The following is a 141,605-nucleotide window of genomic DNA, read 5'->3' as shown; positions in this document are numbered from 1 at the left end:
TTGAAATGCAGGTGGATGTATTGATTGGAACACAATCCGTGAAGATGCTGGAACACAGGAAGAGCCAGACAGCGGGACCTCCCCGCCACACTTCTTTCCTCGTGGCCTCTGTCCCTTGGGCTGTTGATTCTGAAAGGGATGACTTTATGGTTAGGGGTATCTGAGCTCTGTCTCAGGAGTCCCACCACGGACCTGGGTTCCACCTGGCTCCACCACTTCCTCTCCAGGGGCTGAGTTTAGGGACCATCTCTCCAGGATGTGGCCATCAGACGCTCTCTCCATGAGTGAGTGTGTCTCACGAAGGTTCAGATCCTGTGAAGCAGAATGGGGTTGCCTGGCTTGAGTCACGGGCCTGCCTCTGGATAGGGGGACAGGATCTTGTGATTGGCAGTCCTGCTGTAACCCAATGGAATGGGGGTGGGGTGGATCCCCAAAGGAAGGACTGCTGTGATCAGAACTAGGAGGTAAGAGATGCTGGGGATGCAAATCAGAAGCTCTCCACCCTCGAATTTTACCCATTGGTCCTAGTCCTGGCCTCCCTGAAAATAAATTTCTCTTTCCCTGCTTTCCCTCTCCTTCCTGTTCTCTTTTCTTCCCTCCCTCAAACATTTGTTGAGTGTTGCTCTGTTTCAGACACACTGCTAGACTCTTGGGAAAAAAGATGAGTCAAGCCCTAGCTGGTTTGGCTCAGTGGATAGAGCGTCGGCCTGTGGACTGAAAGGTCCCGGGTTCAATTCCGGTCAAGGGCATGTACCTTGGTTGCAGGCACATCCCCAGTGGGAGGTGTGCAGGAGGCAGCTGATTGATGTTTCTCTCTCATCCATGTTTCTAACTCTCTATCCCTCTCCCTTCCTCTCTGTAAAAAATCAATAAAATATATTTAAAAAAAAAAAAAAAGATGAGTCAAACTCAGGGCCGGCCCTGGGGAATTTATCTAATCCATATCAGCACATATATGGATGAGTGCTCAGCCACCGCCAGGCCAGGGCAGGCATTGCCAATCAATCACAGCACACTTTCCCGGGGAGCCGGGGCTCAGCCTTGAGATTCTGCTCTGTGCAGAGCTCCAGGTGGCCATTCTCATCATTTGGGGGTGGTCCAAATAGGGAAACTCTTTTCCGTGCCTAACCCCAAACACTCCTCTTTCCCGAAACAATTCTTCTGGCATTCACAAGCCGCAGAATTCCTCTGTGCTTAACCCCCAAGGTCATTTCTTCTCCTCAGGGAAAATAGCATTGGTGCCTTCAACTCCTAAACCTGGTTGAGTCAGCCTCATGGTTAGGTGTCTGAGCATATTCCTCTAGACAGACAGACAGACCACATCCAAGTCCTTTCCCTCCCTTCTGAGCCTTGGGTTTTGGGTAAATTTTCTATGGCTCCTGTAGCAAATTACCATACACTCAGCGGCTTAAAATTAGACACATTTATTATCTTACAATTCTGGCAGTCAGAAGTGCAAAATGACTTGCAGGGCTGGAATCAAGGTGTCATCAGGGTTGTGTTCTTTCTGGAGGCTCCAGGTGAGAATCCATTTCTTTGCCTTTTCTGGCTCCTAGAGCCTGCCCACACTCCGTGGCTCATAGCCCCACCCTCCATCTTCCAAGTACATCACGCCAACCAACCTCTGCTTCCATCATCACATCTCCTTTCTGACTCTCTGACTGCTGTGGTCTGAATGCTGGTGCCTCCCCAGATTCATAGGTTGAAATCCAAACCCCCAAAGATGATAGTATTAGGAAGCAGGGCCTTTGGGAGGGCTTAAGTCAGGAGGGTGGAGCCCTCCTGAATGAGGTTAGCGACCTTATGAAAGAGGCTCCTGAGAGATCCCTGGCCCCTTCACCTTGTGAGGACAGTGAGAAGGTGTCCGCTATGAACCAGGAAGAGGACCCTTACTCTCCAGAAAGTAACCATGGTTACTTTTATCACAAAAATGGCACCTGGATCTTGGACTTAGCCTCCAAACTATGAGAAATAAACTTCTGTCTTTTATAAACCACCCAGTCTGTGGCATTTTGTTACAGAGGTCTGAATAGACCGAGACACTCACCCTCTGCCCTCCTGTTACCAGGGCCTTTCTGATTACATCACCTGGATAATTCATGCTAACCTCAAGATCCTAATCAAAATCACATCTGCAAAGTCCTCTTTGCCCTTTAAAGTAACATCCAAAGATTCTGGCTATGGAACTGAAACTGGGATCTCTTTGGGGGCACTGTTCTGTCTGCCACAGACTCTTTATATATATATATATATATATATATATTTTTTTTGTTGTTGATTTTTACAGAGAGGAAGGGAGAGAGATAGAAAGTTAGAAACATCGATGAGAGAGAAACATCGATCAGCTGCCTCCCGCACACCCCCTACTGGGGATGTGCCCGCAACCAAGGTACATGCCCTTGACTGGAATCGAACCTGGGACCCTTCAGTCCACAGGCCGACGCTCTATCCACTGATGCCACAGACTCTTTACCTGTAAGACAGGGGTATTGATAACCCACTTCATAGTCCTGTGGGGGAGATGATAGGAGACAATGCATGTGAAGCCCTGAGCAGAGCGCCTGGCAAATGCAGAAGCATTGGCCCTCGTGCAGTTAGTGGGAGACCCCTGCGTCTGTGGGAGTGGTTACTGGGGAGATCTCAGAGCCCTGACCCCTGACCCTCGGCCCTGTATGCCGCCTCTTCTCTTCCTTCTGGGTACCCTCTGCTCAACCCTGGGGATAGGGGGATGGGTGGGGTGGGGCTGTGGAGAATCACTGCAAAATGTCAGATTTGTATTTAGCGTCTTTTCTAGGCTCCCCCCACCAAACACACACATACCAGATCCCCCAGCCTTTGTAGAATCCTCTGATTAGCATAGAGACCTGGTCCCCGCACAAGCAGCATCAGAAACACCTGGGAACTTGTCAGGCACTTCCTTAGGCCCCTCCCCAGACTAACTAAGGCAGCCGCTCTGGGGTGTGGCCTAAAGGTTTGAAGGAGCCCTCCAGGGGATTCTAACCTTCCCTCAAGTTTGAGGACACGTGGATGGAGCATCTTCGCCAGCACCCCACCTGCAAGGTAGACACAGCAGTGGGAACCCCATGGCACTGTGAGGGAAGCTCAGGGAGGTGAGTGGCTCCTGTAAGGCCATGCAGGCAGGAGGTGGGAGAGCTCAGGCTGGAGACTGAGCAAAGTTGGTGCTCTTTCCACATTGCCCTGGAGCTCCTTTGCCCTCACAGTGCCGCCTGGACACAGGGCCCAGTGCCCAGGCCATCCACAGGAAGCTGCAGCCAGCCCCTCCCAGAGCACAGCCCTGCCCAGGGACCTCTTTCTCCTCACCTGTCCTGTGTCACTTTGAGCAGGACTCTGCTTCAGCTCCCCTGTCTCAGGGTCTGATAACTAATTTATACTCGAGTGTAAATGGCTGATAATGCCTTCAGGGGTTACCTGTTCCTGAGAGATGTTTGTGTTAACTAGGAAGACAGAGAGCTCGTGGTGGGGTGGTCAGGAATGTCAGGAGGAAACCTGTATGTTTTGATGGGAGGGCTATGGACCTCGGGTACAGGCAGAATTGTCTCATGGAAATAGCACAGGGCACTGCTGTGCCCGGGCCGTCACTGCTAGGGATCTTGGGAAAGTTGCTTCATTTCCCTAAGCCAGTGGTCTGCAAACTGCGGCTCGCAAGCCACATGCGGCTCTTTGGCCCCTTGAGTGTGGCTCTTCCACAAAATACCACGGCCTGGGAGAGTCTATTTTGGAGAAGTGGCGTTAGAAGAAGTTTAAGTTTAAAAAATGTGGCTCTCAACAGAAATGTCAATCGTTGTACTGTTGATATTTGGCTCTGTTGACTAATGAGTTTGCCGACCACTGCCCTAAGCCTTCATTTGCTTACCTGTGAATGGGCCTGATTCCTACATTAGGTTCCGCTGGGAGGAGCAGATGAGAGCCTCTATCAAGTGGCCCCCCTTCTCCCCAAATTGCCCTGGCAAGCTGCTGTGCGCTGAGCCCAGTCAGTGCAAACTCACCCCAGGTTTCAAAGTAGGTAGGTCCCTTCCTGGGACAGCACCTTATGCCACACATCTGTGCCACTGCCAGAGGACTGCTCAGGGTCAGAGTGCCCGGCGATCCCTGCTTCTGGAAGCCTTCCCTGATGCCAGCCTGAGGTCCAGCCATGTGGGAGGCAGGGCGTGGGGGGCTGTGCAGAGAGCCCTGGGCTGGGAGCCAGGGGCCTGGGAGCTGGCCATGGCTTTGCCACTGACCTGCTGTGTGACCTGGACAATTCCCTGTCCTTCTCTGGGCCTGAAGCCTCACCTGAAAAATGAGAGTGAAATGTAAAGATGTATAAGGGCCTTCCCACAGGAGCTTGGTAACCATTCCTGGACCCCTAGCCCTCTACCCTGGATATGGTAATGAAGCACACCCTGCTGGAATTGTTCCCACAGCCTTCGGTGAGATGCACTGTTTTCTCCCTGTATGACAAGTTCCTTGTTTTGTCTTCATCCTTGCACTGAGCACTGAACTCTACACATCATTGTGCTCAATAAATACCCGCTCATTAACTCCCAAAGATTCTGACTTTGCTCCGGAGATCACTTTTTTTTCCATGGTACCACCTCCTCCAAGAAGCCCTCCCAGCTACTTCCTCCCTGCAGACACATATACAAAATTACTCCCCTACCCACCCCACACTTCTCCTCTTGCTCTAGTAATCTCTCCATTTAGATTTGTTGGGAGGTTTTCATTGTTCCTTGAACAATGCCTGGCACACCCAATAAAGGAGGGTTCAATTCACTTGAATTACAGTTTTAGGGGAGAACAGGGGAGGGAAAGAGAGGGAGGGAGGAAGAGAGAGAGAGAGAGGGGGGGAGAGAGAGAGAGAGAGAGAGAGAGAGAGAGAGAGAGAGAGGGAGAGAGAGAGAGAAAGGGCACCAGAATCTTTGCAGAGTTGCGGGCAACCGCTAGAAAGGGATTTTCCACCCTAGCTGGTTTGGCTCAGTGGATAGAGCATCAGCCTGCAGACTGGTTCCCAGGTTCGATTCCGGTCAAGGGCACATGCCTGTGTTTCGGGCTTGATCCCCAGTGGGGATCTGCATTTAGGCTGCCAGTTAAAATACAGGACTCCCAGGTAACTTGAATTATTTGAACTTCAGAAAAAGAACAAATAACTTTTTAGTATAAGTTTGTCCCATGCAATATTTGGGACATACTTATACTAAAAAACGATTCATGATTTAACTGAAATTCAAATTTAGCCCTAACTGGTTTGGCTCAGTGGATAGAGCGTCGGCCTGTGGACTCAAGGGTCCCAGGTTCGATTCCAGTCAAGGGCATGTACCTTGGTTGTGGGCACATCCCCAGTAGGGGTTGTGCAGGAGGCAGCTGATTGATGTTTCTCTCTCATCAATGTTTCAAATTCTCTCTCCCTCTCCCTTCCTCTCTGTAAAAAATCAATAAAATATATATATATATTTTTTTTAAAAATTGACTTTGTCATATTAAAAAAAAAAATTGAAATGCAGGAGGCAGCCAGTCAATGATTCTCTCTCATCATTGATGTTTCTATCTCTCTTTCCCTCTCCCTTCCTCTCTGAAATCAATAAAAATATATTTTAAAAATATAAAAAAAGAAGGGATCTTCCTCGGGAAAGCCTGTAGATGGCAAACAGCTGGTGGGGTTCATGGCCGTGTGTGTGTGTGTGTGTGTGTGTGTGTGTGTGTGTGTGTGTGTGTGTATGTGTATGTGTATGTGTGTGAGAAAGAGTGTGAGACTGTGACTCATCCCACTCCTGCAGGCTGGGGGATGCTGCAGACAGGATGAGACAGGAGTCAACAGCCTAAAGGAATTTTGACAAGGATAACACAAGCCCTGGAGTATTTCTAGAATGCAGGAGGTTAAGGGTGCGGGGAGCTGGGTCAGAGCAAAACTGCCTGATTGTGTTACTTATTTATTTTTTTTGCCTGGAAAAAAATATTCACAAGATTCAAAAGCTACAGAGAGGGCACCGTGAAAAGTCTTCCACCTCCTGTGCCTGCTCCCGAGGCCCTCCCCAGGAGCAGACATCCTTCCTGTCCTCTCCCCTCCCCTTTTCCTACAAGAAAGCACAGAATCCACACTGCTCCTCACTGCGCTTTCCCCTCGCATGTCTTTGCGAGCACGCATATGAGCCCTAAAGGCGCTTTCTCGTTTCTTTTTCTTTGGCTGCATTTAGGCTGCCAGTTAAAATACAGGACTCCCAGCCCTGACTGGTTTGGCTCAGTGGATAGAGCGTCGGCCTGCGGACTGAGGGGTCCCGGGTTCGATTCCGGTCAAGGGCATGTACCTTGGTTGTGGGCACACCCCCAGTGGGGGGGTGTGCAGGAGGCAGCTGGTCGATGTTTCTCTCTCATTGATGTTTCTGGCTCTCTATTCCTCTCCCTTCCTCTCTGTAAAAAATCAGTAAAATATATATATTACAGGACTCCCAGGTAACTTGAATTATTTGAACGTCAGAAAAAGACCAAATAACTTTTTAGTATAAGTTTGTCCCATGCAATATTTGGGACATACTTATACTAAAAAACGATTCATGATTTATCTGAAATTCAAATTTAGCCCTAACTGGTTTGGCTCAGTGGATAGAGCGTCGGCCTGCGGACTGAAAATATATTTAAAAAAAAATAATTGACTTTGTCATATTAAAAAAAAATTCAAATTGAACTGGGCATCTCGTACTTTTATTTGCTAAATCTGCCCCCTCGCTGTATTACACGGGACTCTTTATAATTGTTTGGAGGCTCCAGGAATTAGGCAATGGACCTGGTTGGTGGGCATTCATTCCCTGGCCTGATTCTGAATTGGACCTGCCGGCTCCAGGTTTGGGCCCAGTGCTGGATCTCCATCTCCCAGCCCCAGTTCCCAGATGAGAAATGAAAGGCTTTCAGGGTCAGGGTCGTTCAGTCCACCTCTCTGCTTGAGGCCCAGAGAGGGCAATGACTCACTCAAGATCACACAGCAAGCCCTGACGGGTTTGGCTCAGTGGATAGAGCGTCGGCCTGCGGATTGAAAGGTCCTAGGTTCGATTCCAGTCAAGGGCATGTACCTTGGTTGCGGGCACATCCCCAGTAGGGGGTGTGCAGGAGGCAGCTGATCGATGTTTCTCTCTCATCGATATTTCTAACTCTCTATCCCTCTCTCTTCCTCTCTGTAAAAAATCAATAAAATATATTAAAAAAAAAAAAAAAGATCACACAGCAAGTCAGGAGTCAGGGCAGAGCTGGCGCTAGGCCCGGGTCTCCTGTCTCCCAGCCACTTTGTTTGTTTGTTTGTTTTTCTCATGCTGCTCAGTATGAAATACTCCTGGGGGTCAACAGTGACCATTCTAAGCCCGAGCTTTTGGAACATGCATAGACAGGAAGTGGGGGCGAGAGGGGGTTCGATTCTGGGCCTGACCCCCATAGGACCCAGCTAATGGGAATAATAATAATAGCAGCCACCACTGTCTTCCACTGTGCTGGTGCTTTATGGAACTTGTCCCTTTTGTCCCTCACAAGGGCCCTCAGAATGAGTGTCATCAGTCCCATTTCCCAGAGCTGAACACTGAGGCTCAGAAAAGGCGAATAATCTCATCATTTGTCAAGTCCCCATCTATGACACGGCCGTGCTAGGGTTAAACCCAGATACGTTTCGCTCCAAGGCCCAAACCTTGGGATCAGGAACACATAGGAATGCTTTTGGGCCATTTGTCAAGTAAGAAAACTGAGTACTTGTGACGAGCCCTCTTTAGTGCCCCAAGACCACTTCAGTTTTACAACCCAAAGCAGGGACACAATTCTGGTCTCTGTGGCCCACAGGATGAAGATCAAACCTCCCTGGATCCTCACCTGGCCTTGGACGATCCTGGTGACCCTGTCCAGCCCATTTTCCTCTGCAGCTCAGGCCTGCTATTCTAGCCATCTCCCCAGCAGGCCACTCCCTTCCTTGCCTCCACACTTCACACTTTGGGTCAAGTCCAAAAACTCTGGTAGAAGAACTAGGTTCAGCTAGTGATTCGGTCAGTTACCTGCTGTGTGACCTTGGGCAAATCACTTCACTTCTCTGAGTCTCCCTGTCCTTAGCTGGAAAGTGAAGCAAGGTATGCCCACGTTTCAGCCTAGTACCTGCCCCTGTGTTGCAGACTGATTAATGTGCACTGTTGGGTGGATGGGTGGATGGAAGGAAGGAAGGAAACAGAGAAGGAAGGAAGGAAGGAAGGAAGGAAGGAAGGAAGGAAGGAAGGAAGGAAGGAAGGAAAGGGAAGGAGGAAGGTGGGTGTTTATTGTGCCCCCGCTGTGTGCCAGACTCTGTGAGAGATGCTGGGGACACTGGTGAAAGGCAGACACAGTCGCTGTCTCTGTGGTTAGTTACAGCAGGAGGTTAAGTACTTGGGGCAGGAATTCTCCTGAGCCGTGGCCTGCAGCCAGGAACAAAGGTGGGGAATTACCCTAATCCAACAGAAAAAAGTCTAGCCCCCGGTGCACTCAGCTTGCAGTGCCTGGAGCCTGAATTTGAACCTGGGGTCTGTTTTATAGCCACCCTGGTTCTCTCTGGGGACCCCAGCACTTAGCAGTTGGAGGAAGCCCGTGAAAGGGAGATTAGGGACCCGAAGAGAAGGGCAGGTGCAAGGACAAGCCTTATAGGCCCTCAACCTCACAGCCAGGCCCAGCCCAGCAGCCCTTGGCGGAGCCCCACCCTCAGGTGTGCCCCTTGGCAGGGAGCACCTGGCTGGGCCTTTCTCCCGCCAGCCACAGGCTACAGGATGAATGACTGAGCAAACACCCAAGTGCCTAAAAGTAAAAGGAGCCTGAAGGGGGAGGGGGAGGGGAAGGGGGAGGGGAGGGAAAGGGAGGATCAGGGAACTGAACCAGGAACTCAACAGTTCCTTCAGGTCGTCATTGTTTTCTTAAGGAACCTTGTGGATTTTGCCTTCCACTCCCAGCAGATCTGTGTTGTTTTAATATAGCACACTCCCTCTCCCCCTGCCATAAAGGATTGGAGTAAATCTGACTGCAGCGAGCAGACCTTTTCTAGCCCGGGGCTTCTTCCCTTGCACCCCAGCACAGCCCAGGTCTGTGTCCCCAAGAACTCTAGGCGAGGGTCCCCAGACAAGAGAGGGTTCACAAGGCACTCTCTTCCCTCCACACAACCAGTCTTTCCTTCCCCTCTTCTCAGATCTCCCGCCCGTCATATCATAGAAGTCCTTGGAACCTCTACCGCTGTTATGTCACGCATCTTTCTGGATGACAAGCATCTGTTTCTGTGGCTGCCTCTCCACTGGACAGTGGCTTCTCTCCCGGGCAGGGTCGCAGGCTGCCTCGCTCAGGCCTAGCCCAAGTAGGTGAGTTATGCTCAGAAAAATGAGAGAATGAATGACTGGGGAAGGGTGATGGGGCTGGTGGAGGCTTGTGGTAGGCAGGAAAATGGCCTTCCACGGCCTTCACTTCCTAACCCCTGAAACCTGTGGAGCGCTTCCCTTATATGGCAAAAGGAATTGTGATTGAGGATATGGGATGAGAGTCCAGCCTGCCCTTCCTGATGGCCCGCCTCGCAGATTCCAGACTCCCTGAGCCAGCCCCCATGCTTGCATAAACCAATTTCCTACCATCAGTCAACCATTCAATATATGTCTCCTCCTGGTTCTGTCTTCTGGTGGAAGCCTGACTGGTACAGGAGCCCAGGGACATTGGCTTCCAGGGCTGTGTGTATTTGGGAGACCACTCAGACTGGGGTCGTGAAAGGCAGAGGAGAGCCAGCCCAGGACTAATCTAGAAGGTCTGGTGCCCCTCTGTGGGAGCCTGTGTCTGCCTAGCTCTCCAGGGAGGCTGGCCCACTGACCTTGGCTGTGGATGGAGTGGAGGTGGAGTGCAGGCCCCATGGCAGCTGAGCAAACACAGGAGTGGGGGGAGGGAGCAGCCACCTTGGAGCTGGAGGACTTGGGGGAGAAAGGGGAGGGACAGGCCTGCAGCACTGAGCTCAGGGTGAGCGCTCTGGAAACGCCAGGCCAAGCTGTGCCAAGTCCTGCTCCTCAGTCCAGCTGTGTGGCCCTGGGGACACAGCAGAAGAGGAGGCGCAGCCCCTGCCCTCATGGGGCACACTGTCCCCTTCCCAGGTGCCTGGTAAATGCAGTGCATGGCACATAATAAATAGTTCCTGGGTGAACTATCTGAGGCTGGGCCCAGCCAGTAGGGGCCCTCGGATGAGGCATTTGACAAATAAGATCTGGGAAGGGAGAAGAGGATGGCTTTGTGGGGGCTCTGGAGTAGGGAGCTGAGATGAGAAGGGGCCTGGGCTGGGAGGTGGGGTGTCTGGAGGGGGAGGACCGGCCGCCCACGCCCCTCTCTGTGGGAGCCAGCCGATGGTGTGGGAGGGAGAGTTCTCTTCCTGCTTCCCCTCCATCCATCCTCCCAGATACGTTTCCTTTGCAAGGGCAGGCCCCTCGTCCCTCACAGGGTAAGCAGAGCCAGGATCTCTGCCCTCAAACCCCAGACCTCTCCTGGGCTGTGGTTTTAGCAAACAATTTGGATCCTCCTAGAGCTGGGCGAGGAGGCCTGGCCCCTTCCCTGGTGGTGGGGAGCGTGCTCTGCATTCCGGAGTCAGGAGGCCGCGGACTATTCTCTTTGCTCAGCACAGGGCAGCCCTAACGGAGAAAAAACTTTAAGTCTGAACCTAGATGCCCCGCCCAGGCTCCTTGGCCCCTTGGCTGCCAGTGCCCACCGGGTGTGCTGGGAAAGAGCCCCCCAACTTCATGGGACACCTGGGGGCGGGCAGTTTCGAGGCAGAAGGCCCCAGGGAGCCCTAGAATGTGAGCCCTAGAGAGTGAGTTCCTGGGACTTCCCGCCCTGGAGGCTGGCTCCTACCCTCAGAGCTGCCCAGCATCTCCCCACGAGGCCCAGCCCAGCCTGGCACCGGGAGGCTCCCCGTGGGAGTTTGCTGAGTGGGTTAGTGAGGGCAGGGCAAGGGAGTGAGAAGTGCGGTATCAGAGAAGGCCTCTGGGAGGGGCTACACCTGCGCTTCAGCCTCAGCTCCTGTGAAGTAGGTAGTGAACTTGGAGAGTGGGGGCCAGATGTTGCTCCCAACCCTGCAGTTGAACTCGTATCACATGTCCATATCACAGATGAGAAAGCTGAAGCCGGAGGGGGGCATAACTTACCCAAGGCCAAGGGCACCCAGCGGGTAAGTGCAGGGAATTTGGACCCCTCCCACCTCAGAAGCACTAGGCACAGGCCTCAGGGAAGGAAGGAGGAGAGGGGAAGGCCTGGAAAGGGGCTTGAGGAAAACAAGGCCTCGGTGGGCCCGGGTGGGGAACTGGACGGTGGAGTCCGGACAGGTCAGCAGGGGGTCAGGTCAGGAGGGGCCAGGTCAGGAGGGGCCGCAGAGGCCCCAGTGACAAGCTCCCCCTTGTAAGTCCTGTTCATTGGGCTTCCAGGTCGGGTGTCCTTTGGAGAAACGGTTCACTAGTAATAGATACATTGAAAAGCCACAGGAGTAGCCGACCTCTACACCCTCCTGGCAGCAAGGTGTTAGAAGGACCCCTCAGGCCCGCTCCCCAGTTGCTCAGTTACCCCTGAGCAATGGGGCAGGTGGAGGACATGCTGGGACAGGGAGTCCTGGTTCTGACCCTGACCCTGAACCCCTCTGCAAATGCATCACCCAAGCTCTCTGAGCCGCAGATAACAACACCCCTGTGCACCCGGAGCGTTGCTGGGTCCATGTGATCATAACTTTACGCAGCACTCGCTAGAGCGTTACTTCAATGTCCCGTCCCAGGGACTCGCTGGCCACCCCTTTGTGCAGGTGGCTCCTGGGGAAATGATGAAGATGCTCTCCCATCTGGATGGCTTATCACAGTGCACTCATACCTAATCCGATGGGAGCCCCACAAACCCAGAGGTCCGCAGCTTTGTTACACCCGGTTTCAAGATGAAGAAACCAAGGCAGCGAGTAATGAAGTCCCTCGCTCGTGATTCCTCGGTCACCGGAGAGCAGCCAAGGACTGCAGCCTCGGTCTTTTGATTCCCTGTCCAGCGTTCTTTTCCCCTCCTCTCCAAAGAATACGTTTGCAGCCACCTAGTGCCATTCACCTCGCTGCCTTACCCTGAATCCCAACCAGAATCTGCATAGTCATAATGCCAACTGCTGCTTTTCTTCTTCTTCTTTTTTTAAAATATATTTTATTGATATTTTTTTACAGAGAGGAAGGGAGAAGGATAGAGAGTTAGAAATATTGATGAGAGAGAAACATCGATCAGCTGCCTCCAGCACACCTCCCACTGGGGATGTGCCCACAACCAAGGTACATGCCCTTGACCGGAATCGAACCTGGGACCCTTCGGTCCGCAGGCCGACGCTCTATCCACTGAGCCAAACCGGTTAGGGCAGTGGTTGGCAAACTCATTAGTCAACCGAGCCAAATATCACCAGTACAATGATTGAAATTTCTTTTGAGAGCCAAATTTTTTAAACTTAAACTTCTTCTAACGCCACTTCTTCAAAATAGACTCGCCCAGGCCGTGGTATTTTGTGGAAGAGCCACACTCAAGGGGCCAAAGAGCCGCATGTGGCTCGCGAGCCGCAGTTTGCCGACCACGGGGTTAGGGCAACTGCTGCTTTTCTTGATCTCACCAGGCACCTGCTTAATGCTTTAAAAGCATTATCTTAGTCCTCATGACAATTCTACGCATGAAATAGTGAATATAGTTGATCCCATTTTTAGGATGAGAAAAACAGAAGCTCACTTGCTTCAGGCTGCACACCAAGGAAGAAGTAGAGCTGGACTTTGAGCCTGAAACCAGCCCTCCCACACCAGGATCCTAATCGGCAACCAAGAGGCCATTTCTCTCATCCTCTCCCACCTCTTCCCCCCGCCCCCCCCCATTCTCCTCTCTGCATTGGGGTATGTCATCTCCTCCTCTCAACAGATTATACATTCCTCTGGAGTTAAAGCTTACATCGTAATACTCCGAGTAGTCCTCCAGAGCATTCAGCATTTTGCTTTGCCCATAGTAAGGTCTCCACAAACTTGTTAAATGAAGGACATAATTTCTCTTCTACAACATCTTGGGGTTTTGAAAGGATTGTGATAAGGTGAGAAAAGTGTGGGCTGTGAGGTCCAACAGACCTGGATGCGAATTTCAGCTCCACCACTTAATGTCGGTGTGATCTGGACCTCAATGTCCTCATCTGTAAAATGGGGTTAACCACACTAGCCCCTCAGGATTTGGGGGAAGATTAAAATGAGATGGGACCTACAAAACCTTCCCCCTTGGCAAGACAGGGTAGGCAGGAAAATGGCCCCTCCAAGTTGATCATGTCCTCATCCCTGGAACCTGTGAGTAGCTGAGTTATATGGCAAAGAGGATTTCAAGTTGCAGGTGGAATTAAGGTTGCGTTTCCATTGACCTTAAAATGGAGACATTAGCCTGTCTGGGTGGCTCAGTTGGTTGGAGCATCGTCCTGATGCACCGGGGTTGTGGGTTTGATCCCTAGTCTGGGCGCATGCAGGAATCAACCAATGGATGCATACATGGGCCGAGCAGCAAATCTCTCTCTCTCTCTCTCTCTCAATCAATTAAAAAAATTAAAATAGGGAGATTAGCATGGTGACTATAGTTAACAGTACTGTATTGTATATTTGAAAGTTGCTAAGAGAGTAGATCTTAAAAGTTATCACAAGAAAAAAAAATGTTATTATGTGAGGTGGTGAATGTTAACTAGACTTATTGTGGGCATCATTTTGCAATATATGCCTTTGTCAAATCATTATGTTATACACCTGAAACTAATACAGGCAGTCCTCGGGTTACGTCGGACTCGACGTACGTTGTTTCGTGGTTAGTCGCCATCTCCCATTTATTTATATATTAAAAAAAAGTTCCTTCATTTTGACGTATGTACATATGTGCTTTATGTTTTTTATTATTTATTTACCACAAGTAAAGGTCAGAATTTGTTATCTTTCTTTCAAATTTTTTTACTGTTTCACTTCATTACTGCTGTGTCTGTGCTCCATGTGAGTGACATAGGTGCTTATGTAGGTGGGTTCCGACTTATGGCGAAATCGTGTTACGTCGCGCCGTAGGAACGGATCTCCGACGTAACCCGAGGACCTACTGTACAATGCTATCTGTCAATTACATCTCAATAATAAAAATAAGAGATTATCCTGGACTCCCCGGGTGGGCCCAGTGTAATCACAAGGGTCCTTAAATGGGGAGAAGGGAGGCAGAAGAAAAGTCAGAAGGAGGTGTGGCTGTGAAGAATGGTCAGAGAGGGACCGCGCTGCCACCAGCGTTGAAGACGAAGAAAGGGGCCTGAGCCACTGAAGGTGGACGCCTCTGGCAGCTGGCAAAGGACACAGACATGGAATTTCCCCAGACCTTCCGAACGCAGCGCTGCTGACACTTTAACTTAAAACCAGTGACACCTGTGCTGGCCTTCAGACCTCCACAACTGTAAGATAATAAATACGTGTGGTTTAAGCCAGGTTTGTGGTCATTTGTCACAGCAGCCAGGAGGTTTCCTTCCCCATCTCTAGCTCCTTTACTCCCATCCACTCTCTAGGCAGCACCACTAAAAGCAGGGCTTCACACCTGCTGCATACCTGAGAGACAGGCTGGGAGAGGTGATAGCCTTGTCCACGGCCATGCACAGAGCCAGGTGGGAATGCAACTGGAGCCCGGACCTCTGTCTCTGACCCCTGGATGCTTTCCAACATACCAACCACATTGCCTTCCTTTTATATTTTAAAATACATTTTTATTGATTGCAGAGAGGAAGGGAGAGGGAGAGAGAAACATCCATGATGAGAGAGAATCATTGATCGGCTGCCTCCTGCACGCCCCCCCCACCCCCCTGGGAATCGAGCCGGCAACCCAAGCAAGTGCCCTTGACTAGAATCGAACCTGGGACCCTTCAGTCTGTAGGCCGACGCTCTATCCACTGAGCCAAACCAGCTAGGACCACACTGCCTTTCCTAATGGTCATCCAGCGAATGTAAAAATATATTAAGAATAAAAAAAAAAAAATTAAGAGCCCTGGAAATGTGTGGGAGTGTTATCCTCCTGGATGGCCCGGAAGCCCCCGCCTCTGCAGAGACCTCTCTGGCCTCCTAAGCTTCAGTTCCTGCCACCCCCACCCTCACCCAGCTCCTTGCCCTTATAAGTCCTTCTGTCTTCCTGGAAAGAGACTCTGGCCTTTGACGTCCCACCCCTTGAACTTGGTCCAGGGCCAACACCCCGGAGGAGCTCAGTGAAAGTGGGGTTCTCTGCCCCTGCTCACCTGGCCACCGCCAGCCCCTCACTCTCTGAGCCGCTCAAAAGCACATCCTGCCTGAGTGGACAGGGTGGGAGGAAGGCTGCACCCCCAGGGCCAGCTGACAGGGTCAGAGGGGAAACTGTACTTCCTGCTGGGCCCCTGGGGAGTTTTGTCTCTTAGGAGGCCACTGGGTCTCTGTGCTTGAACTCAGGGGAGGGAGGCCAGGGGGAGGGGGAGGGAGGAGGGCGGGAGAGGAATAGAAGAGAGGACAAGGGGGAGAGAGAGGAAGGGGGCAGGGAGAAGAGAAGGACAGGGCAAAGGGGAAGGGAGGCAGAGGGACAGAGACAGGAAAGAAAAGAAAGAGAAAGAAGACAGAATTAGAGCCAGAGGTAATAAGAAGAGAGAGGATCAGATGCGTAGAGGAAGAGGCAAGGGTCAGAGAAACAGCAGAAGGAACTCAACTTAGAATGCAGAGGCAGAACGGTAAGAAAGTGCACGAAAGAGAGACAGAGCGAGATTAGCAAACAGAAACTCAGACGGAACGGGCAGGCGAGGCCCAGAGAAGACACTTGAGCTTCCGGACCTTGCCGATTTTCTTTGAGGTTTTCTTTTAGGTTCATTGCCCATTTTTTTTTTTTAAATATATTTTATTGATACTTTACAGAGAGGAAGGGAGAGGGATAGAGAGTTAGAAACATCGATGAGAGAGAAACACCGATCAGCTGCCTCCTGCACACCTCCCACTGGGGATGTGCCCGCAACCAAGGTACGTGCCCCTGACCGGAATCGAACCTGGGACCCTTTAGTCCACAGGCCGACGCTCTATCCACTGAGCCAAACCGGTTTTGGCTCTTTGAGGTTTTCTGTGTGTCCCTGCCGTGAGGTCTGCAGACCTGGGGTCAGCACCACATCTGATTGGCCAACGATCATTACCGTCATGGCCACTGGTTGGTATGAGCCTGGCCACTAGAACCTGGAGGAAGCTGGCTGGGCCCAGCGGGGAAGGGGTCAGCTCCCCAAGCCATTGGGACAGGTCCCCGAGGGCCTTGACTCATGACAGACTCTTAGGAAAGTCCCTGCCTGCTTTCCCCTAATCAATCCTGAAATTCTTAAGGGTCTCAAGTTATGCCTCTGACACAGGGACGTTTCTCAAAGGGGCACGGGAGGCTTGAAACCAACCGCCTGGCTTTGCTCTGGAAAGAGCCCAGGCTTTGATAGCAGGCCAACCCGAATTCAAACCCAGACTCAAAGATCTGTCTACTTGCTGGGTGACCTCAGGCAAAGGACCTCCCCGCTTTGGGTCTCCCAAATATGACTGAGCTCCTGAAGTAGCTGTTGCTCTCATCCCTGCTTTCTCCTGGAAAGAGCTCCCAGAGGTTTGATGCCAGAAGTGACAATATCCAAAACACTTGGGTTGCAGACGAGGGTGTGGGCCACCCCAAATCCATTTTCTAACAAGAGTGATAAATGGTGGAGTGGTAGGTGCCCAGCGCCTGGGGTGGCCACCTTAAGGGGGTTCTTCCCTTGAGCGGTCCCAGAATATGGCATGGGGTTGCTTCCTGCTGTGTAACCTCGCGCTATGCTTGACTCTTGGATTCCCTTACATGTTCTAGAATTATCTTTTTTTTTTTTTTTTTACAGAGAGGAAGGGAGAAGGATAGAGAGTTAGAAACATCGATGAGAGAGAAATATCGATCAGCTGCCTCCTGCACACGCCCCACTGGGGATGTGCCCGCAACCAAGGTACATGCCCTTGACCGGAATCGAACCTGGGACCCCTCAGTCCGCAGTCCGACGCTCTATCCACTGAGTCAAACCGGTCAGGGCTAGAATTATCTTAATATTATTGAATCCAGTGGTTCTCAGAGGGTGACCGCCGGATCTGCGGTTAGAAACTTGTTAGCAATACTGTGAACTTGTTAGAAATACACATTTTTGGGCCCACCTGAATCAGAAACTGTGGGGTAAGCCCAACTCTCTGTGTTTAACAAGCCCTCCAGGATTCTGATGCTCGCTCAAGTTTGAGAGCCACTGTTCTAGTAAACTCCCTTTCTGGTTTCAAGACAGTATGGTTTCCACTGTCTGCATCTGGTCCCTTACCTGAACCGCTACCTCTAAAGCTCTGGGGAGTTGCTAACACAGTGTATGTGAAAGTTCCTGACACACCCCAGTGCTCCGTGCAGGGTCGTGAACATCTTTTTTTTTTTTTTTTTTTTTTTTTTTTTGTAGCCACCTCTTTACAACATTGCATTTTGTCTCAAAAGGAATTTTTTGGATTGGTTTGGTTTGGGCTCCTACTATGTGCCTAGCATGAGAGAAAGGTCTTTAAAAATGCTTGAGATCTTGTTGGGGTGCTGACGAGCAACAGGAGAGAATACAATGAAATGCTGAGGCGGGGACAGTGCTGGAGGAGGGAAAATCGACGGAGAGTGTTCAGGGCAGGCTTCCTTGTGGAGGGAGCTTATTGGATTTTATCTGTAGAGATGAGTGCATGAATCAGGACTTGCTCTTTTGCAAGTGACAGAAACCCAACTCAATTGGCTCAAAGAAACGATGGAATTTATTAACTCACGTCAGCAGAATGTCCAGAGGGGAAGGCCTGGATCCAGGTGCTTAGGTGAGCAATGTCATGAAGGCTTTGTCTTCATCATAGCTCAACTCTGTTTTCCTGCTTTGGCCCCACTTCACAGTGGGTCCTCTCTGCACAGTGGCACAAATGGCCTCCAGAGCTACAGTATATATTCCATCAGTTTAGCGAACTCTGAAAAAGTCCAGCATTAATGCTGATGTACCAATTCAGGCCACATGCTCATCTAGGAACTTACTGCTGATGACCAGATGAATGGGGAATTCTGATTGGCTAAATCCAGGATCACATGTTAACCCTTGAAGCCCGAGAGTGGAGTCAGCCCCTAAGAAAGCTGGGTTGTGTTAAGGGAGGGAGAAGAATGGGGTGCTGAGAAGGCAAAAAGCAACATGTGTCTACTCCAAAGAAGACTGACCAGCTGGTAAATAGGAACAAAGACATTTTAGGAGAAAAGTCATCTACTACTGAGTAACAATTTATCACAACCTCAGAGGCTTAAACAACAAACATTTCCTTTTTTAAAAAATGCATTTTTTATTGTTTTTTTTTTTATTAATCACTTTTTTTAAAATAAATCTTTATTCAGATTATTACAATTGTTTCTCCTTTTTCCCCCCATAGCTCCCCTCCACCTGGTTCCCACCCCACCTTCTGCCCTTACCTCCCCCCCACTGTCCTCATCCATAGGTGTATGATTTTTGTCCAGTCTCTTCCTGAACCCCCCATACCCCTTTCCCCCTGAGAATTATCAGTCCACTCCCTTTCTATGCCCCTGATTCTATTATATTCACCAGATTATTCTGTTCCTCAGGTTTTTAATTCACTTGATTTTTAGGTTCACTTGTTGATAGATATGTATTTGTTGTTCATAATTTTTCTCTTTACTTTTTTCTTCTTCCTCTTCTTTAAGAATACCTTTCAGCATTTCATATAATACTGGTTTGGTGGTGATGAACTCCTTTAGCTTTTTCTTATCTGTGAAGCTCTTTATCTGCCCTTCAATTCTGAATGATAGCTTTGCTGGGTAGAGTAATCTTGGTTGTAGGTTCTTGCTATCCATCACATTGAAAATTTCTTGCCACTCCCGTCTGGCCTGCATAGTTTCTGTTGAGAAATCAGCTGACAGTCGTATGGGTGCTCCCTTGTAGGTAATTAACTGTTTTTCTCTTGCTGCTTTTAATATTCTCTCTTTGTCTTTTGCTCTTGGCATTTTAATTATGATGTGTCTTGGTGTGGTCCTCTTTGGATTCATTTTGTTTGGGGTTCTGTGCGCTTCCTGGACTTGTAAGTCTATTTCTTTCACTAGGTGGGGGAAGTTTTCAGTCATTATTTCTTCAAATAGGTTTTCAGTATCTTGCTCTCTCTCTTCTTCTGGCACCCCCATAATTCTGATGTTGGTACGCTTGAAGTTGTCCCAGAGTCTTCTTACACTATCTTCAACTGTTTGGATTTTTTTTTTTTCTTTTTGCTTTTTTGGTTGAGTGTTTTTTGCTTCTTTGTATTTCAATTCTTTGACTTGATTCTTGTGTTCCTCTAGTCTGTTTTTGGGTCTCTGTATAATATTTTTTATTTCAGTCAGTGTATGTTTAATTTCTAGTTGGTCCTTTTTCATATCTTCGAGGGTCTCGTTATATTTATCGGCCTTTTCTAGGATATTCTTGAAAAGCCTTATAACCGTGGTTTTGAATTCTATATCCAGTCATTTGTTTTCCTCCATTTCTTTCATTTGTGATCTGTTTCTTTGACGCCGCATTTTCAATGATTCCCTGAGTTGGTAGGGTAGATTTGTGTGCTAGGTTTCCTATATGGCCCAGTGGGTCTGCCTCCCCAGTTAACCTGAGGTGGACACTCTTGGTGCACCCCTTTGTGTACTGTGTGTATAGCCTTGTTGTAATTAAGTCTTGATTTTTGTTGGTATCACTGGGAGGAATTGACCTCCAGGCCAGTTGGCTGTAAGGATCAGCTGTGTCTACGCTGAAAGAAGTTCAGTGCTGGAGACAGCCTTATAGGATTAGACTTGCCAAATTGCAATAGCCTCTGTGCTCAGCTTGGATGGGGTGGAGTCTCAGGGTGGAGCAGACAGTCTTAGCTTCCCGTCAGCCTTGCCCTTGCACGCACATGCGCGCCTTCAGACCTCTGCCTTCCCCGGCTCCCGAGTCTCCGCCCGAGAGTTTAGACTCCCCCCATAAGAGCGTGGGTCCCCAGGGGCTCGCCTGGAACTGGGGTTCAGTGCAGTCAGAACTGGGGCCCAGTGCAGTCAGGAGCCTCCGACTCCCTTCCACTAGGGAAAGCCTGTGGCAACCTTCGCAGCCTTTGTGCGCACTGGCAGGCACGTGCCTTCAGACCTCCGCCTTCGCCGGCTCCCGAGTCTCCGCCCGAGAGTCCAGACTCCCCCCGTAAGAGCGTGGGTCCCCAGGGGCTCGCCTGGAACTGGGGTTCAGTGCAGTCAGAACTGGGGTTCAGTGCGGTCAGGGGCTTCCTTCCCCCTTCCGCCAGAGAAAGTCAGCCAGGCTCTCAGCCGCCCTTCCTCTCTGCGTGCACAAAGACCCTTCGCTGTACCTCCAATTCTCTGTGAGCTTTTCTCTTTCCTTCTAGTTGTAGAATTTTCACTCAGCCAGCTTTCCTGTGGTTCTGGATGGTGTCTGTTCTGTCTTTTAGTTGTAGTTTTGAAATTGTTGTGCGAGGCAGCAGTTTAGGTGCTTACCTATGCTGCCATCTTGGTTTCTCCAATACCTTTAGTTTTTTGCATTTTTTATTGTTGATAGTATTATAGATATCTCCCATTTCCCTCCATCGCCAGTACCTACCTACCTACCCCCCAGGTCTTCACTATCCTATTGCCCGTGTCCATGGGCTATGGATATCCTATATAATAAAAGCCTAATATGCAAATAGACTGAACAGTGGAATGACCAATCACTATGATGCACACTGACCACCAGGGGGCAGACGCTCAACGCAGGAGCTGCTCCCAGCCTACAGGCCCCGGGCCAGCCAAGGCGGGTGCCAGCGGGGGACCCCTAATCACCCCACCAGTCGCCCTGCAGAGGGAGGCAACTGGTGGCAGCAGCAGGGGGCGGGGCTGGCCGTCGAGCAGGCAGCAGCGGGGTGTGGGCTGGCAAGTGGGCGGCACCAGGCTAGCCAAGGCAGGTGCCAGTGGGGGCCCCGATCACCCCGCCAGTTGCCCTACAGATCTGCCCTGATTGCCGGCCAGGCCTAGGGACCTTACCTGTGCATAAATTTCATGCACCGGGCCTCCAGTAAGTATATAAGTCCTTTGATTTATCTCTTCTCATCCCCCCAACCCCACATCAAGGTATGTCAGTCTACAATAAACCTTTCTGATCTCACTATTTCCATGGGTCAGGAATATGGGCACGGCTTTGTTCAATCCTCTACTCAGGGTCTCACAAGGTGACAAAGTGTTGGCTGGGGCTGCAATCTCATCTGAGGCCTGACTGGGGAAGGATCCATTTCCAAGCTCACACAGTTGTGAGCAGAATTCAGTTTCTTGTGTTGTCAGCAGGAGGACTCTCTCAGTTCCTCACCAAATCAGCTCCTCAGCATGGCTGCCTGTTTCATCAGTGCCAGCAAGAGAGGCAGAGCCTCCTCACAAGAATGTCACAGCTTCTGTAATGGAGTCACATACATGTAAGCATGTACATTCCCATCACCTTTGCCACGTTTGGTTGTTTAGAAGCAAATCGTGGCCCTCCCACACTCAAGGAGAGGGGAATACATAAGGGTGTCAACACCAGGAAGTGGTATCATGCGGGCACCTTAGAGTTCATCTGCCACAGACAGCCTGAGCAGTGACCTGGAGCTGGATTCAAGGTAGATGGGCTGAGGATACCAGGAGTAGGTACATGGGCCTTGAAAAGAGGTTGTTCCCCAATTAGGCCATAAGCTCTAAGGCTAAGAAATCTCATATTATTTGTGACTTTCCTCAGCGCCCAGCCCAGCTCCTGGCACATAGTAGGTCCTTAGCAATACTTTGTTGGATTGAATTGTTGAGCTAGATAACATATCCAAACTCTCATTCATTTGTTCATTTGTTGGTTCGTTGGTTCATTCATTCATTCATCAACCATTTACTGAGCCCCTCCTGTGCATCAGGCCCTGTGCCAGGTTCCGGGACACAGTGTGGAATAAGGACAGGGCTCGGCTCTCTTTGGAATGATAGCTCACAGCTGAACAGAATGACTGTTTATGGTTTGTGGTTTATGAAGCCCTTTCACATGTCCTGTCCTGTGATCCTGGTATGTGGATGCTGTTGAAGAGAAAGAAGCTCTTCTGTAAGGCCACTCCATAGTGGACAGCTGGACTCCCTTGCCGGTGCTCTCTCCTAGGACTGCACTGCCCAGTGCGCATTAGGTCCTAACCTCAGGGCACTGCCTGGGGCTCCTTTGTCTGGCTCAGAGCTTGGGAGGTGCCCTGCAGTAGCCCCTGTGAGGCTTGGGTGTCCTCACTAGGGAAGTCTCTTGAGGCCAGGGGAGCTGGGGAAAGGCCCCGATGTGTGTCCCCACCTCAGCCCTGATAAGAAAGTGACCACAATCCTTTTTGGGTCACTTTCTTGGGCAAAGAGGAACATGGTCTTGAGTGAAAAGGAAAGATATGGGAGGAACTGCCACGGAGCGACTTGGTCAGCACAGAGGATAGGGACACACTTATCGCCTCAGGGTCTTCCCTCCTGTGTCTTGGCTCAGGACATTCCCTCTCCAGTTGTGCCTTCCCCTTAACCCCTTTTTTTCAACATCTACTTGTTGCTCAAGGTTTGTGCAACAAGGCCGACCCTCCAGAAGGTTCCTGTATGGCCCAGCTTTCACTGACCCTCCTGGGGCCACAGCTCTTTTTAAAAAATATATATATTTTATTGATTTTTTACAGAGAGGAAGGGAGAGGGGTAGAGAGTTAGAAACCTCGATGAGAGGGAAACATTGATCAGCCGCCTCCTGCACACCCCCTACTAGGGATGTACCTGCAACCAAGGTACATGCCCTTGACCGGAATGGAACCTGGGACCCTTCAGTCTGCAGGCCGACGCTCTATCCACTGAGCCACACAGGTTTCAGCCACAGCTCTTGTTTCCTTTGCATTTTGGGGTTCTAACTGGGTTGGAAACAGAAGCAGATTCTGAGACAGGATCTGGATTGTGTTCCCAGGCAAGTCAGGTAAGGGCCTGGGTAAGTGAGGCAGGGAGGAAGGGCAACGGATAAAGCATTTGCTATCTAGCCAGTCCCCACTGCGGGCACCTGGGCATCCCTGAGGCCAGTGCAGAACATGCAGCTCTTAGTCATCCAGCCCCAGGGGTGGGAGCTCTGGGCTGTGTGACTACCAGCTCCCCTTAGAGGGCATTCATTTCTCAGCACTTCCAGCCCACCCTGGGCTTGGGTACAGCCCTCCAGCGAAGGGTTACAGGTGCTGTCAGAAATCCCACTGGGGTTCACAGTGTTGGCGTGCTAACAGTGTCTGCATCAGTGTAAGGTTTTTGGAGGGACAATGGGTTTCACCGTTAAACATAAAATTCTGAAAACCGGTGACATAAGCCAAAACCCCCATTTCACAGATGGGCTCATGCTGTCCTGGAGATGCAGGGGATTTGCCTCAGAAAGTTAAGAACCTAAACTAGAGCCATCAACCCAGGTCCCAGCCTGGGAGTACAGCACTCTTTTTTATTTTACTTTTACTTTAAAAATAATTATAGAGTCACCCAGCCGCCCCCAATGTTAACATCTTGCATAATTATAGTATCATATCAAAACCAGGACATTGACATTAGTACAATCCACAGAGCTTATGCAGATTTTACCAATTATACTTGCATGTGTGTGTGGCTTTATGCAATTTTATCACATGTGTAGTTTTATGTTAAAAAAAAAAGATGCTTAACTGTACCATCATCATAAAACACTCCTTTACAGCTACCCCTGCATCCCATTCCTAACCCCTGGCTACCTCTATCATGATGTTCATTCATAGGTGTTGTATAAATGCAACTATGCAGCATGCATCCTCTTGAAATGGGCTTTTTTCACTCAGAATAATGTTCTATTTATTTATTTTTAATATTTCAACTTTAGAGAGAGACACTTCGATTTGTTGTTCCACTCATGTATGTATTCGTTGGTTTTTCTTTCTTCTTTTAAAATACATTTTTATTGATTTCAGAGAGGAAGGGAGAGGGAGAGAGAGAGAGAAACATCAATGATGAGAGAAACTCATTGATTGCCTGCCTCCTGCATGCCCCCCACTGGGGATCAGCCTGCAACCTGGGCATGTGCCCTTGACCAGAATTGAACCCCTAGACTCTTCAGTCTGCAGGCCAATGCTCTATCCACTGAGCCAAACCAGCCAGGACTCATTGGTTTTTCTTGCATGTGCCCTGACCAGGGCTAGAACCCACAACCTTGGCATATTGGTGTAACACTCTAACCAACTGAGCTACCCGGCCATCATTTTCTTGAGGTTTAACCAAGTTGTGTGTATCTGCAGTTCATTTCTTTTTATTGCTGAGTAGTATTCCATGCTATGGATATATGAGGTAGGCACCATTATTGTCCCCACTTTACAGACAAGGAAACTGAGGCCTCCAGCAGAAAAGCATCTCCCAGACCCCTGACAGTCAGGGGTTCTGTGCAAGCCCCACTGGGAGACGTTTGGTCTGAACAATTCAGAGATGCATGGCTTCTGCTTTAGCCCCAATTTGAATCATCATCATCAGCATCACAACATGTGAGGAAAGTCCCTTCTGTCCAACCACCCAGCAGCTGTTTTATTCCCTTTGATATTCAAGCCTGTCCATGGGGATCTGCCTGGCGGCTCCTGCCAGTCTTCCCTGATCCCCGCAGAGCCCATGTTTCCTCGATGAACACAGCCGCCAGGCTCTGCAACCCGGTGTCTTTCCTTTGCTCTGTGGGAACACCCACCCCCTCGCATTCTCTCCAGCTGCCGCTGGGAGTCCCTCAGGAATTTCCTCTTGGCCAGTGGCTTTCTGAGACTTCAGTGCAGCTCTTCCTGTGTGCTCGCTCTAATGCATCGCCCTCCCCCAGAAGTCAAGCGTGAGCTCAGGATGAGCAACTGGCACGAAGTATGTGGCAGGCACTGAGCAGGATGCGAAGGACCCAGGTGTACCTTCTGTGTGAATCTGCCACCCTCACGGACTCAGTCCAGCAGGGAAGACAGATGTCACATTAATGACTGAAACAGTGAGATACCACGTCCCACTCACCACAAGTGAGAAAGGTCAGTACTCTCAAGTGTTGGTGACACGGAGGGGAGACAGGAGGTCCCGGCACTGCTGTGGACCTGTAACTTGGCACAGCCATTCTGGAAAGCAACCAGGCAGGATCTGGCAAAGTTAACAATGGGCACGCCTTCTGACCCAGAAACCCCACTGCGGGGTAATCATCCCAGAGAAACTCTCATAAAAATCCCAGAGAGAACTTGGGCGGGGACACGCACGGCCGCGTGGCTCAAGGCCAGAAGTAGCAGGTCCGTGCTCGGGAAGTGGGAGCAGCAGCAAGAAATAGCAATGAGATGTACATACAGCAACGAGGACCGGTAGGTCTCAGCGCAGTAAAGAGAGTGAGGCTTAATCTTCGAAAATGAAAACACGTAAGAAATCCTTAGAAAATGGACAAGATCCATGCATGCCTGGGGAGGTGCATGGGAGTGGGTATGAAGGAAGAAGAAAAACATGAAGTAAAGAAGAAAGGGGTCTTGCCGAAACCGGTTTGGCTCAGTGGATAGAGCGTCAGCCTGCAGACTCAAGGGTCCCAGGTTTGATTTCAGTCAAGGGCACGTACCTTGGTTGCGGGCACATCCCCAGTAGGAGGTATGCAGGAGGCAGCTGATCCATGTTTCTCTCTCATCAATGTTTTTTGTTTTTTTTTAATATATTTTATTGATATTTTACAGAGAGGAAGGGAGAGTGATAGAGAGCTAGAAACATCGATGAGAGAGAAACATCAATCAGCTGCCTCCTGCACACCTCCCACTGGGGATGTGCCTGCAACCAAGGTACATGCCCTTGACCTGAATCAAACCCGGGACCCTTCAGTCCGCAGGCCGACGCTCTATCCACGGAGCCAAACCGGTTTCGGCACTCATCGATGTTTCTAACTCTCTATCCCTCTTCCTTCCTCTCTGTAAAATATCAATAAAATATATTTTTAAAAAAAGAAGAAGAAAGGGGTCTTGCATAAACGACCAAAGATGGATTGCAACACCCTGAAAGTACATCAAGTCGCCTTGATGTGGCTGGAAGTCCTTAGAAGCCAAATAAAAACATATAACTCACTCACAAAAAAATGCCTAAGCCTCATAGAGATACTCTGAGGGTCATACCCCAGGCTGCTCTGCTCTGTGTTCAGAATACTCCCTTCTGGCCTTGGCCCAGTGGCTTCAAATCAATCTTTTATGTTTGGGCTCTCTTTTCCTTCCGGTGAGTTCTTTCCCGGAAGTCTGCCCAGCCCCATGCAGACAGGCCCATGTTGGATGCCCCGCAGCCTCCAGGTTTAGCTGAATTGCAGGTGAACACCGTTATGTTTCAGGAACAGATTCCCACTGCACCTGGATCACCAACCCATCCATTCCTCCATTTGTAATCATTTACTGAGCACCTGCTTCTTGTTGTCAGGCACTGGGAGCATAAAGAGGAATGACAGTGAGAAAACCCTTCTATTTTGCATACTCTAGTCCAGTGCTTTCTTATGTGAACCCACCTACGTCCATTTACACTCGCACAGACTTGTGGCATTGGCTTGTGGATCATGGTGCCCCTACGAAAGAAATGGATGGGCAGTCTACTGAATTCGTACTTGATCTGTGTAAGGGGAAGAATTGTAGGGCAAGTGAATGGAGACTAACGTGAGTCACCAAAACGGAGTCACCACCCTCAGTCAGTTCTCAGACTTGAACCAGTTTATCGACCCAGACACCTTGAGTGAAGTGGAGGCTGGTGTCCCCGGAGAAGAGACCCGGCCATACTGCCAAAAAGTTATACTTTCTTTAAAAAATATTTTTATTGCTTTCAGAGAGGAAGAGAGAGGGAGAGAGAGATAGAAACATCAATGATGAGATAGAATCATTGATTGTCTGCCTCCTTGCATGTTCCACACGGGGATCGAGCCCACAACCTGGGCATGTGCCCTGACCAGGAATCGAACTGTGACCTCCTGGTTCATAGGTCAACATTCAACCACTGAGCCACACCAGCTGGGCCAAAAATCTTAATCTCTCCCAGCTTTCCCCAAAGGGACTTCCAGTCATTTACCAGGGTGACTGCGCATTATGGAAAGGGAAATAATCAGACATTTATGGCCTAAGCAAACACTAATTCCAGGAGATTCAAAACTGTCATTATGGTTCATCAGCCAGAGTATGGGTTTATGAAGGGCAGGTGATCATTTTAGCTCAGATTTGTCTAACACTGGGCCAAGTGGTGTCCCTGAAACCTGCTGTGTGTGTGTTTAATGTTTTCATTGATTTTAGAGAGAGTGGAAGGGAGAGGGAGAGAGAGAGAGAAAATCGATGAGAGAGCAACATCGATCAGCCGCCTCCTGCATGCAGCCCACAATCCAGGCATGTGCCCTGACCGGGAATCGAAGTGAGGACCTCTTGGTGCATGGGACGACACTCAACCTACTGAGCCACACCAGCCGGGCCTGTCCTGTGGTTTTATTTTCCCAGTTCCAGAATGTGTAATTGGAATAGACATACACAGCAACTGGCAGACACTGTTATGATCACCCCCATTTTACAGAGCGAGATACTGACGCATAAGAGATCAATTAACTTACCCAAGGTCACACAGCTGGAAAGCCAAAAGAGTCAAACCCTGGCAGTTTCACTCCAAGGTCCACAGTCTTTCACCATCACACGGTTCCACCCTTCATGCTCACAGCTACTAGGGGAGAGAAGCAATACCCAGTGACCGCAGTGCCCTGTAGAACTGCAGTGGTAGAGATGAATGCAGGAGCATGGGAATCTGGGGGGGCCGGGGGGGTCAGGAAAGGGTGCCAGCAGAGAGGGTGTCTAAACACAGTGTTAAAGGATGAGTTCGAGCTCATGAGGCTAAGGTGGGTGGTGTGGACAAAGGGAGTCCAGGTGGGCAGAGGGGCCCTGCAGAAGAGAGGGGCCGAGGCAGCATGGGTGGCTCCGGCTGTGTGAGGTCCGGTGGGATTGGTCGTGGACTCCGGGACTGGATGGTGCCAGGGTGCCCAGAGGGCTGCCAGGGGTGGAGTCCTGGCCCCGCTCCTGGGGCCCCGCCCAGACTGAGAAGCTTTTTCTTACCATTGCAGTTCGGGACATTCCAGAGCATCCCCGACATGTGGTTTCTGTCCACAGTCCTTGCCGCGCACTTTCATCTCAGAGTAAACACTGTTTTGGTTTTATTTTTGCTCTTTATTTATCGCCCCGGGCATCTTCCTGACCCCCATCTGAGGCCCCGAAAGGAAGGCCAAGGCTCTTCCGCAAACCTTGGAGACTGGGTGGCCTTTTGTTAATGACTCTCCTCCTGGTCACATGGACTGAAGCACAGTCCTTGGAGGCAACATTTCTCTGGTCTTTTAGGGACCAGCAACAGCTTCGGACGTAAGGGAACACACTGCGGGGCCTCTGGCCATGGTTTCATGGAAGAAGAGGGGGATGGATGTGTGTGTGTGGAGGGGGTTGTGTGTGTGTGGAGGGGGTTGTGTGTGGGGGGGGTGCCTGCTGTGAGCCAGGCCCTTGCACTTCTGTTCTTTCTCTTAATCCACACTTCCACCTGTGAGATAGGCAGGCGTTTACCCATTTCTCGGATGAGGGAAAGCTGGCACAGAGAGGTAAATGAACTGGCCCAAAGTGGCACAGCAGCACTTGGAGGGCTGACTTCAAGCCCTCCGCCGACTGGCTGTGACACGTAACACTCTACTCACCCACCTGTGGCTCGAAGCATGGACAGTTCAGTGTCTTCAGGCGGGTGGAACTTAGGGAAAGAGGCTGAGAGCCTAGGGAAGAATTATTATTTTCCTTCTCTCATCCAGTCTCCCCCCAAAGTAACCAGTATGAAAATCACAGCTAAGTTTTATTGAGTGCTTACTTAGCTCGGAGCACTTCGCTGGTATGAAGTCCTTTCAGCCTCACCACAGTCCGCTGACGTGGGTGTTACCACTCTCATCGTATAAGTGAGGAAGCAGGTATGGGACGGTGCTGTCAGGGCCGCGCTGGGCCCCTGGGCTCCGCGTTGCTCCCTGCCTGGTAGCAGAGACAGCCAGCCGCTCCAGGCTGCACCAATCACTTAGCAGCCTCAGTGCAAGGAGCGCTTCTTTCCCCGCAGCGTTCCAGCAAACGTCCTGGGCTACCTCCCTCCTGCCAGGCGTGGTTTCAAGAACTTCCCAGGACATATCCTGGGATGAGGCCTGAGTCACGTGCCCACTCCAGACTTGGGAAGTGGGTCAGCCCCACTTGAACCGTGGGGGCTGAGAATGGGCGGGCTGGTGGCTCCCCAAAGGGGAACTGAGGTGCTGTTATCAAAAGCTATGGCAGACAGAGACTGCAGGTGCCGACTATGGGTGTTAAGAGTCCTGACCAGAAAGCCTAGACCCTGGTCCAAGTTCTGGCATTCACGCCCTGTGTGGCCTGGAGAGAGTCGCCGTCCCTTTGTCGCTGTCCCTGGAAAAGGGCATTTGACTCTGTCAGTGAGTCCCCAACTGGCTGCTGCTGGAATCTCCTGGGGAGCTTTTTATTTTATTTTAAATATATTTTATTGATTTTTTACAGAGAGGAAGGGAGAAGGAGAGAGAGTTAGAAACATCGATGAGAGCCCTAGCTGGTTTGACTCAGTGGATAGAGCTTCGGCCTGTAGACTGAAGGGTGTTGGATTCGGTTTCGGCCAAGGGCACATGCCCAGATTGTGGGCTCGATCCCGGTAGGGGGCGTGCAGGAGGCAGCCATTCAATGATTCTCTCTCATCGTTGATGTTTCTATCTCTCTCTCCCTCTCCCTTCCTCTCTGAAATCAATAAAAAATATATATTAAAAAAGGAATGTTGTTAGTTTGTTAATAAAATTCTGTTCTCATCTATGGCAAACTGAAATCTTAAAAAAAAAAGAAAAAGCAACATTGATGAGAAACATCAATCAGCTGCCTCCGGTACACCCCCTACTGGGGATGTGCCTGCAACCAAGGTACAAGCCCTTGACCAGAATCCAACCTGGGACCCTTGAGTCCACAGGCCGATGCTCTGAGCCAAACCAGCTAGGGCTCCTGGGGAGCTTTTTAAAATACAGATTCCCACCCGAGACTGTTCTGGTTCAGTAGGCCTCTGCATTTCTTTCTACAACAGCCTCAGGGGATCCCGACGTGTTTTTGTGTCTGGAATTCACTGGACGAGATGGTTCTTTCCACCCTAATGTTCTCTGATTCTAGAGTCAATGAATGTTGGCCAAAAGTCTGAGTCGGAAGATTCTGGCCGACGCAGCAATGTTCACCAGACATGCCATCCACTCCCTAGCACTGCCCTGCATCCTTTCCCCTGGGCGAGGCCCGTGAGGAGTTCTGGCCGAGGAGGTGTGTGAGAGTGACACGTGCCACTTCCAGAACGAGGCCGTTAACAGCCCAGGCCCAAGCATCAGTCTCTCTCTTGCTTGCCTTGACAACCTGTGATGTAGAACCTGACCTGTGGGTCACTGCCACATGCAGCGAGGATGTGACAGTGGACACAGGAGAGCAAGTGGACGTGGGCCTTGCTGCTCTTCCTTCTGCCGCTAACTGGAAGCCTCCAGTGGAGAGGGGTGGTGGTCAGTTCAGACTGTGGCCCCGGAGGAGGAAGGACAGGAAGGCTGACCAAAGCCAGAGGCATCCCAGGACCGTGGGACAAGTCTGGGTGAGGATTGGCTGGCTGGCTTGGGGCTAGTTGATACCCATGTAAGGCACTGGGTTGCGGGAGCGCTATGGCTCCGAGGGGAGGTATTTATCCTTGATCGGGGTGGAAGGGCAAGCCCAGAGGGGAGGAGTGAGTCACCCAGAGTCCAGAGTTCCTCTGATGCTGAGGGAAATCCATCCCAAGGACTTCTCAATCGAGGTCATATCCTTTCATAGCACATGACTTCAGAGTGGCTTTGAGAATGTGTACACCTTCTCCAAGGAATGGATGGTCATGCCTTTCAGAGGTTGGAAATGTTCCCCATTGATCTTCGGAAAAAATTCGACTCTGCCTTTCCCTGGTGAGGTCTGGCATGTGCGGACACCATGGTATGCGTAGCATTTGGGCTTCCCACCCCAACAGGGCCTCTACCCAGGAGATTAAATAGTAGTTTTAAATTTTAATTGACTATGTTTTGGTTTTTATTTACTACATTTACATAATTTATTATATTTCCCCCTTTACATTTAAATTTTATTTATTTAAAAAATACATTCCCACCCAGCCGGCATGGTTCCGTGGTTGAGCATCAACCTATGAACCAGGGGGTCACAGTTCGATTCTCGGTCAGGGCACATGCCAGGGTTGTGAGCTCCCTCCCCAGAGCGGGATGTGCAGGAGGCAGCCAATCAATGATTCTCTCTCATCATTGATGTTTCTGACTCTCTCTTCCTCTCTCTTCCTCTCTGAAATCAATAAAAATATATTAAAAAAATAAAAAATACATTCCCATAATACAAGTCGAAAGATACAGAAGAATGTACAGTGAGAAGCAAGTCTTGTTCTACCCCATTCTGCCTTAGTTCTGGAAACAAAATCCAGGGACATTTAAAGGAAATCTTGCTGGTGATAATAGGTACCATTTATTAAAATTGGTTGTGTGCTGGACGTGTGGTAGGTCATTCCAATACACCATTTTCCAATGGCCCTATAAAGGAGGTAAATAGCAGGAAAGGAAGCTGAACCTTCGACAGGTGAAATAACTTGTCCAAGGTCACACAGAGAATAAAGGCAGAGCCAGGGTCAACATCATGCTTTTTCCAGGGCGCTGGCTGCCTCACAATGTCACTAACTGACATTCATGTAACGTTCTTGTATTTATAAACCGTGTCACAAGACATTTAAGGCCCATGACGCTTGTGTGAGACAGGCAGGGAAAACATTATTGTTGAATATAGAAGAAAGGCGATGAAACTGAGGTTCCAGGAATTCCTGTGGCCCTGTGCCAAGTTCCTTATAAAGCTGACTTACTTAACCCTAACAAGAGCCCATGGGATTTTTTTACTTTAGAGTTAAACAAAGTGAGAGTCAGGTGAAAGTGACTTGCCTCTAAGTTACACACCTCAAGTAACTGGGAAAACCAGGATTCAAACCCTGGTCTCTCTAACCTCAAACCTAATACTCTTTAAATGATCAATCACTATGTCTTGCAGAGAAAGAAATCCCTTGTTTTCCATTTTACTAGGCCCATCCATCCTCATATCGGAGCAAGGAGTAGTGTGATTATTCCCATTTTCCAGGTGAGGAAACTGAGGCTTAAAACGGTGACGCTCGGATTGCTCAAAATCACGCAGCTAACAAATGATAGGGCAGGATTTGAGGCGGCTTCTGATTCTCTGTGGGTCTTTCCCCCCCGACACTCAGTAGCCAGACTTTGGACCTGCTCCTTCTGGTGGAGCTGTGTCCTATTTTGCCAGCTGGGCCAGGTCTGCAGGTGGTGTTTCAACAGACTATGTGAGCACCTGGCAGGAATGACTGGGAGGGAGAGGGTCAGCCGGGAAGTCAGGCAAATGACCTCGAGCAATCCTTCAAGCCTCGGTTTCTGAGATTCAGTGCAGCCAGTCTCCGTTCAGCATTGCTGGTAAGCCCGGTCCTCGTTTCTCCAGCTCCCGAAGTTTCCCAGCTCCTTTCGCCCAAGGCAGAAATTTCACAGACTTCTCTGAGCTCAGCCAGAATAGGAACCTGGCTGACCGTTGCAGCTCCGCAATCGTTGCTAGTCGTAGGGAGCAGGGAATTCAATTAATTTGCATAATGTACTCAATTGGCTCGTGCTACAGGAGTGGGCGGGCTCAATAAAATCAACCTGTCAGCGGGCGAAGTGCCCGGGACTTCGGGCGGGAGGGTGGAAGGAACACCTAGCAGCCTTGAATGAGGTCAGGCCTCCTGTTTGTGTGTCAGCGGCATGAACGGTCTACACCCGTGGTCGGCAAACTGCGGCTCGCGAGCCACATGCGGCTCTTTGGCTCCTTGAGTATAGCTCTTCCACAAAATACAACAGCCTGGGCGAGTCTATTTTGAAGAAGTGGCATTAAAAGAAGTTTAAGTTTAAAAAATTTGGCTCTCAAAAGAAATTTCAATCGTTGTACTGTTGATATTTGGCTCTGTTGACTAATGAGTTTGCCGACCACTGGTCTACACCCCAATCACAGCCGCTCCCGCTAGGGCGGCCTCGCTGTAAGTGTGCATCTGCTGGAGCAAGATGCAAAACACAATAACATTGGTTACTTGGGGGCGGGGGGCGGGGGGTAAAGGGCGCCGGAACACATTACCTGGGAGGGAGCTGAGGTTTGGGGAGGGCGTGGGAAGGAGATTTTCATCAGAAAACCTTTTATGTCCAAACTGTGATCCTTGCGAACCCATTAAAACATACATTTAAAACACACATTATTTTTAATTTTGTTTAATTTTGAATTTTATATATTTTTAAATGAATAGGTTCTCATGGTGTATGTATATACATGTGTGTGTTCCACATATGTGTGTAGAGTAGAGAGATATAGATATCAATGGATGATATAAATCTTAAGACACTATCAGATACTTATAAATGTCAAACTTAGTCTGGCATTCAGAGCCCTCTGCAATCTGCCCTAGCCTTCTTCCACCTGCCCATCAACCTGAACCCAAAGCCACAGCCCCACAGATTGGTCTCTGTGCCCAGTCCACCTTTCTCTGTGCCCAATCCACCTTTCTGCACCTACGATTTTGCCCTTGAATTTGCCCTGGCCTTTCCCTCCACAGGGATGCTCTCTTTCCTTATAGCTTTATCTTTGAAATTCCACCCAGTCTTCAGGGATCACTCAGAGGCCTTCTCCCTGAACCCCTTAAGGTCATTTGCCTGTGCTTCCCAGATTGGTTTGCTCTTGTCTGAGGGCGCTCATAAAAATGTCCACCCACACAGCCCCTCACATCCCCACTGGTTCATTGGCCCAGCTCCCCAGCCTTGGCCCAGTGTCACTTATTGATTCAACAAACATTTATTAAGCCCTAACTGGTTTGGTTCAGTGGATAGAGCGTCAGCCTGTGGACTGAAAGGTCCCGGGTTCGATTCCAGTCAAGGACATGTACCTTGGTTGCGGGCACATCCCCTGTGGGAGGTGTGCAGGAGGCAGCTGATCGATGTTTCTAACTCTCTATCCCTCTCCCTTTCTCTCTGTAAAAAATCAATAAAATATGTTTTTTTAAAAAAACATTTATTAAACACCTTACTCTATGCCAGGCACTGTTCTAGGCACTGGAGATAGAGCAAGGAACCAACCATATAAATTCCAGATCTCCTGGAGTTTACGTTTCGAAGAGTAAATGGCTAAATCAGCACGGTGTATGATTTGTCCAGTGGTGACAAACTCATAAAGAAAACTAAAGCAGGGCAAAGGGGCTACCCGAGGAGGACAGTAGCCCCTGAACCAACCAGATGCTGGTTCTCATTTGGGTTAGGGGTTGGGACATGACTGCATGGAGGTGACATGTTAGGAGTGATCTGCATGAAGTAAGGAGGGCACCCTGCAATATGTGGAGTGGGAATAGCCATGTGTCCCGTTGGTGCCCAGCATGTGGGCGTTGAATTAAATTGGACAGTGGAGACGGGGAGAGATGATGGTGACTAGTCCAGGAGAAAGTGAGGATAGCTTCTTATATTCTCCAGGAGTGGTGAACCCCGGTGACTGTGCTGTAACCCGTAGCACAACCTTGAAAAGCCACACCCAACAAGTCAGGCTTCTTTAGAGAGGCAGCACGTCATTTCAGAGAAAAGAACTTGATTTTGGGTTCCGTCCTGGTCTGGGCCCTGTCTGTGTGACCTTAGGAGTCATTGCATCTCCCTGAGCCTCAGCTTCTACCACACCAACAAGCAATCCTCCGGATACCATCTGGGTGCCCTACAGTTCAACTCCGTTCCAACACTGTCTCCAGGTAGTGTCAGATTCCTCAGGTTAAGGGCTTAGTGCTACAAGACTGACCCTCCCCACCACGTCAGACTTCAGTCAAAACTCCAGGTTGTCACCTGTGCTTCCGACCCACCAGCTACAGATCGGAGGTTCCAACAACCCCCTCCTCGGGTTTGATTGATTTGCCAGAGCAGTTCACAGAACTCAGGAAACCCATTTATTAATTAGAGCACTAGTTTATTATAAAGCAATATAACTCAGAAACAGTTAGATGGAAGAGACGCATAGGGCAAGGCATGGGGAAAGGGGCGGAGCTTCCATGCCTTCTCTGAGAAGCCACCTCTGCAAATCTCCATGTGTTTGTTCCCCAGCCCGGAAGCTCTCTGAACCCCATCCGTTTGGGTTTTTACGGAAGTTGGGTTACAAAGGCACGATTGATTAAATCATTGGCCCTTAAGGATTGATTCAACCTCCCCAGAGGTCAGGGAGTGAGACTGAAATTTCCAACCTCTGATTCCCTGGTTGGCTCCACGGGCAACCAGCCCCCATCCTTCGGTAGGGGGCCCCAAAGTTGCCTCATTAACATAGCAAAAGACTCCTTTGTTATTCTCATCACTTAGGAAATTGCAAGGGCTTTAGGAACTGTGATCCAGGAAGATCAAGTATATTTGAGAAACATATTTTAGTTATATAAATGCCATAATATATATATTTCTTAGATATCACAATATCACAACACTCTGGTGGGGAGGCGTTGATAATGGGGCAGCCTTGCATGTGGGGGGAGAGAGGATAAAGGGGAAATCTCTGTACCTTTCCCTCCATTTTTTCATGAACTTAATACTGCTCTGAAAAAGAAAGTCTTAGTTGGAAAAAAAGAAAAAAAGGCAAGCTTAGGACCACCAGCTCTAAGAGTGGCTAAGAAGGGGACCGGGAGCCAGCTGTCCTGGGCTCGAAGCTGGCTCTTGATATTGGGCAAGTCACTAACCTCTCTGGGCTTCAGAGGCCCCACTTGCAACATGGGAAATCTAAGAAGACCTATTTCCTAGGGCGGTGGTGGGGGGTAAAGTTGTGGATATATGGAAATCTTCTCAGAAACTGCCCGGCACGGCCTAAGTGCTAGATAAATGTCAACTGCTCCTGTCCTCCTAAAGGCTGTGGGAAAGCAGAGGGGGAATTTCCAGACCATCGGAAACCACCATAAAGCTGGACATGGGCATTTACATAGGGCTGCCTCTGTCCCCCGCACCGATGCTCCCAGCAGCTGGATACCCGTGTCCTCAGTTTACAAGAGGCATCCAGCTGGGCCTGCACCTCCCCTTTGCAGGCCCCTCCTCATCCTGCCCAACAGCACTTGCAGTTTTGTCACCATTTCCTTTGGTTAAATGTCTTCTAGGTGAAGGGGCCTTTCTTGGCAAGAGCAGGGCTTCCTCAATCACTTCTCTGCTTGCCCATCTGTCTGATGCCTCCGCATTGCTCTTATCTCCACAATCTCTTATCTCACTCTCTGCACTTCGGCCAAGATAACCATGGACACACAGAGGCCTCTTGCATTTGTAACTCACTTTCTCACACGTTTTATCAGATGAGCCTCATCAAACCAATCTTGCACGGAAACACTGAGGCCCAGAATGGTCAAGTGACTAGATGAAGGTCACACAGCCAGGAGGTCACACAGCCAGGAAGTGGCAGAGTTGGGACCCCCCTCGAGCCCTCTTTCTGTGTAACAGTGAAACATCCATGTGTGTGGCACCTATTGTGTGGTTGGCACTGTGCCAGGTTTTCGCCTACATAATCTCATTTCATTCTCACCCTTCATTCATGGATGCTGCTGCTGCTGCTGCTGCTGGGCTGAATAGCCTGCAGTTTGAATGGCCAGGATCCTCTCACTGCCCTGTGAGGTAGGAATCACCACCCTCCTTTTTTCAGGTGAGCAAATGGAGGCTCTAGGCCAGTGGTCGGCAAACTGCGGCTCGCGAGCCACATGCGGCTTGAGAGCCGCGGTTTGCCCCTCTGTTGACTAATGAGTTTGCCGACCACTGACCTAGATTCTCTATTCCAATAATTACAGGCTGTTGTTCCTTGTGATTAAGCCCCTATCTAGGCAATTAAGAGACTGCTTAGGCCCACCAGCTAGTAGCTGGCGGAGCTGAGATTCAAGTGCAAATGTCTGGGTGTCAGAGCCAGGGTGCTTGCCTTTATTTTAATTTAATTTAATTTTATTTTATTATTTTATTTTATTTTTTAAAATATATTTTTATTGATTTCAGAGAGGGAGTAAGAGATAGAAACATCAGTGATGAGAATCTTTAATCAGCTGCCTCCTGCACGCCCCACATTGGGTACTGAGCCCACAACCTGGTTATGTGTCCTGACCAGGAATGGAACCTTGACCTCCTGGTTTGTAGGTTGATGCTCATCCACTAAGCCACACCGGCCAGGCCAGGGTGCTTGCCTTTATATCCCAGCTGCTTTGCACTGGGGGGTCCAAGTTGCATTTGCTCCAAATCGCTGTAATCCTGCGACGTCACCCAGACTCCATCCCCACCAGCTGGGCTGGGCTGCAAAGATGGCTTCCCCATCTTGGAACAAATTTCACACCACAGGGCCTGACCTCCCAGCAAAGGGTACATTATGACCATAAAGTCCTTTGCCACACAGAAGTAATATGAGGCCAAATGTTAAAAATGCACCCGAGAAAGGAGAGGCTGAGAGACACTCCCACACCAAGTTAAACATGCCAAGCGTGGCTGCGGTGCGTGCTGGGCAGGAGGCAAGGAGGCCGTGCTCCCTGTCACAGGGCGGGCGAGGGACATCCTGTGGGCTGGCGGTTCTCCTCTTCACATACCTGTTTCATGGAACTGGAAAAGGCAAAGTCCATTCCATTTTTTTACTCTTTTTATAACAGCTTTCTTGATATATAATTCACATACCATAAAATTCACCCTTTTAAAGTGTACAGTTCAGTGGTTTTTATTATAGTCACAGAGCTAAGCAATCGTCACCACTGTCTAATTCCAGAACATAGTCATCATCCCCAACAGAAACCCCATACCCATTAGCAATCTCTCCCCATCCCCTCCTCTTCTCAGCCCCTGGCAACCACTAATCTCCCTCCTGTCTCCATAGATTTGCCTATTCTGGACATTTCGTGTCCATGGGATCATAGAACGTGTGGTCTTTTGTGATTGGCTTCTCTCATTGAATGTAATGTTTTCAAGGTCGGTCCATGCTGTCACAGGCGTCAGAACTTCATTCCTTTTTATTGTCAAACTAGAGGCCCGGTGCACGAAATTTGTGCACGGGGGAGGGGGGTGTCCCTCAGCCCAGTCTGCACCCTCTCCAATCTGGGACCCCTCGAGGGATCGGGCTTAAACAGGCAGTCGGACATCCCTCTCACAATCCAGGACTGCTGGCTCCCAACTGCTCGCCTGCCTGCCTTCCTGATTGCCCCTAACCACTTCTGCCTGCCAGCCTGATCACCCCCTAACCATTCCCCTGCCAGCCTGATTGATGCCTAACTGCTCCCCTGCCAGCCTGTTTTCCCCTAACTGCCCTCCCCTGCAGGCCTGGTCACCCCTAACTGCCCTCCCCTGCAGGCCTGGTCCCCCCAACTGCTCTCCCCTGCAGGCCTGAGTCCCTCCCAACTGCCTTTCGCTGCAGGCCTGGTCGCCCCCAACTTCTCTCCTCTGCCGGCTTGGTCCCTCCTAACTGCCCTCCCCTGCAGGCTTGATCGCCCCCAACTGCCCTCCCTTGCAGGCCTGGTCCCTCCCAACTGCCCTCCCCTGCTGGCCATCTTGTGGTGGCCATTTTGTGTCCACATGGGGGCAGGATCTTTGACCACATGGGGGCAGCCATCTTGTGTGTTGGAGTGATGGTCAATCTGCATATTACTCTTTTATTAGATAGGATAACATCCCATTTATGGCTATGCCACGTTTTGTTGAAACATTGTAGTTGTTTCCATGGGGGCGGGGCATAATGAATAATGCCGTTATGAACATTCATGTAAATTCATGTACAAGTTTTTGTGTGGACGTGTGTTTTCATTTCTCTTGGGCAAATACCTAGAGGTGGACTTGCTGGATCAGATGGTAACCATGTTTGGTATTTTGAGGAACTGCCGGTGTCCAAAGTGACTTCCCCTTTTCACAATCCCACCAGCAATGTATGACGATTACCATTTCTCCACCGTTTGTATTTATTCATTTCCTTTCTAAGCTTTTCAGTGGAAACCAAGACTTCCACCTGAGCAAAGTGAAATGTAGTAAATATGTGGTGACTTTGCTATACTGAAGCAAGCCTGCCCCTGAGCTGTGTGTTTTTGGTAGTCACTCAACCTCTCTGAGCTGCTTTTCTCTCTTGAGACCTGAGGAGGGATCTAATAATAGAGATCACAGCTGCGTAGAGTATGAGAAGCTTTGGACAACCTTGTCCCTTCCTTCCTTCCTTCCTTCCTTCCTTCCTTCCTTCCTTCCTTCCTTCCTTCCTTCTTTCCTTCTTTCCTTCCTTCGCTCCTTATCTACTCTGAATTTTATACCTAATTCTAAATTCACACTTATCCTAAGAGGGGCCCACCAGTGGTGAAACAAATAGGTCTCTAGATTTAAATCCCAGCTTCATCTCTTGCCGTCTGTGAGGCCTTGGGCTTGTAAACGGTACCTTTCTGAGTCTCCAATTCTTCTTCTGCAAAAAGGAGATTAGGCAACACATCGAAGGGCTGTTGTCAGGACAAAATGTTTTGTGCTAAGCATGCAATAGATGGTAGACCCTACTATTAAGATCCAGGAAGACCCATTCATTCTACCAGTCCTGACTGAGACCCTGCTAAGTGTCAGTTCCTGAGATACTCAGATGATTAAGAACCTTCATGTCTCTAGCTCACAGGTTTGGGGGAGCAGGTTTGTAAGCAAATAATTGCATCCAAGTAGATGAGTGCTATAAAAGAGATGTGCTGAAAGTTCTCTGTGGTTGAAGAGGAAGGGGTGTGGCAAGTAGAAGGAAATGGGTGCAGATAGGTCTGGGTGGCCCCGAGGCAGGTGGGAGAGGCCCCTTGCTGCAAAGTGGACAGCAAAGTCAAGGACTCAGCTATACCCTCACCCACCCTCAGCCAGGACTGGGAAATGACCTGCCTGCACTGAGGCTGGGAGGAGGGCAGACCTTTGTCTTATAAACCAGATAAGATAAAGGCTAAACACCCTCCCTGAGCACACACTCAGACCTGTGTGTGCACGGCCATAGGGCACTGTGGATGCTCTGTAGAGTGGGTTTATGAGGCTCAGAGAGACATGTGACATAAATGGGGTTGGGGAGGGAGGCAGAATGGTGCAGAGAACAGGGCTCTGAGTTATGAGTCTACCATTTAATAGCTAGTGATCTCTGGCTTACCCTAGCCTCTGTTTGCTCATCTGAAAAATGGGGAAAAACACATACTCCTCAAGCAGCAAATGTCAAGATGAGTGAGATGACATGAAAATGCTATTGCAGCCCTGGCCAGTTTGGCTTAGTGGATAGAGCATTGTCCTGTGGACTGAAGGGTCCTGGGTTCGATTCTGGTCAAGGGCACATGCCTGGGTTGTGAGCTCGATCCCCAGTAGGGGGTGTGCAGGGTCCTATCTCTCTCTCTCCTTTCCTTTTTGAAATAAATAAAAATATATTTTAGCCGAAACCGGTTTGGCTCAGTGGATAGAGCGTCGGCCTGTGGACTGAAGGGTCCCAGGTTCGATTCCGGTCAAGGGCATGTACCTTGGTTGCAGGCACATCCCCAGTGGGGGGTGTGCAGGAGACAGCTGATCGATGTTTCTCTCTCATCGATGTTTCTGGCTCTCTATCCCTCTCCCTTCCTCTCTGTAAAATATCAATAAAATATATTTTAAAAAATATTTTAAAAAATGCTATTGCAAAGCCAAATGCTGCGTACGTTCATGAAGATGGGTTATTGTCATAGGAAGAATGGAAAAATAAAATGTGATAAACCCATACAATGGAATGTCACTCAACAATAGAAAAAGATGAAGTACATGCTGCAACATAAATGAACCTTGAAGACTTGTGCTAAGGGGAAAAAGCCAGACACAAAAGACCACACACTATATAATCCCATTGATATGAAATGTCCAGAATAGGCAAATCTGGGGACACAAACAGTAGGTTAGTGGTTGCCAGAAGGAGGAGCCTGGGAGGAAATGGGGAGTGACTGCCGATGGATATGGGTTTCTCTGGAGTGATGAGAATGTTCTAGAATTAGATAGCGGTGATGGTGGCACAACTCTGTGACTATACTGAAAACCACTGACTTGTATACTTTAAATGGGTGAAATGTCTGATAGGTAAATTATATCTCAATAAAGCTCTTTAAACACACACACACACACAGAAGCATGCTTATATCTTCTCCAGCACCCGTCTTTGTTAAGAAACCAGGGGGCGAACACAAATGAATCATGGTATTATCTAGCACGGATGAATAATAAGCTATTATCTATTAGCTTCTTCATTTGTTTACTCACTCTACAAACATGTACCCTGCCAGGTCCTGGCGACTACAAGCACAAACAGAGCAGTGATCTGTCCTGAGAAAGCTCCTGGCTCCTTGTCTGGAGGCGGACAAGCAGAGGCAGGCGGGCAGAGGTGGGCAGACAGAGGGCAAGGGTGCTGTGGAGACAGAGGACATCCATCTTTGCTAAGAGAGGCGCCCTGAGTGCCATTCCAGGGAAGGAGGAGGCGTGGTCCTTGTGCTCAGTCATCATTTGCTGAATTAATAACAAATTTATAAAGTACAGCTGCTGGGGACCCACCCCCTGAGATACTGGTTTAATGAAAGACTCCCCAGGGATTCTAATTTCCGTGGAGTGGAGTGTCCTCAGCAGGACCACGGGACGCTTCCTGATTAGGAGCACTTTGAAGAACCACCTGTGGGGCTCGTTAACACACAGATTTGGATTCAATGGGTCTGGGCTGGGCCCTGAGACCCTGCATTTCTAACACGCTCCCAGGAGAGGCTGAGCCTGCAGCATCTGGTCCGAGGCCAGCTCTCTGCGGCATGCCCTTGCCCCTTCCCACCCCTCCTGGCTCCTTGACGCTTCCCACCTGGCACCCAGCTGCTCAGAGCCCTGCTGGGCCTTCACCCCGTTTTCCTGCCTGGATGAGCTTCTTCTCCACCTTCACCTAGAAGTCCCCTTCTGTCCCCGCAGCCTCCTCCAGCCCTTACGTCTTTGCAGCACTTGCCGCCTGTTCTGTCTGATGATGTCCTGTGTCCCGTGTGGACATGATCAGAGCAGACTGCAGATTGCTACCAATACCAGCACTGGCCCAAGGCCTGGCAACTAATAAGCCTTCAGGAAGTATTTGGGGAGTGAAAAAAATGAACCTCATAGGGGAGATAAGATAGGAAGATGCATAATCACCATCCTGATAGCAAACGCTGTTTGAAGTTCCTCTGTGCTCTCTGTTGTCAGTGCTTCAGGCACATTAAGCCGTTTCATTCTCAGAGTTTTGCAAGGACCCTTATCCCATTTTATAAACGAGGACTCTGAGGCACAGGCAGGCGCAGTAAATGGCAGAGTCTGGGTTCTGACCAGGCAGCACAAGGCAGGCACGACAGTGCTGTCAGAGAAATGCGTAGGTGCCAGCCGTGGTGGGGGGCGGGGGGGGGGGAGCAGCCACTTCCTGTGGGGGACTGGGGATCTTGAAGGATGGGCAGAATTGTCAGGGAAGGTATGAAGGCAGTGGATGAATGGATAAGCAAAATGTGGTGTATCATACGATGAAATATTATTCAGCATTAAAAGGAAGGAAATTCTGACATATGCTACAACATGGATGGATCTTGAGAACAATATACTAAGTGAAATAAGCTGGCCAGAGAAAGACAAATACCGTATGATTTCACTTCTGAGGAGCCCGGAGTGGCCAAATGCACAGAGACAGAAAGTAGAATGGTGGTTTTCAAAGGCTGGGCTGGGGCAGGGTTGGAGGAGAGAAAGTTAGTGTTTAATGGGTCTAGAGTTTCAGTTTTGCAAGATGAAAAGTGTTTTGGAGATGAATGTACTTAATGTTACTGAACTACACACTTAAAAATGGTTAAAGATGATAAATTTTATGTTATATGTATATCTTTAGAAATAACACTGCATGTCAGAATGAGGCTGGAGTTGGAGATATGGATTTGGAAGTTACTCACATGGATACAATAGTTGAAAGTGGGGGAGTGGGTTAGAAGCCCAAGAAAGAGTGTACAGACCGAGAAGGGAGGAGAAAAGGAGAGAGCTGAAAAGAGGGGCCACTGTGCCGTCCTGGTTGGCACCTGGGCCCTGACGTTCCACAGACGTGGCCTGAACTCTGGCTCTGCCATGTAGTGGACGCATGCTTTTGGCAAGTCACTTATCTTCTCTGAACCTCAGCTTCCTCATCTGTAAAATGGAGAATAATATTCATATCTAACCTCCCAGGGTCATTGCGAGGACTTAATGAGACAATGTTTAAACAAAACACTTACCACGGTGCCTGCCACGTGGTAAAACACTCGATAAATGTGAGCCTCTGGTAAGGTGATATTTAAAATACTTACCAACAGGTCTGACACATATGCCAGCCAATGAGAAGAAACACCGACTTTAAAAAACCTGTGCATTCCAGGTGAATCTCTGCCCTGGCTGGCCACGGGGCTGTGGAGCAATCATGGAAGGGAGAACAAGGAAGGTGACCCGCCCCCTTGGGGAGTTTTGAGAAAGTGTGTGTTGGGGGAGGGAATGTCAAGCCGTTTCCAGTGCTGCCCAGGAAGGCAAGGCCTGAGCGAGGCATTCAGCTTGCTGACCTCTGCAGAGCAGAGTCATGGGGCATTAGGGCCGAAGGCCAGTGAGAACAAGGTGAGGTATCTGAGGGCCTGAAGCAGACTGCTCACTCCCTGGAAAAGCCTGGTGACAAGACGGAGGGAGAATGTGGAATGCGTCCACCAGGAGAGCACATACCGAGCAGTTCACTGCCCTAAAAATCCTCTGTGCTCCACCTCTTCACCTCCCGCCCCCCAGCCCCTGGCAACCACTGATTTTTTTTTTTTTTTTTTTTTTACTGTCTGCATGATTTTGCCTTTTCCAGAATGCCATAGAGTTGGAAACATACAGTATGTAACATAGTCAGACTGGCTTCTTTCACTTAGTAATATGCAGCTAAGGTTCTGCTATGTCTTCACGGCTTGATAGCTCATCTCCTTTTCACACTGAATAATATTCCATTGTCTGGATGTCCCAGTTTATTTATCCATTCACACACTGAAGGACATCTTTAAAAAAAAAAAATATATATATATATATATATATATATATATATATATATATTATTGATTTCAGAGAAGAAGGGAGAGGGAGAGAGAGATAGAAACACCCATGTGCAGGTTTTGTGTGGGCATAACTTTTCAATTCCTTTGGGTAAATACCAGGAAGCACAGTTGTTGGATCAGATGGTGAGTCTATGTATAGTTTTGTAAGAAGCTACTAAACTGTCTTCCTAAGTGGCTGTACCATTTTGTACTCCCACTAGTGTTTCTGTTGCTCACATCCTAGCCAGCATTATATGTTGTCAGTGTTCTGGATTTTGACCATTCTAATAGGTCCGTAGTGGTGTCTTGTTATTTTTTAATTTGTGTTTCTACAGTGACATATGACGTGGAGCATCTTTTCATACGCTTAGTTGCCATCTGTGTATCTTCTTTGGTGAGGTGTCTGGTAAGGTCTTTTTAAAAATCATGTTGTTTGTTTTCTTAGTGTTGAATTTTAAGAGTTCTTTGTATACTTTGGATAACAGTCCTTTTTTTCTGTTTTGAAGACAGGGAAATCCGAAATATGTTTATAGGCAGGTGAGCTGCCAAGATGTTGAAGATTTTATTTTATTTCTTTCTTCACATTATTTGTAACTTTTAATTTTTTAAAATATATTTTTATTGATTTCAGAGAGGAAGGAAGAGGGAGAGAGAGAGAGAGAGAGAGAGAGAGAAACATCCATGATGAGAGAGAATCATGGATCTGCTGCCTCCTGCAAGTCTCCCACTGGGGATTGAGCCTGCAACCCAGGCATGTGCCCTTGACTGGAATCGAACCTGGGACCTTTCAGTACGCAGGCCAGTGCTCTATCCACTGAGCCAAACCAGCTAAGGCATAACTTTTAATTTTATATAATTACAAACTTATAGAAAATGGCAAGATTAGTACAAAGGAATCCTATATAGCTTTTATTTATATTCCCAGTAGTCTACATTTTACTCCAATTTTATTATTTCCCTTCTTTAATTGACCCATAATTTACAGTCAGCAGAGCACACAAATCTTAAGTGTACAAATCAATGAGTTTGACATATGTGTAGACCCACTGTAACCACCAGCCAGTTCAAGATAGAGAGCTTTGTAACACTCCAGTAGGCTCTCTTGGGTCCCCTCCTGGTCACTAACTCTCTTCAAAGGTACCTTATCCTGGCTTCTGTCACTAGAGATTGACCCTATAGCCACTCCCTACAAGACTGATTTTGCCTGTTCTAGAACTTCACATCAAATGGAACCATACAGCATCTCTCTTTTTTTTTTGGTATCTAAATTCTTTCACTCAACTTTCAATATTTCTGAGATTCATCCATTAAAAGGTAGCTTTAGAAACAGTTTTATCTTACTAATAAAAGCCTAGGTGGTCCTCATGCCATCACGCCTGATGCCCTCATGCCATCACAAGATGGCTGTGCGCACAGCGGGTGTGCGCAGGTGGAGCGGGGGGCTGGGCTTGCCTCTGGGAGCACTTCATGGAGCCTGCCTGGGAGTCCCACCTCCTCCCAGCTCTGCACATGCCAGGCCTGGGGGTCCCGCGGCTCCATGTGATGTGGGGGAGGCAGGGCCGCGCGGGTCCCTATGTAGCATGGAGGCCTGGGGGTCTGCAGCTACAGCCTACCTCTTTGGGGCAATCCATCGAGGAGCCCCAGATGGGTGGGTGGGGCCTACCTCTTTGGGGTGATCGATCACGGGGCTCCCACGCTGTGACAGGGCACAGGCCAGGCTGGGGGACCACCCCCAGTGCACGAATTTCGTGCACCAGGCCACTAGTTGAGATATAAGTCACCTACCATAAAGTTCATCATTTTAAAATAGGTAATTCGTGTTTTTAAAAGTACATTCACAGAGTTGTGTAATCATCCCCATGATCTAATTTCAGAACACTTGCATTGCCTCAAAAATACTCCTCATACTCATTAGCAGTAACTTCCCATTCTTTCCACTCCCCAGCCTCTGGCAAACACAAATCTATATTCTGTCTCTATAGATTTACCTATTCTAGACATTTCTTCTTCTTTTTTTTTTTAAATCATTGTTGTTGAAAATATTACATATGTCCCCCTTTTTCCCCACTGACCTTTCTCACCCTGCTCCCCACCCCAGGCCTTCACCACCCGATTGTCTGAGTCCATGGGTTATGCATATATGCATACAAGTTTATTGGTTGACCTCTTCCCCCTCACCACCCCCCCATCCTCCCCTGCCTTCCCTCGGAGGTTTGACAGTCTGTTCCATGCTTCTATGTTTCTGGGTCTATTTTTGTTCATCAGTTTTGGACATTTTATATACATAAAATTATATAGTGTGTGGCCTTTTGTGACTGGCTCCTTTCACTTAGCATAATGTTTTTAAAGGTCATCCATGTTGTAGTCTGTCCGTAATTTATTCCTTTTTATTGCTGGATAATATTCTGTTGTATGGATTTGTCACCTTTCGTTTATCCATTCAGCAGTTCATGGACATTTGCGTCATCCTGCTTTTTACATGTAACACTAGTTCTTTTGTATTTCTGTATAGGAATCAATAGTATGGACATAATCAATATACCCATTTTACCATTCATAGACTTTTTCCCTCCTAATTTTTGGTCATGTTAAGCTGCTATGAACATTTTGATATATGCCTTTCCTCCTAAGTTTTGGTCATATTAAGCCGCTATGAACATTTCGATATATGTCTATTATTACTCACTGGTAGAATTGCTGGTATACATGTATATTCAATGTTCTTGATAAATTCTGGATGCATGTCTTTTGTTATATCTACATTTTGCCAATATTTTCTCCCAGTCTGTGGTTTGATTTTTCACTTATATGTGTCTTTTGATGAAAAGGAATTCTTAATTTTAGTAAAGTTCAACTTAACAATCTTCTCTTATGATTTATACTTTTTGGGTTACGTTTAAGAAATTTTTATGTACTTCAAGGTCGTGAAAATATTCTCCTATGCTTTCTTCTAGAAGTTTTATTGTTTGCTTTCCACATTTATGTCTCTGATCCAGCCTAAACTATTTTTGTCAATGGTGTGAGGGTAGGAGTCAAGATTCATGTTTCCACACGTGTATGTAACCCTAACCCTAACCGCTAACCTAGCACCATTTATTAAAAAGACCATTTTTTCCTTACTTATTAGAGGTAGCACCTTGTAATAAATCAGCTGACCATATATATGTGGGTCTCTCAATTTTATTTTAAATATGTGTGTATATAAAGATTTGAAGGAAATAACAAGGTTTATTAATAGTTGCTGTATTGTGGTGATAAGGTTATGGGCGATAACCTTTTCATTCTTTTTAGTATTTTCTACATCAACCATAACACTATTTTAACACATAAACAAAATAGATTAAAGATATATATTTTACTATTATAAAAATAGATACTATCAAGGGTGTAGGTTCTCGGGAGACTGGCAGGGTGAGGCTGGACAAGGCTGTCGGAGTTAGGGAGCATCTCGGCTAGTGGATGGGGAGAAGAGAATTCAGGGTCTGGCCAACAAAGGACCTGTATTCCCAGGAGAGGTGGTGCTAGGAGGCGGGGGCCATGAGGAAAATGGAAATGACCATTATCAATAATGCTCTGATGAGTAACAACAACAGCAGCAGCAACAAGATATCTCTCTGTTGTAGTGTACACTGCTTTCAGATCCTCCGTTCCTCCCACCATTCCTGAGGGCTGGGTGAGGCCCTGTGATTTTACCCATCTTTAAAGATAGGGAAACAGTCCTGGCCCGGTGGCTCGGTTGGTTATAGCATCATCCTGATACTCCAAGTTTGTGGGTTCGATCACCAGACAGGGAACATACAAGAAGCAACCAATGAGCGTATAAATAAGTGGAACAACTCGATATTTCTTTCTCTCTCTCTCTCCCTTCCTCTCTCTAACATCAATTAAAAATTAAATAAAAAAGATAAGGAAACAGGTGCTCTCTGAGTCCTGCTCCAGCATTCACTAAGGACCATTTTATGCGAAGCCTTGTGTTAGTTCTGGGTCCACAGAGACAAATAAAGTACAGAGAGGGGCACCTAGCTGGCCTACAGGGTCAGGGAAGAGATTGTACAGGAGGTGACATCAAAGTGAGTATTTTTCTTCCATTTTGGAAAAATTATCCAAGAGATTTATGTTAGAAATACAGATAATCAAAGGAAAAAAATCAATCACAATCATCTACCAAGACATAACCTCTATTTATACTTTAATATAATGCCTTTTAAACCTCATTCCCCACCCCCCATACACACACGCACACACACAGACACACTGCATAAAAATAAAATCCTGCTACAACAGCATTCTAAGTGCTTTCTTCACTTAATATATTTTTAAATCAGTAAATACAAATCTGTGTAACATTTTAATGACTTTCAACATTGGATGTATCAAAAAATTTTAATTGAGTCATTATATTGTACATTTATTTATAATATTTAATGAATATAAACAATGTTGCGAACAACTTTTTTTAAAAAATATATTTTATTGATTTCTTACAGAGAAGAAAGGGAGAGGATAGATAGTTAGAAACATCAATCAGCTGCCTCCTGCACACCTCCCACTGGGGAGGTGCCCGCAACCCAGGTACATGCCCTTGACTGGAATCGAACCCAGGACCCTTGAGTCCGCAGGCCGACGCTCCATCCACTAAGCCAAACCAGTCAGGGCTGTTGCAAACAACTTTTAAACCCATATCTGTATACTAGTACTTCTCCAATTTTTAAAAAAACAGAAGTTCCCACAATTGCATTCTTTTTAAAAAAAATTATTGATTGATTGAATTTAGAGATAGGGGAAGGAAGAGAGAGAGAAAAAGGGGGTAGAGAGAGGAAGGGAGAGAGAGAAACATCAGTTTCTTGTTCCATTAGTTTATGCATTCATTGGTTGATTCTTGTATGTGCCCTGACCAGGGATAAACCCGAAACTTTGATGTATTGGGACAAGGACGTTGTAACCAACTGAGCTATCTGGCCAGGACTCTTTTGCCTTTAGATCATAAACTTTTTCTGGAGTTCATTTGGAAGAATAGCTTAGCCGTGATAGAATGAAAATTACAAAAGGAAAGAATAATGAGAAATTTGCCCTCTTAGATATAAAATGTATTAGAAAGCTACCTTCATTAAAATATTATGGAACTGTCACAGGAACACACAGGAAGATCAATGGATACAATGCAGAAACAGATCCAAACATACACTGAGTGGCCAGATTATTATGATCTCTGAACACATAATAATCCGGCCACTCAGTGTGTGTGTGTGTGTGTGTGTGTGTGTGTGTGTGTGTGTGTGTATGTATATTAGAGGCCCAGTGCATGAATTCATGCATGGGTGGGGTCCGGCCAGCCTGCAGGGGGACGGAACATGGGCGGTTGGCCAGCCTGCCTGCTGGTCGAACTCCTGGTTGAGGGGACAATTTGCATATTAGCCTTTTATTATATAGGATATACACTGAGTGGCCAGATTATTATGCGTTCAGAGATCATAATAATCTGGCCACTCAGTGTATAAAAGTTCCATAGGTGATGAAGGTGGTACCTGAAATCAGTGGAGAAAATGGTATGTGGACAACTGGCTGTTACAAAAATTATATTAGATTTCTCCCTCAAAATCAACATAAATTCTAGATGGATTAAAAGATAAGTGTAAACATTCTTTTAAAAATTTTTTAAAAATCTTCTTGTATTGGCCAGTGCTCTTTGCCTACCTAAAAAACAAACAAACAAAAAAACCCAAGAAAATATTTTGCACCCAATACCTAAAAGGGAAGTGTGCGAGTTAACACGTGGTGATAAGTTATGGGCGATAACCTTTTCGTTCTTTTTAGTATTTTCTACATCAACCATAACACTATACAGAAAGGCCTGGAAGGGCATTCCAGGCAGTGGGAACCCGTCGCAGCAAAGGTCTGGAGCCTGTAAGAAGGAAGGCAAGCGAGCCCAGTCTATGGAGAGGGTTAGGAATCGAACATCGAACTCTGGGCGCCCACAGGAATCCGGGGCTGAGTCCCTGTACGCTCCACAGGCCATCATAATTATGCAAAATAGCACTTTTTCCATATATGGTACTTAATATCTGTTCTTCTGCTAGGATGACATGGGACAGGGAAAACTGCTCGCGGGGCGGGGTGTCAGAATCCCGGACCTTCCCAGTCCGCTCCCGCCCGACCTCGCCCCGGCCCAGGCAAGGCACCAACATCCCAGCCCTGAATTGAGTGCCTCCTCCTCCTGATTGGACTCTCTCGGTGTCAATCTGTCCCTGGAACCTGGCTGTCCGTTGAACCCGCCCTAGGAGGCGGGGCTCCCGCCTAGGAAGCGCGGGGGAAGGTGGAGAGAGGGTAGAGGTTGGAGCAGATGAATCCCCACCCCTCTGGACCCAGAGGCACCGCCCCTATCCATTTCGATAGGCTAAAATGTTTGTCCATCAAGATTGGAGCAGGTCGGAGTGGGTGAGACAGTCCGGAGGGCGGGATCGTCCCTCCGGGCTCCGCCTCGGAGCCGGCGCCGGGCGAGGAATGGGCGGGCGGCTGAAAGGGCGGGGCGGGAAGGCGGCGAGGAGCCGACCGGGTGCGGTGAGGCGCGCAGATCACCGCGGTTCCTGGGCAGGGTACGGAAGCAGAGCCAGGCTGACCTGCTGCAGCTCCCGCCTCGCGCGCTCGCCCCACCCCGCCGTCGCCCGAGCGCTCGAGAAAGCCTTTTCGGGAGAAGCAGCGCCTGTTCCCCGGGCCCGATCCAGGTTCAGGTGAGCGAGCCCCACCAGTCGGTCCCGCCCCGGGCTGGCGGGTGCGGACGGCGGTGACGGGGCGCAGGCGTCTGGCAGGCGGGCCGACGCGTGGTTCTCGGCCCCGGCGCGGCCGGCGACCGGCGCGGGTGGGTGCGAGCGCTGCGGGCCGGGCTGGCACCGCATCCTTCCCTGAGGGGCAGCGGGACCCCTGCGCGATGCTCGGGAAGGCGCCGCTGGCAGCGCGGTCTCGGGGAGCAGAGGGAGGCGTTCGTGGCCAGCGCTCCCCGGAAACCATCTCCTCCAACCCCACCCCCGCCTGGCTCACTCCCGGCGGGGCACCGGGGAGCCTCGACCTCCTCCTGCTGCCGGGGCACGCGCCCCGCCCTCGCCTCGCCCAGTGCCCAAGTTGGGCAAACTTTTTAACTCCTTCCGGGGAGCCGCTGTCCCTGGGACCCAAACGGGTGGTGGGCTCGGGGCTGCGGCTCCTTTGGAAGTTTCTAAGGCCTTTTCGAAACGGAGGTAACGGGCAGGCGGGGACCGTTTGGCAGCTGTCAGGGCGTCCTCCTGAGTCAGAATCGGACAGCCCTGCCGCAGACATTGCACTCGGCTCGGTTTCCGCCCTCTGCTCCCGACTTCCTCATTTGCGCGGCTGCGAGCGGTCGGGCAGAGGAGGGCACTGGGAGAGGTGCGGTGGGTGCCTGGAGAAGGAGGACCCGGCGGGCGCCGGGCTGCCAGACAGGAAAGAGTTCCCAGTTCCCCCGCAGCCCCGCACCCTTTGACTTTTGACTTCTCTCCGGGAGAAGAAGGCCCGGGACTGCCCGCAGCCATCTGTGCCTCCGAGGCATGCACCTGATTCCACCGCACCTGGGGCCGCCCCACCCGGGCGGGGCCTGGGGGTGGGGGGTGGGGGAGCTGCATCCTGTGCCTTTAGGACTGGGCCTGGGCTATTGCATCGTTCCTGTTTGGGCTAGATCTGGGGTTTTCTACACCCCCAGCCCCTACTTCCTGTGCAGGGATCCTCACCCCATCCTGTCCTGGGGCCACGCCCAGACCAGGACTGCACCCATCTTCCATCCCTCGAAAAGGAGGACCCTCCAGGACAGGGTTGCCGGTTGTCTTGAGGGGGTGGCGGCGGCAGGGTGAGTGCCAGGGCTGCTGTCTGCGGCCCCACCCAGCCCCCACCCAGCAGCCAGGTGTCGGGAGAAAGGTTCCTGGGAAGTCCCAGGTCTTGGAGACAGACCGCTTCCTCTGCTGGGCAATTGAGAGGCCCAGCCACTTCTCGGTTCACTGCACTCTGTTCTGGGTTTGACAGGATTTCAAAGTAACTGTTGAGTAACTGTGGAAGGGGAAGAGAGCCTTAGCGCCTTCCTGCAACACTGTGCCATTTCCACTGTTTGAGGCCCTCCTGGTAACTCACCTGGTTATTCTTATTCTTTTTTTTTTTTGGTAGGAAGAGAGGCTGCTTTAAGGCTTATTTAGACAATCACTCGGCTAATATTAGTTAGTTTATATACAAGGCTGCTGGGGGTGAAGGGAGGGTACATAGATGTGTAATTGAGCAAATATTTAGCCGGCTTCTCTGTGCCAGGGATTCTGCCAGGTGGTAAAGGGGGTGTGAAGTTGAGTAAGACCTGGCCTCTGCCCTTGGGCAATTAGGGGAGAGCTGAGACAAATTTGTAGATGACTCTAATGTGAGGAGAAGATGACAGAGACCCCAGAAAGGTACTGTGAGTCATGGGGATTCGGAGAAAGGAGCCAGCCCATCCTGGGAGACCCATAGGCCTCTGCTGTTGAGGAGTTCACAGCCCTCAAGGGGAAATAGTGGCCCAGTGACTGAAATACAAAGGCGGCCTCTGATGAGTGTCCCAAGCATGCCATAGACAAAGGACTCAGGAATTCCGAAAGGGGCCACTTCTGTCTGAGGCCAGGCCTCGAGGAAGGAGCACATTGCCGGTTTGCAAACAGAGGGCAAGCACTGGGTGTTGGAAAGTGAGGACTCATTTAGTGGGTAATTGAGGGGTAATTAAAAGCGTCAAGAGATTGCTCAGTGTAATTTGAGAGCCGCTGTGCCCCCCAGATGGCTGTGGGGTGACACCAAAGAGCTCTACTCTTCACACTCAGCAAGTCCTGGCAGTGCCTGTGGGCAGATCCAGGTGCTGGCAGATCCAGGTGCCCAGATTGGCAGGCTCTGCTTGGGGAAGGGCCGCCCGAGAGGTGCATTCTGTGGCTGCTTGTCTGAGGGGCACATGAGGGGAGAGGAAAGAGAGGGTCAGAGCCCTGGCATTCTGTCTTTTTATTTTTAAACTTTTTAACCCAGGGGGTTGGAGATGGGACAACTTCTCTCTTGCAGGATGAAGGATGCATGTTAATCACAGCCTGCCTTCCGCCTATTCTTGATCCAGAAAAAACAAAACAAGGATCTGTTAGCTTTTTAAAAGGAAAAAAGCACAGGAAAAATGCAGCATTGTTGTGTAGCCTGTTAGGGTATTGCTAGAGACCAGGCTAGCTGTGCTTTCTTCACTTCCTCTTGTAGCTAATCCTTCAGTAAAGTACTTAAGACAGCCCTTACCAGCTTGACATCTTTATTTCAAAAGGAGAGGAGGGGTTGGCTGTTGTTTTCCTCAGAGGCGGGCCTTGCGCTTCTCTTGGGGGAGAAAGAGAAACCCAAAGCAAAGGGGAAAAAAAAAAAAAAGAAATTCAAGCCTTAACAGCTTCCTCCCAAGCATCATGTTCCAGAAATATTTAGAATAACAAAATCTGTGTGTCCTCTTAATTAAACAAACGTCTAATTTGCTGAGCATTAAAGAGCATCTCTGCCGCAGGGGCAGGAAGTGCATTTTCTCTTTGTGCAGCCCCAGAGAGTCACTGCCTCGGCCTTAACCCTTGGTGCACTGAGCCTCTGGGCTCAGGTCCTCCAGTGACTGAGTGGAGCCCTGGCTGCCCCTGGGAAGTGGTGCTCCTGTGACTTACAGAATCCCGTTCTTAGAGCTGGGGGTTGCGGGGTCGTGAGCTTCAGAACAAGGCTCCAGTCCTGACCCTGCCACTACTAGCTTTATGACCTTAGGCAAGGCACACAACCCTTGTGGGAATCATGACAGCTCCCCTACAGGGTGAGATGTGAGAACTAAAAGGATTAAGGTACTGAAAGGGCCTATGTAAGGTACGTAGAGTGGCTATGTAAAATTTTAAGAAAATATATAAATGTTCCGTCTTAATTCCCTGGGTTGTCAGGGGAGGAAACAGAAGAGGAGGGGTAGATGGTTTTCCTGGCTCAGTGCCCTTTCTACTTCCAAACAGGTGTGCTGGTGCCTGTGCATGTATGTGTGCAGCCTCGTGGCCTCTGAAGCCTAAGTGGTTCTGGGGCCCATCCGCTGATGGCTGTGGATGCACTTGATGAGCTTGTGCTGAGCAGTCTCATTTCTGGGCCCCGGCCTGGGTAGAAGGTGCACAAACTAACTTCAAGTTTTAGTTCTAAAACATGGTTTCCAGTGCTCTAGGACATCGCCAAGGGGTAGCATGGCAAGAGCCTTGAGTGTCTGGAGACCTGGCTTCTAGCTCTAGCTGAGGGAACATTTGATTTTGGTAGAAAATGCCATTATTGCCTACAAAGACATCACACCAGTTTATGAGCCCACTAATTATGCATGAGAGCGAGGGGAAAACTGACAAATTCAGTTATTTTAATTTCTCCAATATGCCCCACTTTCTTAGGTACTCTCCTGCCCTATTGATGGGCATATGAGTTGTAACAACTCTCCTTTTTTTTTTTTTTTAAATCCTCACCCAAGGATATTTCTCCATTGATTTTTCAGAGAGAATGGAAGGGCAGGGGAGAGAGAGAAACATCGATGTGAGAAAGACACATTGATTGGTTGCTTCCTGCATGTGCCCTGACAGTGCCTGAGCCTGCAACCAAGGTAGGTACATGCCCTTGACGGGCTTTGAACCCAGGGTGCTTCAGTCAGCGGGCTGACTCTCTATCCACTGAGCCAAACTGGCTAGGCACAATTCTCCTTTTGGAAGGTAGTGTGGTGGCAATATTTGTCAAAGCATTCCTCTGAATTCTAGGAATGCACCCCACAGATCAACTCAAATGTGCAAAAGGAAATGTTGAGGATATTGTTTGCAGCATTGTCATAGACAAAGACAGGAAACAAGTTCACTGTCCATCAGAAAGGGCAAATAAATCATGGCACAGCTGTACAGTGGCAGTCCTCACAGCCCTTTAAAAAACCAGGCCGATCTATAGGTACTGCTAAGTCATGCTCTGCGGGATATGTTGTAAGAGGAAGCAACTAGATGTGAAGTAGTATGGATGGTGGTCCCTTTGTGTGAAATATGCTATGTCACCTTGGCTCTTTGCCTGAAATTGAGATGCTGGTAATAGTGGTTGCCTCTTGAAAGGGCCCAGGAAGCAAGAATGGGGGCGGGGGTGTGTGTGTGTGAGCATTGTTTTTCACTAAATGCCTCTTTATATGTATTGCCCTTAAATCATAAAAAAACTTAAAACATTTTCTTATTTTTATTACCTATAAAAATAAGGGGTCTGCTGGCCAATCTTTCAGGTCTCAGTTTTAAAATGCATTGCTTTAGATTCCAAGTTTCCTATTGAGTGCCTACTGTGTGCAAGGAAGGAGGAAAGGTTTTAAAAATGGACTGACTTACTCTTGTGGCTGGAACATTTTGGGTACTGTTTTCTTCTCCATGATGTCATATTATCACCAGAGAAACCCTTAACAAATGTCTACTCTGATCCACTCCCTCATATTCTGGAAAATGGTAGATGATTGATTGCTTTTCTTTGCTGTATGGGTCTGGAAAGTATTTCAAGATGACCTTTTGCCAGGTTTCCCATAGTTCCCCTGGCTCCAAATTACCTGGAGTCCTTTCCTGGGGAGTCTACCTGACCAGAAGTCTATACCAGGCCTTTATTCTCTTGGGTCCTCTAACCTTAAGGCCTTTTCAACCACTAGTGTGCCCCTTCCCACTCCATCCCATTGTCCCTCAGACATCTGGCCTGTGGTTCTTATGTATTAACAGTGGAAAGGCCCAAATTCTTGAGAAAATGTGATCAGAAGAGTGTTTTGACTTGGAGGATCCCCATTCCCTTCTTCAGGAAGCCCATCTTCGTCTTGCATGGTGTGGGTACTGGAGAAGCTGCCAGCTCTGCTCGCTGCTGAGTTAGCTCTTTTCTGTGGCAAAGGCAGTGGAAGACCCCTTCAGGGTCTCTGCCAGGCCTGTGCCCCTGCCAGGCAGCCTCTGGCCTCCGGGAGGAATGGCATGAGTCACCCATGAGTACACAGAATGAGCCTAGGTCTAAAATGGGCCTGCCACCACATGGGCTCGAAGGCTGGATGCTGGCCTGCCAAATCCCCTGGCCTGCCAAATCCCCCTGCCCCCACCTGCTCTCGTGCTTTGATGGTACCAAATATTTGGGAAGCAGGAGGGGAGCTGCCCTCTGTGTCTGATGCATGTCTCTTTAAAAAGTAACTTAGGCCGGCTGCTCTGTTGGAATTTCTCAGGCCCCCATTCTGCTGACTAGTTTCTCAGGCCCGAGGTGATTCAGCACCCAGAATGGGACACAACATCCTGGCCTCTGGGCAGGTGGGCCCAGAAAAGGCTCTTGACTGGCCTTTGGCTGAGGGCAAGGCCTTCTTGGAAGCTTCTCCCCAGCCTGACCCTCCAAGTCTCACAGTGGCACCTTCTGTAGGCACCTTCTTCTTCAGCTCGGTTGGTTACGCCACTGGGAACCTTCCTGCTGAGGCTGGAGGGAGCCTTGCAAGGCCTTCTGGAACTTGCCACCGAAGGGTGTGGCTTCCTGCCTGGGCAGGTTGGGCTGGGCCCCTGGAGAAGTTGAAGGTGGAGCTGATCTGCCCCCACCCTCCAGTCTTTGCTTCCGTGCCTCTCAGGGGTCCTGGTCCTTAGGGCCCTACAGTACCACCCAGAGGAACAAGGGGCCTCTGAGGAGGTCCCCTCTCACTTCCGTGGACATTTCTTTACAGTTTGGGAAGTAGTGTCTTAGGGTTCTTTTCCTTTCATTTGAACTCTAATGCTTACAAGAAAAATCAACAGAACAATAAAATCTCCCTATTGAATTTACTGAGAATCAGAGAATGCCCGAGCTGGGAGGGATATTAAGGACAGTGTAATTTTTCTCCCTTAATTTGAGAAGGAGTGGTTTGCCCAAGCTCATCTGTCTGCGAGTTGGTAGAAGAAAGCTTTGGCCCCTGATTTCACTCACCCCCCCAGTGCCTTTCTCTCAAAATTATGTGGCCTCGGTTAAAAGTGTTTTGAACTGTTATCATCCCTTTTATGCGCTGTTTAGCCAAGCAACACATACTTAGCTCCTTTAATCTTTCCTCCAGAGTCTATTCTTCCCCACCCTTAATCTTTTTCGTTTTTTGGGGGTGGGCACTAGGGTTAAGAAATAGGGTGGGAGGTGTTTCTCGGGTTTCTCTGAACTTCTTCCAGTTGGACAGGCCATTTAGGCTGAAAGTTCCCACAGCTCAGAAATCAATATTTCACATGGGGTCGTGCCAGGCAGCAGGGCGGGCCCCTCTGAGAGACAGTGGCTTTCCAGTGTTCCTCAGCCAGGCCTCATTTCTAGTCAGTTTAAGTAACTTAATGTCTTGGGTGATCGATCTGTTGTATTTTCAGCATGAAACCTACAGTAGAGGGACCAAAACAAGGGCTTTGAGGTCAGATGGAACTAGGACTAGACCCCCACCTTATCTCCTAACTGTTAGACCGGAGCCTCGGTTTCCTTATCCGCACCATGGAGAGTCCTGCCTTTTTAGGCTTGTTGTAATTAACATAGAAATATGTGTTAAGTGAAGTGGTGCTTCTCTCTCTCCCCTTCTTCCTCCTTTTTCTCATGTTATCACCAACATCCTCAGATGGAAGAAAAGATATGTTCAGGTTTTAAAGCTTTTAAATTTGTCTAACAAGCCTGTCCCTTGACCAACAAGGTGTGGTGACGAAGATCACCAAGGAACCTGCCAGAAGATTTCCTGGGCTGGACGCTGAGGTTTCAAGGCCTGCATGCAGCCTTTGCATTCTGACCACACAATGCAATTCACCGTGTTACGTCTGCGCTGGTTATGAGCTGGCTTAAGCAGTTGAAAAAAGCTTGTTACAAAGCACTACCTTTATTTAGAGTTGTCTGTGTTCAAAAGCCGCCGCGTTTCCTGTGTTTTGCCTTAAGTCACCGGGCTGGAGAAGGCAGCTTCCTGTCTGATAAACATAAAGTCAGGCATTTGGAACAGTTTGGGTGACTTCATCTAACTGGGCTGGAAGGGGAAGAGGATTTTAGAACCCACTGGACTGTGAAGAAAGACCTGGAGGCCAGAGGCGGGCTCTCTCCCTCTCTGGATCCCAGGTTCTTGCCCAGTGCCTGGCTCAGAGTCAGCCCCGGTCCTTTTGAAGGGGTGGAGTTTAAGTCTCCCTGGTACCTTTGCCTGTGAGCCAGGGGACACGGAGGCCCAAGCAGCCAAAGCTTTAGAGTGCCGTTTAGTAGTGATCTCTCCATTTTACAAAATTCGGATGCAAGGTACTTACTTGTCCGGAAATCTCTGGGGCGAGAAAGGTGGTGGCAGGGAGCCGTTTTAAAGGTTTGGTCTATTTTTTAATATTTAAGAGCCAGTTATTGGGTATGAGAGTATTGACCTCAAATTTTTTTTTGTGAAGTCAATAACCGAGGCTCCTTGGGCCCCTGCTGCATGGCCCGCACCGTGCCAGGCTTGCTGGGGCTTCAGTGGGGCCGGAGGGCAGAGAGCGCCTCCTTGTCCTCAGGAGCCCCCCCCTCTAATCGTGGGTAGGGACACTGGGAGAGAGATTTGCCACCTGAGACAGGCCATATTACTCTGAGTGGCTGGGGATTTCTGAGCCTTTGAGCAAGCTTCCTGGAGGCTAGAATTGCCTGGAAGGGGGAGGGAGATGGGGATGGTGGGCGGGGAAGGAAGAGGCTCTGGTGGAAGGGCACTGGCCTGGGAATCAGGATGTCCGGGTTGAAGTCCTCCCAGCTCTGCTAATAATAGTAATCATAATAGTTAAATGTTATCGAGCACTGTGCTGGTGCTTTCACATGAATTATCTCATTTCTTGCCTCATTCTCATGAGGTAGGGAAGTATCCCCATTTTATAGATGAGGAGACTGAGCAGGGATTCAAACATGGGCGCTCTGACTCTAGACCCCAGTGTGACCTACTGGATGCCCTTCACTCCCGGGCTTGACAGTGAGGTGATGGGCTGGTCCCTGGGGCCGCCTCCCTCATCAGTGACCGAGAATTAACGGAAGGAGTAGACTTTGGGCCGCGGCAGAATGGGGCCTCCTGTCCTATAGTGCAGTTGGCTACTCAGAGAGAGGTTGCCAGTTCGATAGTGTTGCCTTGGCTACGGACTTCACCTTTAACCTCAACTGGTCATTTTTCAAATGTGTGTGGCTGGTCCTAAGGGAGGGCAGGTGAAAAGACTGCCGCCGGGCAGTGTAAATCCTGGCTGCTGTGCCTGCCTGCTGGTGGCCAGGCCCTGGGGGTCTTCACCAGGGAGCCAGCCAGCCAGCGGGCCTGCCATCATCTTGACCATTGGGGTCTTCTTGACCTCAGCCCACTTGCATCTAACGGACTGGCATTCCTTCCTTTCTTCATTTGTTCATCTGTTCACCATCATTCAGTATCTGCTCTTCAGCGCTTCTTATGTGCTAGGCACTGGGCTGGGTGCTGGGGACATGGAGGTGAAGGAAGCAGTTTCCAGGAGCTGATGGTGTCCTGCCAGCTAGGGGAGAGAGGCTCAGGAGGGTCTGAGAAGGCTTCCTGGAGGCGGCGGCATCTGAGCTGATTGCAAGCTAGAGACGTGGCACAGTACGTCCAGGGAGCAGGGCTGGGACCTTGTTCAGTTGCTCAGACCCTGGCGGTGCTTTGTTCAGGGGTGATTCAGGTTGCCAAGGCCCTCTGAGTCACCGGGGCTGGTAAAAGATTTCCTCTCCTGAGGAGCTCTAGGCCTAGTCCTTTCTCCCAGTCTTTACAGAGCTCCAGTGGCTCATTAAGGCCTCCTTTCCCCTGGCCATTTCCTGGGAAATGTGTGAGTGCAGGATTTCACTCCCAGGTCCTTAACCCCTGAGTGGCTGCTGGGAATTCTGCCTGTGCCCTCTGGGTGTGTGGTCAGCATGCTGTTTCCAGCTGAAGGACTTGGGGGAGATTTATCATGGGGTGTTGAGAGAGACATAATTGTTACTAGAATCAGTTCCCTCCTTAGAGTTTTAAAAAGGGGGCATTGTGTATACCTCAAACAATAAAAACAAAGCTGGTGAGATTTGCCCTTACCCCATCCACCGTTTGCATCTTTCTGGGCTTTCTGACCATATTGCCACAATTATTATTTTAATGGAGGAGAAGCAACATTACATTGCCAGAAAGTTTATTGGGTTTTATTGACTGTTTTGGAAATTCATTCATTCATTCATTCATTCATTCATTCAGCAAATAGATCCTGAGCATTTGTTCTAGGGCAGAAACTGCTAGGTGGTTAGGATGTAGATGAATGAGACATCACAGGCCCTGCCCTCAGGGGTTTATGGACTAGGGAGGCCCAGGGAAAAACCACTTCACTCTGGTGTTGTGGGTTGTGATAAAGGTGAGCCCAGGAGAAAGTGGTAGCTCAGATGCCCAATTTGAGTTGACGGAAAACAGGTAAAACCACTTTGTCATTTGTGGTGAGAAAGCTTAGGAACATTGACCTGGGAGATCTTTCTGGGCTCATTGGAGGAAGATCTTCAACCAGCTGCCCCTCCCTGAGTGGTTCATGTACTGCCCTGGGCCAGAAAAGACGCTGGGAGGAAGTACGGGGGCATAGGCTCCCAGGGCTCCTGTTGACAGGGAGGGAAAATAGCCCCTGGCCCTACTGAGAGGGACCCCTCAGTGCCCAGGGGCAAGAGGCACCTGAGGGTGGGGCAGCAAGGGGTGAGGTGGGGTGGGGTGATCTCCAAAATGTCCGAAAGCTACTGGCAGGCCACTTAGGCAGTGTTGTGGCTCCTACTCCCTGGATTGTAGCAACAAGTTGCAACAGTTTAGTTTTGTTGCAAAGAGGAAGTTGCAGAATCCCAGTGGCTGCTTTTGAACCGATAGATAGATGTTAACAATAGTAAGGGAGTTACTCGGGTGGGCTGGGCAGTGCATGAGGGGCGAGGATGGGTGGTCAGGGTCTAGAAACTGGAATGCAATGTCTTTGCTCTGGAATTTTCTTTCCTTCCAGATATATGGCTTCCTTGCCGGTATCCTTTCCTTTTGCCAGCCCCCATTGTCCGTTTCCCCAGCCCCAGCTCCTGACTCCAGGGAGCCTGACCAGTACTCCACTGAGCTCCTGGAGAGCAGGAGCGAAGTCACTTGTTCTGAAAGGAGCCACAGACTTATTGTCACCCACCCACCCACCTAGGGAATGAGAGGGCCGGGGGTGGCCCCGGACATGGTCACTGGGACACTTCCACAGCCTTGTTTGTGTTTCAGGGTTGTCAGCCTCTGAGTTCCCTTTCCAGCCTGCAGTGGGGATTTGGCTCAGTACCAGGCCGCTCGGGTTTGAGGTTTGACTAGGAGAGCTCTGTCCCTCAATCCCCCCTTCAGCACACACTCATACAACCCCAAACAAACCCTACACCTTAGCCTAACTTTATTTTTACATATTGACTTGGAGTTAGTAATAAGACGAAACCTGAGCTAGGGGTTTCGGCACTTGGTAGATGTTCCCTGGTGGTAGAGGCGAGGTCCTTTGTGTATCTTCTTTCTTTATTTCCTGTCACCTTGTTTACACTATTACTTGGTGCTGATTATAGGCTAGAGATTATCTTTGAGTTTATACTGTTTTTAATTATTGACCAGCTATAATATTGGAGGAGGAGAGGTGGGTTGCAAGGAACAGAGAATTAGATAAAGCAGAAGGAGACTGCGGGGTGTGGGAAGGGAGTGGGTGACTTTAGAAGCATCAGCTGGGTTTGAATCCCATTTTCACTTGGTTTAGTAGTCGATTAGATATGCCTCAAATGCTGGGGATAGGCGACTGAATAAAACCACCAAACTCTCTGTAGTTCACATTCTGTCAGCCAGTCAAGCAAACTCACCATGGCAGGTTAGGACGGTGGTAGGTGCTGACGAGAACAGGTGAGGGCATAGTACAGAGTACCACAGACGGGATGACGTAAACAACAGACGTTTATTCTCACAGTCTGGAGGCTAGACGTCCAAGTCCACGGTGCTGGCAGGGCTGGTTTCCTCTGAGGCCTCCCTCCTTGGCTTGCAGATGGCTGCGCCCTTGCTGCCTCTTCACATGGTCTTCCCTTTGTGCACGAGCATCCGAGCTGTCCCCCAGGTGTCCAGATTTCCTCTTTTTATAAGGACAGTAGGCGGGTTGGATTAGGGCCCACCCTAATGGTTCATTTTAACTTAATTACCTCTTTTAAAAAACGAGATCCTGGGGGTTAAGGAATCAAAATAAGAATTTTTTTGAGGGGGGAGGGACACAATTTACCCCACAACAGGGGAGAAGAGAGTGAGGGGTTGTCCGTGAAGGCCTCTCTAATTCAAGAACATTTTTTTGGTTCCTGAGGTGTGAGGGATGAGCCCTCCAGAACTTTACCCATTTATTTAACTGCTTTGAGTCCCAGTTTTCTCACCTGTAAACTATGGTTAATAAAACCCAATAAATGTCAGTCTCCTTCTGCTCCCCACCCGCACCTTTTCCTTCTGCCCCTTTCCTCCTCTCTGCTCCCCAATTCCACTTCTGATCAGGGTGCTTTAGTAACTGGGCCCGCAGGAAGGACCAGGACCTTCTCCCCGCAACCCCCTCCGCTGTTCCCAGCCCCCAAGGGGCTCTGCCTTTCTCACAGGGGTGATGGCATCCCCACCCAGTTCTTTGGGCCACGTGTTCTTGGAGGTGGCTCTCCCCTGTGAGGAGCTGCAAACACTGTTTTTACATGAGCAAGGCGTGACACTTGGAGAAAACTGGTGCAGGACTATAAACATAAAATACCAGTTGCAGGCCAAAGTGTGGGATGGCTGCCAGGGAAAGAGCTCCCGGTACAGGCGACGAGGTCTTACACCTCCCTGTGCCACTTGTCGCTTCTCTCATTAGAGGTGTTGTCCCTCGGACCCTTGTGCATGCCTGGCCCGAGGTGGGCACTTACTGTATGCTTGAGAAACGGGTGAATATATGCATACCTGAGTGTGGGTCAAACAGATCCTGGTTCAACATCAGCGCTGTCCCTTAGTCCAGTGTGACTTTGGGTACAAGCCTGTATTCCTTTGGGTCCTGAGGCTTAGCCACCATGATGTGTATGTCTAGTACTTATGTACATAGGCAGGGGCTTTGGAGTCAGACCCTCTGACCTAATCCTGGTTCGCCCATTTGCCAGCTCTGATGTTGGTTAAGCCAGGCATCCTTTCCGTGCCTGTTTTCTTTGTCTGTGGAATGAGGAAAATAGGAAAATAAAGTTTAGCTTTATTGTTTATATGTTTTATTTGTACATAACTTTCCAGCATAGTGCCAGGCTATCTATAAATATATCCGTTTTTAAAAAAACCTGTTAAATCTATTTCTATCACTATGAAGCTTGAAGTCAAACGCAAGTCTCCCAGTACCATGAGAATGGCGGTATTAATATTCCCATTTTATAGCTGGGAAACATCGAGGCTCAGAGAACCTAAGGGCCTTAGCCCTAGGTAGCAGGTGAGAGATCTCAGATCCTCAGATTTTCAGGCCGGTTATTTGCCATACCTGTCTCTCATCCCACTTAACCCATCATATGGATCAGGCTTCCTCAAACTACGGCCCGAAGACATTTATCCAGCCCGCCGGGTGCCGCTGCCTGTCCTGCTTAGCAGCCGACTTGTCCCGGGCCCGCAGTGCGCATAAGAATTTGTTCATAGTATTTTTTTTTAAACTATAGTCCGGCCCTCCAACAGTCTGAGGGACAGTGAACTGGGCCCCTGTTTAAAAAGTTTGAGGACCCCTGATATGGATAATGGCTGTGAAGTTGGGGGCTGCAGACTGCATGCTTTTGTACACAACATTGAAGCAGTGGTTGTTAGGACCCAGTGCCTCACTGGCTTATGGTATCAGGTGTAAAATACAGCCCTCCCTGTACCATCCTACACAAGTCAGTGTTTAGCAGGTGGGAGTGGGCGGCCTGGTGTGTGAAATCTGTCAGCCTGGTCCCTGCAGCGGACTTGAGCTTTTCTCCCTCAGCTCCCTAGCCCACCAGCACGCTGTTCTCAGCCTGCCTCCTGCCCAGAGCCAGCCTGCCGCCCACCAACTGATTCCTGCATTTGCCAGCGTGAGGAGGAGGTGGCTGGGTCGCTCCAAGTGCTCATGAAAAATGCCTCCTTATGGGATTAATTACTCGATGCTGAGCACTGTGGAATTCGCAGGGCTCCCTCCGCACTCTGGCTTCTCACCTCCAATCGTTTCTACGCCTTCCTCCAAACCTACCTGAGTTCTGCACACTTTCTGGCCAGCATGTTAAACCTCATGTCAGAGAGGAAAGAATGGACAGTGTCCTTCGAGGCTGAGGCTGAAAACCCGGCAGGTCCCCTCCCTGCCGCTTACTAGCCGTCTGCCTGGAGTCTTGCTATATTCTCAGAGTGAGGACACTGCGCCAGGGGCACTTCCAGGTTGTAAAGCCCCTTGGGTGCAGACCTTCATAGCACGACACACCTAGGCAGGCGTATTAAAGAGAGGCTTTCTTTTCCTAGAAGTAAACAAGTCCCTGCTTTAATTATCCTTAGGTTGAAATAGTGGACTCCCCTCTCCCTTCCCCTCCCCCTTCTGGCTTTCAGACAAGAATCTGAAGAATGTGATACTCCTGGACCTGAGCAAAGATCAGGCTCTGGGCAGGATTCAAAGCACTTCGGGCCTTACCAGGCAGCCTTTGTAGTTCCTGGATCTGGGACATTCCATATTAGTTGTGGTCAGGAGTCGCTGATGACTAGGGGCTCATTAAATTCCTGACTCACCCAGGCCAGGTAGCTCATTTGGTTAGAGCATTGTCCCCATGTGCCCAGGTTGCCGGTTTGATACCTGGTCAGGGCACCTACAAGAATCAACCAATGAGCGCATAAATCACGGAATAACAAATCAATGTCTCTCTCTAAAATCAGTTTTAAAAATTAAAAAAAAAAAATTCCTGGCTCTTCAGTGGGATCCACAGGGGACAGTGGGGAGAGGTCGGGAAGATAAACACTCCCCACCCCAACACTTTTTTTAAAAAAAAAAATCCTCACCAAGGATATTTTTCCATTGATTTTCAGAGAGAGAGGGAAAGAAAAACATCAATGTGAGAGAAACACATCGATTGGTTGCCTCCTGCATGTGCCCTGACCAGGGCCCGGGCTGGGGAGGAGCCTGCAACCGAGGTACATGCCCTTTGACTGGACTTGAACCTGGGATCCTTTGGTCCGCAGGCTGACTGACGCTCTATCCACTGAGCCAAACCAGCTAGGGCCAACACTCTTATCTTGGAGAAATCAGGTTAAAAGGAGTTTTGCAGGGCAAACACGGTTGCCGAGGGGCTTGGTATCAGCCAGGAGGACCACTACAACTGCTTTGGTTTGGGTGACAGGAAAACTGGGGGTCACCTGAGGTTCCTTCCCCTTCCTGATTGGTGGCTGACGGCTGTTTACCTGTCCTGGCCGGTCCTCCTTGCTGGATGCACTGTGTTTGCAGCTTCCCTGCATGTGCTCCGAGGCTGTGGGCCAAGTGCACTGGCACACCGACCCTGGAGCCTGATGAGACCTCCAGGGTGCAGACCCCAACAGCCAGCAAGTCACTTAAACATTCTACGCTTCAACTTCTTCATCTGCAAAACAGGATAGTAATAGAACCTACATCACAGGGCTGCTGTGTGGGTTAGGGCGATCTCGGGTGAAAAGCACTCAGAACTAAGTATTAGCGGTTGTCAGCATGATCCTGCGACGTGGGCTTGGCGATTCCCATTTTCCACATGAAGAAAGGGGGGTTCAGAACGTTTAAATAACATACCCAGATTCCCTCTGAGTGGAGACCGCAGCACTCACATCCACGTCTGCCTGATCTCTCGCATCCTCTGAGGTGTGTGCATGTGTGGACCTGTCCATGTGCACATGTCCGTGTGTGTGCACATTCTGGGGAGTGGGGGAGGGTCCTGCCCAGGACAGGATGGTGTTGCCTGAATCCGGCAGCTCCCTAGGGCAGGGGCTGCTGCCGCTCCCTTCTCACCTGCAGCTTCAGCCTTGGCCCCTTTGGAACCAGACTATGGTTCTGGCAAAGGAGCGGTTCTCGGTGGGTGGTCAGATAAGCAGCGGCCAGGTTCCTGGTGAAGGATGTGTGAGGTCATCCCTGTGGCCAGGCTACCCACCTGCTCAAGGGCGGCGGGGTCGGCCGGCTTTTCAGGCCAGGGTGCTACCACAGCCCGCTCTAGGGAACTGCAATGTAATTTTTTTATGCATGTGAAATAAGTGGGTTTTATTTTCACTCAATGGCTTGTATTGGGGTCATTCTCCCCAGGGAGGCTGATGGCTCTGGAATGCTGCTTGTCCACCCTGGCTTCTCTGGAGAGTTGGCTGTGTCCGGGCTGCAGCCTGTATGCCCAGGCCTGGCACCGGGAGAAAAGGTCCAAGGAAGGAGAGATGGCTCGCCGTTCGGTTTTGGATTTTTTGTTCCCCCAGTCCAGGGTGATCCAGCGCTGCCCTGGGGAAGTGACCTCCGCTTCCCACGCAGTCACTGCTGATTGTCCGGACGGCAGCTCTGCTCTTTTGTGAGATTCTGCTTCACCCTCTGGAGGAAATGAAGAAAGAGGATCCTCTCGTCTTTGTTTATGTTGCCTTGGTGGAGAGGAGGACACTCCAGTGCCCCTTTGCCTTTGAGCTCGTAAACAGGGGCCCCTAAAAGTCCTTAGGCTGAACTTGAGGGTCTCTGTGAGCCCCCGAAGATGGTATGCCAAGGGGTCACAGCCCTCAAAGGAGTCCTTCGTGGCTGAAAGCGTTCAGAATCACTGATCAGAGAGATGGGAACTTTGGGTTTCCTGTTTATAGAGCGAGTGTGTGTGTGTGTGTGTGTGTGTGTGTGTGTGTGTGTGTGTAAACAGATTAGCATGCTATTATCGGCACGAGGGTTTGTTCATTACAGGTAGCTTATGCTGCCCAGGCAGATAAAAATGTGGGAGCACCTTCCACAATCTCATCTCTGTATAGTGGCCTACTTCTCCCAACTGATCTTTTTTTTTTTAAAAAAAATATATTTTTATTGATTTCAGAGAGGAAGGGAGAGGAAGAGAGATAGAAACATCAATGATGAGAGAGAGAGTCATTGATCAGCTGCCTCCTGTCCACCCCACACTGGGGATTGAGCCTGCAACCCAGGCATGTGCCCTTGACTGGAATTGAACTTGGGACCTTTCAGTCTGCAGGCTGATGCTCTATCCACTGAGCCAAACCAGCTAGGGCCCACCTGATCTTTTTTTAAATTGAGTTTATTGGGGTGACATTGGCTAACAAAATTATAGGTTTCAGGTATACAGTTCTACAACACATCTTCTGTATATTGTATTGTGTTTACCATCCCAAGTCAAGACTCCTTCCATCAGCATTTTTCCCCCTCTTTCCCCTCTTCTACCTCCCCCGCCCCTTCCTTCTGGCAATTACCATACTGTTGTCTGTGTCCACCAGTCTTTTTGCTTCTTTGCTTAATCCCGTCACCTTTCTCACCCAGCACCCACCATCTGATCTTTCTTGTATTAAACTTTAATATAGCACTTCTGGGTGTCTCTTCAGCACGGGCCTGGGACTGGCGCTTTGAGTGGTGATGTTTTGGCTGGAGATTTGACCTGTTGTTATTCTGGATACTGAGGAAACGGGGTTCTTTCTTTCTGTCCTTGTGATCATCCACCTGCACTCCAGGTGCTCAAAGGATGTTTCCTCAGCCATATCCGGGCAGGTGGCTTCACACATTCCTCCCACCCCCCAGCCTCTGAGTCTCTTCTTTTTTTAAGGGGGAGGGTGGGGAGCGGGGGAAGGGGGTGCGGTCAGGATACCTGCCATAGCTTCTTTGAGGTGGTCCTGATCAAATGATGGGTGCAGTGGGAGAGGCGCATGTTCCCCACAGAGCCTCACTTTGGCTTTGGACTTGAGCTTGTGCTTGGGCTAATTCCCTGTGTGATCTTGGGGGAGTCGCTGGACCAGTCTGAGCCTCATCTATCCAGCCTCATGGGTGGATTGTGAAATTTAGTGGGTGGCAACCAGCATTTTTAGAAATGGAATAAAATAGATTCAAATGGAAAATATCAGCGTGCATAGGATGTATTCGTAGATTTTATTTTGTTTGACATGCTTGTGTATAATTGTGATAAAAAGTTCTTTTTAATTTTTATTTTTTTACTGGAGGCTTGAGATAAAAAAGAAAATGTTGGTACCCCCAGGATGAGATGCTCTGGGGAGGGTTTCTTTCAGCCCCAACTTTGTGTGGGTCCCACCTACAGGTCTGAGCTGCTGGGTCTCCTCCCGCCATTCCAGCTGAGCCTGTAAATGGAGCCCCTTGCAAATCACAGCCTTTAAAGTTCTTTACAAAATTCTGGGAAATGAGCTGCATTCCTGGGTGGAATAAATCATGTTGAGTTAGGCTAGGCAGGATGTGACTGCAAACCCCTGAAGTGGGCTGTGTGAGGGCAGCGCCTGTGACTGACTCATTATGAGCTCAGTGGCGACACAGACTTCTTGAGAGAAGAGGCAAAGATTGTGGGGGAGGGGAGCTGGCTCCCCGGGCCGCCACCAAGTACCACTCCTCCGTTAGCTCATTCTGATCCTCACAATAGTCCTGTGAGTGGAGCAGTGCTCTGACCACATTGCAGAGACGGGCTGGCACTCTGTACTGTGCAACTCACAGCTGCCCTCGGGGGTGGCTGCTAGCACCTCCATTTTACAAATGGAGAAACCGAGGCCTGGGGCCACGTCACCCCGGCAAAGTTTGTTCTGTTAGTTCCGTGATGCGCCTAGAATTCCACAGCCAGCCAGGCTGCCTCCTGAGTCTGGTTCTTTCTAAGATGCCACCTGTAAAGGTCATGAATAAGCTTATCACCATGTGGAAGGTCTCTCTCCTCTCAGTGATGAAGCTCATTAGTGGAGTGACTTGAATGACCTGCTCCATCAATTCAGGAATATTGTTCTTGACCCTTGGCCCGTCGCCTGTCTCTCAGAAACAAAATAAAGATCAGTGGACATCAGATTTAGCTGGAAGGAGGGAGGATGAGAAGAATAGAACAGTGATTCGGTCCTGGAGCCTTTGCTGCTCTGCCTGCTAAGGGGGGAATGAACCACACGAGAGTCACTTATATTTGGAAAACAAGGTGTGGGATTATTGGGCTTAGCATTAGGCACTTTAAGAATGGGTGGCAGAGAGTCTGTGGCGTTCGGACTTTGGGAGACTATTGCTTTAGTACCTGCGTGTTGGACAGGGAGGACCCAGTGGTGACTGGGACACATTGTGGCCTTAGAGCTCTCAGCCCAGCCAGATTAGAGTTAGGATGGCTGTTGGTGCAAGTGGCTACACTGTTCTCTCTGTTATTTTAGTATGACTTACACATCACTTAGACGAGCAAGCTGCTGAAGGCCTGGTGGGTTCTGGGCTGAGGAGTTTTCAGAAGTTGTCTTTCGTTCCTGATGTTGCCTCGGGTTTCTCAGCCTCATGATGTGGATGCAGGAAGCCAGCACTTTCCCATGAGACAGCGACCGTATAGTTAAATCTTTGCAGTGAGGTTATTTTTTTTTGCGTTGGGTTTCAGCAAGCCACTCGCTTGCTTGAGGAAAGGAAAACCGTGCTCTCAGCAGGACCAGAGGGAAGGAATTACTTCGCCGCAGAACCTGAATGGTTCACATTGCCCCATGCGCGTGAGGGAAGCTCGAGCAAGCTCGGGAGATGCTATCTGCCGGACAGCAGGCTCGGTGTGTTCCGTGAACATTCCTAAGGGGCAGGCAGCCAACCAGTTGTCAGCCTTGTCACACTGGGGGCCAGTCTGAGGGCAGAATCTGCGCTGCTCAGAAGGGATATCTTCCCTGAAATTACTTGCTTCTCTTTGCAGTTTCTCCTGGACTGCTGAGTGCAAGGTCATTCCCAGGTAGGTGAGGCCTCAGGTATGACCTCACTATCCAAATATGGACTACTTTACAAGTAAGGTCAAGGGCCCAGTGCAGATGACTTTCCTGCAGATCCACAGATCCAGCTGGTGGCCCGGCCTCTTCCCATTTAGTGAGAGCTGCCAGGGGTGGGCAAACTTTTTGACTCGAGGGCCACAATGGGTTCTTAAACTGGACCGGAGGGCCGGAACAAAAGCATGGATGGAGTGTTTGTGTGAACTAATATAAATTCAAAGTAAAGGAGCGGAGGGGAGAGCAAGAAAACCAGATAGAACAGCCGGATCTGGCCCGCGGGCCGTAGTTTGCCCATGGCTGGTAACCTGTCACTCATGTACCTGCCCACCTCTCTCCCTCTCTCCCTCTCTCCTTGAGGGGTGGGGAGGGGTTGTCTTTGGAACGGTGAACTCTTGGACAGCCAGGTTCCCAGATGACACAAGGTTTAGCGTCAACCCAGCACTTGGAGCAGCTCACTTCATTTCAGCAAGTACTGACTGAGGACCCCCTCTATGCAGTACCCTGGGCTCAGTCAGCACCTGAGTAGGGAGCAGGGGACAGTCCCTGCCTTCAAGGAGGTCTAGGGACTACGGTGGGACAGGCAGAGAAGCAGTGGCTCTGGTAGAAGGCAGATTGCATTGTAGACTGCGGGGCGGGGGGTGGGGGGTGGGGGGGACAGAGATGAATAATATAGTAGGGTGTTAGGAAAGGCTGCCTAGGCCATCTGGGAGCAGAGACATCCTCCAGGAGCCATGGCTAGAAGGGAGGGTGTCTGGAGGTGACAAGAGAGGTGGGCTGGAAAGATTGTTGGGTTTTGAAGGCCACGGGCTGTCATTCTGAATGGGGCTGCCTTCAAGCTCTAATTGTTTTGTGCCCTGATTGATTAGTCAAGTGATTCGTTTATGAAGAAATAGTTTCTGTGCCCAAAGCCATGTATCTATGGCCCTGAGGACGGGGGTGGTATCTTAGTGGAGGAGACTCAGCTGGGCACTTTGGTCTGCGTGACACCTGATGCATGAGATCAATGGCGGGAGAGTTCCTGACCCTGAGCCAGGCTGTTTGGAGTAGTAGCTCAGACGGTGAAATCTGTGCCGCATTTGCCCCTCCTGTGGTGTTTAACCACTTTTCCCCTAGCCTCCTCACAGAACTCTTTCCTCCTGTCTTAGATAAAAAAGCCCCTCCTGGCTAATCCATGCTACTTTCCAACTGCTGGCCTTGCCCCCTTAAATTGAGGTCAGGGAGGGTGATCTTTTTAAAATACAAATCCAATGATGTCACCCTCCCTACCTCCCACCTCCTGAGGTGGCCTCTCCTTATCCCTAGAATAAAATCTACATTCCTCCGCATGGCTGATAAGATCCTGGGTAAGCTGCTGTGTCTATCCCCTCCAGCCTCATCTTCAGCTGCCCCCCCCCCGCCCCCGCCCGTCACCCAACCCCCCATTCCTTACACATATAGGGGGAGGGGAATCTATGCACAAAATTCTGGTGTCATTTTTGATGCTCTGGGTTCGTTGGGTGCAGGGCAAAAGTCAGAATGACCGCAGGCCTCGCCTTCTTCCGTCAGGCAAATACGAGCATTTCTCATGTTCCCTGGGACTCTCAGGAGTTCTGGGAAGTCTTTCCATGGGTCTCGGAGGAGGGAAGGGCAAAGGGGGTGGGTTGGGGGTTCTGGTGCTAAATTCCTCTCTGCCCCATCTCTGGTCTGGTTTTCTTATCTGCTAAGCATCAGCACAGGCTGGGGTTGGAATACTGCTAAGGGAAACAAGTCCCAGCTTCTTCTGTAAGCAAACAACATTCCTGAGGTTGGGAGGGAGGGGGCCCTCTGCAGCCCTCCCAGTCCTCAGCAGCCCCTGGTCCTCCCCCCTTCATAGTTTGGGGAGGATGAGCATCTTAAGGGGAACTGCTGTAAGGTTGGCCCTGGGTGCAGAGTGGCTGACCCCTCCCTGTAGATAACTGTTTTAATAGCCCTGCTGCTTATACAGGAGGCTCCTGTACGTCTCTTTCCTAGTTGGAGCCCGATAGCAGCATCTGAGTGCTGTGCAGGGCCGCACAGCTGGGCAATACCAAGCCACACTCAAATCCAACTCTTCTGCTGCTGGCCTCACGCACATCCCACCAGACCTGCATTTCTCAGGTCAGCATCGAGAAAGTTTCCTGCAGAATGTTCCTGGGCCCTACGCCTGACGGACAGAGTGAAGCGGGCTTCCTTGCTGCAGGCTTCTCAGAACTGCTGTGTGCATGTGACTCTGCAGGAGGCTGTGGGTGTCAGCGGGCTCAACCTTCCTGGGCCATGAAACCCTCTTTCCTCATGCAGAATCACTGTGTTTGGGAGTCACCGCACTGTGCCACGTTGTTCTCTGGACTGATGTCACCTGGAGAGTCACCAAACTTGTAGAAACTTTTCATAGGCCCCAGGTGTCCTTCTAGGAACGATTAAGGCTAATTAGGTCAGGAGGACACGAGACAGGAGTTGGGAGGGGAGTTCCTTTTATTAAGTGTTGGATTCTTTGCTGGGAACTTGAGTTACAACCCCTTTGGTGGTAGGCATTTTTTCTTATTCTAGAGCGAGGAGATTCTTGAGGTATTAACAGCTCTGAGATCATAGGAATTGCGAGCAGGAGATTCAGACCCAAGTACGTCTGACTCCAAACTCAACCCCATTGCATTCTCTTACTGTGCATTATAAATACCTGTTTGGGATTTGAAGAATCGCTGCTCCACATGGCAGTGGTTTTTCCAAGTTCTGTCACTCTCTTTTGAGTTGGCACCAAAGATTGATGCCTATAGCACTTGCTCAGTATTTCACCAGAAGCGGCAGGAGGGCAGCCTGAGGCCTTCCCATGGGTCCCAGACGCCTGCCCGCTAGCCTATGCCAGCTGAGGTCCTATGTGGGTGTGTCTGGTGGTAGATGGTAGCGCCTCCACATTGGTCACTCAGGGGACACTAGAAATTTCCAGAAAACTGAGATGGTTTATTCAACCTTATGAAAAGTTTCTTGGGGACCAAGAAATAATTTTCACTCCTGTATCTCTTTGTGGATTGAAAGCTCTAATGCTTTATTCCCCTTCTTGTTTTGAGGTTATAAAAAAATTAGCCCATTAAAAAAATTAGTCCATAAATGGCTTGGGCTTTGTAACAGAGTAGGTGGCTGTGACCTGTACGTGCTTTCACCTTGGGTCAGCTCTCCAAACCCTCTGGCCCTCTGTACAGCTCAAGGGGATTTTCCAGCTTCTAACAAACCTTCCCCACCACTCCTTCCTCATTTTTGCCTTGTTCCTCATGCATTCATTCAGGAAACTTTAACCGAGCCCTGCTCTGGGTCAGGCATTGTGCTAGACATCTGAAATAAAAATGAACGAGACCGCTCCTGTCCTCAGATAAAACTGCAAATAATGAGTGTGGGGCGCAGAGTGGGAGGGACACAAAGAGGAGGGAAGTGTTTTTGCAGCAAACAGGGAGGGCCTTCGAGAGGAGAGCATTTGAACTGAGGCTTGAGAAAGGGTTCCTGGTGCAGAGGACATACCAGCTTCTTCCCAGTCCTGTAGGATGTGAACAGGAATGGATTAAGTGGCAGAGAAGGGCAGAGGAAGAGGAAGGGCTGGGAGCATTGGAGGAGATTTATAGGCAGAGTCACAAAGGGCCTTCTCACCATGCAAGGATGGTTAGATTTTGTCCTGGAGATATAAAGCCATTCAACTGTTTTTGAACTGGTGGGGATAGCAATAAAATAGGAATTAGCATGAATAGAAATGGAGCTGCCAAGTCATCCTGTAGGCAACGTGGGGGATGGATTTGAAGGGCGTGGAAGCCTCAGGGGAAGGGCAGTAAGGAGGCAGCTGTGCAGCTTAGAAAGGAGGGGCTGTGGGCCTGGACCAGAGCTGGGCACTAGCGATGGAGTTGGCAGAGCACTTCTCATCCTCCAGGGCAGGGGTCCTCAAACTATGGCCCGCGGGCCACATGTGGCCCGCCGAGGACATTTATTCGGCCCGCTGGGTGCCGCTGCCTGTCCTGCTTAGCAGCCGACTCGTCCCGGGCCCGCAGTGCGCATAGGAATTTGTTCATAGTTTTTTTTAAAACTATAGTCCGGCCCTTCAACAGTCTGAGGGACAGTGAACTGGCCCCCTGTTTAAAAAGTTTGAGGACCCCTGCTCCAGGGAGATGTTTACAGTGATGGTCTTGGGTGACCAGGTGACCAGTCTTTCTTAGCGATGGAGACCCAGAAGAGAGTGCAGGTTGGGGCAGAGGGGGGTGAGGGGAGTTCAGGTATGATGGTGCTTGTGGGTCCTCCAGGATGGAGACACCCGTCTGGTCGGTGCACAAGGTCTGGGAGGAAAGTTCTGGGTGGGAAAGACTCATCTAGGTATCATCCCTGGAATTAACACTGTTTTGCCAAAACCATTAAAAAATAGCCTTTGATGGCATTCCCAGGATGGTGGGATGAGCTGATACAGATGGGAGCAACCCCTCCCCCTCCCGCAGTGTGGCCGCTGCCTGTCTGTCTTTCATTAGTCACCTGGACCTCCTGATGCTGATGAACTCTGCTTATGAGTCACTGTCTGAACTACTGTGTCAGAGGTTCTGGAGACTCAGGCCCTGCCTGGGGAGGCACATCTGCCTCATTTGCCTGATTATTTTTTAAAACATTGGGCATTTAGGAGTCTTTACTTTATAGTCCAGTAGTGGGTTCTGGGCAGATCCCTTAAAATTCAAGGGACAGTCACTCCTTGGTAACGGTGTCGTCCATGATGGTCATTGTTTGGGCCCCGGGAATCATTTTACTCTGAGGACTTCTCTGTTTTAAAGAGATTGGACTTGTGCAGTTCACTGTCGGGAGAGTCTTTACAAAGCTGAGGTCTGGCTTCTGTTTAGCATTTGCTCATACTAACCCGTTACATCAGTGGTTCTCAACTGGGGGTGATTTTGCCGCCCCTCTTCCCGAATTACCACCTTCGGCAATGTCTGGAGACACTTTTGGTTGGTATATCCGGGGATGGGGTGCTATGCTGATTAGTGAGTACAGGCCAGAGGTGCTGCTAACTACCCTACCCTGCACAGGACCGTCCTTCACAACAAAGACTTACTTGGCCCGAAATGGTCACAGTGCTGAGGTCGAGAAACCCTGCCTTACCTGATCGCGTCCTTTTACGGTTCGTGAAAAATGGCACCTTCTTCTCCCTTGGCCTGGGATCCTTTTCTACCATCCCCCACCCACATCAACGTTCCACCCCTCTTCCAGAACCCAGCTTAAATGTCATCTCCATGAACTCTCCCTCGAGCTTCCACGTTTTCCATTCAATTACCCCTTTCTCTCTGTTCCCACGGCAAGCTGCTGGCTCCTGTCTTCCTGCAGAGTCCTGTGGTGTAGAGCTGGTTGTTGACACGGTCTCCCCTCTGCAGTGGCTGTTCCACAAAGACAAGTGTCCTGTCTCATTGTCACCTGTGCTCAGTGTTGAATTAACAGCCTTGTGAGGTAGAGAGGGCGACATGAAATGTTATCTGCATTTACAGTGCTCCAGAGAGGTGGCACGTGCCCAAGGTCACAAGCAGGTACTTCTTAATCCGGATGGCATCTATCTGTTGGGCGCCCATCATGCTTGTTGTTGGGTGCAGCGGTTAACAGGACAGAAAACCCAAGAGCTTGCTCTGTCCACTCTAAATAAAGCCCCAGATTGGCACTTCAGCGATATGTGTCATCCAGTACATTATAAACTCCTTGGGTGTCCTTTATACCTTTGTCACAATACTTTTGCACATAGATCCTCAGTATGATTTGGTTGACTGAGTTAAATCTAATGGGTTTGAAATTTTCTTTATTATTTCAGTAGCTGCTTTTATAGAACCTTCCTTAATAGTTTATTTAACTCAAAAGCAATGGCTGGCTTGGCCCATGTGGTTAAGCATGGACCTATGAATCAGGAGGTCATGGTTCGATTTCCGGTCAAGGCACATGCACGGGTTTCGGACTCGATCCACAGTAGGGGGCGTGCAGGAAGCAGCTTGATGTTTCCTCTTTCTCCCCTTCCCCTCCTCTCTGAAATTAATTAAAAAAAAAAAGCAATGGCTGTAAGGAGAAAGAGAAGGGGCATATTCACCTGTGCTCCCTGGGATGGGGGCAGGATGAAGAACAATCAGAGGAGCTGTTCCCATCCATCACTGATAAAGCTGGAAAAGGGCTCCAGGGTCTGGGGTGAAGCTGTTTGGGTCTCTAGTCTGGAACCTTGGTTCAGAGAACTTAAATGGCTCGCCCAAGGCCATGCCCCACATCCTCTTACATTTTGCTCAGCGACTTAGAAGTGTGAAAAGTCTCTTGTACAAACCAGCAAAAAGAGAATATGGGTTTTGCAGCTTTAAATTGGCAAATTGATGTCTGTTTTGCTGGTTTGCTTAACCAGGGGTTCTCAGTGGAACCTGAGTGGAAACTGAGCAGAGCATTGGAGCTGAATGGGTCTGAGTGTGAACCTGGGTTTTGGGACCTGTCTGAGCCTCATTTCCCTCACCTGTAAAATGAATATGACAATATATACCTTATAAAATGATTGCCAGACTTGAGTGAGAAAACAGAGAGCTTATTAGCAGGCCCTCCGTGCTTGGTAACTTTGATGAGTTGGGCTGCCTTAAAAGCTCCAAGCCTAGAATTGGCCCATGGAAGGCTTTACATAATCCTAGTTGTCTAGGAATGGAAATGCTCAGTCTTTGGACCAACGATTTGTCCTGGTAGAATAAATTCTGTCTTTAAGGGCTAGTGGTTTCTTTTCCAGACAAGCACACAAATAAGTAAAAAGAGAACCCGAGGGAGGGAGGGTGGGATGAGGGGATTCTTTGGGAAAACAGGAAGGAGTAAAAGGTCCAAGTAGATGTTTTGCGGGGGGGGGGGGGGGGTGGGGGGGAGGGGGCAGCAGAGAAGGGGAGAAGGCAAATAATCGAGGAATTACATTTTGGGTTGAAAGCAGAGGTTTTTGGTTAACCTATTTACTTTCAGTTTCATCATTTCCTGAGCGTCCTAATTTAGCCTCTGGTTGTGTCCTCTCGATTATGGCCTAAAAAGGCAACTACTTGGGTTTCTTGGAGTTGGACTGGCACCCACAGGAAGCCGCATGGGAAGGGCCTGGAAGGGCCTGCCTCAGCCTGATCTGATCTGCAATGGGAGAGAGCGGCCTTCTTTCTCCTTAACTCCTTGCTGGCTGGCCAAGCCCCCCCAACCCCTCCCTGTTCCCAGGGCTTCCTGAGGGCCCCTAATCTGAGCCACCAAGGTCTTTCCTGCAGACTGTTTTCTAAGTGCTGGTGTGGCTGCTGCTCCAGTGGCTGTGCTCACCCATCAACCCCTTTTGATAACATTTTGATAACACATCTCAGGGCAAACATTTTGATAACACATCTCAGGCCCTAAAAATGTCCATATTATTTTGACCCAGTAATTCTGGCAATTTATCTCAAGATGGTCCACTATATAAGAGGAAAAAATCTAGTAGGTAGTGAGTTATTAAAAATCACTTTGGAATATTATGTAACCATTAAAAGTGGCTTTGGAGTTAGGAGTCCAGGGTTTGAGTTTTGGCTCCCCCAGCCCTGTGACTGAATGCAGGTACTTTCCCCTTGGAGCCTGTGCATCGTCACCTGTAAAATGAAACATTTTGATAAAAATGATCAGCAAGCAGACTGTGGCCCTCTGGGGAAATGGTCACAGGAAGTAGGGAAAATACCAAATGTGAATTTCACTCTTTGCCTAAGGTAGTTAAAAATCAAGTGTTTCTGTGAACCAGGACTAGAAGGGACCATTAATAAGAGAGAGAGAGAGAGAGAGAGAGAGAGAGAGAGAGAGAGAGAGAGAGGGAAAACTGATTTATTAAAAAAAAGAGAGAGAGAAAACTCATTTTTGGGGGGAGAGGGTCAGGAATTTAGGGAGATATTTTTTCTTTTATTTTGAAAACCTTTATATTACATTCCGTTTGTTTTAATTTCAAAGTGACTCTGTAGCAGGGTCCCAGGATGGGGCGGGAAAGTGGCTGCATGCTGGCTGCTGCATTGAGTAGACTGCCTCCTTGTACCCTTTCTCTGGTGCCCCTCATTCCCGTTCTAACACCCCTTGACGGTGGTGGCTTACTCCACCTGTATCCTTAGAGGTGAGTGGTAACTTGTCTGCATCCCCGCTTCCCCACTTGGCACACAGACTCAGCAGCTGCTGGGGGGGCCCCTCTTTACCGTACACAGGTGGAGCTCAGCGGCAGCCCTGTGGCCTCCGAATCCTTGAATGTGATGTTCCTGTCCGGGCTGGGTGGGAGGGCTTTAACTGCAACCCCACTGTTTATCGTGACCTCTGTGGTCCTCCCCACCAGTCCAGCCCGTCTATTGATCTTGGCACTGCTGCTCCCCCGCGTCATTCCAGCAGAATTGCTGAAACCAGATAGCTCTGTCCTTGGCCTGGCTCAGCAGGGCCCAGCCGTGTTTAATGAAAAGTTCTGCCCAGAGAGAGGCACTGAGGCGAGTGGGCACTCCTCAAGCCCACCATCCGTGGGTGCCTTGGCACCACAGCCCTCTGTGTTGGTCCAGCTCTGAGGAAAGGCAGTGGGTCTCCCTCTGTTACAGGAACTGTGGCTTGGCCCCCAGGTCTCTGATAGGTATTGGAGGTAGACAGTGCTGGCCTGTAACTGCCCCTTCCCCCCTTCTGAGGCCTGAAGGTCGGGTCGAACGACCAGCCCAGGGCGGTGGGTTGGATGGATTTTCTCCGTCAGCACAGACCCACCAATGAAAGGGCCGGGCAGTCTACCCGATTTCCAGGGTAGGCCGAGTGCCCAGGCCTGCAGCCTGAAGGGAACCCAGGTGCTGCTGTGATGCCAGGCCTCCAGATAGGTTCTTTGCTGTTGGCCCCACCGGGGGTGGTGTTGCTGGGATGAAATGGAGTTTGATGAGGGCCAGAGTCATTTGGCCATGACTGATGGGCTGTTGGGGCAGTTCGAAGGCCAGGGGAGTGAGAATATTGAGTTTTAATGTGCTCAGCTTTTTTTATTTTTTTAATCCCGGAGGATATTTTTCCCATTGCTTTTTAGAGCCAGTTGAAGGGAAGGCGGGGAGGGGAAAGAGATTGGTTGCCTCCTGCATGAGCCCCAACCAGGCTGGGGATCGAACCTGCAACCAGGTACAGTGCCCCTGACTGGGAATTGAACCATGACCCTTCAGTGGGTAGGTCGATGCTCCAACCACCGAGCACACCAGCCAGGGCTGGGTTCTGCTTTTGACAGGCCACATGGTCCACACCAGGAAGGCTCATTCTCAGCCTCCCTGCCCGCTTGCTCAGTAAATATTTGTTGAATGCTGTGGAATGCCTACCTCTGCATTCCCCATGTCCCACTCAGCTTATCAACAGTTTCAGCCCAGCTTCAGCGCCAGCCTGACTTTTTGTTTTGTGAGACCCCAGGCACAAGTGTGCCGGGAATAGCCCAGGCCTGGGGGCCAGGAAATTCTGGGTTAGGATCCTGCGTCATAACTGGGCTGGGAGACTGGACAAATGACTTGCTGTCTCTGAGCCTGTTTCCTTATTTATAAATTGGGGGTAATAAAAGCTCTTTTCCAGGGTGATTGATGGTTAAGTGAGGTTGGGAATAAACAGAACTTGATGTTGGTAGTATCTACATACTTAATGACGGTCCCTTTCCCTCCTTCTCTTGGAGGGATCTTGTAAAGGGTGTGGTATATCCTCAGGTTTCACTGGGCTGGGTCAGTGAACTCTTAACCAGCAGCAGATTTAGGATTTAGGGGGGACAAGGTTCAGGTGACTCCCTTTTTGCATCTTGATGGGAGATTGTCTTACCTTTTATGGGTTTGAAGTTTGCAAAAAGATTGAGAACCAGTAACCTGTGAGACCCTGTGCTTGGCAATCATTGCAAGTTCCTGAGCAGGACAGTGACACAATGGGGACACTGGTTTGGGGATCCCGGGTACTGAGACTTTGGAGAGGCCAACTGGCCCGTGGTCAGATAAACAGCGCACAGGCAGATGACAGCTGGTATTTATGCTGGCCGAGAGAAGCCTTCGATTGCTCGAATGGACTGGCCAGTGTGGAAGCAAGGACAGCTGGAAGTAAGCTGCCACCTGCCTAGACCCCAGACCCACAGGGGAGATTAGGGCTGGCCAGGTGGTTTATAGCTGTTCTGTTCATGCCTTGTTTGCTGCTGCCTGACCCTGGGCCCTGCCTTCTCTTGGGGGTTGGTCCTTGCAGGTGGATGGCGCCCCTGGTCCCAGAGAGGGGCTTCCAGGGTTTGCTTGTGCTGAGAATGTAAACCAAGCCACCAGCTGGGGGAGCTGGGGAGGCTGCCAGGCTCTGCTCCCTGGACTTGCCTTCCCTCCTGTGGGGGGAACCCGCAGATTTCCTGGAAAACAGCCCCTCCTGAAGTGAGTCCAGGGGAGCCCCTTCGCCTTGATCTGGAAACCATTTAATGAGCCCAGATAAGAAGGCCTGGGCAGCCCAGACTTTTCCTTTTGTTTTCTGCCTCCCAACCCTCCAGCTTCCTTGGCATCCAAGTCCCTTTTGGAATCTGGAAGATGAAAGCCTGTGTGACTCTGGGTTTGGATCTGGCGTCCTCCTGGCTTCCTGTGCCTGGGCTGGGGACCTTGATCTCGTCAGGGAAAAGCCTGCCTGTGTTGTGAGCAGGCAGTGGGCTTCTGGGTGGTTCCTCCGGTGGCATGGCTGGCTGTTGATCAGGGTTTCTGAGTCCTGCTTTTGGTTCACTCAGAGCAGCTGTTCTCTGAGCTGATCCGAGCCTGAGCCTTTGAATAGGAAGCTGTTCTGTGGTTGCACTGTGCAAAGGCCACAGGACCAGGAGTCTGGAGTCCTTCCTGGGTGACTCTGCACAACCCCCTTGCCTCCGGGAGCTTTTGTTTCCTCATCTGTAAAATGGGATAATAACACGTACCTTACCAATCTTACAGGGTTATTATGACAAGGATCTTTCCAGATAGCAAAATATATGTGAAAGCATTTTATGAACAATAAAACCACACAGGTGTAAGGGATTATTATTTCATCATCTTTATTTTGCAAATGAGTTTCAAAATAAGCAAACGCACACGTGCTTACGCTCTTCTGGCCCTTAATTGTGAGGGTTGCCTTTGCACACTGGTGCCCCAGAAAGGGAAACACTGACTTCTTTTCTTCTCGCCTTATTTCTTTGGGCTTTATTATCAAGATGGAATTAAAATGTATTGGCAACATATTGGTGTTTTGTTTTCTTTTGGTTGACTCTGTGAAATAAGAGAAAGTTTTTAAAACTGGAAACTTCCAGCATGTGTAATTGTAGTCAATTGCCCATGTTTTGGCTAATTAGGAACCTGTTTTTGTTGGAAGTTCTCTTAAATTGTGGTCATTTTCCTGCCTTTGTAGGCATGGCAGAGTGACTATAACTGCATCTGTCTTTGAGACTCTTAGTGCTCGTCATGTGACATAATAGTTGTTTATAGATGAGTTGATTGTGTATCGATCCTAGAATATACCTTACTATTAATTTCTTACAGCATCCCTGATATTACCTTGTTTTCTCAGCAATATACATCTTTCTCCCAAAAGTAGAAGCAAGGAAATTTTGGCAAATTGTGCAGCCTGGTTATGTAGAGTTTTACCGCACTATAATGCTATCTAGTTTGCAAAGATAAGAGGTGCATGTTAGCGATTCTTGTGTGGCTAATGTAGTTATATCTAACATTTGTCCTTTTTCTCTCCCTTAGGTCCTGGCTGTAAGTCACCATGGCGCAGCAAGCTGCTGATAAGTATCTCTATGTGGATAAAAACTTCATCAATAACCCCTTGGCCCAGGCTGACTGGGCTGCCAAGAAGCTGGTATGGGTGCCTTCTGACAAGAGTGGCTTTGAGCCTGCCAGCCTCAAGGAAGAGGTGGGCGATGAGGCCATTGTGGAGCTGGTGGAGAATGGGAAGAAGGTGAAGGTGAACAAGGATGACATCCAGAAGATGAACCCGCCCAAGTTCTCCAAGGTGGAGGACATGGCGGAGCTCACGTGCCTCAACGAAGCCTCGGTGCTGCACAACCTCAAGGAGCGTTACTACTCAGGGCTCATCTATGTAAGTGGGCCTGGCTCTGAGGCAGGGGGCTCCGGGTGTGTCCCCCTCCTCAGATTCTGGGCGCTGGCTCTCTGGGAGAGAAGGGGGCTTGAAGGAATGCTGGGGTGACATCCTTGAACTTCAGTATCTGAACATCCTAATGGAATGTTCTCATAGCATGACTTTTATCTCTTCTCTCTATAGCCAAAACCACAACAGGAAGCCTGGTGTAGGTCGGTGTAGGGAGAATGTGACATGTGTGAGGTATGCTCACGCACTGGCCTTGGTGGAGATAGGAAGGGCCAGTGTGATCAGTTCCTTCTCAAGGAGGGAAATGCGTGCCCTGGTTTCCCACTTGTTCCTCTTGCACCACCTGGTCCCCTCCTGCCTCCCCCCTCACATCAGTCAGTGTGGCTTGCTTCCCTAAGGAGTGTGCTTTGAGCAGAGAGGCAAGCTACCAAGAGGCAGGCTTGGATTCCTAGTTTATCCAACTCTTTAGGCTGGTCCCATGCCAGGCCTACAGAGCGGAGAACAGCATGTACAAAGGCCCACAGCATCCAAAAAACAGGGCAGTCTTTTCTCTTTCCTCCAGCCAGCAGGGTTACCTTTGCAGAACGGCAGCTCATCACCCCTGTAGAAAATGTCAAGAGATGAGCATTTACCCATTTCCTTGGTAACACGCTCCAAGCTCTTATGGTCCTAGGGTCACAAAGTTCTTTCTCAGATCCATCCCAATCTTTTCTGTTCAGTTTAGAGATATTTCCTTCTGGTTTTGTCTCCAGTAGGGAAGAAATATCTGGTTCTTATTATTCCTAAAATAGCTCTTTATTTAATTATGCTGTTGTATTCACCTTGGCCTTCTTGGCCTTGGAGCTGAATAAAACAGTTCTCAACCTTTATTTTTGAATTGGAGGAAGAAAACATTTAGATCATTACAAGCTTCTCATTTTATAGTTGGGAAAACTAAGTCTCAGCCTGAGGGGTTTGCCCATGATCAGGTGTCTCATAAAGGAGACCCTGGGCTCATCCTGTTACAGGGCGGGTGAGAGACTCCCAAAGAGCCAGCCATTTTCTTTTCTGTACAATTTCACGGTGACTTCTTTTTTTTTTTTTTTTTTAATATATTTTATTGATTTTTTACAGAGAGGAAGGGAGAGGGGTAGAGAGTCAGAAACATCGATGAGAGAGTAACATCGATTAGCTGCCTCCTGCACACCCCCCACTGGGGGTGTGCCTGCAACCAAGGTACATGCCCTTGACCGGAATCGAACCTGGGACCTTTCAGTCCTCAGGCCGACGCTCTATCCACTGAGCCAAACCGGCCAGGGCTTCACGGTGACTTCAACACTCGTTTCCCCAGGGCACTACCCTTGCCCCACACGACTGGTACTGCTGAGTGCCCTGCAGTGTGCACGGGCCATTTTGGATTGCCCAGAAGTCCTGACTGGGCTAGACCGTGTGCCAGGAGTGCATTGCCTTGCTGGTTGCCAAGCTGGTCTGTGGTCATGAGGTTCTCAATCCTGCTGTTGATGACCACCCTGTGGGGATGAGCTTGATTAGTCAAGGACCTGTCAGTGAGGAGACACACACAACTGCCTACCTGGCAAAGTCCTTCTGTATAGGCCAGCTTAGCCCAACCTTCTTATGTGACAGGTGGGAAGAGGTAAGGCCCAGAAAGGGCAAGGGGCTAGCTCAGAGTCACACAGCGAGGCATTGGCAGGGCTGAGACTGGAACTTCGGTTTCCCGACTCGCCACCCAGTTATTTCTCTGTTTCTTGGTGAGAATATTGTCTGGACCAAATTGAAAAGCCCCTGCCCCTAGGGATATTAACTGCTGAAATTCAGAATTAGTGACCCGAAAAAGCGAAGGGACTTTAAGGAAGCATCACCTTAAAGTCTCCCTTTGCTCGGTCTTTTACTGGTGTCACTGTTCATCTTGGGTCCCGTTCGCGATTTGCTGAGTGTGAAACAAGCCGGAGGCCTGCATGCTGTTGCCTATATCAGCCGGCTGCGAATGGTCTTTCCCTGCTTCAAATGGGGGTATTAGTTGTTAAAGTGCTTTCAATGTTAGTTGCTTCATCTTTCCTTTGAAGTGTGTGTTTACTCAGTAGGCGGGCATGGTGGGTAGGACCTGAGCTTTTTCTCTAGAACTCTCTGGCTGGAGGCACAAAATTCTCATTTTTGTTCCTTTGCTGTCACCTCCCGTGTGTAGTTCCTCTTGCCTCAGACCAGCCTCCTCCTCCTAAGTGTTGTCACCAGAAAGGAAGTTGATTGTCGCTGCAGTTGCCCTAATAAAGACCCCAGCAGGTGCAGAACTGTGACGAGATCAAAGCCACTTGGTGGGGCTGCCTGGGTAGGGGTGGCCACCCCCATCCCCCCATTCCCAGTCCACCTCTCTGCACACGACATTCCAAATTGCGACACCGGGAGCCTTTGTGCAGCATGTTTGCCTGGCCTTGTGGGCGGTATGGCTAATTCTGCACCACAGCTGCTCTGTCTGTTTCTTCGGGGGGTGAGGCTCTGGGATAGGGGGCGGTCAGGCACAAAGAGCCTCTGTGGCCTGTGAATGGTGCAGCTTCCTGGCGTGGCCCGTGTGGGAGCAAAGCCACTTGCTCAGTGTCTGCGCCTCCACGAGCATCCAGAGAGAGGGGCTTGCAGCCGAGCCTCCTTCCTCCCACCTGAGCTGCTGCGCTCGTTCCCCTGGGCTCACTTCGATCAAATCCACTGATTTCGTGGGATTAGCCCAGAGAACTTTGAGGCCCCACAGAACTCTCCACAGGACCATCTGCCCACCCAGCTGTCAGAAAGACTTGTCCTAGTAACCCCTAGCCCTTCTGCTGTCACCATCAGCTGTTCCCAAACATCTGGCTCCGTGGCATGCCCTAAATGTGTGGCCATGTGTCCTTCACTTTCATCGGGCTGGATTTCCTAGAGTGTGGGTTTTCTCAAACCCCAGGAACAAAGCTCAATTGTTTCTGAGCTCCTGGGATGACCTTGCTGCTTGCTTTCTGGCCTCGATCTCATCCCCATCCACTAGACATAGGGAGGGAAAACAGGAGTCCCGGCTGCACTCCTGTCTTCCCATAATACCCAACCCTCGGGTTGCCAGCACCACATTCAGACCTCTTTGCTTCAGAGCTTTCTTGGTCCCTAGTGACAAGAGTAGTTGGCGAGAAAACAAATGACTGATTATCCCAGGAAAAAAGGAAATTGAGGGCTCTGTGTGCCCTCCAGACAGAAGAGCCAGGCAGACCCACTTGTTCATGTCCAAACTCAGCTGCTCTTCTGCATGCAGAACAGTGTATGGTTAGTGGGTCCCTCTGGAGTTCTGCTTTCAATCTAACTTCTGCTTGGAGCATCCAAGTGCTGTAGCCTTTCGCCATCGCTGGGTAGAGCCTCTGTCCTCATGACTGGTTCCTGGGTGGACCCTGTCTGTGGCTTCAACCACAGGATCCAGCTTCAGTTTTGGTGGGATTAGAGAGGGTAGGGGTGCAAGGGGTTGGGTTGACCCATAGTGCAACCCTCAGATGTTGGCTGCTGTTGGATCAAGGAGCAAAACTGTGGACAGTGAAGGTGGAGGCTGCTTGTAATGAGAACAACATAAAGATGTGAGGAGCTCAGAAAACTGGCTTCTGTGACCAAAGAGGTCCCCACTGGGAGGGTCTGCTCCCAGCTCTGTCATTAACTGCCTAGGGCTGCAGGTGTGTGTGAATCATGGTATCTAGGCCTTACTTCACCCGTCTTCTTCCATCCCCGTTTTACAGATTGAGACATGGAGGGAGAAAGAAGTTAAGAAACTTGCCCTTGTTGGGACTTGAACTCAGGACACATGACTCCAGGGTTTAATTTTAACCTGGTCAAGTCAGACTTAGAGTACTGAGTGTATTTTTGGATGCCTCACATTAAGGCTATTCACTAATTGGATTTCCTTGAACAAAAGACCAGGGTCTTGGAGAAGGCTCACAGGCGACATGAAAGTGGTCTAGGTTTTTGAGAGATTTTCATGTGATTGTCTCCAGAAGGTTCCAGGGAGGGAAGTATCTATCCGCGATCTACTCTCCCACAAAAGCTTTAGTTGGTTGAGGAACATAGTGAGTTCTTCCCAGTGCTAGGGAAGTTTAGGCTTAACTATCTCTGAGAGCTGAGCCCTTCAGGGTAGAATGATTTGTGTTTCTATACAGTTTGCTTGCTACAGCTGAATCCTTTTCTCTTTGTGCATCTCTTGACGACAAACACATCTCTTTTTGTCTTTGCAACTGCGTTTTGTAACTGGGTTTCTGCTCTCTGTGAAACTTGCCACAGCTCTTTTCTGATGCACACACTCATTGATGTGCAAAGCCTGCAGCAGTCATGCCATTGAGGGAGAACCCTCACCGAAAGAGCAGATGGTGCTGGTGTGCCCACATGTGCAGCAGGTCTGCTGAGCCCAGAGAACAAGGGGCCCAGGAGTGCTGTCATTCAGGCCACCATGGCGGCCTCGGAGGCAACAGATCTTTGCCACAAAGTTTGCGCACCACTGCGCAGGAGACTTCCTAACCCAGTGGTCGGCAAACTCATTAGTCAACAGAGCCGCAGTTTGCCGACCACTGTCCTAACCCATTCCTATTTGCTGCTCTTTTCTTTAGACCTATTCAGGCCTGTTCTGTGTGGTCATCAATCCTTATAAGAACCTGCCCATCTACTCTGAAGAGATTGTGGATATGTATAAAGGCAAGAAGAGGCACGAGATGCCCCCTCACATCTACGCCATCACAGACTCCGCCTACAGGAGTATGATGCAAGGTGAGTGCCGCGGCCTTCCCAGTGGCTGCCTTCCCCTGCAGCCTTGTTGACACCTTTGCAGATGCTCACTCACTAGTGACGGTGACCTAGTGGCTGGAGCAGTGGTGATGGGGCGGTGTGTTGTGGAGGTCTGTAAGCCACGTGTGAGAGTCAAGACCAATGGCTATCAAAGGACATGTTTATATGTTGATAGAAAGTCCTAGAAGCTTTTTTTTTTTTTTTACAAGGTTTTCACCTTTTATTATTATTTTTTTAAATATATTTTATTGATATTTTACAGAGAGGAAGGGAGAGGGATAGAGAGTTAGAAACATCGATGAGAGAGAAACATCGATCAGCTGCCTCCTGCACACCTCCCACTGGGGATGTGCCCGCAACCAAGGTACATGCCCTTGACCGGAATCGAACCCGGGACCTTCCAGTCCGCAGGCCAACGCTCCATCCACTGAGCCAAACCGGTTTCGGCAGTCCTAGAAGCTTTTCCCGGTTTCTCATTCTTGTCAAAGGCTCCTGCATCAGTCCTCTCACTTCTGGACCCCTTCTTCTACCAGTTACTTGTTTCTCACCTCTTTTTCATTTCCTCACAGTGTGGAAACATGCTTCAGTTTTTCCCATTTAAAAAAACAAACACAAAAACAGACGCAAAGGCTCTTCTGAATTCTGAATCCCACTCTAGCTTTTCTCTACTCTCTCTGTCTCATCATAGCGGAGTTGTTTTTTATTTCCCCCCAATTCTCACCTGATATATATTTAGAGAGAGAGGAGGAAGGGAGAGGAGGGAGAGAGAGAAACATCCATGTGAGAGTATAACATTAATTGGCTGCCTCCTATACACTCCCCATCAGGGATTGAACTCATAACCTGTGTATGTGCCCTGACTGGGATTCGAACCCTCAACCTTTTGGTGTATGGACGATGCTTGAACCAACTGAGCCATTTGGCCAGGTCCACAGCGGAGTTGTTTAGAGGAAGTATCTGTGATGTCTGGCCCCACCACTTCTCAAGACTGTCCCACAAAGGTCACCTTCACTTCTGTGTTGGGAAATCCATTGTACTTATGAGTTCTTATTTTACTTACCCTCTCCCCAGCATTGGACAATCTTGACCACTCCCTTTCGAAAGCATTCCTTCCTGTGACCCTCTCTCTGGTTCCCCTTATCTCTGCCCTCCCCAAATGTGTGGTTCTTTCCTGTTACTCCCCCTTCCCCACACGCTGATGCTCCTCAAGGTCTTACCTGCACACTCCCTCCACATATTCCTCTGGATGATGGTTGCATTCTCTCAAGTAAATTCTCCATCGCTTTCTGGCTGAGGACTGGCCCTATCATCTGATCCCCATGTGCTCCCAGCTGCCATTTCTCCATTCAGCCATTCATCAAAGCCTGAAGCCTGACTCACCTTACCCTCTCCTCTTTCTTTCTCACCTCTTTTCCAAGTCATTCGCACTTTCTGTAGATTTTATCTCTTGTCATGTTTTGAACTCTTATCCACATGGTCCTGGCCTTAGTTCAGACCCCCACAATTTTTTGTCTGCATGATTTCAATGGCTTCTTAACCTTCACTCTTAATAGAGCCCTGTTTCTTGTGTTTCTACCAGAGGGTCATCTTTCTAAAATACAAATCTAATCAAATCTCAACTAGAAATCTTGAAAAATCTTGAAAAGACTCCTCATTGCCCCCAGGATTATACTCAAATCCTCTAGCTGCTACACAGTGCCTCTAGAGCAGGGGTGGGCAAACTTTTTGACTCGAGGGCCCCAATGGGTTCTTAAACTGGACTGGAGGGCCGGAACAAAAGCATGGATGGAGTGTTTGTGTGAACTAATATAAATTCAAAGTAAAGGAGCGGAGGGGAGAGCAAGAGAACCCTCCACTCTTTCGGCTCCGCGGGCCGGATAGAACAGCCGAACGGGCCGGATCCGGCCCGTGGGCCGTCGTTTGCCCACGGCTGCTCTAGAGTCTAGCAGCACACAGTGCCCTTTGTGATTGGCCTCCTGCCCACCTCTCCAGCTTCCCAGCTACCTGGAACTCCTTTTTCAAACCGCCTTACCTGTTCCCTGTGCCCGCAATGCCTGGCAAGTCCCTGCTCTTTTGTTAAAGACACGATTGAAGCATTACTGCCCTTCAGGGAGGCTATGTGGGCTAGATTTGCATAAGAGCCCTGGTCATACTTCATTTGAATAGAAGTTTACATATTTGTTTTTCTCTCCTTGACATGGACAGGCCTCACCTTGCCTTTTGATTCTCAGAGCTTAGCCAGGCACCTGGCATATGGTGCGTTTACTGTAATTTGGAGTCAAGCCCAATTTTAGGCAGGCTATAGTCTCGTATCTTATATATACATTTCTCTCATATCTTATATTGATAGTGGTTTTTCATGTCCTATTACATGTGCACCCTTTATTTCTTTAAACTCTGTAATCAATCTAGGTAGTGATAGTAATGAATTTTGTTATGTTAACAACTTTGTCTCTGGCTCAGTGGTTTAAAATGGCAGCACGTGGGTCTGTCTGTATTATACCATAGTGCTGTGGAGGTGTTCCATTGCCAGGCTTGATGAATTATGGATGATGAACAAGTTTGGCCTAGCCTTTGGCTTACGTTCACGTCTATCAGAATTCTTCAAGGAAGCCAGCCCTTTAGTTTGAAGGTAGTATGTCTGTTTCAAAGAGCTAACTCCAGCAGTCTGGTGGAAGAAAAGTCTGTGAGATTCCTGAAGAGCCGAGTCCTGTCTCTGGAGGTTATGAGTCAGTTTTCTCCTGGCTCTTTTAATTGGCCAAGTGCAAGAATTGCATCCTGGAGTCTTTTGAGCTCTGTGCTACCGAATCAGGAGCGCTCCACACCTGGATGCTGGACTTGAACCATGTCCTAGCAAGTGTCCTTATACAGGCTGTTATGACAAGAATAATGTAACGATGCAGAGCATGGCACCAGGAGTTGGCATTCTTAGAACTAGACTTCCGGACAACCTGTGGAATTGCTTCCCAGAGAGATTCATTCATGGTTTATTTGTTCAGCAACAACAAAAAATGGAGGGGCAAAAGTCAGCTCTACAAGTTGGAGATAATTCTAAAAAATAAAGAGACTATGCAGGGGGCTGGAGGTTTCCTTTGTGCCGACCAGGAAGTCTTGACCATAATGGAAATGGCCTTCATAGGAACCGAGGAACTGCCCCAGATTATGAGGGCCAGTGCGTGGGTGTTTTCATCTTGTGGAGACCCGGGATAGGAAATTCATTTGTGGGCACAGGGAACTAAGGCCCCGGTGCTTCTTTTTTTTTTTTTTTTTTTAATATATATTTTATTGATTTTTTACAGAGAGGAAGGGAGAGGGATAGAGAGTTAGAAACATCGATGAGAGAGAAACATTGATCAGCTGCCTCCTGCACACTCCCTACTGGGGATGTGCCCGCAACCAAGGTACATGCCCTTGACCGGAATCGAACCTGGGACCCTTGAGTCTGCAGGCCGACGTTCTATCCATTGAGCCAAACTGGTTCCCCGGTACTTCTTTTTAATGGTGTGTGCAGGTGCTGGGTCCATATGCTCTCTAACCCTCAATCTGAGAGGTTTTCACTCACCTTCAGATTAATCTTGGACTTGTTATAGTTCTTAAGCTCCCATGTTGACTGACTGAGGACATTTCCAAGTTCCTCTTGTTGTTCACAGTTGACCTGCAAAGAAATTAGCAATAGGTCTCTTGTTCTTGGGGCAAGGAGGAAGTTAACTAACAGCTGTTGCCCCTGTTATGACAAGATGGTTCATTAGTAAAGAAACTTCCTGAGGGTAGCTGTGGGTTCTCACCCTAAGTCGGGTGTCAGCAGGGAGCGGCGGGGTCCGCAGGCTGTTAGAATGAGCTCCTCTCTTAGCACATGGCGCCCCCCTGGCTTTGGGGGGAACAGGTTTGTTCTCTGCCACTCACATCTTAAATGGCACAGCTAGACAGTTCCTTTTCTGCTTTTTCTTTACACAAAAACTAGAAAAAGATTTCCTCTCTGCTGGTTGTGGCTTATGACATACTAGCATTTATTCTGGCAAATAGGGTAGTTGGTGGCTTTGCCTGGGGACTTTTATGAGATTAGCCTTTGACCCTTCCAAGGGACCTCCCTCTGTCTTTCATCTCTTACGTTCTCTGGTTTGCCTTTAGGCCCTGACTTGTGTTGTTGTCCTGGAGTTAGTATGAATATATCGCTCCCTTTCACTCTCAGAAACATGTCAGTTTAGATGGTAAATTATATGGCTACTCTGCCTAAGCCAGGATTTCTCAAACTTGGCACACTTGTCATTTGGGATCAGATAATTCTCTTTTGGGGGGTGGGATACTTGTCCTGTACACCATCTTGGCTTCTACCCACTATATGCCAGTACCATACTCCCTCTCCAGCTGTGACAACCAAAAATGTCCCCAGATGTTGCTACCAAATGTTCTTGGGGGCCAAAATTGCCCCCACTGGAGAACCATTGGACTAATAAGCTTTGCAGATTTGGTTTTACTCCGAGTGTCAACCCCTATCAATGGGTAGTGGTTTGCCCGGCCCTCTGTTGGCAAGGAGCTAAGATTCAATGCCAAGGAATGCTGGGATAGATGAGTGCTATCTGCCATGGGCACAGGATGGGGCATGGCAGCATATGGTGTCCTGCATTAGGCCATGGAGATAAGAGATAGAAAGTACTAGAATATCAAGAGGTTTAGTACCTTATCCTGGCAGTCTAAGTGGAGAGACAGAGATCTGTAGCTGTATGGACACAGAGATCTGTGGCTGTAGCTGTATAACAAGACAAGTTGCTACCTACACCTGGTGCCGACACAACTGCAGCAGGTGTCTTGAGAGCTCAGAAGAATGTGTGGGCGCTGAGGCTGGGGTGGCCGGAAAGGCACCGTGGTGGTCGGATCCTGTGGGCAGGCTGGCAGGTGTGTCAGTGAGTGGTTATAGTGCAGCCCAGACGTGCCCGCACAGTTTTGTTTGTTCTTTTAATCCTCAGCCTTGGGCTTAATTAAAGTTGTGGTAACATAGTTGGTTCATTTGTTGTCGTGGCCGTTGATAGGTCTTCCTGTCTTGGGGAGTGAACCCATCCTTAGGATTCTGTAAAGTGTGAACTGTCTGAGCCCGGGAGGGGGAGGAGAGAGAGAGGGCATACACTCTGTGTGGCTGCCCTTGCTGGGCAGACATCAGCCCTAGGGGGGAATAGGAGCTTGTCAGGGGCAGGTACCAGGGGCTGCCAGGGAATTGGACAGAAGCAGAAGTGGCCTGCAAAGGTGTGACTGGGTTGGGAACTGGTGCTGCTGGCTTTCTTTGGGGCCAGACCTTGGGGTCTCCCTCTGAGGATGAGTGTCTATGTTCTTACTGAACTTGCTAGTTAAAGAATTGGACTTGAGCCCATTTTTCACCCCATTAAGAGTAGGGTAAAACACCCTCTTCTATGCTAATTAGTTAGAAAGCCGCTCACCTCCAGTGGTTTTTTGGTATTTTAATGAGCTCCCAGCATTTCTGGGGGAGTGGCAGCAGGGTTTGCTTCCATTCCAGGCCTAAATGAATCCCGAATCCGAATCCCGAGAGCTATTTCTTTAACCCTTTGCTCTGCTTCTCAGCGGAAGCTGCACCAGAAGTGGTTGGTCACCAAGCAGTTGCTCAAAGTGCCTCTGTGAGTGTCCACATTCCTCTCAGTGGTTGCCTCACATTTTGGGGTAAACAATGAAGGTAGAATTTTAGCACTGTCTTTATATCTGAATACGACCCTTCTAATTCACAGGAAAAGGGACAGGCCTTGATATATTCGCTGACTTGTTCAAAGGCCCAAAGGCTGTCAGCTCCAGAACCCAGGGTCTCCTGACTCCGTCCTGTGCCCACCCCCCAGGGACGCCGTTGCCCCTCATTTCTCTGTTGCCCCTCATTTCTCTGGCTGGTGTTTGGCGGAGTTCTCCCTGGCCCGCTGGTTTGGAGGAGGAGCGCCCTCCTGCCCCTCTCTCCGCATTCCTTCTGCCCTGGTGGGGGGTGCTCCCCGAGGAGCTGTCTGCTTTCCAGGGTCTCTGAGGAGAGGCTGGGGAATGCTTCGAAGGCCCAGGAAAGCATGACTTTGAACAGACTCACCAGGCCAGTCGGCTGAGGAAGCCACAGATGTGATGACTCCACTTAAGCAGGAATGTGCCAGCCAGGTGGCTCAGCCCTGCCAGCCAGTGGCACACAGAGGCCCTCTGTCTGCAGGGAGGTCTGAGCCACATGTGCAGCATTGGTTCACCCCGAGGGTGTGTTCTGTGCCTGCACATGGTTCTCCATGTTAGCAGAGCACCTACTGTGTGCTAGTCGTGGCCCTGCTTGAAGGAGACCAAGGCCCAGTCCAGAGAGGCAGGTACATAAACTACAGGAGGAGAGTGAGAGTCTAGCACAGGGGGGCGCCCCACTTAGCCTTGAGGTTGCGGGGGTAGCAAGGGGCTTTGATAATGACATAACCTTCTGTGGTAGGTCACCAAAAGGGATCTGCTGGGCCCTAGGGGTAGGGACCAACTTGCCTGTGAACAGGAAGTATGGTGTGGTTGGGTTGGACTTGGGTCACTTCCCTATTGTGTCACTCTGACGGGGCCTTGTTTTCTCATCTACCTCTTGGGTTAATAAAATGGCATGCTTATTGCAAGAATCAAGGAAGGCTTCTGGCCTGCAGTAAGTGCCCCTTAGAAGGTAGCAAGAGGAGTCTGGCAATGCAGTTTCTGGACCGAACTGTCCCTACTTCACGTCATGCGTCCCTTCAGTCCACGCTCCTCTGCTTAATGAAGGTGATAGCCAGATGCTTCCTCCAGGCGGTGGCTTACTCTCCTCAGAGTTCAGGCTCTGGGTACCAGCACGCACAGGAAGTGGCTTGTCAAAGCTGCCTTCCCTGCAGTGAACGCATAACACCACTTGTCTGCTCTAGTCCACGGACCCAGAGCTTGCCTTTGTGTTGCTATGGCCTCCGTGGGGCTTCAGGAGAGCGTAGTGGGGCTTCTGGAGAATGTCACGTGTGCTCTAAGCCGGTTCTTCAGCATCAGTGAAGTGAGGTGCTGGTGGGGACCCAGAGGTCTGACACGCAGCGCTGGGCCCATTCTCACGCACCGAGCCCGGATCAGGAGGCACTTTTAGGGCCGGCCCTGGGAGACTGCTTGTCATGCCCCCCAAAGGGAAGCCCAGGCCCTGGAATGAGGCTGCTTAATTATAATGTGGTCATGCCTGTCAGTCTCATTTCTATAAAACGTTCTTTCTAGAAGAGGGATCTGTGGTTAATGGATCCTCTTCAGGGCTTCAGTTTTGGGTTTGTCTTTTTGTTTTGTTTTTAATCCAACCCAACAGGTCCACTGTGCTTTGCTCTGGGCGACTGTAACTGGGGAGAGAAGAAAGAAGGGCCCTCTTGGAACCTGAAACTTTGGGGGTGGTTGAAAACTTGGCCTAATGCCTCTATTACTGCTCCCCCAAAACAAACAACAAAAACTCACCTGTGGAGTCTCTAATGGCTAAGCCCCTTCAGGCTTTCAGCCTCCTGGACGCTGCATGGTGAATGCTGCTCACCAGCCCGTTTTTCCTGTTCTCTCAATTGCTGGCTCCTAGACTGCAGCAGGGCCCTGTTGCACAATGTCAGGGCTGAAAGTGACGCGTTCGGAGAAAAGGGTTGCTTTCCTTCCCCTGCCTGATTTCTGGAATTAAGCTATCAGTTGAGAAAAAGAATTCCCTAAAACTACAGAGAGAAAAGAGCTGAAAGTTGCAGGGATAAGAGTAAGGATTCTAGACGTGGCTTCTGTAAAGTTCCTCTCGTCTTGACCAAGGTGTTGGCCCAGTGTCCACTTTGTCATAAACTCTGGGGACCCGAGGTGTTCTCTGGCAAACAAACAGTATTGATTGGGGCTCAGGATGCCATTCCAACTGGGCTTTGTGACTCTTGATGGAGGTAATGTTTCTCCAACACGAACTGGTCCACAAGAACAATGGGACAGAGGTCTAAGCTGAAAGCCAAGAAGAAAGCCATGCTCTCGGAGCAAATTCTGGCCTTTCATTTCACTTGATTGCCCCATCTCCAGGGCAACCAGAGCCCCTGATTTCTTCAGGAAGCATCTTCCTGTGCCCTTGTTGTTCATCTCCTGGTGTTAAAGGGCCTGGTATTCTCCAGCAGGTTTGACACAACTCATCAACAGGGTGTTTCTTTCGCAAAGCCCATTGTTCTTTCCGCAGGGCTGTTTGTGCTCCAACATTGAGCCAAGTTTGCCCTGAGCTTTGCCTGGCAGTGTTTGTAAGTTCCCTGCTTGTGGCTTTTTGTGCTTCTCTCCTGTTCTCTTTCTCCCCCACTTCGAGCCGAGCCCTCTGCAGGCCTGTGGTCGGCGGCTTAGTCCTCTGCACAGGACACAGCCAGGGTCCGTCCTGCCTGTTTCCTTTTCCCCGAGGGCAGTGCTGTTAAAGAGCAGGGCAGAACTGACCTCAGGTGTCATTGTCCTCCCTTGTGCTGTGGGCCGTCAGCACTCACAGGTGGCTTTTGAATTTCCCTCCACCCTGACAAACCTATCAGCTGCCTCAGTAGTAACCCACAGAACATTCTCGCTCTTGGCCCCGCCCATGGGAGAGGTGGATAAACAACCAGCATGGTTTCTGGCAGGTTTGCTTGTATCCTGGGAACTCACCTGTGTGAGCTGCTGGTTGCCTTTGGCTGAGAGAAGGCTTGCTTGGGGCCTTACTCGCCCTAGGACATAATGAAAGCTAAGAGCAGTCTCTTGGCTACTTTCTAATTATCAAGGGTGCCTGGTGGGGAGGGTTGCCTGTTCTCTGCCTCCTGTAACTGGGGACTAGGGCCTCCTCAGCAGGGTTCACACTACAGCCCCACCTGGGGGAGCGTGTAGGCAGAGGCACTGGACCAAGTTCAGCTGGCTTCCGGCTTGGGTTGCTGCTGACCGAGCATCTGTCTGGTCGTGGCCTACCTTTGTGCCTTGGAGAGAACATAACCGGTGACCATGTTGTGTGTTTGGGAGCCACCGACGGGGGCTGCCTTCTCGCTGGCTGACTGTGAGGCAGGCGGGCTGCCAGAGGCTCCATGATAAGGCCTCCGGGGCCCGGCATCCACCTGCAGCCTCGGCTAACGTGCATTATTTTGCACCTGTTTTTTCTCACTTCTCTGCTTCCCAAGTGCTTGTAACCCAAGCTCATGAATTAGGGCTGGCTTCGGAGACAGTAGCAGGCAGCTTGCAAGACCCCATGTGACACTTTGTGAGTGGGCAGCAGGGAGGCAGGGCTGCTGGCGGCGCAGTGCCGCCCTGTAGGAGCGCTCTGGGGAAGCACTGGGCATCCAGAGGCTTGGGTTCTTGGCCCAGCCTGTGTGACTTTGATCAAGTCATTGGGTTTCTCGGGACACGGTGTCCTGACCTCTAGATGCAGATGGTGGAACCAGATGCCCTCTAGGCCTTTCCCAGCCCCTAGGTTCTGAGCTCGAACCCACAGGTCGCTTTACATGCACTTTGCCCCATTAAGACCCTTAAATGCACTTTGGCCCATTAAGACCCTGATGGGTTCACGAGAGGCTCTCTGGAGAAGGGACTCTGGAGTCCAGGAGTTTGCCTGGGGCAGCCGGACACTTCCTGTCCCCGGTGACTTGGAGTAGGGGTTCCCACAGTGAGTGACCCAGGGGTCTGCTCTCAGTTTTCGTGAAAGACAGACCCCTTGGTGGTGGGAAGTTTCAGATCCGTTTGTCACGAGTCATCCCATCATTCTGACCCCAGGCAGCACATCACCCAACCCGAAACTGCCCTTTGTGCCATTTTTCTTGTTCTCAAGAAAGCTGGTTGACTTGAAGATGGGTCTTGCGGGACAGGGCGCTCTTCCCGGTGTAGCCCTGAGAGCAGCTCTGGCAGAACCTCAGGAAGCATTGTCTTTGTGAGCCTCCAATGAGTCAGCTCCGGGCCCCTGTTGGTGAACCAGGCCTGTTGGTGAACCAGGCCCATTCTCTTCCTTCTGTACTTCCTGTCGGGGCTGATGTCACCGCTGTGTGAGCCTCATGGCCTTTTATGGACAAGAATCGCAGCTCCTCTCACAGAGGAAGTGAGCGATAAGGCCCTTAGCATAAGTCTGGTCCTGGGGTGAAACACCTGTGGTCACCTCTGCCCACCTTCTAAGCTTCCTGGAAATACTTGTCCACTGGAGATGTGCTTCAGCTCCAGAAGGCCTTGAGGCACTGGGGGTTTAAAATAAAATCAGGAGAGGGAATGGCCTCAGCACGAATGTGTAACTTAAAACCTTTCTTGCTCCAAGGACAGTGCCCCGTGGGCCTGGGCAGCAGAGGGCTTGGCTGTTAAGGACAGTTTCTGAGCACCTGTGCTGTGCTGCCCCAGGGGCCGGGCATCACGAGGGGGAGTGCAGAGCGAGGGTTGGAACCAGGGCTCTGGAGCACGTTTTAACTGGCTTTCTCCTTGATGTCACTACTCCAGACACCAGGACCAGTGGTTGTCAAAGTGTGCTCCAAGGAACCCTGTTTCCACCTTGCAGGCAGCTCTGGGTTTTATCCCCCATTCTTCATGTTGGGAATTCGGGAAGATTTTATCTGAGGAGAAAGGCTGCTGTTTCTTTTAAAAGCGTGGAAAACCACTACCGAGTCATAGTCCTGTCTCTCCCCCACCCCCACGGACCACAGGAGCCGGACCACAGGAGCCGTCAGCCTCTGAAGGCAGGTGGAGGGCCTTATCCCGGCAGGGAGCCTGTTTCCCAGAACGGGGTTATCTCTGGGGGAGTGCGTTCCCCTGGTCTGGGCCACAGGGTTCCTGTCTGTTTGTCTGTCTCCTCTGGTGTGGAGGAAGGAAGGGCGTTTTCAAATTAGCCGTTAGTCCATTTGGGCCCAAATAAACTGAGCCAAAACAACTGAGTGGGTGGGGCTCTCGGGTATCCCCATCCCAGGAGATGACCCCGTGTGGGAAGGAAGGGATTAGAGAGTGAGTATTAGGGAGGGTCCTCCCTGGAATGCACCTGGGGTCTGGCAGAGTAAACTGAGTCAGGTGGAGAGCCGACTGACTGCTGAGAATTCTAACCATTGCACGGACCAGAAGAGGAGGCTTACAGCAGGGACATTGCTGCCTTATCTACCTCCCAGGGTTATCGTAAGGCCAGGCGACAGCAGAGCCAAAACTACTGTAAGACTTGGAAAGACCTTTCCGGATGTTAGGGCCGGGGTGTCAGTCATTGAAGGCAGGTGGACTTGGGGACCAGAGCTGAGGAAATAAGATAGGCCTCCCATCAGTTTTCCTCTGCACAAGCATTTGCCCAAATGCATGTCCTGGCAAGGCGAACTGAGGCTTCTTTAAAGGGAAAAAGGCAAGTTTTGGAGTCTTCCCTTTTAGGCTGTGTTGACAGTGCTAGCTTGGCTTCAGGAATTGGAGGTGAAAGGTCAGGGGAGAGGAAGAGCTGGGGTGGGGGGCGTGCATGGTCTGGAATTGGAATTTGAGTGTGTGCAGGAATCTGTGTGCATGTGGCCCTGTGTGTTTGCGCGCATCTCTTATACATGTACTTGTGGTGCACACGTGTCCATGTGCAGCTTGTCCATGTCCCTGTGTGTGCATGTACACCTATGTGTGTGTACCCACATGTGGGCGGATGGGGGTGGGGGCGCTGCTCTGCTTCCTGTTGTTCAGCATCTGACTCCTCACACAATTAGAGGAATTCCAGCCATCCCAGGGACCTGGCCTAGGCAGTTCTGGGAAAACGGTTCCTTCTGGGAGGGATGGGAATGTTTCCTTTTATGGTAGTGTCGGCCGCTGCTTGTCTCAGGCCGCTGCTTGTCTCACGACTTGCCAGCACGTGCAGGTACGGTCTTGCCCGCCTGTGAGCAGTGACTAAACATGCCTGCAGCTGAGGCCGGCCCAGGGAGATGGGGTGGGGGAGCTGGGGCCCCAGATCACAACCGTGTTTGTCCCAGATTCTTCTCAGTCGCTGCTCTGTGCTTAAGGGGCAGGTGATGGAAACTGTGTGTCTCCCCCAACCTTTAGCCCCCAGCCTCCTTCCCTCTGCCTTTCCGAACGCCTGTCTTACGGAGACTGCCTCAGCCCTGGCCGCAGCCTTCAAGGACTCTTTTGTGGGAAAGTTGAGACGGAGGCAGCAAGGTTGCCCCTGTGGGGCTTGCTCTGAGCGTTCCACAGTGGAGAGCAGGATGGGTGGTGGGGGGTTGTGTGAAGGTAAAAGGCTGAGTTCTCTCTGTACCCCCACCCTGTTATTCCTTTTTTTTTTAAAAAAATATATTTTATTGATTTTTTACAGAGAGGAAGGGAGAGGGATAGAGAGTTAGAAACATCGATGAGAGAGAAACGTCGATCAGCTGCCTCCTGCACACCCCCTACTGGGGATGTGCCTGCAACCAAGGTACATGCCCTTGACCAGAATCAAACCTGGGGCCCTTCAGTCCTCAGGCCGACGCTCTATCCACTGAGCCAAACCGGCTAGGGCACCCTGTTATTTCTTGATGGGGATAGGGGGAGACTGAAGAGGAGCTGGGTGGGCAGCTGCTGTTTGTGTCGGGTTTGAGGTTTAGTTTTCCTCCTTTCTGTCCCGACTCCCTTTTTCCTCCCGAGTGACCCGCAGACCAGAGAAGCGATGGTAGTAAGAGTCCAGGCCTGTGTGCTGTGAGATCAGGCATGCTGGAGGCTCACTTGCCAAGAAGCAGACCTCGCTGTGTGTCTGCAAATCCGTCTCCTGAGGCCATGCACACATGAAGCTATGAGTCACCTTCCCTAGGCCGCCTTGCAGGGCCCTGGCTGGCCAGGTGGGGGCCAGTGAGTGTCCTTGCGGATGGCCATCGGTTTCTATGCAGCACCTGTGCTAACAGCTATACGTGCTAACAACTGTAAGTGCTCCACGGCCTGACAGTGCACTACCACCCCCTCAGGTGGCTTCCGGATGGGGAAGTAAACAGGCAGCAGCCCCTTGTGGAGTACATTCTATTTACAGGGTACCATGCGGGCCATTTCACTGGTTATTTCTGTACTTAAAACTAATTCTCCCAGGGAGTTGGGAGCATATTTACTTTATGGATAAGGAAACTGAGACTAGAGAATGCAATACCTCTCCACAGCTCAAATATTAGTAAGTAGCCTGGTCCTGGATTCAGGCAGACTTGACTTCAAGCGGGCTGGGGTGTTACATGGGGTGGGATGAAAAGAGGAAAAAATGAGTTTGTATTTTCAGCCATTGCTTAAAACTGCACACCCAGCACTGACACAGGTCAGGCCAAAGATCTTAAAGCATTTCTGTCAAACTTAGCTTCAAAGTGTGGGTATGACTGTTCCCCTGCGCCCAAGGGGAGCATCGAGTGGCTTACATGCTTACTCGCTGAGAGGGTCACAGAGCTGGGGGTAGTTGCAGAAAGTTCCTGACAGCCAGGTCCGGAGACCCACTTGTTACAAATCTGCTGACATCATTGAGCATCTTCCATGTGTCAGATACCACACCGGTGCTTTCATGCATGTTATTTGCATGTACACCATTGTCCCCATCCCAGGAGGAGGCTGGGGCTCTGAGAGGCTCTGCATGTGACCAAGGCGGCATCTTGCCCCAGGGCTGTCCCACTGCAAACCAGCCTTACCTACCACACCCCTCACCCGGCCTCCGAACCGATGCTCCTTACTCAGATGGGGACAATATTGAAAACGCCTGCCACAGGCCTGATTTCTAACAGCCTGAACCCCCAGTTATAAACACACAGGGGACACCCCACCTAGGCGCTCAGAAAAATAGGCTCCTGGGAGCTTTTCATAGATTGACTTTCTCCAAAGTGAGAGAGACAGACTATTTTTGTTGTCACAGGGGCAGGGAGGGCAGTGAGTGTGGGCAGTCAGAGCTCCTGGAGGATGAGTGGCTGCCACCTAGGAATGTCCCTCCTCTGAGTGAGGCATAAGGTCAGCATATATCAGCGCGTGGAGGGCTCCCTGCAGAGGCAGCATTCGAAGCTGCCTTTCCTGGGAATGGTTAGCTCTTCAGAAGCCCAAGGGGAGCCAGAAGTTAACCCGATGTCTTCTTTGTTTCAGACCGAGAGGACCAGTCCATTCTGTGCACGTAAGTGTTTCTGTTGGGGTGGCGGGGCCATGTGTCACCAGATCTGCTCGTACCCTTGAGACTCCTACCAAGCCCTAAGCTGATGGGTGATCTATTCCCAGCTCAAGCCCTGCCTCTCCCCCAAGGGACGGGCTGCTCAGTGTTCCCACAGCACGGATGAGCTTTATCTCATGGGCAACGATCTAGCTGTGCCGCCTTCCTCAGAGGACCTGACATGCAGGCTGGCAACTGTTGGCCCCTCTGGCATGCATTCCTCCTGGCTCTGAGCACTGGCTTTCTTTACCTGGTTGAAGTGGACACTGGATGTCTCATCCTCATCCTTTGAACTTGACAAGGAGATAAATAAACCCCACTGCGGCGCGAGTTAGTGGTACAGAACATTCCTTCAAGTGCAGTTTCGAAGGAACATGTATGAGTGCCTTTGACCCCTGAGTCAACAGCTGCCTCAGACTGATTCCGAAGACATTTGGTTGCAAAGGCTGCCAAGTGACCAGGGCAGGCAGTGGGCCATGGGAAATGGCCTGAGTGAGGATCCCAGAACCAGCATTATTTTGCCTGTCCCCTCTTCTGCCTCTAGGTGTTGGGTCCCTCACTGGCACCCAACAGAATGGTAGGCAGTAGAGCATGCAGTGGGGAAGGGACAAACTTCAAGGATTTGCCGCCTCTCCTAACTCCCTTGGCTCTCTCGGCAGGGGTGAGTCTGGAGCTGGCAAGACAGAGAACACCAAGAAAGTCATTCAGTATCTGGCTCACGTGGCCTCCTCACATAAGAGCAAGAAGGACCAGGTGAGTGGGCCTTCCTCCCCAGGAGGAAGATCATTCAATACTTCATGGCTCGGCTTAGGTGAGAGCGTGTGGGGAAGGAAGCAGAGGCTGCACCTGCTTCATCGACGCTGCAGGAGGCTGTCTTGGGAGTGGGTCCATTGGTAGCCAGCCTACTTCTCCCTTGGCCTCCCAACTTTCTGAGTTGCTATGGAAACTGGACCACCTCCCCTCCCCTTCCCGGGGTTTGGCAGCTAATTGCTGTGTGGCCTTCACCTCTGAGGTTGGAAGAGAGATTCTAAAATTTCGTTCTCAAGCTAATGGAGACTTGCAGGATCGAGGGCAGGCCTGCATTTGACTCCCTGCTGCTTTCCCTGCTGTTGAAATGCCTCTGGGTGGACAGCCCCCAGCGAAGAGAGAAGGGGCAATCGGAAAGTCTTCTCACCTCCCTTTTTTTCCCCTCTCCCTCTTGGTGGATTATGGTCGAACTCAGCAGTGTCCTCGCTAGGTGAGCTGCACGTTTACTGCACGTTCTGCACCAGGAATGCGTGTTCTCATCATCGTGTGCCCTTGAATTATGTATTTTTTCTTAAGCAGCTTTTCACTCCACACATTGTCACTTTCTTTGGCTAGAATGATTCTCATAGGCTCGGCTCACTGACTGTCTGGGGAAGGGGGGCTGGGTGTGACACACAGTGACCTCTTGTGCACTCTGAAATGACAGCTCCGCCAGAATGGTTATGGGCTTCATCATCTAGCTGTTCCAGTCCAGCCCCGAACTTCCCACGTGCCTGGTAGCGTAACGCCCGTGCAGAAGCCTGACCGAGGCACAGTGGGGCGGGAATCTGCGGTCCAGGAGCCCCACACGCTCAGTGTCCAGACTAGATGGAGATGGTGGGCCCCTTCACCTGCCGCCTCTGTGTGGTCAGAAGCAGTGCCTCGAAGGCCCACATTGGACTTGCCTAGAGCTGGGGGATCGGTCTCAGCATGCCTGTGTGGTGCTCTCTCTCTTCCTCACAAGCACACACTCTTCCCTGTCAAATCTGAGTGTCCGTGGTATCCCCTCAGGCTGCGGGGTACTGCCCCGTCTGGGTGGCTCCCCCTTACAGGGGTGCTGTGTGCAGCACATATAAGTAAGTAGGGGTGTGTGTCCCTTTGCATGCAGACCTGGGTGTGTCCTGCATAATGTCCTAATGAGTACAGTTTTCTGGAATGGAACCAAAAGTAACTTTTCATGTGCCAAACTTCTCAAGACATTCTGAATCTTTTTCCATGGGGCGTCAGGAGTTATATTTAGAAACTAATAAAGTTTCTTTTGCTCCCTCTCTCCACCCCCCCATTTTCCATTCTTTATAGGAGGCCTATTTTTAAAACAGGGCTGTGAGGTTAGGAGTTCTCTAGCTGTGGTTTTCCATCTCTGAATTTGCTGTAAAATCCATTTCCCAACTATGTATTGAATGCCTAGTATGCGCCTGGCTCTGTAGAGGGTGACCTTGGAGTCCCTGGTAGCGAGCAGGAATGTAGACCCATCTGCATGACTTCCGAGACTCCAGCTGCGGAGGGGAAGGCAGCCCCCAGCACCGAGGTAACATGGCATGTGGAGGAGGGTGTGATAAGTGGGAGCAAACTTGTCCCATCCTCTTCCCCAGGCTTCGGTGTGTAATGGGCACGTGTTCCTGACTCCACGTCCAACCACAGTGATTGAATGGGTTGCCTCTGGTTTCTGATTGCTGCTCAGGCCCTGGATTGTAAAGGCCATTGACCAGTTGAGTTGATTTCCTTGCCTGAAGCTGTGTGGCGATTTTCCACGCAGCTGGGCCCCGAGACACTCTTGAACTTGGCTTACCACTCGAGGCCTGTCGTGGCATGCTCTGGCTGAGCTCTCTCCCCCTTGCAGTGAGGGACTCAGTTGCTCATCCCAAGACCACCCACCGGGACGTCCCAGGCCTCACTTTGCTGTGGGAAAGCTGGGCTTTGGCCGGCGCAGGTTGGCAAGGTAGAGCTTGAGAAAAAGACTTCCAGGGGGGACTTCCATAGTCTGACCTTTGCCCACCTCCCCCGCCCCCCCCCCCCCGCCGTATTTTATGTACTAGTTGTAGCCCAGTGCCAGAACCCCCACGCAGTGAAGCCCTTCAGAAGCCAGATGGATAATTCCAAACTATGAGCATACACTGCCTCCAGTACCTCCTAACTTCGTATCCCACAAATTTCATTGAAAAAATAAGTCTCCTCTGTGCCCAATTAGGTATCAAGAGGGAAAGCCCCCTAGGTTAGTCATCCCCATTGTCAGCAGAGAACTGGCCTCTAGAGTCCCTAATGCTTGCTCCTGAGTTTGGTCTGGCTGTCCTATGTTCCGTGGCAATAGCCTACAGGCCCGAGACAGAGGCCTTCGGTTTACCTCCAAGCTGAGGCAGCGGCAGGCTCCCGTCAGGGCCCTGCTCCCATCTGTCTGCGGGAATGGGAGTGGCTCGGCCAGCCTGGCCGCCTGGCCTGTGTTTTGAGAGGAGTGTTTCAGTGGGTGGGGGAGCAGCACTCATCCAGTTCCTGCCCGTGGGCTGCCTTGCTGACTTTCCAGGCCTTCCCAAGCCTGCACTCCAGTGTGCTGTGACCATTGGCGCCAGGCACACATGGAGAGCCTGCTGTGGGTGTTTGACCCCTGCCCTTTGACCTGGCTGCCCTGACCCTCCTTCACTTAGCTGTATGGTGTGAGAATAGAAGACTCCCTCAGGCCTGGGTCCCTTCCAATCTCTGGTGGGCTTCCTGCATCCTCAGCGCTCCAGCTGCGGCAGGTGTTCCTGGAACGCTGTAGTTCACGACTCTCCGGGGAGCTGCTGTTCCTACCAGTCTTCCTTCTCATCATTCACAGGCAGCCTTTATTCCCGTAAAATCCTGGCTTGGCTCCAGCCTTGCTAATAAATCCAGAACGCCGCCCAGCCCTTGCACGATCTTCTTTCCCCCTAGAGGGTACCCAGGTATTAAGGTGAACGAGATCCGTATTTTCCTCAGTCAGTGTCAGTTATTATCTGGTCTGCTGGGAGGACAATGGCTGCTTCCAAAGTTGATCTGACCTACAGGTAGAGCCCCGAAGGGCGGGAGAATGGCAGTGACTGATGGCTGTTGGTGGTAGACTCGAATTCCAATACCTGTTTTGCTAGTTGATAGCTGCATAACCTCAGCCAGATCATTCTTCTTCCCTCAACCTCAGTTTTCTCTTCTGTGAAATGGGGCTACTCTGTTTTGCCCCATTGTATCATGGGAATCCAGGGGCAAGAAGGTATAAGGGCACTTTTTGTCAACCACAAAGCATCATGTGACCACAAGTAGAGTTTATTGGTGTTAATAAACAGTTCAGAACTCTTGTCGATCTCATGCTCAGACACCTGATGTTCTAGGAGCAGGTTTGGGGGGTGGTAGGGCAGGGACCAGCAAGGAAATGCATTGTGTATTGGGACACGGATGAGATGAATTGTGTCTGGCCTATGAAACAGGAAAATGTGGCCTGTTGGGTGGGGATTGAGGTAAGGAGGGCGGAGGGAAGCCAGGGTACCTGGGATGGAGACTGTCCCAGAGAAGGAATGGTGCCTTGTATCTCTTTTTGGTTCACGTGCTACCCTCTTACGCATCCTCCGGGGTTAATCTGGGTCCTTGTACCAGGTTCCTGGAGCTGGGGGAGCGTCCACTTCCCCTTTCTAGGCCCACTTATCAGTCAGTCCAGGGAACTAAGTTTAAACCAGTCAAGGTATCTGGGGTTCTGGTGGGAAGGTTGCTCTTGAGTGACGTGGAGACCAGGCCGAGGCTGGCATGGAGAGCCACCGGCGCCTCCCTTCTAAGCCTGCAGACATGGCTCTGCCCCCGGTCCCTCTGCCTGGCCTTCACCGCACCTCTGGGTCCTTTCCAGGGTGAGCTGGAGCGGCAGCTGCTGCAGGCCAACCCCATCCTGGAGGCCTTTGGGAACGCCAAGACCGTGAAGAACGACAACTCCTCGCGATTTGTGAGTGGCGGCCAGCTGTGTCCTGGCTCGTGGGGTAGGGGGTGCTACACAGAGTTTTGGCACATGTCACCTTCCAACTGGGTGCCCTCGCTTTAGGAGTGAGGAAGATTCCGGCTTGGTGCTTCCTGGGCAGCTGCGTGGAGCAGGCCAGGCCGTACTCCAGTCGGTGTGCACCTCCATATGCAGCTTCTTCAGCCTAGGGAGTGGGGTGTCACTGCTGGTCCCTGATTGTCCCACTATAGCCAGTTAGAGCATGGGCCAAACCAGGCAGCGGGGAACACTTCCCCTGCGCGGAGGAACTGGCACCGCTGGACCACATCCTGGTCCCATGCTTGAAGCAGGGGGGCACTGAGTCCTGAGCGCCTATGTGGTGTGCGGTGCCGGCCCTGGCTGCCAGGCACATTGGTTTTCTCCCTCCAGGCTGTCCATCTGGAGGATGGGGCCTCTGACCTCTTCGTTGTCTTTTCTTAGGGCAAATTCATTCGCATCAACTTTGATGTCAATGGCTACATCGTGGGAGCCAATATTGAGACTTGTATCCTTATGGTTACTGTAATAAGAGTGCTGGGTCTGGCGGGGAGGGAAATGACCTTGATGGAGAGGAAGCTGCTCCCTGGGCCTGTTAGAACACCTCCTCCGTGGCATCGGGAAGAGGACCAGGAGCGGCTCATTGAAAGTCCAACTCCGAGCCGGGTTTTTCTTCACGGGCAGGATGAAGTTCAGCCTCGCCTGGGACGGGCCTATCGAAGATCATCCAATGTGGTGCCCGGGGGAGGAGTTGGGGTGAAGGCTGATTTACTTCTCCCTACACCAGCATGACAGCCTCCTCTGGGGGAGCCTTCTGTCTCCACGGGCTTGTGGGACGGGGGTCTTGAAACAGATAAGGCTCCCGAGTGTGAGCGCCCCTTTTTGGACAAGCTACACCCCTTGAAGGGCAGAGCCAAGAGAGTTTGCTTGCATTTTAGTTGGCCGCTTGGTGCTGTTCTTTGCACCTGGTGAAGTGCACTGGCTTTTGGTGGGAATAGAGGGAAGTGGAGGGGCTGCCTTCCTTCCAGCTTGCACAACTCCTCAACGTTTGCAAAGATCTTTTGGAGAAATCTCGTGCTATCCGCCAAGCCAAGGATGAGCGGACCTTCCACATCTTCTACTATCTCCTGTCCGGGGCTGGAGAGCACCTGAAGAGTGAGTCATGGCCTCTGCCGACATGGGGGCTGCCGGGCACTGGGGCGCCTGTGCATCGGGCCAGCACTCCAGTTGGGAAATAAAACTCCGGCTGAGGTTTGGGGCGGAGAAGCCAGATGAGCTCTGTTTTCCGGGCCATTCTGACGACATAGCCTCTGTTTCTAACCATGCCAGAGAAAAGCCAGGGAGATTGTGGGTGCAGCAGCTGTGAATCATGGGCCTCGTGGGCTCCACGCGTGTCAGTCTCCCACGCTGAGGAAAGTCAGCATCCTGACTACTCCGCAGCTCCTGGGGTCTCTCGGGGCTTAGAGGCACTACCCAGTCTCCCAGACCTGATGTTGCAGCGCTGATAGAGCCCTGGTTTCAGCACGTCACTGACCGCCCTGCCTCCACCCCTCACAGCTGACCTCCTGTTGGAGCCATACAACAAGTACCGCTTCCTGTCCAATGGGCACGTCACCATCCCCGGTCAGCAGGACAAGGACTTGTTCCAGGAGACCATGGAGGCCATGAGGATTATGAGCATCCCAGAAGACGAGCAAATTGGTAAGGCTGGCCCTCCTGGGGGTGAGGGAGGGAAGGCCCAGGCTGGTCATCACTCTTTGTGGCATCAGAGCAGCTGATGGGCCTGGGGAGAGCTTCCTGTTGGCTCTGGCTCTTGGGGAGCCCTGGAGAAGCCGGAGGAAGCCTTGAGTGTGTGGGAGATGGTATCTCAGGGTTGAGTTGCAGGGTCGTTTGTTCCCCATGGAATCGCAGGCTTTTACACAGAGGGGAACACAGTACAGGTGCTTAACTGCCCAGGGACCACGTCCGCCCTTGCAGTCCTTGTCCTGCCTTGTCTCAGGGAGTGTGGAAGGGGCGGGGGCTGGGATCTTTGCGTTTGGTGAGGCCTAGAATGAATAGCGGCATGGAACCTGCCTGCGTCTTCTCATTTCTCTGGGTGGCAAGATGAAGTGGGCCTTGAGGCTTTATTTAGAAAGTTGGGGAGAGTGCACCCGTTCCCTAGCGTTAAGGTTGGAGCCACCTTTGTTCAGCCATAGATAATATGTAACTGGATAGGCCTGGCTGTGTTCCAATAAAACTTTATTTATTAAAACAGACAGTGGCATGGCCCTTGGGCTAGAGCAGGGGTGGGCAAACTTTTTGACTCGAGGGCCACAATGGGTTCTTAAACTGGACCGGAGGGCCGGAACAAAAGCATGGATGGAGTGTTTGTGTGAACTAATATAAATTCAAAGTAAAGGAGCGGAGGGGAGAGCAAGAGAACCGGATAGAACAGCCGGATCCGGCCCGCGGGCCGTAGTTTGCCCAAGGCTGGGCTAGAGGCATACCCTTCGTCCATCTGGATTTAGAAGTGTTGGGAAGCGTAACAGCCTGTATCTAAGTACAGGGTTGCTCAAGCTGAGGTCTTCAGAGGCCCTGGAGACAGCCACACTGGCAGGGAGGCAGTGAGCCCTCCAGGTGCTGAGCCCGCCACGTGGACTAGGCCACGGCCCAGTCAGGGCTTATTCCACCCCCTGCTCGGTTCTGAGCTGCCTTTGCTTGCATCCCAGGTTTGCTGCGGGTCATCTCGGGAGTTCTTCAGCTCGGCAACATCGCCTTCAAGAAGGAGCGTAACACCGACCAGGCATCCATGCCCGACAACACAGGTAACACCATGGTCCTCCCACTGAAGTATGGGGCAGGTGCCTGGGATCGGGTCTGCTCAGGAGAGCCTTGTAGGAATTCTACACGCCACTCTTTTTAATTTCTGTGTGTTACCGGCTGGCTGTCACTCTGCACTTTTTGTGAAACACGTGAGCATGACCCTTCTTCATGGAGGCAGCATCCGAGTGAGGTAGAAAGCCGTGATCGTGTGGACCAGGGTTTCCCTCGTTCATCCCTGAGACCAAACCAGTTGTCTCAGTAAGACAGCGATTTCGGCTGCCGCTGCAGCTTAACGCACGCTTTACCGTGCACGCATTAGGGCCCCGGGACACTGTTGTCACCGCATCTGCCTCGGCCACAGCTATTCCTGTGGGTCACTGCACATGACCCCATTTAAGTTATCAGCCTTAATGTACCCTGCTTAGGGGCTTTTGAAAAACATTTGACATGTGGGTGCAGGGATTGAAAGACATTTCTGTGAGCCAGTGCTGTTCAGTCCCCTCTCATCGGGGCCTGGTGGGCTGCCTCCTCTCGGTCCTGTTTGTGGGTAAGACCTGCTTGCACACTTGGCTGATGAGGCTGAGAGTGAGCAGAGGGACCAATGCTGGGCCCAGGTTAGGATGTGTTCCTCCCTGCTGTGCCTGCTGGGTCGAAGGGGAAGGCTCCCGAGGCAGCTGTCCTGGTGGTGCTGGCTCAGTTACCACCACAGCTTTCTTCTCACTACCAGGCTCGGCAGAGGGACTTGTTCTCGAGTTTCATTAAAACTTTTTTTCTCCTCCCCTCCTTCTCTTTGAAAAATACCAGCTGCCCAAAAAGTGTCCCACCTCTTGGGTATCAATGTGACTGATTTCACCAGAGGAATCCTCACCCCTCGCATCAAGGTGGGACGGGATTATGTCCAGAAGGCGCAGACTAAGGAACAGGTATGCATGCCCGCTGGCAGCAGGGTTGGGCCGCCGCCTCAGCGAGGGTCCTGGCAGGGGCCAGTTTGAGGGCTGCTCTGGGCCATCCTGTGTTAGGCACTGTCTCATGGGTTCCCTCATTCAGTCCTCACATCAGCTCTGAGAACAAGGTCATGTTTACTCCATTAAGAACAGGAGCCCTAGCCAAAACCGGTTTGGCTCAGTGGATAGAGCGTCAGCCTGCGGACTGAAAGGTCCCAGGTTCGATTCTGGTCAAGGGCGTGTGCCTTGGTTGCGGGCACGTCCCCAGTAGGGGGTGTGCAGGAGGCAGCTGATCGATGTTTCTCTCTCATCGATGTTTCTAACTCTCTATCCCTCTCCCTTCCTCTCTGTAAAAAATCAATAAAATATATTTAAAAAAAAAAGAACACGAGCCCTAGCCGGTTCGGCTCAGTGGATAGAGCACTGGCCTGCAGACTGAAAGGTCCCGGGTTCAATTCCGGTCAAGGGCACATGCCCAGGTTACAGCCTCCATCCCCAGTAGGGAGTGTGCAGGAGGCAGCCGATCAATGATTCTCTCTCATCACTGATGTTTCTATCCTTCTCTCCCTCTCCCTTCCCTTCTGAAATCAATAAAATATATATATATTTTAAAAGAACATGAGGAAGCTAACTCTGAGAAGTTCATAACATTTCCCAGGCCACTTGCCTCTGCATCAAGCCAATGCTTAGAATGATTGGTCAGCGAGGACATAGGCCTGTCCACTCTGGTCTAAAGCGAGAACTTGATGTTTCTGGTGCCAGGGTGGCGGTGGCCACCACCATCCCTGAGGTCCATGCCAAGCGGCTGTCTCTCCACCACCTGCTGTCTTGCTGCCTGTGGTGAGAGACGGGCAGGCCTTCCCTCTGCTGCGCCTCCCGGCTGTGCCCGCCTCCCCGGGAGCTGAGGTCCTTCCCAGCCAGGACCGCTGCTCCCCTCTGTTGGCGGTTTCCAGTTTCTGTAGTGGCGATAGGCGTTTTTAAGGTGCTACTCTCATCTCTCAGAAATATTTTGAAGTTCAAGTTGATTCGTCCTTTTCCCAGAGTGCCGTGCTCCAATCCTCGCGCTGGTGGCCGACAGCCTGCGGGTGATTCTCTGCAGAGAGAGCCAAGGACATTGTTTTCGAAAGGCGGCCTGCGTAATCATTACCAACTGTTCCATTTCCTTAGTAGTTAGGACCTTTGTTTTTTTATTACGAAAATGCTACACAAACAAACACTTAAGATTGGGGAAATACAGAGAAGTCTAGAGAGGGAACTAATCTGCCCTCGCTGGTCACTGACAGTCATTGGGCAGCCTGTTATTTCCTGCAAGGCCTTTCCTTCTTTTCATTTCAAACTTAGTTGTCACCCTGGCTTTTTATTATGGACTTTTCCAACATTTGCAGGCAAAGTAGGGAGGGCAGTGTGATGAGCCCCTTGAGCCCATCACACAGGCAGCTTCAAGGGTGACTAACTCATGGCCAGTCTTGGCTCACCGTTCATCTTATCTGCGCCTCCACTCCCCACCCCCCACATTACTTGAAACAAATCTCAGACGGCTTGGCATTTCTTGGAGGTACTTCAGTATGTCCCCATTTATTTTACAAAGGTCTTTGCGGATGTCTTTCTAAGTTACTGTGTCCGAATTGTTGGATAGTCAGGTTGTTTCAGCTCTTCGTCGTCGTGAATAATGTTGCGGTGAACATGTTTGTGCGCACGAAGCTTTTTCTCCTTTTTAGGGCTGTTTCTCTGGGGGAGGGCCCTGCAGGTGAAATTCCTGGGGCAAAGGGTTCAGGTTTCAAGGCTCCTTGTATCTGACGCTCCGTCCGCTGGTGTTCCTCCCCCAGGCTGACTTTGCCATTGAGGCCTTGGCCAAGGCCACCTACGAGCGCATGTTCCGCTGGCTGGTGCTGCGCATCAACAAGGCCCTGGACAAGACCAAGCGGCAGGGCGCCTCATTCATCGGGATCCTGGACATTGCCGGCTTCGAGATCTTCGATGTGAGCTTCTCCCTGCTGCCCTCATGTCCTCCTCGCCACCTCCTTGGCCTCTGGCTCCTTCTCCTTGTCTGTGAATCCTCTTTCTGCTGGGTCCACAGCAACCGAAGTTGGCCATCTCCTTCCTAGCATTGGGCATATTTTAAGCTGAAACAGGCATGCCCTTTGCCAACCGGAAATGCTGGAGAGCCCTGGCTGGTTTGGCTCAGTGGATAGAGCATCGGCCCGTGGACTGAAGGGTCCCAGGTTCAATTCTGGTCAAGGGCATGTATCTCGGTTGCAGGTTGATCCCTGGCCCTGGTCAGGGTGTGGGAGGGAGGCAGCCAATCGATGTGTCTCTCTCACATGGATGTTTCTCTTTCTGCTCTTCCCCTCCCTCCTTCTCTCTAAAAATCAATGGGAAAATATCCTCGGGTATTTTGTTGTCTTAACAACAACAAAAGAAATGCTGCAGAGAATGGGACTTTTAGCTGGCGTCCTGGGGGGCTTCTTGGGCAGGTCTTTCTGTGGATTTATTCTTCTAGCAAATCTTTATTGAACTGTGGGACAAGACATTGCCCCAGCCCATAAATACTTTGAGCCCTCGTAGGAAAAAGCTGATAGTTATGGTAAATCAGAGGTTCTTAACCCGGGGGCCCATGGTAGATTCCAGAGGAACCAGGCCCTTGGGTGGGGTAAACATTACCTCTATTTTTCACCAGCCTCTCTTTGAAATGACACATTTTTTCCATTGTGAACTGAGCAAACTGCACAGACCACAGCTGCACTGGGAGTAGGTTTTCCTATGTTGCGGTTGTGAGAGATGTTGTAATATGGTGTATGTTCATTTCTACTTCAAAACTTTATAAGAGTTACCAACCCCTGTGCTTGTTAATAAAGAAGCATAATGTATTAGTGTGTCTCAGTATTTTGATAATTACACTTTAACATAACTTCTTTCTTTCATAATTTATCTATTTTATGCGTTTTAAAATATTATTCTTAGAAGGGCTTGACTAGGCTGCTAGGGAGGTCCTCGGGCCTCAGAAAATGAAGAACCTCTGCTGCTGGTATGATAAGGGAAGGCCCCTCATCACTTAGGCTCCACAGGGGCAGCATTGAGGTGACACAGCCGGTCCTTCCTGAATCCCTGTTCCACTCCTTCCCAAGGGGCGTGGGCATGGCCCATGGTGGGTGTGGGCCCACGGTGGGCGGCCCCCTGACATTGCTCTCCCTCCTTGCAGCTGAACTCCTTCGAGCAGCTCTGCATCAACTACACCAACGAGAAGCTGCAGCAGCTGTTCAACCACACCATGTTCATCCTGGAGCAGGAGGAGTACCAGCGTGAGGGCATCGAGTGGAACTTCATCGACTTCGGGCTCGATCTGCAGCCCTGCATCGACCTCATTGAGAAGCCAGTAAGAGCCATCCCTGCTCGGATCTCAGACCTGGCCTGGCCGCGCTCCTTCCCTCTGGGGACCCTGTTCTCACCTCCCACCCATGCTGGTTGTGGGTGTCTAGTCCCTCTACCGTCCGAGCCACCTGGAGGCATAAGCTCTGGGCTTAGATCTGGTGCCTGGCGGCCTGGGGCAGCTGCTGACCAGGTGTGGATGGGGCTGGTGCCTGGGTTTCCTGTCTTCAGCCCCAGAAGACCACCCAGTATCTGCTCGAGGGGTGAGCTCAACAAGCCTTTCTTTGTCCTAAAGAAAGAGGCAGGCTTTTATGCAGCGAGTCCTAGCCCCAGGTGCTTTCGCTGTGTGGGGTTGTGTGGACCCAGAGTGCTGAGTGCTGCTTCTGGCACACGCTGAGGCTCCATCCGTCCTCTCTCAGGACTGACCCGGCCCTGGGCTCCTGTCCCACAGCACTGACTGTCGGTGGATGCAGCAGCTAGAAAGCCCTTCCCCTTTGCCGGCAGCTTCCACGGAGAGCTCCACCCGGTGCGGTGGGTTAGGTTTCAGGGCTGTGCCTTCTGGAGCCCGAGCTGTTTCTGTTTGTGGATTATGTCTTGATGAGGGTTCCGTGCCCTGAACGCACGTTCTCCCCGAATCCTGGGCTGCTCCAGAATGTGTGCGTCAGACTGACACTGAAGTGTTAAGTGCTCAGAAGGCCTGGGAAGGGGTTTGTGCATTTTTAGAGTGTTACTCAAAGGTGGGGTTTGAAACTCTCCATAATCCTGGCATGGAACAGTTTACTTTTGTGATGAGTTTTTTTGGGATGAGTTGGTGGTATTCGGTTGAGTTTTCCAGTGAACAAGAGCCATCTGGCTTTGCGTCTTGTCAGCAGTCTCCACCGTGTACTCTGTTCGGACTGCTCGGGGGCTCTGCCGCACTTTCTCTTCCTAAAAGTCACGTCTCACCACATGGTTGTGCAGACAGAGCGTGGGGGTGATGTCGCAGAGTGACTGACTCCAGGGCTGGGGCGCCAGTTGAGGTGCAGCCCCTGAGCACATGGATCGGGGTCTGCACAGTCCATGAAGCTCAGCAGGTGATTTCAGAGCACTGGCATGGAGAATCCCTGTGATGGATCATTGGATTGAGGTGTGTTGGCCACAGCCTGGACCTCAGAAGTTTCTCTTTAAATTAGAATCCTTACATGGAGTGCTTTCAGTAATGCTCCTTTTTTTCCCCTTTGGGAGAAGTGTGCCCACCTTCTGGTGAGATTTCTGGGGGTTCTGAAAACTCCCAGATACCCCAGGCTTTGGCCTCTTGTGAGGGCAGGGGTGGGGTGGGGCTCCCAGGTCACGCTTACCTGGGCGATGCTGTGCTTCCTCCAGGCAGGCCCCCCTGGCATCCTGGCCCTGCTGGATGAGGAGTGCTGGTTCCCCAAAGCCACCGACAAGAGCTTTGTGGAGAAGGTGGTGCAGGAGCAGGGCACCCACCCCAAGTTCCAGAAGCCCAAGCAGCTGAAGGACAAAGCTGATTTCTGCATCATCCACTATGCCGGCAAGGTGAGGGGGGCGCGCACAGGAGGGGCGGCTGGGCCTTCTCAGGAGGGTGGAAGGGACTCCAGGACCACGAGCCAGGCAGCCCCAGGTCAGGGAAGGGGCGGAGTGTTCTCGTCCGAGTGTCGCGTCTGATAATGTGCTGGTGGCAGTAGTCAACACTCACACAGCTGTCGCGCCTTGCAAAGCCCGGTCACATGCTGCACCTCATCAGAAGCTCCCGCCATCCTGTAAGGCACTGAGGCGTAATGCTCTCTGTGTTGTTATTAGGCGCGTTTTCCCGGTGTGGATGTGACATTTGTGCTAAAGGCACGGGCTCTGGAGTTTGAGTTAGAGCTCTGCTGCTGTGTGGCTTTTGGCTCCTCATCCTCTCTGCGCCTTGATTGTCTCATCTGGAAAATGGGGGTGACTCCCACCTTACAGGGTCACATCTGTAAGCCTGTGGAGCTTAGCACTGGGCACAGGTCAGTGCTCTAGGGCAGGGCCTCTCAGCGTCCGCACTAGCAGTCGTTATTGTCGGGGGCTGTCTTGTGCTTTGTAGGATGTTTACCAGCATCCCCGCTTCTTCCCACCAGAGGTCAGTAGCACCCTCCTACAGCAGAAATGTCTCCAGACCTTGCCAAACGGTCATTATGGTGCAGGTGCGGGTGTGGTTGAGTGGTGAAAGCTTTGTTATTGCCAACGTGACCCGGTGAGGAGAGCCCTGGGCTTTCACAGCCCTGCTCCTGAGCCACACACGTCCACGCCTGCTGCTCCGGCACGTGGCCCCACTGCCCAGCCCTCCGACTTCGCTCCTCACGTTCCTAAGGCTGCTGAAGCAACTCTTGACTCTAACCTACCCATTAATAAAAGACAAAAACACTGTTCCTACAGCTACTAAGGTGATGCCCCTGAGCCTGTACCCCTGCTTCCGCCTCTGTTAGCAGAGACCGCACAGGCTTTTGTTGCAGCGTTATCATGCAAAAACCAGGGCACACCTGAACCCCATTGGGGGGTCTGCATGATGATGAAACTGGCTGTGTGCACCCACCCCTGGGCACCTGGACTGTGCCACAGCAGCTAAGAGGACCAGCAGGCTGGCTGTGCCCAGGTGGCCAGGACACCGGCCTGGGGTTTGTCATCTCCCGGGACGTAACTCTGCTCCTAGGGAAAAAGAAGCCACGTCACCATGTCGTCGGCAGTAGTGCACGTGACTGGGCCGTGGTGTGGGCTGGACAGAGGGGACCAGGGTGGCCTGCTGTTCTGCTCTTACTGTTCTGGGGTCTTTGCAATGAAGATACAACATGTTACTTGTATTTTTAAGAACATATTTCAGAAAAGATGAGAATATATGCTCATTAGAGAAAACTTGGACATTCTGAAAAGACAAAAAGCAAAAATGTCCTATTACCAAAAAGTAATATTAAACATTTTGGTATATGTCTTTCTGGGATATTTCTTTATTGTCATACTAGAGGTCCGGTGCACGAATCCGTGCACTGGTGGGGTCCCTCAGCCTGGCCTGAGCCCTCTCCCAATCCAGGGTCCCTTGGAGGATGTCGGAGGCCCGGTGCACGGATTTGGCCTGATCCCTGCAGGCCAGTCTGAGGGACCCCACCAATGCATGAATCCATTCACCAGCCCTCTAATATGCATATAAGATCTTTGGTTAATCTCTTCCTGCCCTTCCCTCTGCCCCCTCCCCTCTGAGATTCATCAGTCTGTTCCATGTTTCCATGCCTGTGTGTTGAGGGTCTGCTCCCTGGTGGTCAGTGCACGTCATAGCTACCAGTCGACTGGTCACTTAGGCTTTTATATATATAGATTACCTAAAAAATGAAACTAAAAAAACCCACCCAGAATATTCTGTTGTGTAGCTGCAGGATAGTTTTCTTAGTTCGGTTTGCTGGGTAGTTGCGTTGTTTTAAATAGTTTGCTCTCTGTGTAACACCTCAGGAAACATCTTACTTGCTAGTCCCTTGCCCTTGTCACTCATCATTTCCTTCTTAGGGATAGAAACACCAGGTCAAGGGTGTTCATGTGTTTTAACTTTTTCACACGTGTCCTCTGAGAGGCTGTGGTGCTCACGTCCCCAGAGCAGCCTGTGACTCAGGACTCTGGCCCTTGCAGGTGGATTACAAAGCCGACGAGTGGCTGATGAAGAACATGGACCCCCTGAATGACAACATCGCCACGCTCCTGCACCAGTCCTCAGACAAGTTCGTCTCGGAGCTGTGGAAGGATGGTATGCCCTTTGCCCCCACCCCGTCTCCCTGTGGCTGCAGCTGGGCTCTCCCCACCTTTGCAGTGGCTGAGCCACAAAACAAGGGGTGCATCTCCACCTGACACAGGCCGCGGGGGGGATTGTAGCGCCCATGACAGTGTCTCTTGGAGCCGAAGGGGTGAGGCTGCCCTTGAGTGCCCTTGAGCGTGCTGCATAGCCACTTCCTCTCAGGGCTTTGCTGTCCGCAGGCAAGCCACAGCGCTTTCCTCGTGTGGGAAGGCACAGGTGGCCCGAAGCCCGGCCATGCAGGTTCCTGTCCGCGCCTCCCTGCGCTGCCGCCTCTTGGATAGGCTGGTGGTTTGGAGCTGTGCTTTCTCACGGTCCTGTCGGTCTCTCCTCCCTCTGCCTGGGTTTTGCTTTAACCTCTCTGTTGCAGAGATGCAGAGCACTCAGAGAGCCTATTTCTATCAACGCTTTCCCATTCTCCACCTAGAACCAGGTGACTGGCCACCCGGAGTGGCGGCCCTTGTGTGTGGTGCATCCAGGGCTGTGGCAAGTGCTTCTGCTGCGTCGTCCTGCCCTGCCCGTTGGCTCTCCTGCCTGACTGCCCCGCCCTGGTCCGCCCGGCCTTGTGGGAAGGCTCCCCCCATCGCAGGCCCCTGGTAGAGAACCAGCCAAATCAGGAGACCTCACGTTACAGATCTTAAAGGACAAAATGTTTAAAAACCCATATGCTCCTCAGAGTTCCACTTGGCTGGCGTTTGAAGGTGGCGTCTTACTGCTTGAACGGCTGCAGGGGTCTCAGCATGAGGTGTAGGTGTGACGCTGCCTGTGCATGTGCCTCTGAAATAAAACGGCATCTGTGTGTTCCTTCACCAAGCACTCCAGAAGCCCCCGCACCTGCCTCCAGGGGCAGCACAGGCCCACAGAAAGCCAGTTATTGTGGGGCATATTTGATCTTCCTCTGGGCAAGCTGAGTGGCCCTGGGTGTAGAAGGTCAAAAATGCCTCCCATTTTAATTGGTTCATCGGGTCCATCCTCACTCCTGGCTTCTGTCTTGAGTTTCTGTCCTCCTTGCTGTCTTCACATAAATAATTGAGATCTGGCCATAAAGGAATAGGGAACAGACTGTCACAGAATTCTTAACCTTTGCATCTTGCAGCGGAAGGCTTCCAGTTTAACATTGGCTCTGGCTTAACCCTGACCTCAGGTCGCTGGCTGCTTTGGGTTCATTTGTTGTTTTGTTTGTGCCGTGGAGGAAGCAGTTCATTTCATCGCTTCTGCGCATGCGTCACGGTGACAAGGGCAACTCCTCAGAGGGTTGGTGCAGATGATAAAGACCCTTGAGCTCAGAGACAGAGCAAGTCGCAGAGTGCGAGGAATCTTGAGTGGAACGGGCACAGTTGGTTGTGGTTCTGTGGAGGACTCCACTTCTGACGCCACCACGCAGCTCTAGGCCCCGGGTTCAGAGAGCGCTGCCTGGGCGATCCCAGATGGCGAACCATGAGTGCTGTAGACGATGGCACGTAGCTCTGGTGCCCCCACCTGCCTCCTAGGCCCATGCTCAGGTAAAGGGCAATGGAATTCAGGATACTGATTTTTTTCCCCAACTATGACCATAGGACTACGGGATCCTGTAAGACAAGTTTTCACACCACCCAGAGCCAGGGAGGGATAGCTAGGCTCGCTGTTCCAAACACAGTGCGAGCTTTTTTGTGTCTCCGGGAATAGCTGCTACAGTGGGCTGAGGATAGGTGATGTGGACAGAGCTTATGGCTGCTGCCAGGAGAGACCAGTCGCAGCGGTTTTCAGCCCTTCCCCCTTTCCTGCTTCCTGCTCATGAGGTCAAGTGTGCTCATCATTGGGGATGACTGTGGACTAAGCAGAAAGGCTCCTGCTGCTCTGTAGTCTCACATCTTTTTCTGTCCAGATGTCTGTCTCTTTCCTGCCCTGCGGGGACCACCGGGTACTCACGTGCTTTTGCGTGGTCTCTGCAGTGGACCGCATCATCGGCCTGGACCAGGTGGCCGGCATGTCAGAGACGGCGCTGCCCGGGGCCTTCAAGACGCGGAAGGGCATGTTCCGCACCGTGGGGCAGCTCTACAAGGAGCAGCTGGCCAAGCTGATGGCCACGCTGCGGAACACCAACCCCAACTTCGTCCGCTGCATCATCCCCAACCACGAGAAGAAGGTGCGGGTCCCTCCCTGGTCTGTCTCCCCAGCAGCAGCGGTTCCTCCCCGACAGCACATGGAGCGCCCGTGGTGAAGCCCATCGGCAGGCTGACTCGGGGCTCCCCAGGGGGTGGGCTGCATTTGAAGTCGCATTGCTGCCTGGTGGCGCTGTCTCATAGCCTCTCCAGGACTTGCATCATGTAACAGCATCAAAGCCCGTGGACTTCTGGGACTCCTGAGGCTTTGGCCCTGTTGAGTCGGAGGGGACCCCCACCCGTCTCCGTGAGTTCCTAGGCACAGCAGCAAGACCACATGCATGTGTTTTCTCTAGGCTGGCAAACTGGATCCCCACCTGGTGCTGGACCAGCTGCGCTGCAACGGGGTTCTCGAGGGCATTCGGATCTGCCGCCAGGGCTTCCCCAACCGGGTGGTCTTCCAGGAGTTCCGGCAGAGGTGAGCGGGGCCTGCAGCCCCTCCCACAGGGCCCTCCAGCCAGGAAGCCTCTTCCTCGGCCACCGAGCGCCGAGGTCAGGACAGCTCCTCACATGCTCCTTCTCTGCTCCACCCTCTACGTGGAAAAGGATTTCCCTGCTTTTCTTACGAAAGTAATCTTGTTGGCTTTCACGCCTAGCGATTGCGGGGCCTGGCACTGTTTGCCCCAGTTAGAGGCGCTGTGCAATTTACAGAGGTCAGCCAGAGACTTGGGCGTTAAAGGAACGTTAGGACACGGAAGTCATAGAACACTGCAGCTTCCCGTCATGTGTGCGGAGAGGAGCGTTAATGACACTGTCCTATTTGCCTAATGACTGTGTTTAGTGACAGTTGCTATCCATCCTGTGTATTGGCAGTGCCCAGCAGCATCTCAGGAAGAGATGAGTGGCCTTCTGGGGTTATAGACGTGGATACCGGGCAATTAGCAATCAGTAAGCCCAACTAAAGCTCACCCTTGAGTGAGTTAAATAGTCCACCGTGAGTTTTTATTCAGTTGCGGGGAAATGCCGAGGCTTCCTGTGCCATTCAGCCTAAGAAAGGGGCAGGGTGGGGTTCTCCAGATACCTTCTTTCCTCGAAACGTGAAAGGAACTCTACGTCTGCCACACTGTTGGGGTGGCCCTCTCTCACGGGTGTTCCAGGCCACATGCATTGAAGCAAGGGATGAATGACCGGCTTCTCTTCTCTTCCTTAGATACGAAATCCTGACGCCCAATTCCATCCCTAAGGGCTTCATGGATGGGAAGCAGGCGTGTGTGCTCATGGTGAGTGGAGCTCCCTCTGCTTGGAAGGGCCTTTGGCTGGTGCGCGCCCACATGGCCAGTGCCCGTCTGACGGGGCGGTACCCGGTGGGTCAGGTGGCGCCCATGCTCTGTTGGCCATCCAGAGCTCCAGGTCCCGTTCTGCCAGGTTCACTCTGCAGTCTCTAATTCCCACAGCTCTCCTGTGAGGAAGGTGTTACTATTTGCTCTGTCGTTGGCTCTTTTTATGTTTTAATGAAAACACCCCCATTCTATAGCTTAGGAGACATGAGCCCATAGAGGGGAAGGCCCAGGATCGCCTCCTATTGAACCTGGGCCTGGCCCGTTCTGGAGTGTGTGCTCCTCTCCGTGACCACGATGATGGTGCTTGGTTGCAGGGGGGCAGCCTGGGCTTTTGAAGAGCATGACTGTAGTATGCAGAGGCGGGGGAGGGGGGGAGGAAGAGAGGGGTTCACATTCCCTTTAATGCTGAAGCTCTGTGTTTTCCTCCAGTCTGACTCGCAACCCTGCCCCATGCTGGAACCCACCTGCCCCTCTTCCTAGCATCCCCCTGGGCCCCAGGCTAAGCAGAGAAGCAGAAGCTCTAGGACTGACCCTGTCTTACCCCTACCCCTCCACACACACACACACACACTCCCCACCCGAAACAGGCTCTCAGCGTTCACTGATCGAGGGCTCTGGGTGGCACGCAGTACATGGCCTGCTCTCTCCCGTTAGATCAAAGCCTTGGAGCTGGACAGCAACCTGTACCGCATCGGCCAGAGCAAGGTCTTCTTCCGGGCCGGCGTCCTGGCCCACCTGGAGGAGGAGAGGGACCTGAAGATCACTGATGTCATCATCGGGTTCCAGGCCTGCTGCAGGGGCTACCTGGCCAGAAAGTGAGTTCCAGAGACACCAGCCTCCCCTAGCCTGCCCTGCACTCGGCCTTTCGAACCCTCCTGGAGCAGAGGGCACCTTAGGAAACTGGCCTGGGAGCTCTCATTCCAGTCAGGTGTCTGCCTAAGGGAGGCCCAGGTGGATTTCCGCCTGATGTTTAAAGTGACCAGGTTGACAGGTGGTGAGTGTGCTTGGATTTGCCTGCCTGGAAGGCTCCCGCTCACTGGGTATTTCCTGCTGTGTCCCTCATGTGGGGATGACACCCGGAGCCTGGCTGTCCCCAGAGCACTCTGAGTTCCCAGGGGAGGAGCCGCCCTTGGAGCTCACCTGCTGCAGGACATTGGTCTCCTGAGCCCAGGGCTATAGTTCACAGCCTAAGCTCTGAGTGCTGGGAGCCAGAGCCTTCGCTCATCCAGAAGCCCCGCTGGTGGCTGTCTTGAGGGTGGGAAACTGAAGTCAGTATGGCTTGGATCTGCAGTTAGTACCCAAGGTTCTTCCACCTCGTGAAGGAGGGTGGGCCTGTGACCCAGGCCCTTGCCACCCTCTGCAAGGTCACCCATAGGACTCAACCCCAAGGCCAGCCTCTTTCTCTACCTTTCTGTCCTGAGGTGCCCAGGCAGGGGTCATCCCTCCAGAGAAGCTTCTGGGAGCAAGATCAGGACTGACAGGTTAGAGGTCTGTCCCCTGCCTGGAGGTGCTGACTGTGCCGCTTGTCCACAGGGCCTTTGCCAAGCGGCAGCAGCAGCTGACGGCCATGAAGGTCCTGCAGAGGAACTGCGCCGCCTACCTCAAGCTGCGGAACTGGCAGTGGTGGCGGCTCTTCACCAAGGTGGGTCCTGGACGGGCCTCCCGTCGGGGCTCTTGCCCTGAGGGCGCTTTGCCTTCGCCTCCCCGTGCCTGGCAGCATGACTCCAGGGTGGTCCTGCCCATGGGGTCCAGGGGCATGTGAGCAGTGGTGTTTGTCCGGTGTGGATGGCCACGGCCTGCTGATAGGCTGGCCTAGATGGCTCACACAGCAGCTTCCAGGATGGAAAGCCCACCTGCCATGGCCACACGTGTCTTGGGCACTGTCCTCCCAACACATTGATTTCCAGAAAGATTGCCCCCGTGTGTACCCACAGCGTGCGTAGTTACCCCTCACATTTCTGCAGGTGAGGGGAAAGCCTCATGGCTATTGTCTGGACAGTCGTCTTCAGCTGAGCATGTCTGTCTCCATCTCCTCTCCCAGGTCAAGCCGCTGCTGCAGGTGAGCCGCCAGGAAGAGGAGATGATGGCCAAGGAGGAGGAGCTGGTGAAGGTCCGAGAGAAGCAGCTGGCTGCGGAGAACAGGCTCACAGAGATGGAGACCCTGCAGTCCCAGGTGAGTGTCTGTGGCCCCGCCCAGACGGTGCAACTGCCAGTGCTGCCACCTGCTGGCCCCCTGCAGGCGAGGCATGTTCAAGGAGATGTTTCACTAGGAAAATGGTCAGTCTCTCTGTAGACTTCATTCAGTGTTTTGTGATGTAGGGAGGCTGCCCAATGGGATGGGAAGCTCATGAGTGTTGGGTTTGAGGCCCAGCTCCAGCACCTAACCTCTCTGAGCCTGTTTCCTAGGGATCTTGGTGTGCAGCCCCTGTCATAGCAGTAAGGGATGGAGGACATGATAGTTAGACAGTGGCTGGGAACTTAGCACTTCCAAGGTGGAAACCGCTCTTGTCAGCATGGTCCTCCCTCCAAGAAGGCCGAGCTAGGGAACGTCTGCCCTGGAGGGGCTTGAGCAGGCCGAAGGAACTTGCATTTTGCACATGTTGTTTGCAGCTCATGGCAGAGAAGTTGCAGCTGCAGGAGCAGCTGCAGGCAGAAACGGAGCTGTGTGCCGAAGCCGAGGAGCTCCGGGCCCGCCTGACGGCCAAGAAGCAGGAGCTGGAGGAGATTTGCCATGACCTTGAGGCCAGGGTGGAGGAGGAGGAGGAGCGCTGCCAGCACCTGCAGACGGAGAAGAAGAAAATGCAGCAAAATATCCAGGTAACCCAGCTTCGCTCCCTTTGGACACCAGACACGGGGAGGAGGGGACAGGGTGCCGTGAGGAGCAGTGACGCGGGAACTGGAGAGAACACGGAAACGGAAGTGCCGTGGTGGGCCAATCCTCCCCCTTTTGTACGTGGGACAGTCTTTGAGGGGCTTTCTCTTTGGGGCCGCTGTTTCTCAAACGTGCATCTCAGCTCTCCACGTGCCGCCCATCTGAGCACAAAGTCAGTTTTATTTCCCAGTCCCGGCCGGCTGCTCTGAGGAGCAGAGGGTGATCCGCTCTGCTCTCTGCCACATCCTCACGGCAGGGAGCTTGCTAAAGGAAGCACCTCAGAACAAGCGACCTCATGACTGGACCAGGCTTCTTGTCTGCACGCCCCAGTCTTAACTGTGTGACCCCACATGTGGGTGGGCCACATCTTAGCCACCCTACTGAGCTTGTGTGGCCCACCCTCCTCACGTCCCTCGGCTTTGTGACAGGAGCTAGAGGAGCAGCTGGAGGAGGAGGAGAGCGCCCGCCAGAAGCTGCAGCTGGAGAAGGTGACCACCGAGGCCAAGCTGAAGAAGCTGGAGGAAGACCAAATCATCCTGGAAGACCAGAACTGCAAGCTGGCCAAGGTGAGGCCTCGCGTGCAGGACGCGGGCTGTGGAGGGCGGGCCAGGCCCAGGCCCCGGCCGAGCCTCGCCACTGCTGTCTGCAGCACTGTGGCTTCTGCTCAGGAGCAGATTCTTCCTGGTGCCGCCTTGTGGGTGTCCCCTGGCCTCCGGGTGCCAGGGTCATATTTGAAGGGATGCTTCCCAAGGAACAGGTTTGACATTTCTTCTCAGTAAAGCTCCTCATAAGCTCCTGAGACCCAGGCTTGGTAGAGATGAACCATCAGTGTGGCATTGCACGTAGTCTCCGGTGCGGTCTGGGCCCCTTAGTGGCTGGCATTGAGGTGTGAGTGCTTCTCCTTAGCCTTCTCCAGGTGGGGACTGTTTCTTGTGAGAACCAAATTGGGTCCCTGTCCGCTGATGAGCAGATAGGAGCTGGAGAGCGAGCTAGAAGAGAAGGAGGGGCGCAGTCAGAATGCCGTCCTTGATCCTGAGGGCTGGTGGCAGGCAAAGTGGCAGGATGCCTGCCCGCAGCTCTGACGCAGGGGGAGATGCTCGTGCTGAGTGACGGCCTGTATCTGTTGCGGTGGCTGTGCTGTTGTGGGGAGACCCTATGGAGATCAGGACTCCAGGGGTGGCCACACCATGCAGACCATGAGGGGAGCCGCCTAGGGCACTTTGGGGCTTGAGGAGGTGGGAGGTCATGCCTGCCCAGTGGTCAAGCACGAGGCCTGGAGAAGGTGGTGCCTGAATTCCCTCACCCTGCCGCCCGGAAACCTTGCTTACCTGGGCCCAAAGGGATAGTCTAGGTCCAAGAAAGGCTTGGGTACCCACGTTTGTTGATCACGGAAGCTTATCCGGCTCTTTAAAGGGGGGTAGTGACCTTACAAAGTGACCCCTTTGATCCAGGGAGTCCTAATGAGTCGAATGTTTAAGTCCTTGTCCTTCCATTCAGTCCTAAACTTCTGGACGAGGCATACTTTGAAGAGACCTAAAGTGTCTGTGCTCAGCCAGCACTAGGCTCTGACCCATCCTCACACACTGCACACCCTCACACACACTGCACACCCTTACACACACTGTACCTCCTCACACACTGCACCTCCTCACGTACACTGCATACCCTCACACACACTGCCTCCTCACACACACTGCACCTCTTCACACACACTGCACACCCTCACACACACTGCACCTCCTCACACACACTGCCTCCTCACACACACTGCACCTCCTCACACACACTGCACCTCTTCACACACACTGCACACCCTCACACACACTGCACCTCCTCACACACACTGCACCTCCTCACACACACTGCACCTCCTCACACACACTACCTCCTCACACACTGCACACCCTCACACACTGTACCTCCTCACACACTGCACCTCCTCACGTACACTGCATACCCTCACACACACTGCCTCCTCACACACACTGCACCTCTTCACACACACTGCACACCCTCACACACACTGCACCTCCTCACACACACTGCCTCCTCACACACTGCACACCCTCACACACTGTACCTCCTCACACACTGCACACCCTCACACTGTACCTCCTCACACTGCACACCCTCACACACTGCACACCCTCACACACACTGCACACCCTCACACACTGTACCTCCTCACACTGTACCTCCTCACACTGCACACCCTCACACACTGCACACCCTCACACACACTGCACACCCTCACACACTGCACACCCTCACACTGTACCTCCTCACACACTGCACACCCTCACACACACTGCACACCCTCACACACTGCACACCCTCACACTGTACCTCCTCACACACTGCACACCCTCACGCACACTGCACACCCTCACATTGCATCTCCTCACACACTGCACCCCCAACTCCACAGGAGAAGAAGCTGTTGGAAGACAGAATAGCCGAGTTCACCACCAACCTCACGGAAGAGGAGGAGAAATCGAAGAGCCTCGCCAAGCTCAAGAACAAACATGAGGCCATGATCACCGACCTGGAGGGTAAGAGGGTGATGGGCAGGAGCTGTCTGACTTGGGAACCCGAGGCATCCACCACTCAGGACCAGGCTGGGCGTCACTGCCAGGAGCGGGAGCACCCGGCTTGTGTCATGCCCACGCTATGTGGGTGAGGCACAGGGTCCGCAGCAGCCAGCCACTGCCCTCAAGACCTAGGGTCCAGCATCTGGTCCCGATGGGTGCTGTGTGGTTGGGAGGGAGCTACCCCTAAGTAAAGAGCATTCAGGGTAACGCCCTGGCGTTTCCATCGTGCACCATGGGTTTCATCAGCTTTGGAGACTTCCCAAGAGGCTCTAGGTAGACCTCCCCCTCCACCCTACCCAGGCCTGCCGCTTCCTGGCTGTGTCATCTTGTACCTGTCACTTAACCTCCATGAGCTTTAGTGTTACTTACCTCCAAGGGGACACAGTGTCAGGGCATTTGTGAGAACTAAAGGGTCTAATGCTGTGGACACGCTGTGTGTACTGTAAAATGCTAGACCGATATCGCAAGGTCCTTACTTGTCTTGGGAGAGAGTGACAGATCGTGTCCTTGTCTCCCTGTGCCCTGGGGATCTGGGGTGAGGAGAATGGGGTGGACCTGCAGACCCGTGGCTGGCTGTGGACCACTTGCTCCTCCCCTTAAGAGGAGTGGACACGGGTGATAGGGGAAATCAGGGAACTCTGAGCTTGTGCCAGGAACCACTGCACCCTCTGCGGAGACACAGGGCAGCCCGGTGTGTCCAGGGCAGGGGGTGGGGCTGGACAGACACAGCAGCTCATGGTGATGTTCTTTCCTTCATTCAGGAGTTGGTATGAGTGTCTGTGTATTGTGACCCTTTAGCCCTCATGTGTGTTTTATAATATGCAGTGTTTACGTAAGAATTAAAAATAGCCCAGCCGGCATGGCTCAGTGGTAGGGTGTTGACCTATGAACCAGGGGTCACGGTTTGATTCCCGGTCAGGGCACATGCCTAGGTTCCCAGCTTGATCCCCAGTGTGAGGCGTGCAGGAGGGAGCCGATCAATGATTCTCTCTCATTGTTGATGTTTCTATCTCTCTTCCCCTCTCCCTTCCACTCTGAAATCAATAAAAATATATTTAAAAAATAATTAAAAACAAAGATAGCAAGGTCTATGGCCACTAAGGGCTTTGTCGGCTTCTCCCCATTCTTCCTTCTCAGAGCGCCTCCGAAGAGAGGAGAAGCAGCGTCAGGAGCTGGAGAAGACCCGCCGGAAGCTGGAGGGAGACTCCACGGACCTCAGCGACCAGATCGCCGAGCTCCAGGCTCAGATCGCCGAGCTCAAGATGCAGCTGGCCAAGAAAGAGGAGGAGGTCCAGGCTGCTCTGGCCAGGTGAGCCAGAGCGTCAGCCCACCAAGGGGTCAGAGCCAGCACTTCCTGTGGCTGCCTACTGTGGGCCTTGGTGCCTCAGTGAGCTGTGAGCACTTGCTCCGCTGTTGTCTTGGAAACCAGTTCACAGCAAAACATTTCCTGTCATTTGTTTGTTTGTAATCCCCAAAAAGTCATCCACAATATCACCAAACCATTGGCTATAGGCATGCTTTTTTAATGCTTTTTTTAAAAAAATAGACTATTTCTTAGAGCAGTTTTAGGCGCACAGCAAAATTGAACCAGCAGTATAGAGAATTTTGATATTTTGATACCCTCCACCCCGCCCCCCCACAACACACACACACACACACACACACAGAGTCTTCTCCCACAATCAACATCCTACACCAGAGTGGTGGTATACAGTAGGTCCTCGGGTTACATCGGAGATCCGTTCCTACAGCGCGACATAACGCGATTTTCGCCATAAGTCGGAACCCACCTACATAAGTACCTACGTCACTCACATGGAGCACAGACACAGCAGTAATGAAGTGAAACAGTAAAAGAATTTAAAAGAAAGATAACAATACCTGACCTTTACTTGTGGTAAATAAATAATAAAAAACATAAAGCACATATGTACATACATTGAAATGACGGAACTTTTTTTTTTATAAATTGGGAGATGGCGACATAACCACGAAACGACGTACATCAAGTCGGACGTAACCCGAGGACTGCCTGTATATTTGTTTCAGTCGACAAACCTACATTGATACATCATTATCACCTAAAATCTGTGGCACATTTGTATTTGTATTTTGTTGCAGTCTTCATGGACTGTAGCGATTTATTTCTTTTTATTTGTTTATTTAATATTTGAACTTCTCTTTATGTTGAAAGCACTGGAATTCAGTTTGGCGGATGAAATGATTTCTCCGAGTTTCCCCGTGCTGACAGGGGCATTGCCCTGACTCTTCGGCACGGTGTGCCTCAGATACTGTTTTTGCTGAGTGAGGCTTCTAAGGTCCAGGACTCAGACGGCCACAAGTGGCTTTGGCTGCTTTTCTCTAAAGCCTTATCTGCAAACTCTGCTCCTGAAAGGTGAACTGGCCTCATCTTGATGTTGGTTTCTTTGGCAGAGTGGAGGAAGAAGCCACCCAGAAGAACATGGCCCTAAAGAAGATCCGTGAGCTGGAATCGCAGATCTCTGAACTGCAGGAGGACCTGGAGTCTGAGCGTGCTTCTCGGAACAAAGCTGAGAAGCAGAAGCGGGACCTTGGGGAAGAGCTGGAGGCTCTGAAGACAGAGTTGGAGGACACCCTGGATTCTACGGCTGCCCAGCAGGAGCTCAGGTGTGCCATGGGGCAGACTGGCCAAGCCACAGACGGGAAAGGAGGCCGAGGCCTGGAAGGGGTGGGTCCCAGGCCTGTGAATATACACAGAGCATGTGTGAATACACACAGAGTGGGTGTGAATACACAGAGAGTGTGGAAGCTGTAGGTTTCTCAGTATCTTCTCTACCAAAGCCCTATTCAAGAACCTGGCTGGAAGTGTGGGTGAGACAGGCTGGGCTTTAAGGCTGAAGGGTACGGAAGCCTCTGCAGTGCCTACGCCTGCAGAGGATGGACAGCTGGGGCAGGAGGCCCAGTGCACTGGCCGGCCACAGGGCCCCTGGCTTCCATTCTGAGGGCATTTCTCTCCAGGTCCAAACGTGAACAGGAAGTGAACATCCTGAAGAAGACCCTCGAGGAAGAGGCCAAGACCCACGAGGCCCAGATCCAGGAGATGAGGCAGAAGCACTCACAGGCCGTGGAGGAGCTGGCCGAGCAGCTGGAGCAGACAAAGCGGGTGCGTGGGCTTCCCCCAGGGCCTGGCTCCGTGACTTCAGCTGGGGGGCCTGGCACCTTTCCGGGGCGGGTCCTCCTGGAGACTGGCTGCCTCTCTCTAGGCCAGTCCTGTAGGACAGAGCAGCTCCTTAGCTAGACTGCCGGGGTCAGGGGTCAGAGTTCAGCTCAGGCCCTCAGCGGCTGTGTGACTTCGGCAGATAGTTACCCCCATGCCTCAGTTTCCCCCTCTGTAAAGGAGGTAATGATAGGTCTGTCAGCTGGAGTTAATGACACATAAAGCACCTAAATGGCATTAAAGCACTTAGGGGCTCAGTACGTTGTTCAAATACAGTTGTTATTATTTTGTTCAACAACCTGCCAGACGAGAAAGCTTCCAGGAATTGGAGCAACCTGAAACGGAGTTCCACAGCGCCTGAGGGTCCCTTTTCTGAAGTCTGGGTCCTCTCTAGACACCTCCCAGCTGGAGTCTTCTGGGGACAACCCTGGGGATGTTCATCCCAGCTGGTTTCTCTGCCAGGCAGCTGGTGGTCTGGCAGTGACTTAACAGGACAAGTCCTGCCTCCTGTGGCTCCCAGCTCCCAGCCACTCTCTGGCAGCTCACGCGGTCAGAACTCTTCTGTGTGGCAACCTATAAAGCGTTTCCTATAAAATATTTTAGTGCCCTGGCCAGTGTGGCTCCATGATTAGAGCATCGGCCCATGTGCCAAAGGGTCATGGGTTCGATTCCCCGTCAAGGGCACGCAAGTTTGATCAATTGATGTGTCGCATTGATGTTTCTCTCTCTCTAAAAAAAAAAAAAAAAAAAAATCAATGGAAAACATATCCTCGGGTGAGCATTAACAACAACAAAAGTTTAGAAACAAGTCTTGTCCATCTGTCTTCCTTCAATTTCCACCCAGTTCTGCACAGATTGAAGCCTTTCTTGGACCTTTAGCTGTTTTACCCAGCATTCCTCTGCATTCACGGTTTACCTTTGCACTTGCCCAGGACCTGTGGCCAGCGTGGTGCAGACTAGAATGGGATTGTCATGTTTGTTCTGTAAACTCCACTTTATTTTTTGGAAGAACATCACATCATTACTTTGAACATCAAATCTGAAAGAGGCTTTGCTGGATGTCTAACTGTGAACAGTTATAATTTCCCTCATTCTGTAATATCATCACTAACGCCATCTTATCAGCAGTGACAACGTCTTACACATTAACATTCCCTCTCCCCCTGAGGGAGGCTGGGCAGGGGCTGGTTTAGAGGTGGAGAAGCTGAGGCCTCAGAGACGAGGACACGTGCTGGTGTCACGCACGGGTGTTATGTGCTGGTGTCACGCACGGGTGTCGTGCTGGCTGAGTGATGAGTACTGATCAAGTGCGAGCCTTCTGAGTCCAGGGCGCTGGCAAGCAGGCCACCTCCCAAACTTACCCAACATCATTTTTTCGGCAGAGGCAGCGGTTCTTCCAAAGGTACTAGAAAGACCAGCCTCGTAACAGGGCGTGGCTGATGTCCCCCCTCACACCTTTGCTTCCTTCCCTACCAGGTGAAAGCCAACCTTGAGAAGGCCAAGCAGACCCTGGAGAGTGAGCGAGGAGAGCTGGCCAACGAGGTGAAGGCCCTGCTGCAGGGCAAAGGGGACTCAGAGCACAAGCGGAAGAAAGTGGAGGCCCAGCTGCAGGAGCTGCAGGTGAAGTTCAACGACGGAGAGCGCGTGCGCACGGAGCTGGCCGACAAGGTCACCAAGCTGCAGGTGAGGATTCCGCCGGGACCCGGGCCTGGGCAGTGGTCCCTTCGGCAGCTCCTCAGCCAGGGCCCAGTTCTCCAGGCTCCGGCTCTTTTTCTTGCTTCAAACTGGCTCCTCGGCAAGGCTTCTGGTTCAGCTTAGCCTGAAAGCATGGAGGTGGGGCAGGCCTGGTCAGACTCATGCCTTTGTCTCCACCATCCCTGCAGGTTGAACTGGACAACGTGACAGGCCTCCTCACCCAGTCTGACAGCAAGTCCAGCAAGCTCACCAAGGACTTCTCCACCCTGGAGTCCCAGCTGCAGGACACACAGGTGAGGGTGGCAGCAGGTCTCTGCAGCTGGGCCTTTCCTGGGAGGATGCAGTGCATCACCTGCCACACCTCTGGGTCCTTCTGGCTCCCCAGCAGGGTTTCCCTGAGTCAGAGGGACCAGCTGCTCCTCTGCCAGGGGTGTGGGGCTGCGAGGCTCTGACGCTGCCCCTCCTGGCCCTGCGCCCCTCTTGTCCTCGTGTAGGAGTTACTGCAGGAGGAGAACCGGCAGAAGCTGAGCCTGAGCACCAAGCTGAAGCAGGTGGAAGACGAGAAGAACTCCCTGAAGGAGCAGCTGGAGGAGGAGGAGGAGGCCAAGCGGAACATGGAGAAGCAGATGGCCACCCTCCAGGCCCAGGTTCGGTGCTAGCTCCCCTGCAAGAGGCCCAGGCTGGGGAGGCACGGCCCTGTCTGTTGGTCCACCCAGGCTGCCAGTGCTGGGTGCCCTTCCTCAGGGAGCTCCTGCCCTCTCCAGCCCAGGGTCCCCAGGTAGAATTCAGGGACCCGTGAACTTGGAGGGAGGAGGCTGGACACCTTTATTCTCACCAGTCTCTAGCCGACATCTAGCATTTTCATCCTTAGGCCAGTGGACAGCCAGCCATGGCGGTCACAGTGCCTGTGGCCTTGCTCACTAGGACCCAGTCCCCAGGTCCAGGCCACAGCGGAGCTTCGGGGACGCCACTCAGCTCCTGGCACTTCAGGAGGCTGCTGCTTGATGTGCTAATAAAGAAGCACTTGGGTCACAACTAGTTTTTTAAATATCTGAGCACCGCCACATTCCTGTACTGGCATTTTTTGTAGTCCAATACATTTTATGTGTATCAGGACGTGATGACGAGGAGTTCGTAGTCTGCTCTAGACTGTCAAAGGACCCACGCCAAAACTCGATCAAAAGCCCTGTTCTAGATCCTGTCATGGGACTTCAATGTGCCTGGTCGGGAGGCCTGCCCTGAGCTCAGAATGGGTGCACGGTCCGCTCCACGGTCTGGGGGGAGGAGTAGCCAGCACGTGCGCGTGATGGCAGCTCTGTGTCCAGGTGCAAGGAGGAGGCTGCAGGACGGTGTCTGGGTCCTCCTGGCTCCCGCACACCAATTCCCCAGAGCAGGGGTCCTCAAACTACGACCCACGGGCCACATGCGGCCCGCCGAGGACATTTATCCGGCCCGTCAGGTGCCGCTGCCTGTCCTGCTTATCAGCCGACTCGTCCTGGGCCCACAGTGCGCACAGGAATTTGTTCATAGTTTTTTTTTTTAAACTATGGTCCGGCCCTCCAACTGTCTGAGGGACAGTGAACTGGCCCCCTGTTTAAAGAGTTTGAGGACCCCTGCCCCAGAGGGCACTGGCCCTGCTGCCTGGAGCAGGTGACAAGGGTGCTTGCCTCTGGGTGAGCCCTTGTAAGGGAGTAGGTCACAGTGGAGAGGCCCTGCAAAGCTGGCCTGAGCGCCACTCCATGTCCTAGGCAGACACTCTCTACAGAAACTCGGCTTCTCTTGCCCGGTGGAAGAGGGAGGGCTCCATAACTGGGTGGCTCCCTGGCCTCCGTTTCGTGAGGTAGCAGGCCAGTCCCAGCTGTCTTGGGCACAGGTGCATGACATGAACAGGTGACATCTTGGGTGTCTCCTTACTCCTTGCTCCTGCCCAGGTGACCGACATGAGGAAGAAGATGGAGGATGGTGTGGGGTGCCTGGAGACTGCCGAGGAAGCCAAGAGGAAGCTGCAGAAGGACCTGGAGGGGCTGAGCCAGCGCTATGAGGAGAAGGTGGCCGCCTACGACAAGCTGGAGAAGACCAAGACGCGGCTGCAGCAGGAGCTGGACGACCTGCTCGTGGACCTGGACCACCAGCGGCAGAGCGTCTCCAACCTCGAGAAGAAGCAGAAGAAGTTTGACCAGGTGTGTGCCATCCACATGCTCCTCATTTCCTTTCTTCTGCAAATACCAGGGCTTCGGGCCTCGGCCGCGGACACCGAGGGAGCCCCTGGGATCCCGTCACTAGCAGCAGGCGCTCAGAGGTGTGGGTTTCCCACTTGTTGAGGGGCCTGGCAAGAAAGGGCCTGGCCCTAGCCGGCTTGGCTCAGTGGCTAGAGCGGTGGCCTGCAGGCTGAAAGGTCACGATTCCGGTCACGGGCACGCACCTCGGGTGCAGGCTCAGCCTTGGCCCCCGTAGGGACATGTGCCGGAGGCAACCATTTGACGTGTCTCTCCCACATTGATGTTTCTCTCTGTGTGTCTCGCCCCCTTCCACTCTTTCTAAAAATCAATGGGAAAAATATCCTCGGGTGAGAATTAACAACAAAAAAAGAAAGTGCTCGAAACAGGGCATCTTCATTTGATAGGCTCAGGAGTGACTTTTCTGCTTTCTGGTTTCTTATGTTTTTCACATCTTCTATAATGAACCGATTTTTTTATGCATGTGTTCATGCCTCTTCCTCATTCTGAAGGACCTGAGGCAGCATATAGAGGGCACTCAGTGGGCTGGGATAGAAAATGGGAGCAATCAGGGCTCAGCTCCCCGGCCTCGTGCTGCTGTGGCAGAGGGCGCATTGCGCTCGGCCACGCTGCTTCCTGTCTGGCGTCTCTGGCTGCTTTCCTGCTATCAGCACAAAGTCAGGTGGTGGCTACATACACACAGCCTGCAAAGTCTAAAGCGCTTACTCGCTGGTCCTTTAAGAAATAGGTCCATGGAATAAATGAGGGGCGGGGCAAAGGGCATGGGAAGGTGGGAAAACAAGGCTCAGCAAGGGTAGGCCCACGCGAAGAATGGGCACCAGGGAGACTTAAACTCACGTCCTTGGGCGAGGCCACAGCAGCCGGAGTCACACCCGTCAGGTCGTTTAGGAGAACAAAGCCCTTCCAGGTCTGAGCGGCCATGTTTCCTGTGGTTTTTATGGAGGGAGCTGTGGGACAAAGAATCATTAGTGAGTGACAAAACGAGAGACCTAAATCCTGGTGGCACAGGCGATCTCTGCCCTCATCGGTTACACACCGACAGTGCCTGTCACCCTGGGAACCAGCTGGGTTGCCCAGGCAGCAGTTTGTGCTTGCTCTTCCTGGTGCCCCTCCCCTCAGAGCCAGCGCTGGACCTTCAGCCACAGTCTGCACGTGCTACCGGCCTGGGGTCCGCAGGTTCTGAGCTCTTTCTAAGAGCCGTTGCTCGAGTCTCATGGCGCCCATATCTTTCCCAGCTCCTGGCAGAGGAGAAGACCGTCTCTGCCAAGTATGCGGAGGAGCGTGACAGGGCAGAGGCGGAGGCCCGAGAGAAGGAGACCAAGGCGCTGTCGCTGGCCCGGGCCCTGGAGGAGGCCATGGAGCAGAAGGCAGAGCTGGAGCGGCTCAACAAGCAGTTCCGCACGGAGATGGAGGACCTCATGAGCTCCAAGGACGACGTGGGCAAGAGTGTGAGTACCAGGAGGGGCCGCGTGGGGCAGCACGGAGGTTTAGTGGGGGATCGGACACTGAGCCCTCGGGGACCTCTTGTCCCTCTGCTCCTGACTCGGGTTCCCTTGGTGGCAGGTCCACGAGCTGGAGAAGTCTAAGCGGGCCCTGGAGCAGCAGGTGGAGGAGATGAAGACTCAGCTCGAGGAGCTGGAGGATGAACTTCAGGCCACCGAGGATGCCAAGCTGCGGCTGGAGGTGAACCTGCAGGCCATGAAGGCCCAGTTCGAGCGGGACCTGCAGGGCCGGGACGAGCAGAGCGAGGAGAAGAAGAAGCAGCTGGTCAGACAGGTGCGTGTGGCCCTCCTGCTCCAGGGTCAGGGCCCTCTTGGCCTCTGGGCAGAGGTGGGCATGGAATCCCCCACCCCGCCAGGTTTCCAGCAGACTTCCTCTCTCCTTTCTCTACCTGGATGGTGGAAGGCTCCCTGGCCATGTCTTCCAGTCCTCTGTCCTGGGGAAGTGGGGGAATCACTGAGCATATCAGGATTTTTTTCTGTTAGTAATTCTCCTTGGTCCCTGAGCCCCATGGATCCACAGAGCTAGGCCAAACCCACCTGCGCTCAGAGCTGGAGTCGGGTCTGTGTGTGGGTCCGGCCTCCTGAGCTGTCGGCATCTCCCCCAGGTGCGGGAGATGGAGGCAGAGCTGGAAGACGAGAGGAAGCAGCGCTCACTGGCAGTGGCCGCTCGGAAGAAGCTAGAGCTGGACCTGAAGGACCTGGAGGCCCACATCGACTCGGCCAACAAGAACCGCGACGAAGCCATCAAACAGCTGCGGAAGCTGCAGGTGAGGTCAGGCCCGACCACAGCAGATCTGGCCGCACGCGGTGGTGCTGGGATCAGCGTGGGGCTGGGAGTCTAGTGGGGTGGCCAGTGAATGCGGATGATTGCCGCCTTCCCCTATCCGAGGAAGGTCTTGGTGCCCTTAGCCCGTCTCACAGACGGAGACTCAGGCCCAGCGGTTGAGTGGGAACAAACAAGATCTTTAGGATTAAAACAGACGGCAGGAGAAGAAGAAAGGAAATGTGCTCCTGTGTGAGGTCGGGATAACCTGGCAGAGTAGCAGGTGTGTGTGGGGGGGTGGGAATGGTGCCGGAGCGCAGGATTCAAGCCAACAGGCAGTTGTAGAAAGTGAACACAAGCCACGTGGGTCCATGGACATGGTGACTGACGCTGCTCAGGGTATGCGTCGTAGATCCTGACGGTCAGTCAGTACAAAATGGTGTCGGGTAAAGGAGCATTTTGTCTTTGGTTACTGTTTTGCCCTTTTAGTTAAGCTTGTTCCTTGTGGTGTCAAGGAAAAGGGCAGCCACAAGGTCCTGTTGGTGGTTGTCCCTTGGAGGGGGTGGGAGGTGGGGTGGGCAGGACATGAGTGGCCGGCCACTGGGGTCAGGGTGGAGGTACCAAGAGTCTCCTCCCCCTACAGGCCCAGATGAAGGACTACATGCGTGAGCTGGATGACACGCGGGCCTCCCGCGAGGAGATCCTGGCTCAGGCCAAGGAGAACGAGAAGAAGCTGAAGAGCATGGAAGCTGAGATGATTCAGCTGCAGGAGGTGAGCAGGGCCAAAGGGTCATTCAGAGTCTCTGCCCTCTGGCCAGCAGGTGGCAGTCAGGGCCTCCACTGGGCTGGTGTTGGTCAGGGCTGAAGATAAGCTAGGGCAGTGGTCGGCAAACTCATTAGTCAACAGAGTCAAATATCAACAGTACAACGATTGAAATTTCTTTTGAGAGCCAGATTTTTTAAACTTAAACTATATAGGTAGGTACATTGTTATTAACTTAATTAGGGTACTCCTAAGCTGGCCTTTGCTAAAAACTCAAGGGGCCAAAGAGCCGCATGTGGCTCGCGAGCCGCAGTTTGCCGACCACTGAGCTAGGGGAACTCCAGGATTTAGTTGGGGTGGGTCTTTATGAAAGAATTCCCTGCAGGGTTTCAGTTTGTAACCTCCACCTCCCTCAGTGAATGGCCTCCTGGCCAAGAGAGGTCCCTCCCAGAGGCTTGTGTGCCGAGTGTCCCCTTGTCTGTCACACAGGAGGCACATAGATTGCTCAGGATCTGGGCAGTCTTCTGCAGTGGGGGCCAGACATCCAGGCAGGTCCTCGTCCACTCTTGCTAACTGACTGTGCTCTCCTGCCTGGGCCTGGGTGGGATCCTTCCCTCCATGGTCATATGAGGGCCTTTGTCCATGGCCCCTCACCCTGGGGGTCAAGTCCCTCTCTTCCTGGCTTTCAGAGACCTCACACCCAGGTCCTAACTCATGTCTCTAGCTCGTCCCTCCTGATATCTGGTCTACCCGGGATGAAGAGGGACCAGCATGCCCCGTTAGGCCACAACAGTTTCTTATTTTTTGCTACATCCTTGGCTCCAGGCCTGGTTCTGAGCACTAGATTGGGGCGGGGGAGCTTTTATAAACCTGTGGTGCCTAATCTGTGACCTCTGAGGGAGGAATCAACCCTGTGAGCCAGAGGGGCTCACAGGAAAGGACCTCATGGAGGAGGCAGGCCCAGAAGGGGGTTAGAAGGGGCGCCAGGGTCTTGGGGAGGATGGCACTGCAGAGGACCAGGAAGGGAAGGGGGTGGCCTTTCAGGGCAGCGGGCTGCCAGCAGGTCACACTCTGGGTTCTCGTGGCAGGAACTGGCAGCTGCAGAGCGTGCTAAGCGTCAGGCCCAGCAGGAGCGGGATGAGCTGGCCGACGAGATTGCCAACAGCAGCGGCAAAGGGTGAGTGAGCCACTATGTAAAGGTAGGTGTTGTGGGGGGTACACCCCCTCTAGGACTGGCCCCTTCTCACTCCTCTCCGGCCTCCCCAGAGCCCTGGCGTTGGAGGAGAAGCGGCGCCTGGAGGCTCGCATCGCCCAGCTGGAGGAGGAGCTGGAGGAGGAGCAGGGCAACACGGAGCTGGTGAACGACAGGCTGAAGAAGGCCAACCTGCAGGTGGGCAGGGCTGGGCTGCCTGGGCACTCCCTCGGCACCGCACCGAGCTTGGGCTGTGGGTCCTGAGCGCCACCTCGGCCAAGCCAGCAGCTTCCTGATTGCTTAGGGGAGCATGTCATGGCCCCTGTTAAATTTGGGGGACCTGGTGTTATAAGGGGATCCGTGGGGTTTGTCCCCAGCAGGGTCCCCAGCCTTCCTCCGTTCACGAGCCCTTCTTCCCACAGATCGATCAGATCAACACAGACCTGAACCTCGAGCGCAGCCACGCCCAGAAGAACGAGAACGCCAGGCAGCAGTTGGAGCGCCAGAACAAGGAGCTCAAGGTCAAGCTGCAGGAGATGGAGGGCACTGTCAAGTCCAAGTACAAGGCCTCCATCACTGCCCTGGAGGCCAAGATCGCGCAGCTGGAGGAGCAGCTGGACAACGAGACGAAGTAGGTCTCCTTCTCCCGTCACCTGAGCAAGCTTCAGGCCCCTCTGGGTGCAGTCAGAAACCAGCTTCCTGTCCCTGCGGCTCATCTCCCCATCCCGGCGGCTCTCCTCCATTTCCCTGGGGCCTGTAGAGCTTGAGGAGCCCGTGGCCCACCTCTGAAGTTGAGGGTTTGGGGGACTGTCTATTAGGCTGCCTCAGACAGAGAGATAGGCGTTCACAACCACCTGGGCACTGGCTGGGCTCAGCAAGACAGAGACTTGTTGGGAGGTAATGAGGGTCCCACTGGGCCCCCCATCTCAATTTTCCCTTTTCCTAGGGCCACATATGCTCTGAGATGTGTCCCTTTTCTTCTCGGAGCCCCAGTTTCCCCATCTGTGAAATGGGGCCAATTAACGTGGCTCCCAGAAGAGCCAAAGCTCACAGTGGGTGTCCAATAAAGAGGGGCCGCCTTAGCATCAACGCCTCCCCGGGGGGAAGTAGCAGTGAGGCTGGGAGTGGGTGGTCCAGCCTGCGGTGCGGGGGCCGGACCCTCTGAAGGAGGGTGTCCCCCTAAGCCGCTCTATCTGTGCCTGGCAGGGAGCGCCAGGCAGCCTGCAAGCAGGTGCGTCGGGCAGAGAAGAAGCTGAAGGACGTGTTGCTGCAGGTGGATGATGAGCGCAGGAACGCCGAGCAGTTCAAGGACCAGGTGTGTTTGTGGGCAGAGCGGTGGACTGGCCGGGGGCCGTACAGGCCGCACTCGCCCAGGACGCCTAACCATGGCCACTGGCCACACATCCCCACAGGCTGACAAGGCGTCCACCCGCCTGAAGCAGCTCAAGCGGCAGCTGGAGGAAGCCGAGGAGGAGGCCCAGCGGGCCAACGCCTCCCGCAGGAAACTGCAGCGCGAGCTGGAGGACGCCACCGAGACCGCGGACGCCATGAACCGGGAGGTCAGCTCCCTCAAGAACAAGCTCAGGTGAGCCCTGCCTCCGCCGCCCCTTCCCGTTATTTCTGCTTTCACAAGTGCGTTTGTTCTCGACGTCAGTGAGCACAGCCCTGGAGGCCGAGAAAGTGGTGTCAGGGCCGCTGCCCCGGGGTTCTTCTTGCCCTCTGGGCTCTGGCCCAGCCTTGTGGATGGACATTAAATTCTGGGTCACTTACTCCATCCCATCTGCAAAGTCTGCTCCTGTGGCCGCTCCCAATCCGATGCCGAGGGTCCTATGCTGGACGTTTGAACTAGAAGGTGTGAGGCAGCTGCGGGTCCGGCCCCCGCTCAGTGCCGTGAGCGCTTGCTGAACGCAGCTGCTGCCCTCTCACCGCACCTGCCGGACAGAGGGCCTCTCCCCAGTCTCGTCGCTGCTGCTGTTCATGGCAGTCCTTTGTCACGCATGCAGTCCACAGAGCAGGCCTCTGTCAGCAGTGAATACTGACTGCTTCCCTACACGTGGTGGGAGGAAGGTGGCGGGCTTCCCACACTGCGTTCCTGTATCTCTCCGTGTCCGTTTCACACTCAGTTGGAGGAAAGGGAGGCATGGTGCAGGAGGCCACTCCATCTGTTCTAGTGCCTTTACGCCTTGTCATCCGTCCTGATTTCCTGGTGGGTTTTGCTTCCACTTTAACCACCTGCTCCCTGAGAGCTGGCCTGGCCTGTATTGCTTCTCCTGTGGGATGTCAGGCGCCCATTTGCCTCTAGGGGTCGCTGTGGAGTGTGAGCTGTGTTAAGCCATCCTAGCTAGCCCTCTGACCCTCTGCCTCTGCCTCTGCCTGCAGGCGTGGGGACCTGCCATTTGTTGTGCCCCGCCGAATGGCTCGGAAAGGCACCGGCGAGTGCTCGGACGACGAGGTGGACGGCAAAGCCGACGGGGCAGAGGCCAAAGCTGCCGAATAACCTCTCTGCCTCTTGCCCCAGAAGGACAGACAGACAGACCGAACGACCAACGGATGACTCCGCCTCCACTTTCTAGCCCCCGCAGCACCCCCTCACCTCCTTGGGACTGCTGTGACCGTGACCCCAGCCCTTGTCACCAGGCCAGGGGACCTCAGGCCTGTGCCTCCCCCTGCCCCCCAGGCCTGTGAGGGCCTCTGGCTTCTCTGCTGCAGCCCTCCCCTCGCCTGCCCTTGCCTCCCCCCTCCCTCCCTCCCCCCCAAAGAATCTGATACCAAAGAGTCAGGGCCCTGGGCCCCTGGCTGGAGACAGAGTGGCCTGCAGGGTCTTTGGCCTCCTCTTGCCAAAAGCGCAAGGTGGTGAGGCCGGAAGGGCAGCTGCCGGGGACGGGCAAGAGTTTTCTACGAATCTATTTTTCTTCAGACTAAGAAGTTTTGATAGCCCAACACCCCAGAAGAATCGTCACCTTACCCCCTCTGCCACCAGCTCTTCCCTACCCCCTTCTTTGCTGTTGGCAATCACACGCGGTGACCTCACACCCTCTGCCCCACTGGCCCCCTCCTGTGGGCTCTGGGTGGTCCGGCCAGAGCAGGCCCAGGGCCACCACCTCTGTGCAGGGCACAGAGTGCTGGGGGGGGAAGGGGGAGTCGTTCCTCCCCACCCCCACTGGGCAGCGCACTGTCCCCTTCCTGATTCTAGAACGTCTCAAGTGCAATGATGACCCCTTCCCCTCCTTTGCGGAGGGCAGCCTGCCCTGCCACACCCTGGCCGGGACCCGCAGACAGGGCTTAGGGGCAAGCCGGAAAGGCCAGCAGTGGCTTCTCCCAACACTCTTGGGGACCAAATATATTTAATGGTTAAGGGACTTGTCCCAGATCTGACAGCCAGGGCATCAGATGGGGCCAGTGACCCTCCCACACGACCTTGACCTACTCCAGGACTGGGCCCGAGGGTCGTTTATCGGCACCGTTGACTCAGTAGCGTTGAAACACCCACCATCTGCACAGATAGTTTTGGAAGGAGAAAAAGAAAAGGCTTTCTTCCCCCTTGTAATAAATGGTAACCCCCCGGTCTTCGTCACTGCCTTCCTTTGGAGCCTGTTTAGGAGAGGAACGTGTCCTACACTGGTCTGCACTGGTTGCTGATTTCCCTGTATTCCTAACTGTTATGTATATGCTGCATTTAGACTTACTTATGGCAAAGAAGGTTTTTTTTAAGAAACAAACTCCACAAATCATGAAGCTGTGTAAAAGCTACATATGCCTCCAGAGCTCGGAATTCAGGTCCCAGTTGCTGTCACAAAGGAGTGAATGGAACTTGCACCCCACCCTTTTTTTCTAGAGTAAAAGTGCCTTAGCCTGTGCTGCAGCTGTCACCACTACAGGAAGCTGGTTTCCCGAGGTTTCCACTGAGCGTCACAATAAAGAGTCCATGTGCTATGAGCCTGTGTCTGTGGTGTCTGCGCAGCGAGGGCTGGAGGCGCTGTGCTGCGTTTGTGCAGCGGGCACCTGCGCGGTGCATCCTGGAAGCTGCCAGCAGGGCAGTGTGCTGGGGCACGGGCCAGGGTGGGGCGGCAGTCACGCCGAAAAGGAGAGAGAGAGAGAGGCAGGCTGGGCCTGGGCCAAGGAAGCTAGGAGTGTCTCCTTTAAGCCTTAGTTCATTAGTTATTGAGCACCTGCTGTGGACTTGACACTGAGCTGGCTCAAGGAAGAGATAGGCACAGGCACTAAGTTCTGTGGGCTTCCTTCGTCAGACAGTGCAGAGTCTGCCCTGGGAGCAGGAATGGGGACTTGGTGGGTGGGCCTGAGGGTGTTGGAGCAGGAGGCTCTTCAGAGGACTGTCAAAGCTTGGCTTGTTCGTTCATTCTTTCAACGAAGGGAGAGCATAAATAAGCCAGGCCCTTGCTCACCAGGAGGACGAGGGAAGTAAGGAGACCAATGTCCCTGCAACTGCAAAAGGGGGAGGGGGCAAAGGTTTTCCTCAGAGAAGGCAGATGGCACCCACTTGACGTGAGATGTGGACTCCAGACGTGAGCCAGGGCCGCTGGGCAGCAGGGTTGCTAAGGACAGCTGGGCGCCTCCAGGCAGGGCATTTTTTTTTAAATGTGTGCTATACACTGAGTGGCCAGATTATGTTAGAGGCCTGGTGCATGGGTGGGGTCCGGCCAGCCTGGCCAGGGGGAGGGGACATGGGCAGTTGGCTAGCCTGTATGCTGGTCGAGGGGACAATTTGCATATTAGTTTTTTATTAT

General features: G+C 51.5%; 1 protein-coding gene across 1 annotated transcript; it reads left to right on the top strand.

Moving 5' to 3' along the window:
* The first annotated feature begins 50,646 nt into the window (after positions 1 to 50,646).
* MYH9 (myosin heavy chain 9) lies at positions 50,647 to 140,796 on the top strand. The gene is made up of 41 exons (XM_080659421.1): positions 50,647 to 50,951; positions 81,790 to 82,141; positions 86,746 to 86,902; positions 100,910 to 100,937; positions 101,630 to 101,723; positions 105,598 to 105,690; positions 106,162 to 106,225; positions 106,774 to 106,872; positions 107,275 to 107,418; positions 108,426 to 108,521; positions 109,324 to 109,442; positions 111,290 to 111,442; positions 112,663 to 112,836; positions 114,192 to 114,365; positions 116,469 to 116,583; positions 118,560 to 118,753; positions 119,066 to 119,187; positions 119,920 to 119,989; positions 120,704 to 120,864; positions 121,583 to 121,691; positions 122,091 to 122,222; positions 122,660 to 122,866; positions 123,350 to 123,487; positions 125,350 to 125,473; positions 126,650 to 126,821; positions 127,946 to 128,158; positions 128,510 to 128,654; positions 130,185 to 130,391; positions 130,592 to 130,696; positions 130,898 to 131,050; positions 132,335 to 132,583; positions 133,876 to 134,088; positions 134,204 to 134,416; positions 134,748 to 134,909; positions 135,549 to 135,677; positions 136,757 to 136,845; positions 136,935 to 137,058; positions 137,283 to 137,491; positions 138,067 to 138,175; positions 138,273 to 138,445; positions 139,240 to 140,796. The coding sequence occupies exons 2-41, from the start codon at positions 81,809 to 81,811 to the stop codon at positions 139,355 to 139,357; spliced, it is 5,883 nt and encodes a 1,960-aa protein (XP_080515547.1). The 5' UTR covers positions 50,647 to 50,951; positions 81,790 to 81,808; the 3' UTR covers positions 139,358 to 140,796.
* Positions 140,797 to 141,605: the final 809 nt, after the last annotated feature.

The sequence above is a fragment of the Plecotus auritus genome, assembly GCF_963455305.1.
Source record: "Plecotus auritus genome assembly, chromosome: 3".
NCBI classification, from domain to species: domain Eukaryota; kingdom Metazoa; phylum Chordata; class Mammalia; order Chiroptera; family Vespertilionidae; genus Plecotus; species Plecotus auritus.
Note: the sequence above shows the minus strand (reverse complement) of the source record. Positions and strands in the feature narration are given on the sequence as shown.

Coding starts and splice junctions, on each gene's coding strand:
- MYH9 (XM_080659421.1), top strand. CDS start 81,809: ATGGCGCAGCAAGCTGCTGATAAGTATCTCTATGTGGATAAAAACTTC. Junction 82,142..86,745: donor ACTACTCAGGGCTCATCTAT/GTAAGTGGGCCT, acceptor TCTTTTCTTTAG/ACCTATTCAGGCCTGTTCTG. Junction 135,678..136,756: donor AGATGATTCAGCTGCAGGAG/GTGAGCAGGGCC, acceptor TTCTCGTGGCAG/GAACTGGCAGCTGCAGAGCG.